We start from the raw sequence: 142219 nt of genomic DNA on the forward strand, positions 1-142219 counted from the left end.
GGCTGCTTGGGGAGCACCACATCCTGCTGCAGGTCTTCTAATGAAGATTTTTTTTCCCCCAAGAACTGGGCTAAAGTGAATGTGCTGCGTTTGCTCCCCAGCCTGGTAGTGTTGCCATCATGGAGGTCTCACCCTCCAGTGCTTCAGCTCATTTGATCCTGGCGGGATGTGTCCTGGAGCTGTGTCACCAGTTTATTCAGCACGGTCCATTTAGGCAGATATCTTCAGCCCTGTTATACTGATCCCATTTTCAGGCTGTCATCTTGCAAGAAAAAGAAGTTTGCAGGAGAACTAAGTTAGTTAGACTTCATAAAGTCTTCCGATTTCATGTGAAAAACTGTGTAGGTGTTTAGAACAGTGGGAAACCCTCAAGGATGAGGAGATGCGTGGGAGTGGAGCACTGCTCCATCACATCCATGCCTTCTGAGGAGGTATGTGGGTGCTACAAAATTTGTATGTGAATCTAGTTGTAATAATGCTTGAATAATAAAACCAAAGGCATCTGAGACTAGTAACATGCAGGGGAGTATGTCCTAGGAAGGGGCACGTGCCAGTGGCCAGACCAGAGAGCAGGGAGTGTCACCCCCAGGACCACCTGGCCAGGGACACTGTCCTCCTGCGCAAGGAGGAAGACCAAGGCAGAGACAGAATCACAGAATCACAGAATCACAGAATGGTCGGGGTTGGAAGGGACCTCTGTGGGTCATCTAGTCCAAACCCCCTGCCGAAGCAGGGTCACCTACAGCAGGCTGCACAGGACCTTGTCCAGGCGGGTCTTGAATATCTCCAGAGAAGGAGACTCCACAACCTCCCTGGGCAGCCTGTTCCAGGGCTCCGTCACCCTCAGAGGGAAGAAGTTCTTCCTCATGTTCAGATGGAACTTCCTGTGCCTCAGCTTGTGCCCATTGCCCCTTGTCCTGTCACTGGGCACTACTGAAAAGAGCTTGGCCCCATCCTCCTGACACCCACCCTTCAGATATTTATAAGCATTTATTAGGTCCCCTCTCAGCCTTCTCTTCTTCAGGCTGAACAAGCCCAGCTGCCTCAGCCTCTCCTCGTAGGGGAGATGTTCCAGTCCCCTCACCATCCTTGTAGCCCTCCGCTGGACTCTCTCCAGTAGCTCCTCATCTTTGTTGAAGTGGAGAGCCCAGAACTGGACAGAGTACTCCAGATGAGGCCTCACCAGGGCAGTGTAAAGGGGAAGGAGAACCTCCCTCGTCCTGCTGGCCACACTCTTCTTGATGCACCCCAGGATCCCATTGGCTTTCTTGGCAGCCAGGGCACACTGCTGGCTCATGGTTAACCTGTCGTCCACCAGGACACCCAGGTCCCTCTCCGCAGAGCTGCTCTCCAGCAGGTCCACCCCAAGCCTGTACTGATGCATGGGGTTGTTCCTCCCCAGGTGCAGGACCCTGCATTTGGCCTTGTTGCACCTCATCAGGTTCCTCTCTGCCCAACTTTCCAGCCTATCCAGGTCACGCTGAATGGCAACACAGCCTTCTGGTGTGTCTACCACACCTCCCAGTTTGGTGTCATCAGCAAACTTGCTGAGGGTACATTCTAACTCTTCATCCAGGTCATTGATGAATAAGTTAAACAAGGCTGGGCCCAGTACTGACCCCTGACGGACACCACTAGTTACCAGCCTCCAACTAGACTCAGCGCCGCTGATGACAACCCTCTGAGTTCTGCCATTCAGCCAGTTCTCAATCCACCAAGCTCTTCCTCTGCAGACTGGACACAGGAAATATTCTAACCTTTTCTTCGCGTAGGTCCCAGAGGCGTGGTGATCTGCCAAGTGATGTAGGACATTTTAGCAGGTAGATTTGGCCCTGTCGCAGTACCATAACCAGTGAGAGGTGTCTGTCCCCTGAGTCACCACGTGTCCTGCCAGCGCTTTGGCACTGCAGAGCGTGAAGCCAGAAGGGGCTGCAAGTGGAGTGTTTCTCCGGAGTCACATGAAGTAGCTGACATGAGTGAATATTATAAAACTAATTAGCTTTTTCCGCTCACCTATAGATCAGAAATTAATTCTACCTCCTTTTCTAATTGGTCATTTGAGGGTGGATTAGCCATACATTAAAGTGTTTCTTGATCTTCACAAATAAGCAAATGCTTAGTTAGACAATTATTTAGAAAATATTGTATATTTTATCAGTGTAACACAAAAAGTTTGCCACTGTTATTGACACATCAACAGTAAATCTGACTTTCTTTACTGTTTTTCTCCCCTCTTTGTTACTAAAAATGGTTTATCAGCACTGGAAAAGTTCAAACACCATTATAATTGGGTCACACCATTTGATTTGAAGTGACCCATCACTCTGAGGCTTCGTTATTGAAATCTGTCCATTTATTTTGACTTCTGTGCACGGTGGCGTCAGGGGCCCAGTCCAGTACGGGCCAGATTCCCACCTCGGTTATAGCCATCAAGCCAATTACTTTCTTCAGACCCTCTAACAGCACACAGGGATCGTGCAAGGTGCAGGAAGTGGCATCAGGCATCATAAAAATCACAATGTACAAAATGTAATAATGCATTAGCAGCTCATCAAAACCAGTTTGTCACTAAATCACTCCAGATTTAAATACTTTATTTCACAGTTCACATCACTCCTCGTGACTGAAGTCAGTAAAGACCTGGCTGAGGCAGAAGGCTGGGTAATGGGGTTGGTGGCCCACCCTAATTCCAGCATCATGAGGTAAGGCTTTTCTAACACAGTTGCTATTGTCGCTGTGTCTGCCTTTCTTATTAGGGCAGTCTGAGGTTTAATTTCTACTTGGACCGCCTCAGACAAATCAAATCATCACTGAACTGGAAGGCTACAAAATCCTTACTAGTAACACTCGCAGCTGACCCAAACTTCAGGGCATGGGTAAAAGAGGAGGAAGGACAGCCTGTGGATGCCAAGCGGCCCCAATTACCTCTGGCCATGGCCAAATTGCTGCTGATGAGCAGGAGGCAGTGACTCATCTGGTGAGCCTGGTTAGACAGCATGGGGCTTTGCTCCTGCCTGGAAGAGTGTGTGGCCTTGGAAGGACCCGTGGGCAGTTCCGGTGCCTATGGGGAGGGCACGGAGGAGCCGGAGCCGGGCTCTGCACGTTGGTGCTGGGCAGCAGGACAACAGGCAACAGGCACAAACCTCGACAGGAGAGGTTTAGAGAGGAGACGACTTTCCCCAATGAGAATACCCGTGCCAGCTGCCCAGAGAGGCTGTGAAGCCTCCATCCTTGGAGGCTTGCAAGACCTAACGGAGGGAAGCTCTGAGCAGCTGGGGCTGATCTTGGAGCCGACCTCCTGAAGTCTCCTGCAGCTTGAATCTCATACGATGGAAAAGACTAATGCTATCAGGGGAAATGCAGGCAGGCAGGAAAATATGAAGTAGGAGTAGATGAGTTGTTGTACCTCGTCATTTGGCAGTGTTGTGATAATTCTTGAGCTGCGGTGGTTTCGGTAATCATTTAACGCTGGGACTGTTCAGAGGTGAGTCACAGATTTAATGAAGTATTGGGAGAAGTGCCTTTGTGGTGACACTCTTAACGAGCTCATCTACTTAGCTTAACGAAGTGAAGTTTGAGAGTCAGCTTTGATCCCTGTAGCTGTTTATTTTAGGAACAAATTTGATTATGGCCTTTCCAGTGTATCAGATAAAGTCACAGCAAAACCCAGTGGCTGAAGTCAAAGCTAGATAGATTCAGAAGAGAGTTCATTAATAAATCATTTTAAGAAGATATTTGATTTTTGGAAAAAAATTGCTGTGGGTCATGATCAGTCCTCCTCTATGAACGATCTTTAAATCAAACATTTATGTGACAGACATGATCTGCCTTAAAGGAGAACGTGTTCAGGTGAGTCCCTTGCCCGACATGATGCAGCTGAGGTGGTCGAATGGGTGAACCGGAGCAGCACTGCTGGCCTTGTCCCCCGGGGCGGTGCGACCCAGGGAAGGCACAGAAACCTGCGCTCAGGGGCCTGGCACAAAACCGCAGCTTTGCCTCCGATGCGCTATTTAGTCACTTGGCAGAGGAACAGCAAAATACTTGGTCTTGCTGTAAGAGTGTAAATACCTCCATCATCAAAAATGAGCTTAAATTACACTTAGTTCCCATGACCTGGTCGCATGGATGGTTTAACTTTCCGTGCTTCACTTTCTATGACTGTCAGATACAGGTAATGACTCACAAAATGCAGCATTTCATTATTTATCTCTGTAATTTACAGAATGTGAAGCACTTCTGATGAAAGCCACATATAAGCATTACTGTGTTGCAACTAATTGACAGTCACGGGCTCAACCTGTATTTCAAACAATGCAAACTTAAAGTGAGCTCGCAGTAGAAAACAGTAGAAGGTACACGCTTTGTTCTCTGCGTATTTAACCAGCACTCACGGTGTACTCCACTTTACGGAGCCGTTTTCATCATGAGGTTTAAATACATTTAAATATTATCTAATGGACTGCCCAGCCTTTTTATGAGAAGGATGAGCAATAGTAAGGTAATGGCTTGATTTATAAGAATATGTGCTGAGGACCAGCAGTGCACTGAGCATTCCTGGTGCTAACACTGGTCTTTGCAGCCCTGGCCCCTATCATTTCAAGGAACTTTTTATTTAGAAAAGTGTATTTAAATTTTAATTAACCTAACATTGGCTATTGTCACAATAATTGTCAGCTAACAGTAGTCAGGAGGCTGGCAGCTGAGGTGTGAATGGTTATTGAGATGCACAGATGGATAAGTGGAGTCATGAGAAATGACTCATCTGGAAGTGTGGGAGCCAGGAATAGAGCCCTACCCGGGAACCAGACCTCCAGGCCACCCGCTCTGTATGTTACTTATCGCCGCCTTCCACGCTGAGGAGGTTCAGCACTTACCTGTTCTGGGAAGGTTTTTTCCCCCCAGTAAATATACAAATACAAAAACTTTAAAGTTTTAATGTTTCTGATTTCTACAAGGAAATTGGATGTAGAGAGACACTGCCTAGTTTTATATCAGTGGATCATAGAATCACAGGCTGGAAAAGACCTGTCAGATCATCAAGTCCAACCATCCACCCAACACCACCATGCCTGCTAAACCATATCCTGAAGTGCCACATCTACACATTTTTTGAAAACCTCCAGGGATGGGGACTCCACCACTTCCCTGGGCAGCCTGTTTCAATGCCTGACCACTCTTTAGTAAAGAATTTTTTCTTAATATCTAATTTAAACCTCCCCTGATGCAACTTGAGGCCATTGCCTCTCGTCCTATCGCTAGTTACCTGGGAGAAGAGACCAACACCTGCCTCACTGCAACCTCCTTTTAGGTAGATGTCTTTCTCCTCCCAAGTCCAACAAATTGCTTAGATGCAGAGGCTGCATTTGCAGTCCAGGGTCATGGTGTCACACGTCGAGTGCCTCTGTCTCTGCTGTTAGTGCCACATTCACCTCCCCATCTCCTGGCACATGGCTCAGATACCTACATGAGATGTGTGGTTGCTGTAGGCTCCACCGTTAGACAGTGAAGAAGACCATGCAGCTCCATCAAGGTAACCAGGTCTCAAAAGGACTGAGCCCGTCTTCAGTGACGCTCAGCTCATGCAGTGGCTGTGTAGGGATCCTAGGGCAGGACAGGATCCTAGGACTTGGCTGCATCAAGTACATCCTTAGGTGAGGTAATTCTGAGCTTAAATTCACTTATATTTGGGAAATAGAATATGTGTAAGTACCCGGATATGTGCGCTTTCATCTTTTCCATTGTTTCAAGACCCAAAGTGTCACAGCTGTGGTCTGGGAGAAATGCATCCCTTGGTTCCTTGCATCCACCCTGAACGGCAAGGAGAGACTTACATCACGCTGGGCAAATGTTGGGCATCTGCGTACAGCACAGTGAAGAGAGCCACGCTAAGAGGGAGTAACGTTCAGAGGGTATCTGCCATCACTTTGTGTTATGAGAAAATGTTCAGTTCAAAAACAGGTACATAGCTGGACCAAATGCAGAAGTGTATGACTGTTTTTAGCGTTTCTTCATCTAATAAAACTTCCTTGCCTTCACTGTTTTACAGAAATTCTCATGTTTTTAAAATTACAGCTGTATATTAAAATTCCAATATGGAACTTGCTGATAGAGTCACTAGTGACATTGCAAAGGGTGCATTGCAATCCATTTTAAAATTTTAATTGCTTTAGGGTGATTACAGTTCATTAAATATAGAAGACATTGCATATAGACCAATTTCACCAGTGTACTCTTAGATCTTCAAGGTAATTCCTAATACACGTCCCTCCTGGAAGAGAAATACAGCTGTAGCATTTCTTTTACAGTAATTCACATAAATCTGATTCCCCAGTTTCTTACGGCAGTTCTGTGTTGTTGCCAGCACAATTTTAGAGTGAAGTGTAGTAATAACCTTAATGGCCAAGAAACGATATTAAACAGGTACTGTATTCTGAAATCATACACATAAGAAGTCTGCATTAGGATATTTCTTAACATTCGAAATGGGACTTGAAGGCGTCTTGGACAAGAATGGCTTTCCTAGGATATAAACAAGAGGCTTTAAAGCTCAGGTGTGTGAAATGCTGTTCCACCTCCTGGCACGTGGGTCCAGCAGGCACAAGCACTGCCGCCTTCACAGGAGCTCCTTTCTGATGCCCAAGGGTCTGGGGGAGCCTTGGAGGGGCTGAGCAAGATGCAACATTCTACATGTGGTTCCTGGTGAATAGCAGGGTACGTCTGGCATGTGAGATGGGAGGCTCTGCCTGGGCTGGTGTTGGGCACAGGGAAGCCTTTCCCTGGCCAGAACTGCCTGGAGGTCCTCAGGGGCATGGGGGGCATTGCCAGGCACTGCAAAGTCTTCCCAGGAAGATTGCGGCTGCTGAAAAACTGCTAAATGTGCTTGTGATCTGAGCTTAGTGTGCCCATATCACGGCTTCTGCCTTGTGAAGAGCATCTCTGGCAGTCTCAGGACTCAGGGGGGCTAAGAGTTAATGTCTGCCCTTTCTGTGCTAGCATTCAGGGAAGACTGAAAGTCTCGGTGAGGACTGGCTGGAAGCGTGGCGTTGAATCCTGGGCTGTCTGGAACCATTCCTGCTGGAACACGACAGAGTCTGTAAAAACAATTATTTATATACATTTGCGTATCTGTGCTGAGCACACACAAACACGCACTATGGTAAAAGTAAAAATGTGACAGAGATTTAAACTCTTGGTCTCATTCGTCTTGGAAGATGACTAAGTGGAGAAGGCGTCACAGCAGACACCCCACCAGGTTTCACCCCAGTAGGTAGCACATCAGGCGTCACCGCAAGCATCCTATGAGTGCATCTCAGCAGGCACGAGAGCAGGTGTCTCACCAGACATCGCTCCCCATCATCTCACCAGGCCATCACAGCAGGGTCCCCAGGAGAGCGGCACTTTGCTGCCAGCCCTGCTTTTGAGCCTGGCGGGGGCAGAGGGATGAGGAAGGCAGGGCCGTGGTGTGGGCAGAAGCAGGCAGAGCAGATGAGTGGTTATCAGGTGACCCACTGGGGTAGCCTGAGTGGGACGAGGAAGGGCTTAGGGAGGGAGAAGCAGCAGCCTCCAAGAGCATTTAATTGTTGTGTTGGTGGAAAGAAGAGTCCTAAAGGTGTCATGCCTGCTCTTCACCTGAATTTTAAGGAGCTTTAGACAAGTTAAGTCCAAAAATGGTAAAAAATTACTTTCCTTCCACCAACTATATATATCATGTCCCCAAAAATACAGTTCTCATAGTGAAATCGAGCCTCTGGCTGAACATGCAGAACATGACTTTAGGCAGCCTGTGCCCACCAGCAATGGGGGGGGGCAATCCTGCGACAGCACTGTGTACAGGAATGTTATTTCCCTGGGGCTTGTCTCTCACAGAAAAAAGAAAAAAAAGGAAGCAGTGGTGCAGATAAGAAATGATCATTTACTTTTCCCAAATGCTTCCTTCACAAGGTCTGGTTGGCTCGTGAGCCCTCCATCCCCAAGAACGGATGGAGCAGCCATGGGGAGCCAAGCCTGGAGCTGCCCGACCCGCTTCTCTGTCTAGCGAAGGGAATAACCTCGTACCATAAAAATGATTTTCAGAAATCTTGCTGGAATCTCAAGGCTGCCAATACAGTCCTCCTCCAACTCTCTTTTGCATTAGAGAGGGGAAAATATTTGAGTTTATATTTAAAATGAGGAATAATCTGTTCTCGGAATTAGGAGATCTGAGGACTTTGTGTGTCCAGTGTAGTACAGCATCAGGAATCACGATATTTAAATTCACATTCTGGTGTCCAGGGGCAAACCCGTCGCTAATGCCCTAAGATGTGGGGGACAAGTAGACAACGTCTTACTCTGCGGGCACACACATTTAACTTCTGGGTTCCTTTTCAGGGTCACTTCTCCATTTACAGAATTTTTTTGCTGTCTGTTTACAAGAGATTTCAAACGATTCTTTAAGAAATAAAGTTCCATTGCATCATAGGAGCATTTTTGATACATAATATGAATGTTGGCTTACTAAAAATGTATTACGTTGAAGCTTTTTCTGAGCTCATTCTGTTGTTAATTTTGATACCGAGGTAATTTCGGTAAGGAAACAGGCGTTGGCAGAGATGGTTTGGAAAATGAGCCCTAGTGTTGATGCAGCGCAGCGCAGGACCAGATGAAGGCATTAAAACATGCTGACACGTGGGCTGGAAATGGAGGAAGGGCTCCAGGCCTTGCTCTGGGCTCAGTCTGTACAACTCAAGAGAGTCATTATATTCTTGCTGTCTCCCCACCATGGTTACTTGAAGGAGGACTGGGCTGAGGCAGTGGCTGCAGTGAAGATTTGGCTCCCAGAAGACATTAATTTGTAATGAGGAGCTAGGACTAAAGCTTCTTTGCAGGGAGTTCATACATTTCCAGTCCAGCCTTGCTGGACACCAGTGAGTTTCTGTCCAAACTGTTTCCACACTGAAAGCACAACGTTTGGCTGTGCAAATAGATCCCTAAATAACGCTCCTACTGTGGTTTGAATGTGATGTGCTATAAGCATTGCTATTCAGGTGATGAGTCCAAGGAGCCAAAACGATCAGCTCACGCATTTCAAATGGCAGTATTTTGTGGACTTCATGTTTATATTTCAAATATTAGGAGGCTGACAAGTTGCTCATTTCATTTACAGATGGTTTGGCTGATGCTGGCATCCAGTATTTGTTCACCCCTGCGGTGTTCGCAGTAGCCATTTCCTGCATTTGACAATCTCCCTGTGTTCTATCCGCACGCTGGGCAAGCTCTTCCCCCAGCTCTCATCCGCAGCGTGGTTACAGGAGAACTGAGCCGTATGTGACTTTGAGTTTAAATACTGCTCTTAAAAATGCTCTTAAACAGTAAGAAACCTTTCAGGAAATTATTTTCAAGAAGGAGTGAAGGGAAAAGGATCACATGAGTTTATTTATTTGAGGGCAGGGAGAACCATGAAGTCCAAGGAATACCTGTCTTTATTAATATATCACTAAGAGATCTCTCAATATCCAGATTTATTTCAGTTCTTAGTATCTTGCCATAGGCAGTTGGATCAGAAGTTCTTTAAATCAACATGTGGACTTAATGCAAAGGCAATACTTGTGTGTTTTCTTTTGAAACTCTTTTCAAAAGAATTCCTTTCAAAATCAGTAAATTCATTTTCAAAATAAGAGTGAGTGGGAGTTTTAACAGGATAAAACTGGGTTTGACTCAATGTTTTCATCCCTGATAACATTGCAGCATAATAATTTGTGGATCAAGGAAAGCCATGGGGTCTTCAAGCATCAATATCCAATATTTTCATTTTTTATTGAAAGAACCTACTTTTACAGCAAACGGCTAACTCGCAGCGGTGGTGAGGACCAGGAGATGAATGTCACCTGGCAATATCTCACCTTGCATTGGATTCACGGCCTGAAGACCCGCGGGCATCTCTGAACTCTGCCCTGGCAGTCCCAGGACAAGAGCTGGGTCCAGCAGCATCTGTCTTCTGGGGACCCTCACTCCTGCCTGGACCGAGCCCTTGAGCACTTGGGCTGTTGGAGCTGCGGGCGGGCACGGGCATGGGCACGGCAGCCACTCTGCTGCCAACAGCGGGTTTCCCCATGCAGTGATTTGGTTAATAACAGTAAGATTTCAAAAGCCTTTTTCTTTTTTTTTTTTTTAACCACAAACAACAAATAAAGCAAAACAAACCTGAATGTGAGGATGGTTTTATCCAGGACAGGTTTGAAACCAGCATCTAATTTAGCCATTATACTTTGAATTATATATAGATTTAACATTTACTCTTCAGAAGCTTAAGGTTCCTCAAAAGGTCACATTTCATTTTGCATTAGAACATGCCATGTTGGCTTTCTGCTCGTGGCTTTTTTGCACGTATGAGTGCTTAAGGTAAAATGTTTTCTACTTCCAAAAGCAGCAAGTGTACAGACACTTAATAAAAAAATGTTTTCTTCATGCCTATTTCTGGTCAACAGGAATTTTTCCTCTCTCTATGGAGCAGCAGTGTAGAGGAATTCAGGCTGATTTCTTCAGGTTTCCATCTCAGATTCTCCAGAGAGCAACAAATATCGTAATAATACAAAATTATTCTTCATGTTCAGCACCTTTCCTGAACGATTTGCCTATCTCATCACGCCGATCTCAGCTGCCTGCTTCATTTTTACGAGTTCTGGGAAATCAAAGCACAAACCAATTTCACTTTAGCAATCGTAACTTCAACCAGACAAGAAACAGAGCGTGTGTGAGTCCTTCTCCCTTCCCCATCAGCTTTAGAAGATGAGTGACTGAAGTTAAGGGAGTAAAGCCTGTGTTGTATCTACCGGAGTCAGCCAGAAGAGAATGAGACCCGTGACATTTACTCTAAATTTTACAAGAGTGGTCTGGTTTTGACTCTGTTAAAACAAGTATGGACCCAGCTATGTCGTGCCAAAGGTTCAGTGCTAAACAGAAAGAAGTATCTGCTCAAATGTGCAGCATTGCACGTTGCACTGGCTTCATCAAACTGGCGCAGCCCTGCTGTGCATACCTCTGACAGGGATCGCCGTGATAATTTGATGGTCATCACCAATTTTTAGTTTATTCAGATTTAAATGGGTCGAATAGCAGAACTTCTTTGCCAATCATCTGACCTCTTTTGGTTCCAGTGGGCTGAGGGACATCTGCATGCAGGTCCCAGCTGGCAGAGTGCTCCTCAAAGCAGGGTGCTTGCCCACACGCTCTCTCTGGAGGAGGTCATCTGTTTGCAGCTGAGCTACAAAGCTTCAACTCCTACTTCTTTTAATGAGGCTCCAAAGTAAAGCGGAAAAACCGGTACAGTCCCTGCAGCCATGGAGCTTTAAAGAAAATGTCAGAGACCGTGAAGTGTCTCTGAACTGAAGCTGAAATCACGCTTCTGTGATTTACAATCGTGTAAAGTGCCATACAGTCATGCAAGGAAAAGAACCGGAGAATGGAGAAAGAGGACAGAATGCATGTGTGTGTGTGTTTGAGAGAGAGACAGAGACACAGCCACGCTACTGAAGGTGATGCTGTCTTCCACCCTATCTGTCAGCAGCAGATGACTTCAGGTTTATTAAAATAAATCGCACCTTCTGCTAATTGCAGTCCAGAGAACAGCTAGAGTCTCCTACTTGCTTCTTTAGAGGTTTGTGGATGATTTAACTGAAATGTGATATTTTGAGTTAAGGTCAGGCAACGGAAGATCATTTTTCTGTCATGCCAGGCTGTAGGGAAGCATTTCTCTCTGGAGCTGGCTGCTGCCTTGTGCAAATGCAGCATGGAGCATCCCTCTGCATGGAACATCGCTCTGCCACGCTCACTGACACATTGGTCTGCCTGAACACAGCAGCAGTAAAAACAGACTGAGGAAATACCCAAAGGATTTAAAAGATCCTGGCTTTTAAACACAAGAAATATAACCCAAAACTGCCTGTAGGTGCCCCAGCTCTGTCCCTACGGCTCCCGGAGCACAAAGGCTGCAGGGAGCAGCCTTCTTCCACCAGCTATGGCTCGTCTAAACTGGTCATCTGAGTGCTGGTGTCAGTGAAGTGAGAGAGACGCAGCTTTTGAGGGTGAATCAGCCCATCCCAAGTCAGGAATTTGGTGTGATTCATCTCATCCTGAAAGCAGGCACATCTGTTAATGTGGGATGGATTTTACAGTTTAAGTCAGGTGAAGCTAATCCCATCCATCTACCCCTTCTAGATTAGAAAACTTCAAAAACAGTCTGCAGTTGTAGATCCATTTGGGTGGGAATCACCTCCCCTTTTTAGGATGTTCAGAAATCAGATAATCCAGGTCTGAAGTAGTTGCTTCAGGCTTTCTTTGTCATCAGTGGAGAAGAATGGGCGCCTCTGGAGAGAGATTCATCTGTTTTAGGAGAGCTGGTAGGCTGGTTGGCTGAATCATCCTCTGGAAATGCTCACTGCCTTCTCTTAAGGCAGGTCACTGTTAACAAAAACTGCTTAAAGATAAGAAAAAAAGGTTTTGGGGTATACACAAAATACTCTATGAGCTAGAAACACAAGAGTTTGCTAGCAAATGGAGAACATGGGACTGATTCGGTAGTTGCAGGTGCACTGCTGAAAACGCTGGGCAGAAGTGCAGCAAAGGTTGGCCCAAAGCTGACGTACGCAGCTGGAGAAGTGAAAACTCACAAGTTCTCTGATCTGGGACAAAAAAAAGGAGTGTGATTCCCACAGTAGTCTCTGAGCATGGGACTTCAAATACTGTTCGACTGGGCTGTTCCTGTAGTGTTGGACACAGCTTCACAGGGCTGACACCCGAGTCGAGGTGCCTACCTGCGAGCTGGCTGCCTAGCCCTGCGTATGTGTGTGTATATACGTATATACAGAGACACAGAGAGAAGTCAGATGGGCTGACATGGAAGGAGCTGCTGAAGCTCACTTTGTGCTTCCCCGCTTACGGGTTAAAAGAGGAAAGCGCTCAGCACGGTTGCACAAGAGAGAGTAATTTTCTCCTCTGAGAGCACTGGGTCAGTTGATGGGAGGAGGAGCCACCACGCTGCACCACGTGTGATTAACACTGCCAGTTACTCCGGGCAGAGTCTGTGCTTTGTGCACTCAGAGTGAGGAATTTTTGTTGGTAAAAAAAGCAAAGCAGTTTTGTCTGAAATAGGTATTTCTATATCAAAAGTTTTTTGGCACGTGGCAGAACAATTTACTTTTGTGCCCAGGTACTGTGTAGGTGAAGCTGGTGGGAGGTGTTGGTTGCCCTATCACTCAAGAAATACATTTTTGTTAGCTACACGCTAACCTGTGTGCAGTTAAAAATGCTGTATGCTCTCATCTAATGGATGATGTGGCGCTAACTTGGCTGTAGTGTTCTTAGCTTTTTGTTATTAAATTGCATGGAAAATCCATATATAGCAATCAGAAATGATGAAGAGCTGCATCCCGATCAGAATCGTTCGGGTTGCATACCTGTTGCCCTCTTCTACACCTTGCTGGATGAAGGGTTTTGCTGGATGAAGGGGTTTGGTTTTCCTTTCATATTCCTCTTAACAGAAGTTTGTTGAGCCAGCACTACAGCTTTAGCTATGCTTTTAATATCTTAAACCTAAGTAATGGTGTTAATATGTCATAGAGCTCTGTAATTTCATAATAAAAGAAGACAAATTAAAGGATATTTGTTTCTATTGAGAGAAAATACATATTACAATCCTTATGAAAAGCAGCACAGACTTTTTAGACACAGACAACACATAGATACAGTTAATTACATGGCCAGTTTTCCTGCAAAGTTATGCTTTATTTATTTCTGAGTAGTTGCTTTATTTTTAACAAGTCTACAGGTTTGAATAAAAATTAGGCAGATGAATGTTTGCATGTCACAACCTTAGAGGTCCAGTATATACCAGCCAAAAGGTACACTACAGCTCAGCAATGTATATACAGGTTGTGACTGCTCTTTTAAAAATAGATTCCTGGGTTAGAAAAGCAGATAGGACTGAACTATTTAAACTAAAACAGAACACAGGAGTAAGAATAAATGGACATAAACAGCCCATGATTGTGTTTAGACTGGAAATGAGAAAAATGTCTTTAACCATTAGAAGGTGACAACGTCCTTCTGATGGGAAAAACGGATCTAGAGGATGAAACTAGCTGTGAGATGTGCCTTGGTTGGTTTAGCACAACCTCATTACATGGCTCCTTGTGGCAGACAGCAACGGAGTATGGTGACCCAGGAGCTCTATTCCAGCCATCTTCTGGTTCCAGTCTAATGAAATGAGTACTTTTTATGTAAATAACCTCCATGGTTCTTCACAATGAGTGCTTGGATCCACACTAATCACTATCGAGCTCATTATGTTCAAGCACTTCAACATGAAAGCTGTAAGGCAGAATCAGGTCCTTTTCTGCAGGGTAATTGGGCCAGTGGAAATGTCTGACAACCTTCAGTGACTGCAGCGGGAGGTGGGAAGATGAAGGTGCTTGCAACATGTCCCGGAGCGTGAGCAGCATCAAAGAGAACACATTAATCAAAGGAGGAACAAAAGAGGGCAGAAGAATGACTGATCAGAGAACAACACCACGTCTTGCTCATTAGCTGGAGAGTCAAATTGCAGCAAACATCCTCAGAAGTCACAGACTGTGAAAACCTGGGGGATGATGCACAGTGAAAGGCGGTTGTGAAATAGGTAAATTAATGTCTAGATGCACAAGTAGCAACGTTGGAAAGGAAATAAAAGTTATGGTACCTGATCCTTGAAGATGTCAGGTTCAGTGGTGCCCAGTGACAGGACAAGGGGCAATGGGCACAAGCTGAGGCACAGGAAGTTCCATCTGAACATGAGGAAGAACTTCTTTCCTCTGAGGGTGACGGAGCCCTGGAACAGGCTGCCCAGGGAGGTTGTGGAGTCTCCTTCTCTGGAGATATTCAAGACCCGCCTGGACAAGGTCCTGTGCAGCCTGCTGTAGGTGACCCTGCTTTGGCAGGGGGGTTGGACTAGATGACCCACAGAGGTCCCTTCCAACCCCTACTATTCTGTGATTCTGTGATTCTGTTTGTACCCCATGAGTGAAACACAGGCTTTTCTGTGGAAAGTATTTGAATTTTGCAATGAGAACTATTCCAGATTTTTAAGAAACACATCACCCCCCGCATGTGGTGAGCATATTATTCACCTGCGCTGTGCTGACGTGCCCATTTGAGCTTGGCTGTGTGCGGAATACCCTGGACTTGAGCCTTCTGCATCCCGTGGGCACAGAGAACCTTCACGGGTTGAAGCTATGGTGATGATTTTCCTCAAGACAGAGAAATTTGGAAATGTTGTCAGCAGCCCTTCCACATATCCAAAAAATTTGATTAAAATCTGAAAAAAAAAAAGTCATTATACTAACAATAAGCTCTACAACTTGTCGGGCACATTACATTAGTGTACTCTTAGGCATCGTTAATATTGGAAACAAGAGGCTGCACTTGGGGGCTGTCAGCCTTCTTGGCTCCACTGCTTTTGGGGTTAGCACAGGCTGAGGACAAGCACTGAGACAGCAGTTAGGGATTATCTTGTTTCTCATGGTCTGGCTTGGAATTAGCTTCTTCCCATGGCTGCCGTTTCACCGGCTGGTTGGTGGCTGCAGAGCTGTTCCTTCAGGAAGGCAAACAGATGGCTCTTTCTTTGCACCCTGAATGCTCCAGTCTCTATTACTCAGGTGCCACACGACTGCAGCGAAACAAGGCAGTTGCTCATGCAAGATGGTACGCTCAGAAACAGATTCTGCTTCTGACCATGTCGAACGTGGGTGTCCCATGATCTGCATACTGAAGGTATGTGAGAATTCAAGGGTATTGTTGCAATAGCTTCCTGGGATGTTGTGCACACAAGGAACAGATATGGCTCTGCAAGAATCAGCAAGGAATCAAGAGAAAGAAAAGAAAATGTCCACAGAAGAGACCATAAACTGTAGAAGCCATCTTCTGTAAGTACTGAGGTTGCCAAAGCCAATATGAATTGCAATTACACAGCTACAGCTTCCACCCACCTCTACAAATGGCAGACAGACTTGGGACTCAGAGACTCTTCCTGGAATTTAGAGTTTCCTCTTCATCTTTTGTGGGGAGCTGCCTCTTTTGTGACTGTTTCCCATTCCTCTCTTTGGAGGTACGCTGCTCTCCGGGCTGGGCTGGTGGGTGAGAGCTGCAGCATCCCCTGGAGAGGGGACGCGGTGGCTGCAGGAAGCTGTTCCGTGGGCTGGAAGCTGCTCGGTGTTACCTCCTCTCCCATATCCCCACCACCTCTGTCACCCCACAACCTTCCACCTGAACCAGAGGAGCAGGACCAGTGACTCCATGGGAACGTGTGATTTCGGGAGGCATCCCTACGGCCCTGCCACGGGCAAGCCCAGGGAGGCTGTCTGCTTTTGCACAGCAGCAAAGCACGGCGCGCCTTGCTGGGGGGTTATTTCTGCAGGGGTGATGTGGCTTAGCGGTGGGGCTGGTGCAGAAGCCCCTGGCTCCATCCCCTGCCTTGTGCTGGGGGTGGGAGGCGGTTGCAGGGTGCTGTCTCTCTCCTGCCAGCCTGGCAGTAGCTTTTCTAAAGACCATTTTAGGACTGTGCTAATCCCCTAAATTTAACCAGTGATGTCAAAGGCTCATGTTAGCTCCCTGCACCGAGTCCTGCGCCCACACACGCTGATGTGAGCCAGGAATAACTCCACCACCACATAGACTTGCCTCCCGTCCCAAGCAATGCCACCCGATGCCTGTTTTCGTGACACAGACCCCTGAGCCATCGCTGTGCAGGTGGAGCAGCACCAGAGCCGGGGCGGAAGGAGACGCTGGGGCTGGGCAAACGCACTGCAGGAGAGCTGGATACGGCTGACGGGGTCAGGAGAGAGCCCTCCAGGTAAGCTGGAAACGGAGCGGTGTTATTTACTGACCCGGTGGTGCCCGGAGAGCAGGCGTGGGGACGGCTGTGTTTGCTTTGGCTGCTGAACTGACAGACTGGAGGAGGAAAGAAAACCCACTCCGGTGTGGGTTTAAATATATGTTACTTTTCTTGTTGTTGTTTTTGTTATTAAAACTGCAAAGGAAAGAAAAGAAAGTTCTGTTCAAAACAAAATGTTGGAGATTGCTGTTTCCACTTTGGGTGCTAGTAAAGGAAAACAAGGGAGACAAAGGGCTCATTTCAGAAAAGTGTTGGGAGGGTGGCAGCCTCCCCAGCCAGCCTCCTGTCCACAACCCCCCCCACACTTTTCTTCCGATCCCCGAGAGACAGCAGGGCAGCACCCCACCAGTGTTTGGGACAGGGACAAGCTCCCACCTAACCTCACCCTGAGCTGCCCTGCGAGGTGGTGCCCAGAAAGGCTTTCCTAGGGAAAAGTGTCTGTTTTCAGGCAGAATTTGCCAACCACGGTGCAATGGCCTTTCTCATCCCGCTGCCTGGTGCGACCCTCTCCCTCCATTCGCCCCGCTCTTTTGGGGGAGCGCAGTGCTTGCAGTTGGGCAGATGTTTAGCAGAAGACAGGCCCCAGTGTGAAGACCTTTCTCCCATCCATTCAGCAGAAGAACTGGCGAGCAGCATGAGCTGAGAGGAATGGGAGTTTTCACATCAAGGCATTTCAGTGGGGTACAGTAATTTGTGGGGATGGACTCGTTTGTTGCTGTTGGGGGAAAACAGCCACAGCTATGCGTGGTGTTTTGCTGCCTGGGGAGGACATGGTGGGCAGATGACTTGAGCTGAGTTAGCACAGGACAACCATCACCTCCGCATTTCTGCCGCAGGCTGTTAAACACCTGCTGAAGCCTGCAGCCCTGCTCGTCTCCCAGAGCCAAGTGGCAGAGAGCAGCCGCCGTGTGGATGGTGCAATCTTGGCTCAGGGCATGCAGACACTGTGGAAAACACATGGAGAACATTCCCTGGGAGTAAAACAGCCTGAGCTAAGGCTGAGAGCTAACATTTCTGTAGCTTTATCCTTTTACCACAACTTCTCAAGACATCCAAACCTCATCTTTATATTTTTTGATTTATTGATTTTGTTGGAAAAGCAGTTAGAGCCCAAGATCGTAAGCAGCGGGTTAAGGATGTGGGAAGCTCAGGTCTGAGATCTGAATTTGAAACAGGCCATCTGAGGTCTCACCATCGCCCTGCCCTAACTGCCAGCTGCTGGCACTTCCCGATGGCTTTTCCACAAGTGGACTAAGAATTCCAGCCTGAGAAACTTTTCCTGGCAGAAGTTTTGTCAAAAGTGGTACATTCCTGAAAAGAGAGAAAAAGAAATTGATATTTTCCAAGGAAATATCAATTTCCCTGGCAATTGGGAGGCAGTGGGGTAGGCGCAGGGGTTCCAGGAACCACTGTTGAACCCCTTGTGTGCAAGCGCTGTGTGGACGAGGCTCTTCCATGGGCAGGGAGCAGCCCCGGTGCCTCCCTGCATCCTGGCCACTGCTGACACGAACGGCAGCCCTTCGGAAAACCGTGGAGGCCAGTGTGCAGGCTCAAACACCTGGGAGAAAAAACAGCAGTGGAAACCCCAACGGCACAGCCCAAGCTGCAGACAGCCAGGAATGAGCTGTTATATGGGGGAAAAGAGGCAGATTTGGTCTCCTTCAGTTCCCATCCAGGGCACATATGCAATGTTTTATCCCTCATGAAAAAGTCTTGGAGGAAAAGCCTAATTCTTGGCTTTTCAGATAACCAAAGCTGTACATCTGATGTGGTTCACTGTTCCCATAGGAGAGCAGAAGGTGGCTTTGCAGGGGACCGTGCCTGCTTGGTGGGGACAGAAGGGACTGAGACATGGAGGGAATCAAGCAGTGCCATCATTGTTTTGAGGGGAGCTTGGGCCAAGAGGTTACTGGAAGGAGGAAAAAGCTTAAGGGCAGCCTTTGTCACACAGCCTATTGGGGGAGGGCCATGGGATTGCTCTGTGCCCTGGAAGAAGGTGCCTCTCATTTTCTCAGAGCTACCAGGCATGCTTCCAGCACGTGGGTCACAGAAAGAACAGAAAAAGGCTTGAGAGCGGTTGCTTTCTTTGGAGGAGAGGGAGTCAGGCCAAAGTTAATGTGTTTAATAGAATTTAAAGGTTATTTTTCACTTATGAGTGGTAGCAAAAAACCCCTAAACAACCTTCTGAAAAGAATCCATACCTACGATATCTCTGATTATAGAATCACAGTGACCAATGTGGGTAGGGATGACTGTTATGGTGAACTGCCTGGTAAAGCCACAGAAAGGTTTCTTAGTTCACTGGCAGCACGGCGAACGTGTCAGTGTTACAGGAGGTGTCTTCCTGGCTGTTACGAAGTGTAAGTCAGTTACTGCGTATCACACAGTGAAAAGACAGAGCTGTCTCCACACACTGACTTTGTTGCGGCTGGGGAGTCTGGTGCGTCGTCTCTTGAAGTCCACAGGGAGAACATCTCTGACCTGAGGAGGTGTCTCTTTGCCCCACACCTGGAGCCATTGCCATTTGAGAATTGCTACCCACTAACGGCGGATGGCTGATGAATTTTTCAGTAATGTGCGTGTGAAAGTAATAATCGGCTGTGTATTACCTCAAGGGACGATTAAACCACCTGGTGTCTCAGTCTCCAGGATGCAGCTGGACACATCCTGTTAGACAACGCTCTTCCACAACTGACCTGAGCAGACGTTCTGTATGGTTGCTCCTCACCGATAGCTCATACTGGTTACATGTCATCACTGTGTTTGCCAGAGTCTCTCCTGAATCACCAGACCATGGGGTGGATAATTGTTACTTTGGCTCCTTGCTGAGAGTTTAAATAAAATGCACAAATCAAAAGCCCCTTATTGCTACAAAAAGCAAGTCTAAAAGGTGTTCAAGCAGTAATGTGGAAGAAGAGGAGCTGGCGTGCTTCACACTTCAGCTGGAGCAAATGCCACTGCAATGCTGACATTTTTATGGTGGAGGCAGTTTTGCTCTCTTAAGCAGCAAGCAGACCTGGCTGCAAAATGGCACTTCTCTTTTATGGTATTTAGAAGTTGCAGATTTGGGTTTATTTTGGTGTATAGCAAAGCCGTCTTCTTTACTTTTTCACAAGAAGTGGAGAGAGTGAGGCAGGGGCTTGGTGACAGGGGCTTACTCTCCACACCACATCCAAGACTGATGGCTAAACCCTTGCTCACTAAGTGTTAATTAGTGGTGGGGGCTTATAACTGTGCCACCCTCATGCCCAGTGAGCAGCCCCAGCTCCCTCTGTGCCAGTGGACAGAGGGGATGCTACGTGCAGGAGGACCTGATGGATCCCTCCTGCTATCAGAGGGACCTGCAGAGGATGTGGGGCAGGAGGTCACCACAGCATCCCGTTGCATAGTTTGCAGGGAAAGGCAGGCAGCCAGGAGAAAATTGTGAGAAAGTGGCTCACGGCTGCATTTCTTTGATCCCAGCGGCAAGACATGAGGTGTCTGTGCCACGACTGACCCTGCAGGCAGAGATCACCCCCGCATAAATCAGCACCGGACTCCTGGGGGTGAGGACGCTTATTTCTCCTGGAGATAGGAGGAGGGAGATTTGTTTCTCTTCTCCCCACCACCGCAGCAGGGCTTTCACGCTCCATTGTATGTGGTAGACATGAGCAAGCTTGAGGCTGCCTGTTATCTCGAGGTCCCGCTTGGTCTGCTTTTTAAATACCCCAGCCTACTCAAGCAATCCTGGAGTCTTCCCTCTTCCACCCATGTGAAACCACCAGTGAACATCTGCCTGTGTGTCTGTCCAACAAGTGTGCCACAAGGCCAGGTAGGTGGTCAGCTGGGAGCCGGGGACCCTGCTCCAGCACCTCCCAACCACCGGCACCTTTCAGTGACGGAGCTGGGGTGCCGGGCAGCCCCGCTGCTGCAGCCTGGGGAGAGGCACGCTGGGTGCCGGTTGAGCCGGGAGCGGGCACGGGCTTGCCCTCGGATGGCGAAATACGGGACTGGGGGAGGTCAGAGCTGTGCGTGGGTGAGCTGCAGGGCTCAGATGTGCTGGGTTAACCCTGAAATGGTGGAGGATGGATGAGGAGCCAGACCAGGTGCGGGATGCCACTTCCCCTATATGCAGCCAGATAAGGAGGGAAAGACAAGGCATCCTTTACACGAGTCACTGAGGTCTGGTTTTGCCATGTAATTCCCCCTACAGCTGCCACCACCCCCTTACCAACCCCTTTTCTGCTCTTGTCTGATGCTGGGGAAGCCATTTGGTGGGATGACCTTTGGATTCCCACTTTATTTTTCCCTGAAGAGCTCTAATTTTGTTTAGCACAGATTGACATCCCCAACAGCAGCTTCCTCTGAAGAGAGCACTGTAAATGTGTCTTACTCAGTCCTCTGAAAAATACTGTCACTTAAACAAAAAGCTAAAGTGTTTCTCATCTGCCTGAGCCTCAAGTGCATTGAATGATGTGCTTAGGTTTTTGAGCAAAGAAGCTTCATCATGTTGCTCTCGTCCTTCACCAGGGAGAAAATTATCATAGAAATCATAGAAAGTTTTGGGTTGGAAGGGACCCCTAGAGATCATCTAGTCCAACCCCCCCACAGCGAGCAGGGACACCACTAACAAGATCAGGTTGCTCAGAGCCCTGTCCAACCTGGTCTTGAATGTTTCCAGGGATGGGGCCTCCACTGCCTCTCTGGGCAACCCGTTCCAGTGTTTCACCACCCTCATTGTAAAGAATTTCTTCCTTATATCCAGCCTAAACCTACCCTGTTTTAGTTTAAAACCATTACCCCCCGTCCTGTCACTGCTGTTTCTACTAAAAAGATTGTCCCCATCTTTCCTATAGGCTCCCTTTAAGTACTGAAAGGCTGCAATCCGGTCTCCCCGCAGCCTTCTCTTCTCCAGGCTGAACAAGCCCAACTCTCTCAGCCTGTCCTCATAGGAGAGGTGCTCCAGCCCTCGGATCATTTTTGTAGCCCTCCTTTGGACCCACTCCAACACTTCCATGTCCTTCTTGTGCTGAGGGCTCCAGAGCTGAACGCAGTACTCCACGTGAGGTCTCACCAGAGCAGAGTAGAGGGGCAGAATCACCTCTCTCGACCTGCTGGCCACGCTTCTCCTGATGCAGCCCAGGACACGGTTGGCCCTCTGGGCTGCCAGCGCACATTGCCGGCTCATGTCCAGCCTTTCGTCTATCAGTACCCCCAGGTCCCTCTCAGCAGAGCTGCTCTCGATCCTTTCATCCCCCAGCCTGTATTGATACCGGGGATTACCCCGACCCAGGTGTAGGACCTTGCACTTGGCTGTGTTGAACCTCATGAGGTTCACACAGGCCCACCTCTCCAGCTTGTCCAGGTCCCTCTGGATGGCATCCCGTCCTTCTGGTGTCTCAACCGTACCACTCAGCTTGGTGTCATCTGCAAACTTGCTGAGGGTACACTTGATGTCACTGTCCATGTCATTGATAAATATATTGAACAGCACCAGTCATGATCATGGCAGTGGTGTCCGTCGGGGTCTCGGTGAGACAGAGCTCCGCTCTTACTCTCCCACCGCTGAGTAAGCCAAGAGCTGCTGCAGGTCTCTGCCTGCCCCACAAGTAACCTGAGACTCCCCACTGCCTGCTGCTGGCCTGGGACTTGCCTCCTTCCTCCCACCAGCCACCCTTCCCTCCTCTCCCTCCCTCGGCACAGGTAACCCAGCAGTGCTACTGAGTGGGAGAGCGTGAGGTGCATGGGCAGTGCCCGGGGCGTGGGGATGGGGGACAAACCAGCCCTCAGCCTCGAGGCTCCGCTGCTACTCCAGAGACAGCAGGGCAGCACCCCTTTCCTCCGTCAGTTCAAAAGAAGAACTGGCGAGCAAGATGAGCTCTGAGTTCTGACATGGGCACCCAGGTGCAAGGCTCAGGCGATGTGGCTGGAGAAGGGACAGGAGGCTGCTGACATCCAGCGCCACGCCCTGTCCCCAGGGCAGGGTGGGAAGAGACGAGAGGTACCCTCTTTGTGGGCAAACCCTCTGCAGCAGATGCAATGCTGTGTGAGAACTGCTCCTCGCCGCCTCGCCCCGTCTCACCCGGGCGCTTGGCTGGGGCTGCAACCCCCGGCTCCGTTTTCCTCCGAGGCAGCTCGGTGCCGCTGGCTGTCAGTCTGCCGGGGAGCTCCTGACTCACGCTGTGAGAGCCGTGCAGAGACGTGAATCACGCGGCACCGGCTGCTCACCTTTCTGGGGGCGGTTTTGGCTCCCCGGGATGTTTGTGCAGGAGTGAACGGGGCTGTGCCGCGGCGGAAGGACGGCAGCCTCGCACAGACACGCCGGGAGGAGGGCAAGAGCGTGCCCCATGTCAGCAGGCCAGGAAAAGCCATCAGGACTCTGCGTTGCTGTAATTACAAGCCTGCTACGAAGGACTTTTTTTTAAAAAAACAAGCTTAATCCAAAGCTTCCATTGCACATACATCCATCAGCTGACTTCTGTCCAAGCGGAGTGGTTTCTCCAAGTGTCTCCCACCACAGAGTGGGAGCTTTGGGGCATCCCCATCCTCAGGGTGATCCTGCGGCACCAGCACCCAAGGGGCTTCGTGGGAGACCTTTGACACTTCTGCTTTGCAGCTGTGGTGGACAAACCTGGATGTGAGGGTGGCCTTGGGACATTCCAGCACAGGTAGGGGTCCTCTCAGCTCCTCACCTGTGCACAGGCAGTGGCACAGCTTGAATCTTTCACCGCCTCACTCACCAGCTGCCACTGCAGTTGGATGCTTTTTCTTTTGTGGTCAAAGCTGAGACAAGTGTCTGGAGGAGGTGTAAGAAAGCAGGGTCTTTGAGGGTCTTTACTGGTCTTTGCTCCCTGGCTGATGTCTGCTGCTCCTGGACACGCTGGCTTCCTAAACGCCCAGGCAGCCTGCAACCCACCTCATGCCTGGCAGCATCCCAAACCGCCCATGCCACACGAAGGTACCAAGCCCAGCCAGATACTGTCGGAGGCATCAGGCAATGCTGGCCAAAGCCAGGATGGTGTGATAAAACTGCTCAGAGTTGGCTCAAAGGCTGCACAGCACATTTCTCTTTGCCATTCGTTGCACATAGGTGCTTGAAGCCCTCCTGGCCCTGGGAAAGGGAGATGTTTCCCTCCCAGGTATGACTATTCTGTCTAACCTGGTGGCTGGAAGTCCTTCACAGCTGAGCTCATACTTTTGAAATCGCTTCCTGGGTACCGTAAGCTGTCAAGAGAGATGATGGATGGAGCTGGTCTTTTGGGAGACGGAGCAGAAACCAAGATCCGTTCACATCTGCCTCAGGTGTGTGGACTGCCTACACTCAAGTGAGCTTGCTGCTGTCATGCACGAACTCGAGCTTCATTTCAGAGATATCCTTGTTATAAGTCATCTGGGAAAACTGGCAACTCTGACAAAACATTGCAGGGTGTGGTGAACATCTGCTGGAGCCATTTGTTCCATGGAAAGTCAGTATTCTTCCTTGAGAGACAATGGTGTAATCAAAGTCCCCTTCACTGTTTGCTCTCCATTCTCAATCTTCTCTCCTCCCTTATGCCTGGCGCAAGGGGCTTCTCTGGGAAGATTGCCTACGTGGTATCCCATTCTCTCATGGTATCTATTCCTCTTCTAAGACTGCCTGTGGTGGCATTTGATCATGGCAGAAATCCCTTTCCTGGTGTCACATTTCCCCAGGTGCTTCTGACTCAACGGAAAACCCAGGAAGACACCCACCGTCCTTATCAAGATGTAACTAGCCCAGACAGAGCCTCATCACATCATTTTTTCAGTCCGTATCACCGATGATTCAGCCTCCATTAACAGCAGTCATCAGAGACCATTTCACCCTACCTTTCCTCCTGGCCAGAGGCCACCCTGTGCAACCCACCAAGCTTCGGATCAGCTTTCCCAGTGCTGTGGCTGCTTTCGAGACTGTGCCACTCCATCTCCTCGGCACTCCCCGCACATGCTGCTGCGAACTGCTGAGGAAGGCAGGAACGAAAGCAGACAGCCCAGCACCTCCACTAGCCTCGACGTTTGGGGCACATGAATAGGCAAAGCCTCTGTTCCAGGTGACCTCCTTGAGGAGCTACTGCTGACCGTACATGTCCAGCTAGGGTTTTTTCCTCTGCTGTGCTTCCACGGGTTACTTTCCCAAAGATAATTATATGACTCAGGAAGACAAACGCATACCTCGCATACTTGCGGGAGCCGTAATGCCGATAGGTGGTGTAGAGCATTTTGAAGCTCTTTGAACACACGAGAGCAGCTGGATTCCCGTGACTTAGCTACCCAAACCAAAGCAAGTCCAGGCAATGGCTGCATAGTTTTCGTGGAGCCCTTACCCAACGGAGGACAAACGTCTCCCAGGAAAGCTTCGGTCTTGCAGCACCGAGGCACAGACGCCGTTTGTCGCCAGAGAAATCGCGAGTGTTATGTCAGGTAAGATTTACCATTTGTATTTTACTGGTTTTTGAAAGATCTTGTCCAAAATGAAGCTGGAATGGGAACATTTTCTCCTATGAATGCAAAATAAAGGCGGTCGTGTGCTCCCTGATAGGTCACGGGAACAGCACAGAGAAATTTCCCTCTCTTAAATAGAGAAGTGATTGTCATGGCTAAAATAACCTGACAGCTAATCACCTGTGAAGATAACTGGCAGAAATGGGGTGCGGTGGTGCTTGGTATTGCTAGTTTAGCACAGACAGCTCTGCAAAAGACACAAAGGGAGAACACAGGCTTCGCTTCAAGTGCTTTAGCATTGAGTTGCAATTCTATTTGCTGATTTTGGAAGAAAACCAGAGAAGAAAGAAAGAGAAATTTTATTCCACGTGGTAACTTGGAGGACTTTACAGATCTTAAAACCACCCCAAATCTAGGTCGACATGAACACTCAGCATCTCCTGTACCTTGTCATCAGAGCGGTGGTCCTGGAGCGCTGCGAGATGGCTCCTGGCGTCCTCCCATGCCTGTGGGATGGCTGGGACAGGCTTGTGAGCTTCTTCGGGACCGTTTTGGGTGGCACCCTTGCTCAAGAGTGAGAGTAAGATCTCAGCTGAAGCTGAAGGTAGTGTTTTCAAAGATTTTCAAGCTTTTGTTCTGGTTCCTGGATATCTGCGTAGATGTGTATCCCTAGCTAGGGATGAGCTATTCAAATGAAATAATGACATGTAAATAGGGATGTGTTTATTGATTTGAGTCCTACCTTTATACCCAAAGGGAAGTAGAGGATATAGAGGAACTTCTAGTGCCTGGCCCCGTCAGCGCAGCTGACCTGAAACTACCCACCTGCCAATATCTCCCCTGAGAGCAGACTGGGACAGGTCCTCCAAAAGGGCTTTGACGTACAGAGGGCTTGTCAGAAACGCCTTGGGGTCCCTGAGCAATGCTGAGTCCCTGCCCCCGAGCCCCTCCTCGCTCCGGCTGTCCTCACAGCCCTGAACCGAGGCAGGGGGATGGCGGCTGCGCTGTTGGGAAGGCTCCCTTCAGAGGAGATCGTGTGTTTCCTGGCTCCTGAATGTTTTTACTCGTCGGGGCGAGGGGAGTGGTACAACTTGCAGCTTGTCCTGACATGTGCCTGCTGTGTGTAAACCCGCAGCTTTTATAAAAAGGGCTCCTGTCCTGGGGGCTGTGGGGCCTTCAAGTGCTTCTTGGCTCTGGGCTTCTCCTTTAGCTGTCGTAAGATCAGATTAATGATGTATTAGTTTGAGATAACTGCCATTAGATCATGTAATTAGCTTGTGATCATGCTTTGTGCCAGTTGGCTGAAACTCGCTGCTTTTAAAAAAACCTCTTTCAGACCAGCTACAAATAGAGCTTTTTGAATGATGGCATTAACAAATAGCTCATTAGTCACCTTTTGGGCTAATTAAGGGAAAGCACATCCAAGGCAGTAAAGAACAGCAGTGGGTGACTCAAGGCAGCCGTCAGGCTGAACTCTGCGGTACGGGGGAAGCAGTTTATCACCTTGTGCCCTTCACTGTGGCCATCGTGCTCCCAGTTACATGGGTTTGTGGTGTCCCTCTCCAAGGCCTGACCCCGCCCCGCTCTGCTCCATAAGGCTCAGTCAGACTTTCTCCGTCCCACTCGTGTTGCCCTTGGGCAGGTGAAGAGCTGCAGAGAGGAGGGTGCAGCAAGGCGACGGCTTCAAAGGGCAGCGATACCTGCCCAAGAGCAGCTGCTTCTTGCCCAAGCGATGTGACTTCACCTGGGCACTGCTCACACGTTTGGCACACGTGGCCTTTTTGACACATAAAAGTTTTGTGCTGAGCAAAACTGAGGGTCAGGGTGATGCTTTATCTTCTCTGGACTCACTGGGAGTGGGAAGAATCTGGTTTACCTTGTAGGCACCTTAAGGTTGTATATACCATTTTGTTGAGAACCGGGCAGGAATGAGCACTGTAAGGATGTACATGCCATTTTGGTGAGAACCGGGCTGGAACGGGCACTGTAAGGTTGTATATACCATTTTGGTGAGAATTGAGATGGAATGGGCACTGTAAGGATGTATAGACCATTTTGGTGAGCACGGGGACGGAAATTTCCAGCCCATGCCTGATGAGAGTAAGGCTGTATAGGTATCCCAGTATTTTTGCAAGGCCCTGGGAAACATCCCAGGGAAAGGGATCTGTCTCATAGCATTCATGGCTGCTGCAAGACTGCTACATGAGACCTTCTCCCTCAGTCTGACAATCTCTCAACCTCTTCTCCAGCTGGACCAAGCTCCTTTCTTCAGTCCCTTCTTCTTGCTTCAGCCTCAGTCCTGCTTTGGCTGACCACCTTATCCCCTTGGCATGGCGAATGTCTGTCCCAAACCCCACAAATTGCTCGGAGGCACAGGTTAGGCTGGGTGCCCTCTCTTGCTGGAATACACACTAGCAATGGCTGGCACCCACTGTAGGGTTTGCAACATGAGCAGAAACAGAGATTTCTCTCCCCTGTCCCATACTCCCTCACCAAACTGATACCCATCCCCACCCTCCTCGGTGTTCTCCCTGTTGTCCCATGTACCAGAACTCCCATGGCTGGTGGCCACCTCGGCTGTCGTGTAGCCCTAACTCTTGCCCCAGTCCCTGCAAGAGGGATGCTCACTCCCCCTTTACACTGGGCTGCAACATGCTGGTGGTGGGTCTGCAGTCACCTGCCCTGGCCTGGTCACCAAGTCCTGTGATAGTGTAGCTTGGAGCTGCTCTGCTGCCCAGGCAGCAGCTGTATGCACCCCACACAGCCTGGCTCCCCTGGCTGGATCCTGCCCTGAAGGGTCTACACACAAGGTTTTCTTAAGTGCTACAAGGGGTTGGAAGGGTTGTTCATCTAAACAAACAAATCTTTAAGCACAAAGGGCCGCTGTGTGCTGCTCTGGGGGCTCAGACCAGCAAGGTGGTGCATGGTTACCACCAGCCTTAGGTGGTCACCAGCCCTAGCAATGGCCGGATCAGACTGGACTGAGCATCTCATGAAACTGGGTCCTCCTTCATTCCTCATGGAGGGGAGGAGAAGTAGCCGAGTCTGCATCTTCTGGATGATGCCACTGATTTTTACCCCTGGTCAAGTAGTTGGATGGGGCTAGAGCCCTGAAGCTGAACTGTATGCAAGGAGATACAATAGCTCAGAGAAACAGAAGATCCCTCATACAGCATCTGCATCTCCGCTCAGCAGCACCTGGTTTTGGTGAGTCACGTGGATGGAGCCAGTTTTGAGGGCAGCGCCTGGGCAAATGCTGGCGCCTTCTTCTTGTCCTTCAGGTCAAGCTCCTCCATGCTGGAGAGTTTAGGGTTTGATGCTTTAATCTCTTTTCTGTCTGGGTTAGTCTCAGGTCATTAACTTTTATTTTCCTGTTGTTCTGGCCGTGTGAATTCTGCATTTTATGATACTACACAAAAAATTCCCTTTGCAGCTGCTGAGTGCCCAGAGAGGCTGGGTGGCAGATTGTCTTAAACTGGAAATTCTTCAGAAGAGGAGCTTAACTGGGCTTGTCCTTCGACAACTACCTCTTACAGATTAGAGGGTTTGTAAAATATTGCTGAAATGGTCATTCCAACATTACGCTATTTGATTCTGCAGTTTGGAACAGATTTGCAGCTTGGGCCAAAAAAGCACAGTGGTTGGTGATCCGTGTGGGTGCTACTGAGGTGTGGTGAAAGCTGTGAAGTGAAAGGGGTCTTAAATCATTCAGCCTCTATTATTTTTTTATGTTGTATCAGGATATGACACGTAGTAGGAATGTGAGTCGAGTCTTTCCTTATCTTGTTTTTTCTTAGAGGACTGGTGGAACCTGTAGGTGTGTAAAATGAGCTCCTCCTGCCCTAAATAAAGAATAAACACAGGATCTGAGTGCAGGCACTTTGGAAAATCTGACATTTGATTTATCTTCTTAAAAGATGGAGATAATAGGTGTTGACTATTGACCGCAACAAGGCCGAGCACTTCAAGCAGCTGGAGCATAAATCCCAACCCTCACAAGACACCAGGCTGAGTGGCAATCGCTCCTTTGCCAGCTTTGCATTTTAGTGAGAAGTTTATTGCATGAATGTTAATGCAGCTGTCGGGTCCTGGTCCGTGTTTGTACCCATCCCTTTCCCTCCCGTCCCATCCTACTGGGTGGCTGCAATAGGGGTGGGTGCGATGGGTGCTCTGTGGTGACACAGGGTCCACAAACCCATCCCTGACCCTGTGATGCTGGCCTCGATGACCTGACACCACCAGTCTCTGCTGGCACCAAGCTCTGCTGTGAAGGGAAGGGATGGAGTCCCCAAAGCTACATCAATGGCTGAGATTTATGATCTTTTAGGTGTTTCTCATTGCCAGTATTATTGTCCCCAGTAAATTTTGGCTTTTGCTTTCTCTAATATCGGCTGGTCTTTGTGCATCGGTAAAGTAAGAAGTTTCACATTTGCAATTAATCTTCTGTGTGACAGGAGCTCAGGACTTGTGTCTATAATGATTTCATATCTATAAGATTCTGAATAGAGGGGGACAGCGGGCAAAGAGCTGTGGTCTGGAGGTTTGCTTTTTTCTTTCAGAGAAATGAGTGAATATGGAAAAGCCATTTTATCTTCTATGCTGTGTTGATGAATTGCCCTTTCGTTCTTTCTCTCTTATGCTTTTATTGAACTTGCAGACAAACCTCTCCCTTGGCAGGTGGAAAGAATAAATTGCCAGCAGTACACATTGACGAGATGCCTTTCGCACAAATAATAGGTTTTTCATTTCAGTGGCTGAACGGAAAAATTGAAAATACTTTTTGTTTTGGGTCACCCCCTAAAGGAGAATGTTTCTTTTCTTCTTTGATTTCTTTTCATAAGCATTGCACGAGACATTCTGGTTTGAGATTATTTAGCGCTTTTCATAACCTAAAAAAAAAGAAGAAAAAAGAAAAGAAAAAGCAAACTAGGTCGCTTTCAAAGTAAAAAAGTTGTTTGAAAGAACAACAAAAGAAGTTTCATTTTTAAAATGTCAAAATGGAGCCTTGCAACTTTTCTCAGAATTTTTTTTCTTCTGTTTCAGCTAAAACTCATTACATATTCAACCCGAATTCACCCAGAGTCTCAGTACCTCTTAACTGCCCATCGGGTGGATTTGCTACATCAAAAAACCCCAGTCAGGCTCCTCCTGCGCGTGGCAGTGACCGGTCCTGTTTGCTGCTCAGAAAATGCACACACACATGTACTTAATTCTACTTAATTAAGGTCTTGAGCAAGAGACTGGGTGAAATGACCTCTCGCAGGTCTGGCCAGCCAGGGAAGCACCGGCACAGCCATGATTCACCCCAGTGAGACCCAGCAGTGCTCTGGGGCAGGGGCTCGGGCTGGGAGCCACCAGGCTGATACCCTGATGTGGGGCTGCTGTTCCTTCCCGCAGCTCCCCCTGCTCCGGCGTCTCCCCCCAACAGGATGGTGACTGGGGTGTGTCAGTGCTTGGGGAATGTGATGGTGTGACTCGGCCATACTTTGCTTCCCCACGGGCACAGGGCCCATCCGTCCCTTTCCTTGCCTGGCTTCCTAAGGAAACGGTGCTGATGTGATGGTGTCCATCCATTGCTACCTGCCCGTCCCTGCTGGGAGCGCCCTGAATTCAGGGCCCTGGCAGCATGAGCATTAGTTGCATTAGGAGGAGTGTGGCCAGCAGGTAGAGGGAGGTTCTCCTTCCCCTCTACACTGCCCTGGTGAGGCCTCATCTGGAGTACGCTGTCCAGTTCTGGGCTCCCCAGTTCAAGAATGATGAAGAGCTACTGGAGAGAGTCCAGCGGAGGGCTACGAGGATGATGAGGGGACTGGAACATCTCCCCTACGAGGAGAGGCTGAGGGAGCTGGGCTTGTTCAGCCTGAAGAAGAGAAGGCTGAGAGGGGACCTAATATATACTTACAAATATCTGAAGGGTGGGTGTCAGGAGGAAGGGGCCAAACTCTTTTCAGTAGAGCCCAGCGACAGGACAAGGGGCAATGAGCACAGACTGAAGCACAGGAAGTTCCGTCTGAACACGAGGAAGAACTTCTTCCCTCTGAGGGTGACGGAGCCCTGGAACAGGCTGCCTAGGGAGGTTGTGGAGTCTCCTTCTCTGGAGATATTCAAGACCTGCCTGGATAAGGTCCTGTGCAGCCTGCTGTAGGTGACCCTGCTTCGGCAGGGGGGTTGGACTAGATGACCCACAGAGGTCCCTTCCAAACCCTACCATTCTGTGATTCTGTGATATGAGATTACAACGAATTCCTACAAATGATTATGATGATGAAAATCAGGGGCTGAGTAGAGATGCACAGCTTTCAGTATGGCAGGTCCCTGGGGACTCACCTCACCAAGAAATCAGCTCCATCGGTGCCATTTGGGGTCCAGCTTTGGCTCAGACTATGTTAGGAAAAGTCCTTGTTGTCACCTCCTCTTCAGCGTCTCCCCGCAGAGGCAATAAAGATCTGCAATAGCTTTTTGTTGCATCCTAACACTGGTGTGTGCTTCCTTGATCTATTAGAGGTTGTTGATGCTGGAAGGACTCTATTCCCTCCCAAATCCATGAAAATTTATGGATGGTTGAAATGGCCCTGTGTGCTTATCCTGCGAGGGATGCACAGGTCTAAGGGGTCAGGGAGGGAAAATGCCTCCTTGTATTCCCATGGACTCCCAACTGCAGCAAACCTGTCGGTAGCACCAAATGGCTGAGAGAGGAAAAAAATTTGGTGTCTATACCAGAAAGCAAGTTTTTGGGGTTAGGACCTCCAGTTTTAACTGCTCAATAATTTCTGTCCTCCCCGGCAGCTCACAGCCACGGCTCCAGGGCTGGGGCAGCTGCAAAAGCTGAGCAGCCGGTGGTGGCACAGCTCCCGACCTGTAACTCCTCTCCATGGAAGGACTGGGACGTGGGAGCAAGGGCCAGCAACCCTATCCACTCCCCTCACCCCCTGACCCCATAGAGGTCAGGCTGGGCATGTAGAGCTGAGACACACATGCCCTGACGGATGTCCTCGTGGGACACCACCCTGCTCAGAAATAAACCCCCACCCCTGCAATTATTGTGAGGGGTAAGGAATTTCTCAGTGTTGGTCAAACTGACAACAGAAAATGGATGAGGTAGGTTGAAGGACTGACGGCCTTTTGACACGGCAGGGAGACTTGTTGATGTGGCAAGTCAAGGCTTGGCAGAGTCAGCCACTCCTTGGTCCAATAGCACCTTGTGAGCCACATGATTTTTTTCTTTTCCTATTTTTCCTGAAATATTAACAAGACATTTTCCTCTGCTGAGGGAAGCTTCTCAGCAGCTGGCCATGGTGTGGACCATGGCAGGCACTCAGAGTATCTTCTGGTTATCCTCCAGAGAGCCCGGCAGGAGGCATTGCAAGCAGATCTTTGATGCTGCAGATCAGAGATGGACCTTGGTGAAAACTGGAAGCTGGATGAAACCAACTGGTTGTCTCATGGTGGGATCCATCCCTTTGCCAGTGTGAAAGGAGGTAGGACGTGGTTGCTGGTTTTTAAGCCACCCAGTGAATGTGCTGGGAGCCTTCCTGATGTGTTGCTGCCCTTCACTGTGCTTGCAGTGGTCCCAGGGGTTTTGCTGGGCTGTGTCCAGAGCAAGGCAGTGCTCAGTATGAAGGTGGGAAAGGTCTGATTCAAACTGTAGTGTCCTGCCAGCAGCTGGCACACTGACACAGGCACTCAATCTGTGGTTGGTCTTCCTTCTCTGGAGTGGCTTTTTGCCAAAAAAACTCCAAGACCCACCTTTTGGCAAGTTAATATGCCACTTGTGCTAGATGTGACCACCCTCATTTTCCACGGGCAGGACTTTGCAGACGACACTTATTCAGGAGGAGTGAGGAGGAGAGCTGGTAAAATATTCCCGTGACTCTTCAGTCATACCTGCATGGGACAGTTCCGGATGGCTCCAGGGAGACACGCTGTCCCAGTGGTGACAGGAGGGCTGAGGGCTGCCCGGCTGGGGCTCCCTGTGCAGGACCAGTCAAGGTTTCAGCCCACCTTAGCACGACACAAGACATCCCAGCCTAAGGCTGGGACCCATCACTCCCCATAAATCGCCAGTCTTAGGGAAGCACTCAGGGTAAAATCAGTGGGGAATAGCCAGCAGACCCATTTCCTCTATCGATTCATCTCTTACCTGATTTTCAGCCAGCTGCTGTAATCTGCTCTTTAATCCCCGTTCAAACATTTGGCAGAAACAGCCACACCTGCTCCCTGCTCAGCCCAGCTCATCTTCATCACTGGAGGTCCCCGTCCCTCCAGCCAACACAAGCTGCCCCTCCTCGGGCAAAGCTCCTTCTCTGGCTGGGATGCAGCGCGCCCCAGACTAAAACGAAAACAAGCCCACAGCCTGCCAGATGACAGCACCTTGGGAACAGAAACATTTTGCTTCGGTAAAATGCTTCTCTTATCTCCATCTGTTTCCTTCAGCTTCCTGCTGATAGCCCAGATGCCTGGGGGAGAGGAAAGGGACAGTCTGAGATGTGGCATTGCCTCCTTTTCCGTCAGAGATGAATTAGACGGGGAGGTTTATGGTTTTGAACACAGCAGCTCTGGGTTCAACCTCCCCAGCCTAGTACCACTGGGTGACATTTGCTGCTTCTGCAGGTACCCAGCCCAGGGTCGCTCCAAGGGACCAGCACAGGGATGCTCCACTCCATCCTTTTTGCCCGTTAGGACAATCTCTGCTTCTATTTTTGGGTTTTTTTTTTCCAAAATCTTCGCCATGTGCATGGTCTGTGTTACTGTCTCTAGGTTGCATTGTACTGTTGGGCTTGGGATCCCACTGTAGTTGGGTCTGTAATGCAGAGGAGGGCAGAGTCGCTTGCTGTCAGGAGTTTATAAAAATCCAAAACAGTTAGATGTAGACATACATTGGCCATTGGTTTTGTATACAGCCTCTTGCTATCCTAAACTAGTGGCTCACAGCTTTTTCTAACCGATGGGCCTAGCAGCATTTTACAGTGGGGGACAAGATCTCTCAGAAATGTCACAGGTATGGATTACTGTATGATGTCACATACCTGCCCTGCTTAAACATCCTCCTTGAACCCCCTGCGAACAGCCCACAGGTTCCAGACCAAAAGGCTTTTTAGTCTGAACCATGCATTGAGCAAATGCCATGAACCTGAAAGGAAAAAAAGCCTACAAACCAACAGGAAAGAAACCACTCCGTGCAAATTTTTTTTTTAATTGCATTGACTTTCTGCAATTTAGCAGCATTTTGACATTGAAAGACGTGTTTGGAAATAAAGAAATCCGCACCAACTCCAAGGCATAAATGGCATGTAACACTTGGCCACTATGTGGCTTCTGTGTGGCTGCAGGTCCTTCCAGCAGTGAGGGATCCCCGTGCGCTCTGGTCTGCAGCTGGGAGCAGGCGAGGATGGGTGAGCTCACAGTGGTTTAGGATCTAAAATAATCTCCCGTGAGCTATTGGTGAGAGATGCCGCCAGCTCAGGAGTTTCCAGAGCTCAAGGTCTAACCTGCCACAGGCACGGAGTTACAGCAATATTGTTATCAGATGACTCAAGGATTTGCTCAGCCTCTGAAAAATCCCAGCTGGAGCATTTTGCTGCTCACACTGGTTAAACCCACCCCAGCTGCCGTTGCTGGAGGAGACCCCAGCATGCCGGAAAGCTTTGCTGTAGGCAGGATGCTCCTGGCCGTGTCCTGAGACCTGGGTGAGCCAGGGAAAGGCAGCAGAGAGCCATGGCGCTGCCGGAAAGGGGAGCAGGGCCAGGGGATCCCAGCGTGGGCAGAGACAGGGCAGCAGAGCTCTTGCCCTTCAGTGATGCTGGAGGGGGAGAAGGGTTCATCCTACCAAGTCTCCATCTTCAGCTGACTCCAAAGTTTTTCAATAACAGCTGGATTAAAAGAAACACACACATAAAGGCTGTCAGGGGTGAACTGGAAACGAGCTGAGCAGGGGCTTATCTGCAGCGTGGTTAAAGCAGCGTTGTCACCCCAGCTCTCCACACCTCCCTCTCCAGCTGACCTTTCCAAGCATTTGTTCTTCTTCCCTCAGACAACGAGCTCTCCGAAGGTGTCCCAGCCCTCTTTGCTCTGGATCAGCTGGGTAAGTCCATGTATGATACATTTTCCTCTTCCTTTTTTCCTACGTAGAGTAATTAAGAGATGACTTAGAACACAGGGCAGCCGCTGAATGCTTTCCAGTGCACAAATCCACCACCACTGGTGCCTCCTTTCTGTGTTGCATCTGAAGGCCATCCATGAAAGGGATGGGACAGCTCAAAGCTAGATGAGTTTAGTACCTTTCTGTGTTAAATTGATGTGGATTATTTTTCCCTGTGAGAGAAGATGTCACCTTTCTGGTGCAGAGTGATCTTGGATGCTGCTACTAGGGTTTTGAGGTTTAGCCCACAGCTGGCACTGGAGCTGCTGTGACTTTCTGGTGCCTTGCAGCTCAATAAGGGGTTTTTGTTCCTCCCCAGGAGGTAGAATTAGAGGTGTCTGAAGTGAGAATGAAGAGTAAGACACCCAGGGAGGAAACAACCTCAAATGGCCACGGGAAGCTGAAGGCTTCAGAGGCTAAATCAATGGGGGACCCCTACCCGGCAGTGATCTCCCCTTAATCCCAGAGCCAAGGTCAAAAAAGATGTGTTGCTAAAGAGGAGTTACAGGTGCTCAAGGTAAGATGGGGATGAGGACCTCAGCCGCACGCTGGGAAGCTTCTGCAGGAGGTCTGATGGGCACGGAGGGGGGAAATCAAGCCCCAACTCCTCCTGAGAAATGGAGAAGGCTGGAGATGGAGGATGTGAGAAAGTGCAAATTAGATGTGTTGGGAGAGACACAGGGCTCAGGTCTGTGCACCTTGCCTTGCTCTTTGGCATCATGGTGAGACTGCCCCAGCACACTGCAATGCCGGTCACCTTACATGACGGAGCACCGTCCCTTCCTTCCAAGCAAAAGCCACCCTCCTCATCTCTTTCAGTGCAATGAATTCTTCATCCTTGGGGATAGTCAAAAGCCATCTGGATGTGGTTCTGGGTGAGCAGCTCTAGGCGGCCCTGCTTGAGCAGACAGGTTGGACCAGGAGACCTCTGGAGGTCCCTGCCAACCTCAACCAGTCTGTGACTCTGTGAGGGACTTCCCCACCATTCTGGAAACCCATCTTGTCCCCAGCAAGGATGCTCTGCATGCACACACCGGGCTGCTCACCACATGCAGCACTGGTGGAATCTTGGGGTAGGAGGGTAAAAACTGCAGGAGCCTGGAACAGTGGTTTTTATGTGTAACTCTTTCTGCTGTGAACCTCTCCTGCTAAGAGTCATGATCTTGAAAAGATTCCTGTAAATACAAAATTGCCTACAAACTGTATGATGCCTGGCTGGGGTGGCAGTTGTCCTCACTGGCAGTCTCGTACAGAATCACAGAATCACAGAATAGTAGGGGTTGGAAGGGACCTCTGTGGGTCATCTAGTCCAACCCTCCTGCCGAAGCAGGGTCACCTACAGCAAGCTGCACAGGACCTTGTCCAGGCGGGTCTTGAATATCTCCAGAGAAGGAGACTCCACAGCCTCCCTGGGCAGCCTGTTCCAGGGCTCCGTCACCCTCAGAGGGAAGAAGTTCTTCCTTATGTTCAGACGGAACTTCCTGTGCCTCGGTTTGTGCCCATTGCCCCTTGTCCTGTCACTGGGCACCACTGAAAAGAGCTTGGCCCCATCCTCCTGACACCCACCCTTCAGATATTTGTAAGCATTTACTAGGTCCCCTCGCAGCCTTCTCTTCTTCAGGCTGAACAAGCCCAGTTCCCTCAGCCTCTCCTCGTAGGGGAGATGCTCCAGTCCCCTCATCATTCTCGTAGCCCTCCGCTGGACTCTCTCCAGTAGCTCTTCATCTTTCTTGAAGTGGGGAGCCCAGAACTGGACACAGTACTCCAGATGAGGCCTCACTAGGGCAGTGTAGAGGGGAAGGAGAACCTCCCTCGTCCTGCTGACCACACTCTTCTTGATGCACCCCAGGATCCCATTGGCTTTCTTGGTAGCCAGGGCACACTGCTGGCTCATGGTTATCCTGTCGTCCACCAGGACACCCAGGTCCCTCTCCGCAGAGCTGCTCTCCAGCAGGTCCACCCCAAGCCTGTACTGGTGCATGAGGTTGTTCCTCCCCAGGTGCAGGACCCTGCATTTGCCTTTGTTGCACCTCATCAGGTTCCTCTCTGCCCAGCTTTCCAGCCTATTCAGGTCACCCTGAATGGCAGCACAGCCTTCTGGTGTATCTACCACACCTCCCAGTTTGGTGTCATCAGCAAACTTGCTGAGGGTACACCTGATTGTATTTTAAAGGAGTCCTTGTGAGCTCTGTCCACTTGGTGTCAGGATAGAGACTGCTTTGACATGTGTTCACCCAGAAGAGTGTGTGACAAGGAATGGGAATAAAGCCAAGAGTCTTCCCTTGGCTGCCTCATTCATTACCCAATTGCTGCTAAAACAAGTCAAGTAACTTTAAAACACATTTTCTGTGGCACAGCTTCCACCAGCTCCTTTTCGTCTTGATCTTTCTCAGCTTATCCCTTGACCAGTGCCTTCCCTCAGTGACACACGCCAGTTTCTCCTAACTTTGGCAAACCCTCCAGCTCTCAGCAAACTTATTCAGTGACAAAGAACAAGCTCCCTCTCCCCAATAACACAATTTGGTCAGCTTTAGCTGAGTAGCAAATAAATGCATTAGCAGATAGACAGGTGTTTTAGGTGTGCAAAACAAGGCTCGTGGTGACCCTTGGTCAAGGGCAGGACCCTGGAGGGGCAGGGATCAGGGCTGAAACACTGGACAACCATTTTCCTGGCATCGTCCTACTGTTGACAGAGCAATAATCTGTGCCATGCAGTGTGATCCATTGCCTCCTGACGTGGTGGTTGGCATCTCCCAGGGCTTCTGCACAGTCCCGCTCCCAGCTGAGGGGCAGCAGGAGCTGCTCAGACACTGCTTTTCTCTGCACAGCAGTATTAGAAATCCCTCAGTCTGGAAACAATTATTCAAACCACTGCTTGTATCATCTTACGTTTCCACTCTGCCTTCCAAACACAGCACAAGAAGTGATTGCTCCATCCAAGGTGGATGAGACAGACAAAGAGATAGCAGAACAAGTAATGAAAAACTGACCTCTCCTCTTGCCTCCCTCCCGGCTGGTGAGTTCTCAGCTGGGCCAGTCTCCAGACCTGAGTGACGTGCAGCTGCACGGTCTGCGGTGCCAGGCAAGCGAGGGGGTAAGAGCACGCGCATGTTGGATGAGGAGAGGACAAGACCTTCCCAGTGGCAGCTCAGATTTATTGTTTTTGTCAACATGTGTTGAAGTGATCATGTAACCGGGGCCTGAGAATACCAGGTCGAAAATACTCAGCCCTAGTCAAACCAGCTACCGGAATGGCAGGAGTTATTAGCAGAGGAGCAGGGAACAAAGCAGCATTATAACAACAACATCCTGAGACAAAACATCGATCTTGTAACCAAGCATCATCGCCATCACAGTCACAGAAAGCGAGGTCTGAGTGGGACTTCAGGAGGTCAGATACTTCCCCCTCCTGCCCATCATCCCGAGCGGAGGAGCAACCTGTGCTTCCCAGGCAATCCACCCCCGTGCTTCCCTGCACTGGAAGGGTTTTCTTGGTGTCTAATTACATTTCTGGAATTTAAGGCAATTACGCATTGTGCTGCTGAAGGCAGGCATAAGTAGGGAACAGGTCTTCCAAGGATCTGACTGGGAGTTTCTTGTCCTCTCGGCAGGGGCTGGAGGAGGATCCCAACGGAGGATCACTGTATCTCAGCCTTTTTTTGCTGCTCATCAAGTCTGCCTTGACCTCTAGTCCTGTGTCCAGCTTTCTGGCAGCTTGTCCCAGCCTGCTGTCAACAGAAAACCTAAAAAGCTCTGCTTGGATTTTGAGTCATTCGTGGAAAAGCTGATCAGTACCAGATTTACTAGAGGTTTTTTTGCATTTCCTCATGCCATGAGTAACTAACCTCCAAGCAGAGTTTTGACCAGTCATGCAGCCATCGATTCGAACTTTCTTCTAGCCCAAGTGTCCCTCTTTGCTTACAGTGATATCATACAACGCAGTATCACAAGCCTTACTTATATGCAAGCATATACGGCATCTGCAGCTCCGCCCCCCCCATCTACAAGGTCTTTTATCTCATTGCAGAGGATTAGAGTCTGACCAGTGCTGTTCTTGCTGAGTCTGCGCTGGCTATTACTCATATCCTCCTTTTCTACATGTTTGCAAAGCCGTTGGTCGTTCCAGTGCTTCCAGGGACGGAATTAACAATGACTGGGCAATCACTTCCTGACTCTTCTTTCTCTCCTTGTCTTAAAGGTTGGTGCTTTGCTTGCCATGCGCAGCCTTTGGAAACCTCTCTGTGGTCTGCTGTTGTGTAAGTCAGTGCATGGCTCACCCGTACCTTGAGCAGTGAGAACATTTCTGAGGTTCCCAGGAGAAGTACAAGCAAGGGAGGCAAAGGTGACTGAGGGACAGTGTAGCTTTTGTGAAAGCAGACACTGAGGAAACTGCAACTCAATGATGTGGAGAAGAGATGCTTGAAGGAGGATGTAGTAGAAATACAAGAATTATGAATGGCATAGAAGTAAATGAGTGCAAGAGAGACGTGGACATACTGGAGGCAGTCCAACGAAGGGCCACAAGGAAGAAGAATGGACTGGAGCACCTCTCCAGCAGCAAAAGGAAGGCTAGGGACAACGTGGGGCCGCTGCTGAATGAGGCGGGTGTCCTGGTGACGGAGGATGCGGAGAAGCAGACCTACTGAATGCCGCCTTTGCTTCAGTCTTCAGTGCTAAGACTGGCCCTCAGGAATCCCAGGCCCCGGAGGTAAGAGAAGAAGCCTACAAAGAGCACGACTTTCCCTTGGTCGAGGAGGACTGTGTGAGGGATCGCTTAAGCGATCTGGATGTCCACAAATCCATGGGCCCCGATGGAATGCACCCACGAGTGCTGAGGGAGCTAGCGGATGTCATTGCTGAGCCACTCTCCATCATCTTTGAGAGGTCCTGGAGGACAGGAGAGGTGCCCGAGGACTGGAGAAAGGCCAATGTCACTCCAATCTTCAAAAAGGGCAAGAAGGAGGACCCAGGGAACTACAGGCCGGTCAGCCTCACCTCCATCCCGGGTAAGGTGATGGAGCAGCTTATCCTGGAGGCCATCATCAAGCAAGTGGAAGAAAAGAAGGTTATCAGGAGTAGTCAGCATGGATTCACCAAGGGGAAATCATGCCTGACCAATCTGATAGCTTTCTACGATGACATGACTGGCTGGGTAGACGAAGGGAGAGCCGTGGATGTTGTCTACCTTGACTTCAGCAAGGCTTTCGACACAGTCTCCCATGATGTCCTCCTAGGGAAGCTGAGGAAGTGTGGGCTGGATGAGTGGTCGGTGAAGTGGATAGAGAACTGGCTGAATGGCAGAACTCAGAGGGTTGTCATCAGCGGCGCTGAGTCTAGTTGGAGGCTGGTGACACGTGGTGTCCCTCAGGGGTCAGTACTGGGCCCAGTCTTGTTTAACTTCTTCATCAATGACCTGGATGAAGAGTTAGAATGTACCCTCAGCAAGTTTGCTGATGACACCAAACTGGGAGGTGTGGTAGATACACCAGAAGGCTGTGCTGCCATTCAGCGTGACCTGGATAGGCTGGAAAGCTGGGCAGAGAGGAACCTGATGAGGTTCAACAAGGGCAAGTGCAGGGTCCTGCACCTGGGGAGGAACAACCTCATGCACCAGTACAGGCTTGGGGTGGACCTGCTGGAGAGCAGCTCTGCGGAGAGGGACCTGGGTGTCCTGGTGGACGACAGGTTAACCATGAGCCAGCAGTGTGCCCTGGCTGCCAAGAAAGCCAATGGGATCCTGGGGTGCATCAAGAAGAGTGTGGCCAGCAGGACGAGGGAGGTTCTCCTTCCCCTCTACACTGCCCTGGTGAGGCCTCATCTGGAGTACTCTGTCCAGTTCTGGGCTCCCTACTTCAAGAAAGATGAAGAGCTACTGGAGAGAGTCTAGCGGAGGGCTACGAGGATGGTGAGGGGAATGGAGCATCTCCCCTACGAGGAGAGGTTGAGGGAACTGGGCTTGTTCAGCCTGAAGAAGAGAAGGCTGCGAGGGGACCTTATAAATGCCTACAAATATCTGAAAGGTGGGTGTCAGGAGGATGGGGCCAAGCTCTTTTCAGTGGTGCCCAGTGACAGGACAAGGGGCAATGGGCACAAACCGAGGCACAGGAAGTTCCGTCTGAACATAAGGAAGAACTTCTTCCCTCTGAGGGTGACGGAGCCCTGGAACAGGCTGCCCAGGGAGGTTGTGGAGTCTCCTTCTCTGGAGATATTCAGGACCTGCCTGGACAAGATCCTGTGCAGCCTACTGTAGGTGACCCTGCTTCGGCAGGGGGGTTGGACTAGATGACCCACAGAGGTCCCTTCCAACCCCTACTATTCGGTGATTCTGTGATGCCTGCAAGAAAAGGCTGAGACAGCTTGGTCTCATCGTCCTGGAGAAGAGGAGGCTCTGGGGGATCTCGTCAATGTGTATAAATACCTGAAGGGAGGATGCAAGGAAGACAGAGCCAGGCTCTTTTCAGTGGTGCCCAGGGCCAGGACCAGAGGCAACGGGAACAAATAGAAACACGGGAGGTTCCCTCTGAGCATCAGGAAACAAGTGTTTTCCTGTGAGGGTAACGGAGCACTAGCACAGGTTGCCCAGGGAGGCTGTGGAGTCTCCATCCTTGGAGATATTCAAAAGCCATCTGGATGTGGTCCTGGGCAACCGGCTCCAGGTGGCCCTGCTTGAGCAGAGGGGTTGGACCAGATGACCTCCAGAGGTCCCTTCCAGCCTCAACCAGTCTGTAGTTCTGTGAAATGATGAAAGGCTTAAAACAACCTGAAGGAATTATGTCTTCACACAGCACACAACTATATTGTGCAACTCGCTGCCGTAGGATGTCCAGGGTACCAGAAGTGTGAATGGGCTCAACAAGTGATTAGAAAACATCGTGGAAGAAAGGTCTATGAAGGGGACTCAAACCTGACGATGCAGCTACAACCTCTGGGAAACAGGATCACGTGCTAGAGCATTTGTACTTGTGCCGTTCCTTGTATTTTCCGTGCAGTCATCTACCAGAGGCCGTGCCAGAGAGAGGACACCAGGGGCTCTGGAACTCTGGCATAATCCAGCGTGGCCCTTCTTGTCTTTCCTTAGGTCCACCATGACTAACCAGAAGAAAAAAGCAAACCAAGCCCACACCTCCTCTTCCGTTCCTTTCTTCATCAGTCTCTCCTCTCCCACAGCTTTGGCTGCTGGATTTCAGCAGATATGAATCAGACGGTGACTGTTGTGTTCCTTTTGTTCTGTAAATGACTAAACCAGAACATTTCACACTTGCTTTGTGGCCCAGCAGAGGAATGCTGCATTGTCTCCTTGGCAAGTCCTGAGGTGGAATTTCTGGCTGTGGAGAAAGTGAGGTCAGGGAGAGAGAAACTCTCTGAACCGGGAACATGTGCAGACGGCTTCGCCGTCTCTCTCCTGTGCTTGCATGTCTTCTCCCTGTCTTCCATTCCCTCGTCCCTCCCCTCTCTTTCACCTCCTTCCTCTTTCACTGCCGATTTTTCTGCTTGCTGCTTTAAGGTGATTTAGTTGCGTATCAGAAAAACAAAAGACTGATAGAAAAATGCAAGGTGAAAGCGCCCAGACCAGAAAGCCTTGGGTAGACTAATGAGAATGTGATGGAATGGAAAAACAAAGTGGGAGTGGGGGGTATGAACTCCACCCTGCCAAAATCAAGATGAAAACGCTTGTGTAGGAGATGCAATATCTCAGTGGAAACCCCTAGGACCTCACGTCTCCTGACAGCCGACCAGAGGAGGGCTTAGCTGGCTGTGCTGTTTGTACCCACACCCTGGGTATGGTCACTCTGTTGGAGGAGGCTCCCCACAATGGTGGCTTGCAGGAAACACTGCTTTTGTGATACTGCCTGCCAGGGGAATAAATACGCCCAGGAATGAAATCCCATTGGATAAATAAAAAGGGAAAGAAAGAAAAAGCCCTGGTCCCTTCCCTGCTTGTTTCCACTGCTCTGTAGCCATCCAGCTGTTTCTTTTTCTTTGTTGTCCTGACCTCATCTCGTACTGGAGCGTATCCAGAGAGCGAGTGCTCTGCTCAGCTGTCTCCTGCCAGAAACCAAACAGGTCAAGCTATTAGAGAAAAATGAACGCTCTTTGGCAGAACTGGAAAAACAGATGTGCGGAGATACTTCTGCTGCCTCCAAACACAGTGCTGGCTGTTAAGTGCGTTTCAGAAGGGACCTGATCAACATGCACAGTTGTCACTGTGGAAATCCTAACAGTGGCTATTAATTTCTCAGGGTGGGTTTCTTTGGGGCCCCCTGAGCCACCCAGCTCACTGCCTGCCTGGTAGCAAGACTGCTTAAAAACCTTCTGCAGCTGTGGTTTAGCAAGCGCTGCTCCAGCGCTGCCAGAGGATTCGCCTCTGCTCGGTAGTTAGAGATGCTTCGGGGAGGCTGAGGAGGGGTAGAGGGGTCTCTGCGGGGCAGGTGAGGCCTGTGACTACCGAGAAGAGACAGGAATATCTCCACCTGAGAGAATGGTAAGGGCATCTTTCACGCAAAGGCTTTGTGGATTTTATTTACTAAACTTACTTGGGCGAAGGTTTCCACGCGGTGAATTCTGATTTCTTGACTCTTGCCTGGTCTCAACATGGCACGGCGGTTATTCGTGCCGTCCCCAGTGGTGGTGGCCTTGGTGTCGCAGGCAGCGGCATTAATGGGGCTGTAACTCTCCAGCTGCCATCAGCTGTCATTAAAAGCAGCAGCGACAGCAAGAACCGAAACTGCGTGCAGGCGTTTGGGGTTGCCGCTGTGCAGGCAGAGCGGGACCATTCTTCGTTCGCTTGCAGCGTTAGGAATCTGCGGCATCACACGCATGAGTGGGTGCAAGTGCAACGAGCGTCCAAACCGAGGTGTGTTTGTGGGTCCGGATGGCCACATGCCTTCTGCAGGGCTTTGGGGGTCCAGCCCTGGGTCTGCTGGTAGCAACCGCTCAGAGCTCCCCAGCTGAGGGATTCGGGATGGCGCAGGGATGCGGGGCAACTCGAGGGGCTGCTGATGGCCGAGCCAGGGACGCACCTGGAAATGCTTCTCCCTTCCCACGCAGCTCGCCGAAATGCTTGGGAAATCCATGAGAGGTGTTTGTTTTCCACGGCAGGGTATAACAGACATGTGCTTCCAGCTCATGGATCCTGTGTGTCTGCTGGATCCGTAGTTACCAGGGAGAAGCTGGAGGGAGGCAGTGGAGCAAGATGGCACTGACAGCTCCGCTCCGCTGACCCGACAGCTAGAGTTGTGGTGGCACTTGGCCCCGGCAGAGCGTGTTAGGACCAAATGGGGCGGAAGGATGAACTTCCTTCCTTCTCCAAATTCAGTGGGGAATAACATAAAAATATATATATAAAAAAATAGTGGAGCTATTCCAAAATTCATTGGAGGGACAATATATTTAATAGATGTATTTTTTCACATATATATTAAAAAATATCTGTATAATTAGTGGAGCTGAAAAGTGGAGAAGCTTGGGTGGTGGTTGCCTTGCCCTCCTGGGCAGACTCAGCTCCCCAGCAGTTCTCAGGTGTGTCAAACCACAGAGGGACTAGAGAACTCCCTCTCCAATCTGCCATCCTTAGTTTATCAAATCAGATAGAGTTGAATAAGAAAAAGACATTTAAAATCGCTTGGAAACATGCACCAGAAAATGAATTATGTGGGGGAAAAGATAAATGACACTTAGGCAGAATGAAAGGCTATTTTCCCTGGAAACATAACAGCATGGTGCACAAGGTCCTTGCGATGCTGAAACACAAGACAGCAGATAATCCTTTTTCTTGATATATTTGTTCTTCTAGCACCAAAGTCATCACTGATCATCATGTAGCAGTAGGTAAAAGGGGAGCACAGACCATGGGGCCAGAATGAGAAATAAGACAAGCTCTTGGACAGGCTGGGTCTGCTTGGCTGTGGGTTGTACAGCCAGATCACACTGGAATTGCCGAGTGCCCGATGACACAGACCGTGAAGCAGAAAAACCAGAATAACAGTAATGTGTCCCATTTTACCTATCCAAGTGATAAAGTTGGAGCATGACAAAAAGTAGTGCTTGAATTGCCATTCTGAACCGGGCTCGGAGAGCAGTGCTTCCATCCACCGCTGCGAACAGGCACCTAGCAAGGCAAGCGCAAAATTTCACCTTCGTTTACAGCCGAGCAGGTTCATGGTTTGCCTGTGTCTGTAAGCAAAGCCAACATTTATCTCCAGGGGAGGTAGGAGAGAGGAGCTATGCAATCTGTAAAGCCAAAGGCCAGTTTCTCCAGGGGACCAGTGTGTCTATCTGTCGTCAAGGTTCCCTACGATTTTGCAGAGGATTTAGCACTTAAAAACCTTCATTTGGGCCTGACTTGCTCTGAGATGCTCAGGGCATCCTTAGGAGACAAGGGCGCTGAACGTCCTTCTCTTGGCGAAGTCTGGTACCCTAAGCACGAGCCTGTGGTTTTTGCCCTGAGGAGGTCAAGGATGCGACGGCTCCCTTTGCCCCTGCCCAAACAGCAGCATATTTGCAGTTCTCTGCTCTCCTGCTTGAGCGTAACCCCAGCCTGTGTTAGGTGACCTCAGGGAGACAGCTAATAGCTGCTTCAGTATGGGAGCTCCAGAGGGACAGCACCCGACGGCACCTCGCCTTGCGCGCCGACACGGAGGGAAGGGCAGCTCTGAGGCCCTCAGCTCCCACGGGAAATGTAGTTCTGGGGTCACTGCTGCTGGGGGACAGGTGTGGATGCAGGAACCGGGGAACCTGATTTCACCACCAATATTTCTTCCCCCTTTGCCCCTTTCCCATATCCTATCGTTGTCCAGTGTCTTGCGCCTAAGCCGAACCCAAATTCCAAACAAAGCTGGGTTTTGCAGTTCGAAAAGCAACGCCTCAGACTGCTGCGATTCACACGGGCTCCCGGCGCTGGAGCTGCTGGGAGTCCCCACTGCGTCCATGCAGCCCTGCGGCGATGGCACTGGGCCGGCTCCCGCCTCGCCGTGCCCCTTTACTGGGCTGCGGTGGCACGGGGAGCGCTCCTCTTCAGCCCGCCACGGCGTTTCTACCCGCTTTTATCCCTTTGGCACAGCATTCAGGAGGCAGAAGCCACCGTCAGTCCCTCTGGGGGATGAACCTCTTGTCCACGGGAGACATGAGCACAAATCTGGGATAAATGAGAACAAAAATATATAATGAGCTGGGATATATAAAAAATATAAATGAGCTGGGGGAAATGAGTACCGGCGCCACTGGGCAGCTTGCCGGAGTGAAGGAGGTTGGAGATGGGGAAACCCAAGCAGCGTGCTGGCAGCGCCGGCCAGCCGAGAAGAGATCTGCCCTGTGAAAAGGGTGCTGAACCCAGTCCGTGCCTGGGAAAAGGGTGCTGAACCCAATCCGTGTCCACACAGCCCCAAGGAGGGGGATGAAGCGTGGTACAAACACCCGAGGAGATCTCCCGTGCTGTCCCCCGTGCCAGACCCTCGGCAGCAGGGTTGGGGTGGGCTGGGGAGGCGAAGCAGGTGCTCCAACCCTAATGGCAGCACACGCCATGGAGCTGATGAGCCCCGAGCTGACAGGTGTCCTGTGCTCCTGTTACCGTAGCACTGATGTTCAGCATCGGCTGTAAATCCCTTGACATCAAGGGGTACGTTCAGCTGCTGCTCGTGTGAAAATGTGTGAGGAAATGGGTGGGCAGCCAGGGAAAGGGGCTGCGTGTAGGAGCAGGGAGCCGCACTGAGGAACAGGGGGCTGCCCCAGCTCCGCAGTGGCGAGATACAGCCCTGTCACTCCCTGCTCCTCCAGGCGCAGAGGGAGCTGCTGGACCCCTGGGAGATGGCGAGGATGCCTGCAATTGATACATAGGCTTGGGACTGGGGGCAACTCCTGTCAACTGCACACTGCCTGCGAGGCTTGGGGTGGGATCTGGGGAGCCTGGGTTGGTGTCTAGCATGGGATTTAGGTCCCAAGCATGAGGGGGGGAGGCCATGCTGCCACACAGGCTCCCACCTGGGAGCATCCAGGTGTCTTCAGTGGCTCTGTTTGGGGCTGCCAGAGATTTGGGGCTGCTGGTGGTTTCTGCTGGAGCTTCACAGCCCCAGAAAGAGCCCATGGACCAGCCTGGGGGTTTCAGGCTCCCTCTGAGTGTGCCGGCCCCATGGCCCTGGTGGGAAGCATCTGTGACCATGTCACCCTTGGGCGGGAGCCACCTGCAGCCATGTCACACCCGGGTGGGAGACACCTGTGGCCATGTCACCCCTAGGTGGGAGGCATCTCTGGCCATGTCACCCCTGCACGGGAGACACCTGCAGCCATGTCACCTCTGGGTGGGAGGCACTTGAGGCCCTGTCACCCCTGGGCAGGAGGCATCTCTGGCCATGCCAGCTCTGGGCGGGAGCCACCTGCGGCCCTGCCACCCCCGGCAGGAGTCACTTGAGGCCGCGTCACCCCCGCCGGGAGCCACCCCCGGCGATGCCGCCCCCGCGCGCGGCGCCCCGCCCGCCGCCTCTTTCGGGAGGCGCAGGGCCCGCCTGGCCCCGCCCCGCCCCTGGCCACACCCCCGCCCCGCCCCCGCCCCTGTGGCCCCGCCCCTCGCGGCGGAGCGCGCCCGGGGCGGCGGGGAGCGGCGCGGATGGCAAGGCTGCTGCCGGGGCCGGCGGGGCGCGGGGCCGGAGGTAACGGCGGGGGCCGTGTGTCCGTCTGTCCGTCTGTCTGTCCGGCGTGCGTGCGTCCGCGTGCCGGGGAGCGCCTGTGGCCACGTGTGTACCGGGGAGCGCCGTCCCCGCTGGTGCCGGGGCGGGCGGGGCGCGGGGCCGGGCAGCCCCCGGCGGGAGGGCGTGGGGGTGGCGGCGGGTCCGGTCCCGGGGGCGCGGCGAGGGGGAGCTGCCGGGCTTCGCCTGCCCCCCCCTGCGGGGAGAGCGACGGGAAGCTCCTCGGGCAGGGGAAATTAAAAAAAATGAAAGGCGCTGAAAGAGGAGGAAAACGCAAAAAAACCCCGGCGTGAATTGCAGCGGGCTCCCCCGCCAGGCTCTGTGGTGCGGGGCTTCACGTGCAGGAAGGTCGCTGCGGGGTGCTTTTTCCTCTGCCGATGGAAAGAGGGGTTTGGGGTTTGGTTTTTCTCCTCTTTCCTGGACGCGGCCCCGGAGCGGGGAGCTGGGGTTGGGTCTTTTTTTTTTATTTATTATTGTACAAAAGCGAGACGAAACCGGTGTCTGAGAGAGGGGTGGCCTGGGAGGTGAGGAGTCCCCCAAGTTTTTTCTTGTGCCTGGCTGGCTGGCAGCACCGTTCCTGCTCACAGGTGTGCGTGGAGATACATATTCATATATATATATTTGCATATATGTAGATTTCTGTATATAGATATACGTAGAGATATATTTTTATATATTTATCTATGTAGAAATATGTAAAAAATATGTATATCTATATGACTACACATATATGTCTATATATGTATATATAGATATGAATATATACTACATATATTTATATTTTTATAAGTGTGTATATATGTTGTATTTTTATATACATGTGGTCATTGCTAATGGCCAGAAAAGTTCTCAGAAGGGTCCTGTGAGCACCCCACCAAGAAATGGCCGAGTGGCCAGGGCAGGGCTTGCCGGGTGGGTGAGAGCCCGCGATGGAACCCTCTCCGGGGCTGCGGTGGGGGCACGCGCAGAGGGGCTGCATCCCCCTCCCCGAGCGGTGGGGCAGGGGGTGAAGGCGGGGGGCTGGTTTTAGGTTGTTGGGTAGGGAGGGATGTGCCTGGGCCCCCCGGTTTCCCCAGGCTGTGGGGGGCTGGTGGGAGCCTCCCCTCATCACCTGAATGTCCATCCTCCTCCTCTGTCCTGCTGTCCGTCGCTCCCCTTCGCTCTCTGACCAAGTTTGGGGGGTCGAGGCTTTGCTTTCCCTTTTCTTTTGGAGGTTGCCCGGCTGCTGGCGGGGGGCAGCTTCGACCCGAAGGAGCACGTGCGGCCCCTCCGAAGCCCCGATGCCCGCAGCACCCGTGGCCGCTCTCGCTGGCTTCTCCTTTCCGCGCACCCGCGGCGCGGCGGCCGGGCGTCGGGGCGGTGCCCGGGGTGCTGGCCCCGCACGGCGGTCTGGACCCAGTCCTGGCTGGAGGGACTGGTGCACAGGCGGGCGCTGGGAACGGCTGTGGAGGTGTTACTGCTGACCGCTGCAGCTTTCCTTCGGGGAACGAAAGCCTGATGGTCCCCAGTGCCATTTATTTTTTAACGCTGACAGGCGTATAACTCGCTTTAAAGGCCAGATCTGGTATAAATGTTACTCGGTGCCAAGGTGGGAGTACGTGCCCTGCGCAGCCTCCTGGTGCTGGAAGCCATTAGGAGGACGGCTGCGTGCTGGGGCTCTCACACAGGGGCTATCTGCGAATGTCATAGTCCCAGTGGAAACTTCAGTGCTCGGGAATATTTTGCGGATTTGGGAAAAATCCCAGGGGGATTTTTAGCTTCGTACAGCAATTGCTTTCTGGCAGCTGTGGGAGAGATGTAATCTGGTTCCCATTTGTGTCCTGAATTCTTAAATGGAGCAGCCTGCCTGCAGCTCCGGGCAGAAGGCGAAGTAGGTGGAAGTAGATAGAAAACAATAGTCGTGACAACAAGAACAACGTCACCTCTACAAAGAAGATTACTAGGGCAACTTTTCCGCTGAAGTGTTGCATTTAGGAAGTGTGTCTGTTCTTTTTTTGGTCCTTTAAGTGACTTTTTCAGTAAGTGGGATGCTGCTGCGGGTGCAAATCTGGAGTAAATCTGTAGAAGCTGGTGAAATCGCTCCGGGTTTGGACCAGCGTGGGTGAGCGCAGAGCTTTGCCCCGCGGTATGCTGTGCGGCAGCGGGTCCTGCAGCATTTGCTGGCGTGCCTGTCACTGCCCCTCGCCGGCCTCGCCGCAGCCCTGGCGTGTCCCACGCGTGCCTGTGCCGCCTGTGGAAGGTGTGGCGGGTCCGTGTTGCCCGGGGCGGGCGATGGCAGCCAGCAGGCATCGAGGCAGCGCCTGCCGGGGCGCGGGGTGATCTGCAGGGGGGTGCCACACCTCGGGAAAACGTAGCCGGGGATTGAAGAAGTGAAGAATGCATGCTTGGGATTAAATATATCGGTTAGCACAAATATATACATGTGCTTTAGCCAACAGTAACTCCAGTGATCAAGGCTCAGGCTGGGAAATAATGAAATTATTTTATTAATTTATTGAAAAATTTCATTTATTGAAATGTTATTAATGAAACAGTCTCCATCTAAGACCTAACCCAAGTGAAGTTATTAAGAGACTGTTGCTCCTTGGCTCTCCCTCCTCAGCGTCTATGTTGCGAGCAGATATTTCCCTGAAGTCCCTGCCGGGCGGGGGGACGGCATACGGGTCCCCTGAGGTGCCTGGAGGGCACCGGGGACCCCCGAGGGACCCGCTCTGGGCTCCTGCATCCCGCAGAGACTGGGAGGCCCTTCTCGGGGGGGACTCACCCCCGGGACAGCTGCCTGGCGTGGGCAGGGGGTCCCTGCCGGTGACGTGTCCCATCCCCTGGGACGTGTCCCCCGGCCTGTGGCGTGCGTCGGCTGCGGGCTGGTTTTGAGGCGATGGCTCAGCTCCACGCCATCGGCCCTCACTGTGGTTTTCCCCATTCTCAATCTGAGCTTGGCCATCTGGGAGCAGGAACTGAAGGCAATGATCTTGTTAGTGCTTCTGTGTATAATACCTTTATTAAATTTCTGCATTTTAAAAGTCGCTGAAGATAAATTACGTGTAATGATTTAATAGCATATGGCTCATAATTTTAATATGTATTCTAGTGGGGAGATGGTTTAATTTCTTTTTCCTTGAGACATGACACTTCAGAGTAATGCAAAGGCTCCGCTCACTGTGGTGTTACCACGAGCAGTTCTTCGCACGGAGCAAATGAAGCCCTGTGGATCCTCAGCCTGTGGTTTGTTGCCGGTGTTAAAAAAAAAAAAAAAGGAAAAGCTCCACAAATCTGAAGATCCATATGATAGAGTTCAATGCCTGCATTTTCGGTTAGAGAGGACTGTACAGTCTTTGTACTATTTTTGTTCTGTCCTTATCCCAGGCTCCTTTGTACGCTGCAAGTTTGTGGGAATGACTCAGGGAGAAAGCTATTTAACCTAAAGGACACCACTGGCAAAAAAAATGGATGGCTACAGAGCGATGTTAGTGACTGCGAGTGGGAACTGAGGCGCAGATTTGTGTGTATCTGAGGAAAAGGATCCTGAAACCTCCTCCAAGTGGGGCAAAACCATAAAATCCTCTTCTTCAGATGGTGTTTATTCAGTTCGAGAAGGGAGTATTACAGTATGGTTGCTCGACGTAACGGGGAACTAGACTGAATGATCCACAGTCCCGGGTCCTATTTCACTTCTGGTTAATTAATGGAAGGGCTTAAATATCCAAGTGACACGGATCATGCCGGTGCTTTTCTGTAACATGATCATTTTTAAAGGCAGCAAGTACAGCAAAGTTAATCATGGCTTAAACTCCTGCTTTGTGAGTGTCTTGTCCGTATGTGGTAGCTGGTTGATTTATGATTTTTTTTTTTTTTCCCAGTGGGGAAGAAAAAATTCCTTCCCGAAGAATTTGCGTGATGAATTTTTATCTTGGAGTTTTTTTATGGCTTGGAGATCGGAATTTATGGTGTAGTGAGAATGTCTGCAGCCTCTTTGCTGTGCTGACAAGCGGCACAGCTGTAGCAGAAGCATTGTCTGACTCGGGAGCTCCGTGTCAGCCTTTGTATTTCACTCTTCTTACAGAGAGTTTCCTCCCTTACTTTCAGCTCTGAATAACACTTACCCTTTTATCTCGGAGCAGCAATGCTGACACGAGTCATCGTTGTGCCACTGGCACTTTGATCAAAGTAGAATTCTCAATTATTTATTCAATCCTTTGAATAAATGTGGGCTGGCTGCGCATTGTAGACCCAACGTTATAGCCACAGAGGCGAATTTGTAGCTTATAATGTGTAGAGGCCTCAAAAACGCACCTATTTCTGCAAACCCTAGCGCAGCCGCCTAAGGAACGTGCGTCCCTTCCTCCGTCGGGCTGGTGCCTTGGTGGCTGCGGGGCTCCTGGAGCTGCGATGGGAGTGCTCGGCCTGCATCCCGCCTCTCCTCGGGGGGTAAGCCTGGGGAGCGGGGCGAAGGACCATTCTATAACGTTATAAAACCTGTCACTGTGCAAGACGAAAGAACAGTGCTGGGCACCGTTTGCCCCCACACGCCCGCGCACCTCAGCTCCATCGGGCAGGCACATTGGGGATTAACAGCGAAAGAGTCAAACAATCAAACCGTACAATCCTGAGTTCGCAAACTCCAACCCACTCAGTTCCATTCCCTCTTTCACCAACACTCAGTGGCACCAATGGCCACAGTGGCACCAATGGCCACAATGTCTCGTTTGGCTACCGATGCATAGATGACCCACATCGGTCAGCCCTTTTTGTCACAATCGTTTGAGGATATAGTCATTACCAAATACCACCACCCTCCAGCAGAATTTGGTTGCGCCCAACTAACCACTCGTGGGCAGAGGCTCTAGGCAACGAACACGGTCGATGCCGGGATTTTGTATCACCGTATTTAATTACTATCGATCGGTTGGTGAGGTTGTTCCATAGGGAGGAAGTAACTATAACTCCCGCTGGGGCAGAGGTCAACTTGGTTACCCAGGAGGGCATCCAGCGGGACCACGGGAGGTGTGACATCTGCGGCTCAGCCCAGCTAGTAACTATGATCCCGTCTCAAGAGAGTCGTAGTTACTGGCAGACGTGGCTCCGCGCTTTCCAGTATCCATCTGATCTCCTGCCAGGTTCGGGAGCCACTTTCAAGGCGCTTTTGCTTTGCTTCGCCGGTGGCTCGTTCGCTCATGTGCTTTGGTTTTAGCTGAGGGGAAGCATATATGAAAATAAGCGCGTGAGGCTGAAGTTTCACAGAGTGTTCATCCTTGCAGGCAGTTAAATTTGGATGTGTTAGCACAATTCCTGGGGAGAGACGGAGTTTGGCTGCCTCCGTCGCCTTTTCTCATTAGTCTTGCTAGTGCTTTCTTGGACGAGGCACTATTTGGAGAGTGAAATGACGGTACCCGAGCTGGGAGGCTCCAGGAGCTCTTCTGGAGCAAGGGAAGGAATAGCACAATGTGGATCCCGGAGGTCGTACTGGTATGAGGATTTCTTTCCCCAGAAAGAGCAGGGAGCTGCAGAGCAGGGGCTCAGTCTGGCAAGTCCTGCCAGGCGCAGGGGTGAATCACAGAATCACAGCATGGTGGGGGTTGGAAGGGACCTCTGTGGGTCATCCAGTCCAACCCCCTACCGAAGCAGGGTCACCTAGAGCAGGCTGCACAGAACCTTGTCCAGGGGAGTCTTGAATATCTCCAGAGAAGGAGAATCCACTCCTGAGGCTTCTCCTGGCTCAGATGTGGTAGATCTCCCGGCTTTCATGTGGGAAACAAGGTGCTGCTCGCTTACATCTGCTGTGCGCTGGATTTCTGTCCTGCGAGATGTTGCTCTGCTCCCATTAAAGTAATATTAGTGGTGCTTGTTCAGTCCTCGCGGGGCTCGGGAGCCCTGGCAGCGGATGTGAGGTTCCCAAACAGAATTACTGGGTGCGGGGTTGAGTCGGCCTCCCCGGAAGTGACCTAGAAACCTTGTGCACTGACCGGGGAGCTGCCGATGGGAAGCGATCACCAACGTCTGCCTGAGCCCCAGCGCTTCGTTGTAGCCAGGGCCGCAAAGGAGTGGTGGCACCGCTGGAGGAGAGCTGCTGGAGGTACCACCAGCATCCTTTGTGACACTGCTGGAAGTGGTGTCTCCACTTTTTGTACCTAAACCAAGAAGTGGGACGCGCAAGGATTTTTTTTTTTTCCTGAGCCAAAGGAAATTCAAATCTTCCTCCCAGCCTTGGGAGGGTGGCACTGTGGGGTGGCTGGGGTACGGCAGTCCCTCCTCTTGCAGCTGGGCTGATGCTCGACAGAGGAACTAAGGCTCGTGGGCGGGGGGATGCACATGGAGGGGCGTCCAGCCTCGGTGGAGGGTCCCTGCACCGCCTGGGGGGACTGACGGGTCCACCCCGGGGAATTCACGGCACAGCCTGCGGGCAGCCCCTGGGACCCTGCAGCGCTTCAACCACCCTGCCATTGTTTCCCTTAAATAATTATTTTCCTTTCTGGTTGACCTGGGATTTTTATGCAGCAACAGGGCAGGGAAAATATTTTAAATGTGGAATAAGGTATTTATACACCTTTCTGGCTTGGCTATGAGACAGAAGGACAGATGTGGGCTTGGAAACGATGTCATTTTTGTTCTGTCATTTTTGGACCTCGCTTACAAACCGCGGCAGAGTTTATAGGAAAGTGTAAAGCCGCCTTATTCGTTTTTTAATTTCAGCTGGTTGCTTTGGATGGGGTTTGAAACGCCTTGGTCTCTTTCGAACCGCTCGGTCAGTAGGGTACAAACTGGGAGAGGATTTTTTGGAGGACAGCTCTGTGTTTTTGTCTGGCGGGGTGGCTTTTGGGTGGAAGAGGAGGAGCTGTGCGTGCCGGCAGCGCGGTACCCGGGCGGGCAGCGGGGTGCGATGCAGGAGCTCATCACCCAGGCGTTGCCTCCAGGTGTTGGCTCTGAAGAGCAGCCAACTGCCTTTGCGTAACGGGCGCTTTTTGGTGTTTTACTGAAGGCGAGAGTAGTAATATGGTTTGGCTGTAAGAAAACCACCTTCTCCAAGTACATTTTTTAGGAGGAAATCTGCTTCTTGGGGGTGCGGTTACTGCTCTGAAGCCGTGGCTTTCCTGTAATGTCGCAGCAGTGAGCTTCCTATGAGGTTTTGCCTTAGATCCTTTTCAAAACCAGACTGAAACCACATTAAAAGCAGGAAATATTTAAGCGTTGCTTCTCTGTCTCTGGGTCCTTGCTGGCTGTCTGGTGTTAATCTTAGCAAATGATTCGTTGAAATAATTCTGAATCTTCAGATGAATCGCACTGCTGTGTAGTAACCCTCCAGGATAATACATCTGCTTCTGGACAGCGTGATGCCTGTTTATCTTAAAAAATAATAAAAAAAGGAAAACCAATGGATTGGTGGCAGGCCATCACTTAGATGCGGGTGAGTCAGTAGAGATGCAGAAACGAAGGCCTGGAGCAGCCACCCGATTCAGCAAGGACTGAACCCCGCCAGAAATGTGTATATAAGGCTGTGAGAGACACCAGGCATGTGGCAGTCGAAGAGGTGATGTCTATGGACCGGGCTGTGTCCTGGCACGCTGGGGCCAGGGGCTCTGGCTCTGGGAGCCGGAGAGGAGGGCCCACAGCACAGCCGGCAGCTGCCCGCAGGCACCTGTGGAGGTGGTGGGGTTGGCTCTTCTTGGCAGCAGCGGCAACAAAACATGGAGCAGCAGCCATGGTTTCTGGCTTGGGACGTTTGGGCTGGATGCGGGTAGAAAGCCCTTCCCTGAGGACATGTCCTTGGAGGGATGATGGTCTCCATCCTAGGTTGTCCTCAGCTGGCTGTTTACCTGTGGCCTTTGGGCATTGCTGCTCTGACGCCAAGATTCAGTTTTAGGGATGGAAATTGCATTTTTCGTGAGCATCACAGAAGAGTGGGGAGGTCTGGGGAAGGAGCAGGTGCCTTGCACCCCTGCAGAGCTGGGTGTAGAAAATCCTTCCCCTCTGGAGAGGGCAGCTGGGGTTTGGGAGACTCCAGTGACAGCAAGGGGCAAGGAAAAAAGGTTTGTGCCTTGCTCCGGATGGCTCATGAGGCTTCGCTAAGCTTTCAAGTGTTGTGTTATTGCCCTTCATCTGGAATGCAGCCAAGCACAGATCTGTAGTCAACTGTTACCTGTTTTACACACAAACTGGCTTTCTGTGCCCGTTACAGCTGACTTTTTATTAAAACGTACTATGAATGAACATAAAACTTCATTGTATTATTTTTAACATCATAAAACTTCATTGCATCATTTTATGATGATAAAACATCAGCACACATACAGCAAAGGGCAATCATTTCTGTCTGGGTCAGAGCTGCTTGGTTTGGACTCCAATGTAGCAGAAGTCGGAAGCTGAGCAGTTTGGCAGATCCCAGCACTTACCAGTCCTGATTTTGGTACAACGTTGCTTTGCCACAGCCACGGCCCCCAAAGACAAGTGGTTAGGTGAGATTTTCTGCTCTTATTACAGTAAAAACAAGTCTTTAGTCTCCGTTTTGCATCTTGGAAAGTTTGAACCCATGACCCAAGGGTGTCTACAGACTCAGAACGCAGACGGCGAGTGAGCAGTTTGAGTAAAACCGTTTATTTCTTGTAAATTCTGTCTGGGGAGTGGTGAGGCCGAGCTGGTAGCTGCTGACTGTTCATGTTGTCTGTAATGCTTGAAACTGTCTTGCTTGAGTGTGCGGATTTTTGTTGTTTCACCCCAATCCACTTTTTATTCATAAAACAAGCCTGGGCCCCAGACTCCCCTCTTGCGTACAGGATTCCCGATGCCAAGGCAGGACTCTGTGGAGGAGCAGGGAAGGGTGTCTTTAGTGCTGTTCCGTACCAGAATAGGGTTATAATGTTGGACGTTAGCGTTCTTGAGAAACTTCTTGGGTCTTTATCAGCATCAGCACAAATTCCAGACCAGTCTACCATGCTCATTTTCACAGACATACTCAGGTCTACTCAAGTGAGCAGTCTTTCTCTCTTGCTCTCTAAATATAGATAACTGCCATACACATTCATGCATAATATGAATGGTAAAGTGATGAATTCATTAACATTTTGCAGAAAAGCCTATTTCCTCTCCTCTGGGCATGGAAGAAAATAGTATCTGTATCTTCATGCCTGTAGAGAGGATGGGCTGGATCCTGCCCCCCGCTACCCCCCTGCTACCCTGCTCCGTGCAGGGACGTGGGGTTACTGATGACCGGTCCATAAGGAGAGCAAAGCAGCCTCTCCGCGTGACGTATGCCAGTGAGCATGCAGTTAGCGGAGTGCAAACCGAGCAGTCCGAATTAGTAAGTCCAGGTCGTCCATGGCTGGTAGTTTTTTCTGCAGAGCGGGGTGCTGCGGGTCCCTGTGCTTATGGGGCTTCTGGCCCCACCGGGATGGACGGATGCCCTGCTGGGACGGATGGACGCCCAGCTGGTGTCACTGCAAGCCGTCCACCTTCTGGTGAAGCAAGTCCCTCAGCAGTGGCCAGTGCTGGAGCTCGATGGCCATTCCCTTACACTAAAACCTATGGCAGCCAATGGTGCAAGTGGAGGGCGAGTCTGCTGTGTTCCTGCTGCACCGGAGTACTTGGGGCCAGGAGATGCTCACCTCCAAGGTTTGGACCTCAAAGAGCCTTCTCTTTACAAAAATCAGGTAGTGCTTAGAAAAATAAGTAGGAAATGGAAAATCATAGAATCATAGAAACATCTCAGGTTGGAGGCAACCTCAAAAGATCATCTGGTCCAACCTTTTGTGGGAAGAGGAGCCTAGATGAGGTTGTCTAGCACCTTGTCTGAGCGCATCTGGAAAACCTCCTGTGATGGGGAGTCTATCATGTCACTGAGGAGGTTGTTCCAGTGAGTGGTTGTTCTCACTGTAAAAAATTTATTGCTTACGTCAAGATAAAACCTCCCTTAGTGCAACTTCTACCAGTTGCTCCTTGTCTTCCCCATGTAGCTTCTTGTGAGGAGGGAGCCTCCGTCCTCTGTCGTAGAATCACAGGTTGGAAAAGGCCTCTAAGATCATTAAGTCCAACTGTCAACCCAACACCACCATGCCTACTAAACCATGTCGTGAAGTGCCATATCTACACGTCTTTTGAACACCTCCGGGGATGGTGACTCCACCACTTCCCTGAGCAGCCTGTTCCAATGCCTGACCACACTTTCAGTAAAGAAATTTTTCCTAATATCCAATCTAAACCTCCCCTGACACAACTTGAGGCCATTTCCTCTCGTCCTATTGCTAGTTACCTGGGAGAAGAGACCAACAGTAGCTGCCCTTTAAGTACTGGAAAACTGTGATGAGGTCCCCCCCGAGACTTCTGCAGGGAGAAAAGACCTAACTCCTTCAGCCTTTCTTCATAGGGCAGATTCTACAGCCCTTTGACCATCTTCATGGCCCTTGTTTGGACTTTCTCCAGTCTATCTGTGTCTTTCTTGAATTGTGGGGTCATGCCAATGCCATTCCTGTCTTGAATTGTGGGGTCAAGCCAATGTCATTCCTGTCTTAACACTGCTGTGACGCATTTTGTATGAGCTTGTTAAAACAAGTACTGCCGGGGAAGGCCACCCCTAAGAGCAGATTTGGGATGAGCCTTGTTGCTTGCCGGGAGGGCTTGTTCCTGCTCATCGATTGTGAAGGGGGCTGGGGGACTAGTCCAGCCGCCAGTGTCTGTGGGATGCCGGAGTTCGGGCATGCGGCTCCTATGCACTCGGTCTGCCGGACACATTCCCACGGCTCTCCAGCTACATCCTCTCCTTACTGTGTTAAGAACATCTGGACAAAGTGATTTATAAACTCTCTCCCTTGATAGCGTTGGCTGTATTTTATGTCTTGGCATTTTCCTGTATTGCTGAATAATTATTCACAAGAGGATTTTGTGGCAAAGCCTTTCCCAGACTTTAGCCCTATTGAATGTGTGGCTGGGTCCTCACCTGTGCTTCTTTCCTTCTTTTTACCTACTCCCTCTTTCAGTTTCACTCTGGCTCCATTGGCTTCGTGTCCCAGGGCTGTGCCTTGATTTGTGTACTTGTCACTGTCAGCTCTTGTAAGCCGAGCAGTGACAGCCTTACTTTGTATGGGGACAGGGGCCCTTGAAGGCCGGGCTGGGTCGGTGCGTGGAACATGACTTGGTGGCTGCCTCTTGTTCCTCAGTCCTAATGTGTTATTTGGGTGGGGAGGACAGAAGAGGCGATATACTCAGTGGCCTTAGCAGGGCTACTCGGGCACCTAACCATGCTCAAGAAAAATATTTTTTTAATTCTGTCAGAAGTTATGGCTTTATATTTTTGTAATTCAAGTGTTTTATTTACTGACATCCCATTTTTCTTTCTTGCAGGCTCCACATCTGTTTGTTACAAGCCTACCAGCCCAGTTCAGGTACTAGAAGACGCTGGCTTTCTTTACCAGGATCACCAGTTGTTTGCTGGCAGGCATGAAGTTCCTCCACTAACAGCTGAAGCAATCAGTGCCAAAGAAAAGGCTGGTAAGTGGGTGACCACTGTCCCGTATGAACCCACCGCATTTACTTCCAGGTTATTTCCGAAGCATAAATTGAGCAGTTTAGACCATTTACAAACAATATTTACAGAGATGGAGGCCAACTCCTCATGCTTTGTAGAGTCAGAGGGGAGTTGTCTTTGACTTGAGTGTTATGACCCACCATCATTTGTCACCTGTGCTTGTGGAGGACGCAGCTTTTCTGCTTGTCCTTCAGGCCATGGTTGCTCTTCACTGCATAGCTGGTCCGAGCTCCATAGCTTTTTACCGGTGGAGCAGGACCACAGATGCTCTGTGGAAGGTGCACTGTGGTCAGTCCTTTTGAACCTCAAAAACAGGCAACTAAAGTACATCTCCCAAACAGCAGGATGGCAACAGATGACTAGCACAGGGGTGAAAATCCTTCTGGTGTATGATGAAGAGCTGTCTTGACCATGTGGAGTTGGCTTTTTCCCCTTTCCTTGGGCTTATCTCAGGCATAGTCTAACAGACTAGACCATGAGCTTTCTGGTACGTTAGGGTGTGCTTTCTGGTACATTAGGGAGATTTTTATTTCACATCTGCAAAAACACTGCAATAACATGAATAAAGCAGTAAGAGCTGCAGGGGCGTATAAAGCAGAAGGATACTTGGCTGTTGTGCAGACAGGTAGATGGAGGTGTGTGTGTCTGGGCGTCTTGTTGGCTTAAACGCCAGCCCAGGGACCTGGCAGAGCCGCTGAAGGCCGGTGGCCAGGCTGCAACCCCAGCGAGTCAGGCTGGCGGGCAGGTAACATTGTCTCAGGGAAAGCAGGAGAGGTGTAGCTCATAGGAGTGAAACAGCCTGGGGATCTTCTTGCACCCTCGAGCCCCGCAATTGTCTTTAAGCCTTTGCCACAGAAATGTTAGTGGAAATGACCTGTTCTCGTAGCTAAGAGTCGAAGGCTGTTCTTCCCCTCTGGCATCTGGGTTGTATGTAAGTTGTCCCACAGTATGTGCAGTAGCTGATGAAACCTCAGGGAAATAGCAGACCTCAAGAGAAAGTTTGCTCTTTAACTACTTTCAAATGCCAAAAAAACAAACATAAGTACTGCTGATGATCTCCTTTGAGAATGGGAAACAGCAGGAGAGAGAGAGAGAAAGTTGCCAAGAATGACCTCAAACAGTGAACTCAGAAAGCACCGCCTTCTTCCCTAGGGACATGGGAGGACTCTGTCCATCCAGAGCTGCGGGCTTATTCTCGCTTTTGTCTGCACTGGGGTCTTTCAGGAGCACCCTTCTGGGCTCAGACAGCATTCAGACAGATGCCTTACACCACTTCTGGAATGGGTGCAGGAGGGCTCCAGGAGGGAGGGATCCCAGCCGCCCAGCTGTGGTTATATGCCATTAGAAGCTTAGCTCCAGGCAAGCTCCACTGTGTAGCTGGTGCAAAAATGGTACCATGACCTCCGAACAACTTCAGTAGCCTGTGTTAGGGTTGTGTAGGTAATCTGTCTGTGCTCTTTTTAGAATCTCTGACCGTAATGCCTTCCTTGTACTCACCCAGCAAAACTACAACAGTTAGTATCGACTCCCTTAGAAATAGTGTTCTTGGCCAGAAGGGAAATTGCAGTTTCAGGAGAAGATACCTGAACACAGATTCCTCTTTAATTACGCTTTTAGAACCCTTTTATTTTCAGTGTCATTTCAGAGTTTTTCTGTGACACAGTTTGCGTTCTGTTTTATCGTGGCAGGCAGCACACATAGGAGGGGATTTGGTTCATCGAACTTTGGCTGTCAAAAATGCAGCATCTCGCTTAGTATTGCCATGCAGGCTGCGCCTCTGTGAGCCGTGCAAGGCATCTCCAGGTGGGGAGGTCAGACCCTGGAACAGGCTTGCTGGAGAGGCGGTCGATGCCCCAGGCCTGTCAGTGTTTAGGAGGCATTTGGACAATGCCCTTACAACGTGCTTTAACTCGGTCAGCCCTGAAGTGGTCAGGCAGTTGGACTAGATGATCGTTGTAGGTCCCTTCCAACTGAAAGAATCCAGTCTATTGTATTTAGAAAAGATGAAATTTCCCTGAGAGGTTGCCTGTCGCTCTGTTGATTCGGGAGGGGCTTCAGAGCTGAGGGTATGGGATGCACGGAGTATTATGGAGGGAAGGGCCAGGAAGGGGATGGAGGTATGTTTTTAGGGGTCATTACAGACAGAATTGGGGGTGAGCTGGGATGGGGGGGGGGTGATGCTCCGGGGATGCATCCTGGGCATGGCCGTGGGGTGTAGGAGGGGAAAAAAGTGTTGGGGATCGGGCCTCCCGGGCAGCAGAGCTAACGGCCGTCTCTCTCCCCCTGCCCAGCCGAGGAGCCCCTCTGCACCCTGCGCCCGCCCAGCTTCCGCCGGGTCCCCGAGGCGGAGATGCGAGGGGCGGAGGAGGTGGCAGCCGGCACCGTCCTGCAGCGCCTGATCCAGGAGCGGCTGAGGTATGGCAGCCCCGGCGAGAGCATGAACCTGCTGGCCATACAGCACCAGGCGACGGGCAGCGCCGGCCCCTCCAACAGCACTGCCAGCACTCTCTCCTCCGCGGAGAACCTCGCGCCCGAGGAGCCGCCGATGCTCCAGCCGTCGGGGCGGCAGGAACCCCAGGGGCAGGAGCACCAGGGGGACGGCGCTGCCATGGAGAAGCCGCCCCGGGCCCCGCAGCCCGCGCACGGCGCCGAGGAGCTCCCCACCTACGAGGAGGCCAAGGCCCAGTCTCAGTTCTTCCGAGGCCAGGTGCCGGCCACCGCCGCCGCGCCGGGTTTCTATGGCGCGTCCGGCCAGAAGTGCAGGACGGAGGGGAGGCCGACGGTGAGCCGGGCCAACAGCGGGCAGGCGCACAAGGACGAGGCGCTGAAGGAGCTGAAGCAGGGCCACGTCCGCTCCCTGAGCGAGAGGATCATGCAGCTCTCGCTGGAGAGGAACGGGGCCAAGCAGCACCCGCCGGCCCCGCCGGGCACGAAGGGGGTCAAGGCGGCCGCGCCGCCCGGCAAGGCCGCGGACCCGCGGGGCCCGCCGCCCGAGTACCCCTACAAAGGCAAGGCGGCGGCCGCCGGCGGCAAGGCGCAGGAGCATGGGCTCTTCTACGGCGAGCAGCCGGCGCAGGACGTCCTCAAGGCCTCCTACGCCGCACCCCAGGCCGCCCGGGCCGAGGTGGCCCTCGCCCGCTACCAGCCGCCCCCCGAGTACGGGCTCAGCAGGTAATGGCCGTCGCGGGGTGGGTCTGACAGAGGGCCCCGGTCCTGCCCGCGATGAAGGAGCCGGCTCCTGCAGGGCTCGGGCCGTGGGTAGACATGGCGCCTGTGAGCCTCGCCTCGGGGATGCGGTGGGGATGTCACAGCCCCGCGGCCGGGCCCGCACGGGACGGCTGGCAGGGGCACCCGCGTTCCTTGGAGGGCTGTAGAAAGGATATACGCTGCGTACACCCCGCTTCAGTCTTCCCAGCAGAGCTCGTGTGGGGCTTTCGTGGTGCCGGGCCTCCCCGGAAGCACGGGTTTATTCCAAGCACATTAAAAATAATCCGGAGCGTTTTCTCGCGGCGAGCGGCGCGGGTCCGGGCAGGATTGCTGCCTTGAGAGGTGAGCCTGTGTGTTGAGGGCTCCCTTCTCCTCGCTGTGCCTAAATGCAAGTGTTTCTCTGTCTCATCCCTGTCTCTTTGATCTCCTGGACAGTATTTTGCTGGATTTGGAAGGCTGAGGTTGTCTGGTGTGAGTGGGAATGGTTTTCGTGTTTCAGGGTGCCTCATGAGGTCTTTACTGACCCCAAAATCCACAAAGGTTTTGTCAGCATCAACTTAAGCTGCGTGCGTTTATTTTGCCACAGCGCAGGCGTGGAGATAAGGTGACGCAGCTGACCCGGCTCTTCCTGTCTGAAGTTCGTAAGGTGTGAGATGAGCGAGCAACTGCTCTGCCTCTCCGTGCTTGCAGCAGTGCCAGCTTTTGTGTCGAGACAGGGAGGAACTTGGAGCATGGCTTTGGTGGATGTTGCAAGGCGGTTGTGACAAGCAGAGGGCCCGCGCTGAGCACCGCTGGCCTTGCTCTAGCTACACGTGTGTTTTGATTGCCAGCCTACCACTGTGCGGTGTTTGTGCAATTTTTTCCGAGCAAGATGATATTTTTAAGATCTCAGCAAAAGTTTCTATTTATGCTGAGAAACAGCTATACGAACTCGAGGGCAACGGGGTCGAGCTGGGGCCGTGCTCTGCCGCAGCCATTCACGGTGCTGACAAGTGTCTCTGGCACTGAACAGATTCATCCCCACAGAAAATGAGCTGGTTTGGATTTTTTTATTACTGTTGGAAAATGCTGATTCAATACCCACAGAGTCTGTTCTGCTGAGTCTGTGTAAGTGAGCAGACCTGGGTGATGCGTGCTCCACTAACCGGGATCGGCAGTGTTGTCGAGTGGGAAACCCTTTGGGGCCAGTTCCAAAACCTTTCCCAGGTGCCTGGATCAGCAAGGTTAGTGCTGAGAAACCCGTTGATGTCAATGCAGCTTTCCACACCGGCAGCACGGGCCAGCGCCCAGCCTGATCCCAAGGTGCCGCTGGATCACCCTGGCAGCTATGGGGAGAAACGGCACGGCTCGTGATGGTGGTTACTGCTCATTCCCAGTAAGGCCGCACAGTTTAACCCCTAGATCATGCTGCAGAGGGGATGCCCCCTACCCCTGCATGCTGTTTTCTTTGCATGACGGTGGGAAAATGTCCCTCCTGGTAGGGGCCTGAGCGGATGCAGTGTGCGGCAGCAGACTGGCAGCCTGGCAGAGCAGAGCTGTTGTGGTTTGCAGACTTAGTAAAAAATCTTGGATGGTGTCTTTCTTGCAGCTCAGCAAGGGCCTGAATAGCTCTCGGTCTGCATATATTTCTGCTGGCTACTCCAGCATGCGTTTCCAGGGGTGGGTTAGGAGGTTGGCATGGCTGGGGGGTGTTTCACCAAAGCTAGGTTTGATCTAAGGCGTGTGGTCTCTCTTGTGCTTTCTCTAAGGCAGCTCTGGGTCCTGGTGCACAGACGGGGCGTTTCAGGTCCCTCTTGGCTCGTTTCACACGGTGCCTGGATTTTGGGGGATGTTTCCTGCTGATGTGTTCCTGCTGGCTACGTGTGAGAGGGTGATGAGCACCAGCAGGACAGTTTTTCGCTTACAGACCGTGTCGCTTGCACAGTGCCAGCGGCTGGGGCATGTCTGGCTGTACAGGAGATGTCAGTGAGCCTCGAGGTCTCGGTAAAGCGGTGGTCTTCATCCTCATCTTGGACTTCTTTCTGTGGTGTTTTTTGATACAGGGATACTTTCCTTGGGCACACTGAAATATTCACCACTGGCATTACCTGGACTTGTTCTTAATTGTTATGAACTGATTCAGTTTCTTCTCCTGTGCCACATCGCAGCTTATAACTGGCCCTACGGGCTGCAGGATCCCCTTATGGTCCTGCTACCTGGGAAGGTTTGGGTGGCAAAAGCTTTTAGGAAGTGGCTGTAATCCCTGTGTGCTCTTGGCTTGCGATTTCTCCATCTGTGTAAGTTCAGCAGCAGCCACGCTCCAGTGCATCCCTGGGTGCATCTCAGACTGCGTCACGGGACAGGCTTGCCCAGGTCTGCAATGTGTGTGGTTAAATGTGATTTCACAAAATTGCCTCTGCCCCAAATATTATTCTCTGTGGAGAGGGTAAAGGCAGGTTACCTGTCCGGGGACATCAGCCTCATCTCTGCTCGAGGACTTGTGTGGGTGGCAGCCTCTGATCATGGATGGAGGAGGGTTACACTGCTGGGCTGCTCCCATGCACAAACCCTGCTGTGCCTCTGCTCTTGCTCTCTGCTTCCCCTCTTACCTGGCCTCTGGGAATGCTCACAGCCAGCTGTCTGCATAGGATGGAGGGCCTTGATAAGAGAGGTCGAGGTAGGGGACTACCCAGTTTCATAAGGTTAACGGAAGTGTAGGGTTTGGAGAGGCTCTTTTTTCTGTTAGAGGAGCAAGCGAGGTGAGAGATTCCAGCTTTCATCTTGTCCCGAGGGCCTGGGAAGGAAGGTAATGGAAACAGAGCTTTGGCATGGTCAGATGAGAATCTCGTATATCCGTCCCAACATCCCCTTCCCTCTGTCCTGGCCATATCTGTTCTCCAGCCCATCCGTCCTGGCATCTCTGGACAGGGACTGTGCAAAAGGCTTCTGCCTTCCAGAAAAGAGACGAGAGCAGCACAGAGCTGTGCTGGTCCAGAGGAAGCACCCACAGATACCAGGGATGGAAAAGACCTGTAGGACCACCAGTCCCCGGCTCCCCCCCAGTCCTTCTGTGGGGAGGGGAATGTGGCTGGAAACCCACAAATGCTGGCAGGGAGCTGTTGAAGGAAATGGGGTAACTGCAGCTGCTGATTAACTTACGTTTTTGGTTTGGCTTTTTTCTTTGCACATGGTTGGTTTTAAAGGGAACATTACTTTCCTAATCACTGTGGTTGAAATCTCACAACTTTACTGTCAATCTCAGGGTATTTGGTATTGTCCTGAAGACCTCCTAGAGTCATATTTGTTCCTGTTTTAAAATATAAGTATTTTTCAGCCAGTTGCATGATGCCTGGGGCCTTGACTCACAACTTCTGAATGCTTTAAGTTGGCCAAGTGTAATAATCTTTAGAAAACCTTTCCTTTCCTAGATGTGCAACCATTCCTGAATGGTGTCTTTGCTAACTTTCCTTAGGTGCCTGTTCAGAGAGTCGCCGCCTGTCAGGTAAAAGGGCTTGGGATTAGTCTTATTTAGTCTTTTTCACAACACTGTGAATTAATTCCAGTTTGTGAAACATTCAGTCCTGGTGATTTTAACACTCTCCATCTGGAGAATCCATCACAGCCTTTACAGACTTCTTCCACTAGCTAATTGCCATCTCTGGCACAGATCTGCATCTTGGTTTTAGCCTGTATTTTCTAGTTACTGGCTGGGATTTTGCAATCTTTGTCAGATACAGTGAGGAGCCCTGTGCTGTTGGTCCTTTAGTGCATTGAACAGATGGAGCCTAGAGCCCCATAATTATTTCACTGTTGTCAAAACCCCCTTTTTTGCTGTGGAAAGCCAACCACTGCCGCACTACCAGCTGAACCAGAGGCTAATCAGACATAATATCACCTCTGCAATGCAACTCAGTTTTCGTCGTTTATGTAGCTTATTAACACTTGCCTTTTCAGATGTTGGCACCTGGGAGCTCCCCATCCAGCTTGTTATCTGATCAGGCGTGTGAGGGTAGTCACAGCCCAGGATGGGATTTCCCACCCTTTTCCTGTAGCTTGCTGTGTTTATTCCTGGGAGGATGAACTTGGACCTGCTCAAGTCCATATTTTTTCTCCGTGCCTTGCTTAGGCAGTGATCCTGGTCACTCAATGCGATGAATCCTCTTCATGGCTCCCAGTGGCCCTTGTCAGATCCTGGTGTCTTTTATCCAGAATGATTTCTTTCTCTGCACCGTTAATAGAAAGCGTGTGTAGAGCAAATGAAGCCTTGAACTGGAAACACCACTGCTTGGTGAGGGGACTTCATTCGTGACCACATGCAGCAGTCAGTCATGCAGGCACCTTTTAATTCTGATTTAATCCATGGATTTTAAAAGGCAACGTGCAGCTGAAGAATAAATCTGTGCTGTTTTTAAAGATATCCCAGTTTTTTACGTGCCTTGTAAAATTCCACCCTGCCTGGATGTAGAAGCCTATATTTAACTGCCAGAATAGTCTGTGGCTTCTCTGTTTTTTTGTGTATTAACCCCCCACACACACATTACCACCGTTTTCAGACAACCTGTTGATATTTATTCATCAATCACATGTCTGTGGCTGCTGAGGGGACAACAAGGAGCTCCTTTTCCTCCCTGCGACACCCCAGGAAGGCAGGCGTGCTGGAAGCGTGGCCAAGCCGAGGGTTGTCACACCCAAGCTGGCTTGTGCTGGTGCTTCTCTGTGAGGGTAGCCCAAGAGTGAGCATGGGTCGGAGGCTGCATTTCCAGCTGACGTGGATGCTGGCAGCCTTGCAGAAGAACATTGTATCCTCTCCTGGTCTAATCTGCCTTTCATTAAGATAAATAAAAGAGAAATTAATCCATTCCCACAGTTTTGGTGATATCCATGTCATTTGTGCTTACCCTTCTGTGTTGTTATCCCAGTTGGTTAATAGAATCACAGAATAGTTTGGGTTGGAAGGGACCTTTAGAGGCCATCTAGCCCACCCCCCCTGCAGTGAGCAATGTGTCCGAGGACTGGAGAAAGGCCAATGTCACTCCAATCTTCAAAAAGGGCAAGAAGGAGGACCCAGGGAACTACAGGCCGGTCAGCCTCACCTCCATCCCGGGAAAGGTGATGGAGCAGCTTATCCTGGAGGCCATCATCAAGCAAGTGGAAGAAAAGAAGGTTATCAGGAGTAGTCAGCATGGATTCACCAAGGGGAAATCATGCCTGACCAATCTGATAGCTTTCTACGATGACACGACTGGCTGGGTAGACGAAGGGAGAGCCGTGGATGTTGTCTACCTTGACTTCAGCAAGGCTTTCGACACAGTCTCCCATGATGTCCTCCTAGGGAAGCTGAGGAAGTGTGGGCTGGATGAGTGGTCGGTGAAGTGGATAGAGAACTGGCTGAATGGCAGAACTCAGAGGGTTGTCATCAGCGGCGCTGAGTCTAGTTGGAGGCTGGTGACAAGTGGTGTCCCTCAGGGGTCAGTACTGGGCCCAGTCTTGTTTAACTTCTTCATCAACGACCTGGATGAAGAGTTAGAATGTACCCTCAGCAAGTTTGCTGACGACACCAAACTGGGAGGTGTGGTAGATACACCAGAAGGCTGTGCTGCCATTCAGCGTGACCTGGATAGGCTGGAAAGCTGGGCAGAGAGGAACCTGATGAGGTTCAACAAAGGCAAGTGCAGGGTCCTGCACCTGGGGAGGAACAACCTCATGCACCAGTACAGGCTTGGGGTGGACCTGCTGGAGAGCAGCTCTGCGGAGAGGGACCTGGGTGTCCTGGTGGACGACAGGTTAACCATGAGCCAGCAGTGTGCCCTGGCTGCCAAGAAAGCCAATGGGATCCTGGGGTGCATCAAGAAGAGTGTGGTCAGCAGGACGAGGGAGGTTCTCCTTCCCCTCTACACTGCCCTGGTGAGGCCTCATCTGGAGTACTGTGTCCAGTTCTGGGCTCCCCAGTTCAAGAAAGATGAAGAGCTACTGGAGAGAGTCCAGCGGAGGGCTACAAGGATGGTGAGGGGACTGGAGCATCTCCACTATGAGGAGAGGCTGAGGGAGCTGGGCTTGTTCAGCCTGAAGAAGAGAAGGCTGCGAGGGGACCTTATAAATGCCTACAAATATCTGAAGGGTGGGTGTCAGGAGGATGGGGCCAAGTTCTTTTCAATGGTGCCCAGTGACAGGACAAGGGGCAATGGGCACAAACTGAGGCACAGGAAGTTCCGTCTGAACATGAGGAAGAACTTCTTCCCTCTGAGGGTGACGGAGCACTGCCCAGGGAGGTTGTGGAGTCTCCTTCTCTGGAGATATTCAAGACCTGCCTGGACAAGGTCCTGTGCAGCCTGCTGTAGGTGACCCTGCTTCGGCAGGAGGGTTGGACTAGATGACCCACAGAGGTCCCCTCCAACCCCTACTATTCTGTGATTCTGTGATTCTGTGATTCAACCAGACCAGGTTGCTCAGAGCCCCGTCCAACCTGGCCTTGAGTGTTTCCAGGGGTGGGGCATTGACCACCTCTCTGGGCAACCTGTGCCAGGGTTTCACCACCCTCACTGCAAGACATTTATTCCTTATTTCCAGTCTAAATCTACTCTCTTTCCATTTAAAATGATTACCCCTTGTCCTGTCGCAACAGGCCCTGCTAAAAATCCTGTCCCCATCTTTCCTATAGGCCCCCTTTAAGTACTGGAAGGCTGCTATAAGGTCTCCCCACAGCCTTCTCTTCTCCAGGCTGGACAGCCCCAACTCTCTCAGCCTGTCCTCATAGCAGAGGTGCTCCAGCCCTCGGATCATTTTTGTGGCCTCCTCTAGACCTACTCCAACAGGTCCATGTCTGTCCTGTGCTGAGGCCTCCAGAGCTGGATGGAGGACTCCATTTGGGATCTCACCAGAGTGGAGCAGAGGGGCAGAATCCCCTCCCTTGACCTGCTTGCCACCCTGCTGTGGATGCAGCCCAGGATATGGTTGGCCTTCTGGGCTGCGAGTGCACATTGGTGGCTTGTGTCCATCTTTTCATCCACCTCTACCGCCAAGTCCTTCTCCTCAGGGCTGCTCTCAATCCCCTCATCCCCCAGCCTGTATTGATAACAGGGGTTGCCCCAACCCAGGTGCAGGACTTGTCATTGTTGAACCTCATGAGGTTCCCACTGGCCTATTTCTCAAGCTTGTCCAGGTCCCTCTGGATGGCATCCTGTCCATCAGCTGTGTTGACTGCACCACTCAGCTTGGTGAAGCCATGCTGGTTGTCTCGAATCACCTCCCTGTCCTCCATGTGCCTTAGCAGAGCTAGGAGGATCTGCTCCATGATCTTCTCAGGCACATAGGTGAGGCTGACAGGTTGGTAGTTCCTGGGGTGCTGCTTTCTACCCTTTTTGAAAGTGGGTGTGATGTTTCCCTTTTTCCAGTCACCAGGGACTTCACCCGACTGCTGTGACTTTCCCAATATCATGAAGAGTGGCTAGTTCCTCCAGGAGCACGGAGCTTGAGGAAGGCACCTTTTTGCCTGCTGAAAACCAGCTGGGCTTTAGAAAAAGTATGTATTCCGAGTGTGGATCCCTGTGAAGAAATACAATACCCCGTCTACAGAGGATATGTTTAATACGACGTGTCTTTTCAGATGATAATTTTGCCCTGCAGATCTTAATGTGATCATCTCCCGAAGAAGCCGGGCCAAGTCTTCCCAGCACTAACAAACATCACTAAAAAAATAGTGAACTCTGGAGATGTGAGTCCAAGTCTGCAGAATGGTTTTGAAATAAACCTTTGTGTTTACAAGGTGCTGCAACTGTTGCTGATTCTGTTAGCCAGGGGGCACCATGAGGGATACGTCTTGGCTGTTGAAAATCTTCCATTTCTGTCTCTATCAGCGTTTAATAATGGGTATATAACTGTGTTTCTTTGCACCATGACCATCAGACTGGACTTACTGACTTCTCCAAGATCCTGCTTTTTTTCCCATACAGTGGCAACACTGATTCCTTGATGTTATCCACAGCTAGAAAGAACAGCATTTGATGTCTGCTTGATGACTGCAGAAATCATAGCTGAAGTCAGGTAGACAGCTGGGTCTGCAGTTAGTATCCAGACTCAGGGCTCCCAGTCGATGGGCAGAAGTAAGCACATTATGTGCACTTTTTGCTCTTATGGTAAGGCAAAAAGCCTAAGGCAGCCTCAAAGATCTGCACCCCAGAAACACCTCTTCCTGCTGGAGCATCCACAGTAGGTGTGTGAAGTTGTGAGATGAAGTCCCTTGGGAGAGTCTTTGAGAGATGAGGCAGGCCAGCCTGCCCCAGAGGCAAAGGAAGACAGAGTGTTCAGAGAAAGATAAGCTAAATGGGTTAGAGGAGGGCATTTTAATTATCAATGTGAATTCCATGGTATGTTGGAAACAAAGTCCGTCATCCACTGGCCAGTCTTCATCCCTACATGCAGGAGAGCTGCATTGTACTTGTAGCAGGGCAGAGACGGACTTTCCAGATCATTTACGGGCATTTTCATTTTATTACTCTCTAATGCTGCCCTGCTTTATTGAGCAATAGCTCTGCTGTACTTAGGACTTCCTGGTGGTCAACAGCAAGTGGGCTTTATCACTAACTGCCCTTTCAGGGTTTCTTATTCCTACACACAGCTGCAGATTCCCCCCAGAATTCCTCTGTGCTGGTCATTCTTGCTCCTAAGCATTCTGGTGTAAGATGTGTATTAGGGCCATGCCTAAATCTGGGGGTTTGGGTGGCCTGGCTGAATTCCGAGGGATTTCTCTTGGAAGTGAAGTCTGTGGTGAAGCATTTTGCTGACAACACTGTATTGCAAGCGATACATAGCAAGCATTACATGTATCGCAAGCTATACATCACTTAAAAGAGAGAGTGCAGTCTGGTGCCCCTTGGAAGGGCTCACTGCCTGCCAGGTGTTCCCTACTCTAAAAGCTGGATTCCTTAGGTTTTTTTCTTTTTTTCTTTTTTACATTGCATTACAGAAGTGTATAGAAACCCTATCTTTACAATAATGTTAACAAAAAAGTATGTTGTCAATAGAAATAATATGTTTTCAATAGAAATGTAGCTGAAGTGTTGCAGAGATATGCAAAACTCATGTTCCACAGTTTCATGCTTTTAAGAAGGACCATTTTTGATGAAAACATGTTTGGCTGGAAGATTTTAACCTGCTCTAATGCAGAGTAAGATCAACATTTAAAATGAAGTAGAAGCATTTTGAGAATGTCATTCTTTACTAAGCCTGAAGGAGCTCAGCATAATCCTGATTGCTTCATTTCTTTGGAGCTTTATGTGAGAGGTTGGATGTGAGCTAAGCTGATGTTCTAACTCTCCTATTTCTACAAATGTTGATTTGTTAATGTGAATTGCCGTGTTGATTTTACTGCATATACACTCAGAGATTTTGCAGATGGCTAAATCAGAATTAAATTGGGACAGATTAAATAAGTAAAAGGGAAGTCAGAAACATGTTCATTATGTTGAACAGAGGCGCTTCAGGAGATGTAATGTTTATTGTGCCCGTTCAGCTTCCAAGCTGGAAGACACTTTGGAGGATCTCTTCTGTGGCCCTGACTATCGAGACTCTGGTGCCTGGCTGCTGCTACAGGGTGTAAATCTTCAGTAGCTCAATGAGTGGTTTGCAGTTCAAGAAAATGGAGATCCCAGGGGGTCTCTCCTCACCCTGTTGCATAGATTTAGACAGACTTATGTCCATGTGAAGAGGTTAAATTGGTGGAAGGTTGAGATTCCCTGAAAGTACAGCATCAAGAGTTCCTACAGGCATTCAAAGGAATCGTGTAACTACGACCACAGGTTGTACTACTTCATTATGAAAAAGAAAAACTGCTATATCTCCACTGGTTTAGATTCAGAGATCAATTAATTATATTGCTGTAAGCTATTTCCATGAAGGAGTGCAAAAATCTGCACCTGTAGCAAATCTTTGTCTTTGTAGTGGTAAAACTGTATCCAGACAGCTGGGCTTTTACTTGCATAAAATCAGCTGTGGCCTTTCTTTTGGTAACGAAGAACCAACTGATACTGAATTGACTTAATTGTCGTGGTAAAGCATGCAAGTACAGGCTGGCTGTCGGCAGCGCTGGGGAGGTGCCGTGTGCTTGGCTGCATTCTCACGCACTTGTGGAGCACCTTTTGCATGGCGAGTGACATCCCTTGCTCCACTGCTCATGATGCCCTTTATTGTTCCGATTTTCAAGTGAAGAAACATGCCGGTCCTGCGATGGGCATGGGGATTTACATGTTGGGGCACTGTGGGATGGGCTGTCCTGGCAATCTGCGGGGCAGCTTGGTACAGGGTTTGCTAGGCTCCCTGGCTGGTGTGGCCTCAGATTGCCAGGCGCTGCTAGTAGCTGTGGTTTTGGTCTCAGGAAGGTAAAACGAGCTCCCCAGGTCAGTGTGACCCCCCAGGGTATCCTGCTGCAAAGTCCCAGAAGCAGGCAGAAGACTGGAGAGGCAATAAACTCCAAAGGCAGGTGAGCAGGGAGCAGCAACTTAACCCAGTGCCAGCGTCCGGGAGCTCTGGGACTACCGTGGGCCCACCACTTTGAGGGGGTTCAGGGGAAGTTGTGTCGTGCTTTGTTTTGCAGCCCCAGGCCTTGCTGAGCACCATCTAAAGGCCACAGTGCAGATACACCAGCCAGAAAGTCATCTTGGGAGCAGGCATGCATGCTGCTTTCCTTTCTGATGACAAATGCAGGAGAGCAAGGCAGCCTCACATCCTGAAATTAAGACGACGCACTCCGTATTGGAATGCCCCCCTGTCCTGCTAAGGCAATGTTGACCACTGGAACAGGCTGCCCAGGGAGGTTGTGGATTCTCCTTCTCTGGAGATAGTCAAGACCCACCTGGACAAGATCCTGTGCAGCCTGCTGTAGGTGACCCTGCTTCGGCAGGGGGGTTGGACTAGATGATCCCCAGAGGTCCCTTCCAACCCTGAACATTCTGTGATTCTGTGATTCTGTCACCACCACAGCAAATCACTGCAGTCAAGATGGTTTTTGGCTCCAGCTAGCACGGCGTTCGGTGAGGGGTGTTTTTGCATAGCTGCTGTAATTCCTTTTCCCTTGCTTCTCTGTGTTGTGTTGCTGCTGTCATGCACACTGCAGCATGGTGTGGGTGAGCGGGGCCAGTGCAGGCAAAGCTTTCATCAGCAACAAAAGATAAAACTTTGCAATGTTTCTTAAGAAACGGTAAGATCATGGAACAGATCCTCCTAGAAGTTATGTTGAATCGTATGGACTACAGGGAGGTGATTAGAGACAATCAACTTGGCTTCATGAAGGGCAAATCAAGCCTTATCTAGTGGCCTTCTGCGATGGAGTGACTGCATCAGTGGATAAGGAGAGAGCTACAGATGTCATCTACCCAGACTTCTGTGATGCCTTTGATATGGTCCCCCACAACATCCTACCTCTAAATTGGAAAAACGTGGGTTTGATGGATGCACTGTTAGATGGGTAACAAATTGTCTGGATGGCCGCGTCCAGAGTTACAGTCAATGGCTTGGATGTCCCTGTGGAAGCTAGTGGTGAGTGGTGTCCCTCAAGGGCCTGCACTAGAACCAGTACTATTTTGTATGTTCATCAGTGGCATAGGTAGCAGGATCGAGTGCACCCTCAGCAAGTTTGCAGATGACACCAAGCTGCATGGTGCAGTCAACATGCCTGAGGGACAGGATGCCATCTAGAGGGACCTGGACAAGTTTGATAAATAGGCCAGTGGGAACCTCATGAGGTTCAACAAGGCCAAGTGCAAGGTTCTGCATGTGGGTTGGGGCAACCCCTGCTATCACAATACAGACTGGGGGTTGAAGGGATTGAGAACAGCCCTGAGGAGAAGGACTTGGGGGTGCTGGTGGATGAAAAGCTGGGCATGAGCCACCAATGTGCACTCGTAGCCCCGAAGGCCAGCCATATCCTGGGCTGCATCAAGAGAAGCGTGGCCTGCAGGTCGAGGGAGGGGATTCTGCCCTTCTGCTCCACTCTGGTGAGACCCCACCGGGAGTCCTGCGTCCAGCTCTGGAGCCCCAGCACAGGACAGACATGGAGCTGTTGGAGCGGGTCCAGAGGAGAGCAAAAAAATGATCCGAGGGCTGGAGCACCTCTGCTATGAGGAAAGGCTGAGAGAGTTGGGGCTGTCCAGCCTGGAGAACAGAAGGCTGCAGGGAGATGTTATGGCAGCCTTTTAGTGCCTGAGGGGGGCTTATGAGAAAGAGAGAGAGGCTTTTTAGCAGCGTCTGTGGTGACAGGACAAGGGGAAAAGTGTTTAAATGGAAAGAGAGTAGACTTAGACTGGATATAAAGAAGAAATTTTTTGCAGTCAGCATGTTGAGACACTGGCACAGGTTGCCTAGAGAAGCTGTGGCTGCCCCCTCCCTGGAAATGCTCAAGGCTAGGCTGGACGGGGCTTTGAGCAACCTGGTCTGGTGGAAGGTGTCCCTGCCCATGGCAGGGGGATTGGAACTAGACTTTTAAAGGTCCTTTCCAGTGCAAACCATTCCATGACTTTATGGATTGCTGTATGTTTTTTTAGTCATATGTAAAGTGTTGTACAACACCTCCCTGCCTTCCTGTCCTTTGGAAAGTTGTATCCATTTTCTGTAGATCATAGAATCATAGAATCATTGAGGTTGGAAAAGACCTCTCAGATCATGAAGTCCAACTGTCAACTCAACACCACCAAGCCTACTAAACCATGTTGTGAAGGTGTTCAGCTCTGAAGTCCTTAGGCTGCACCCCTGCCAGAGCAGTAACATGCCTGGGGCTGAGAACAAACCCTCCTGGCCCTGGGAGCTGCCTGCGGGCAGTGGCCCCCTCCTGAGCTCCTGAGCTGCCTCCATGGATGGTTAACTTACATGGGGAGACATGGCCTTAGGGCATGTCTGTGCTGTGCAGGTAGAAGCCATCCTGAGGCCAGGGTGAGCTCAGCACAGGTTTTCCCAATACCGGCTGCACAAAGCCCGGCTGGGATCTCCCTCCTGAGGATGCCAAGTCTGGACCAGGGTCTGTGCTGCCGGGCAGGTTCGCAGCGTGCTTGCGCTGGGGAATGGGCTCATCGCTGGTCTTCGCTCCGTCTCAGTACCTTCCTGTGCCACGGTGGATGCTCTGGGCAAAGCACAAGAGCTGCGATGGGAGCATGGGGCCGTGCGTGCGCCGCGCCGGTGGGATCCAGGGCCGTGTTTGCTGTCCCTCTGGTTTGGACAGAAGATACAGCTGGATTGGTGGCTTTCCTCACCATTGTGTGGCTTGGTGGGGAGAAGCTTGTTAGAGCAGCGCTGGCTGCTTTTAGGGCCGGGCTTTAGAATTACCTTTGCTTTTCATCTTGTTCTGCTGCAGTTGAAGGCAGTGATGGGTTGTTACCGGTAGGATGAGGCCAACGCTGAGAGCTTTTGAAAACCATGCTCTGAGAAGCCATTTAGGTGCTGGAGACAACAGTAATCATATTTATTATTTATTTATATAGCAGAAAATCATCTGTGTAAAAAATTGCATTCATGGATCTCTGAGGCCAAATGGGGTAGATTCATCTGTGCGTTAGGTCTCTTGCCTCGTGTAGGGTACGGAAATAAAGGCAACGATAGCTACGGCAAGCCTAATAGCTTGTGCTTGGGCTAAAATACAGCTTTCAGAAGGTGCTCGATTGCAGACTTCAGGTGGGGTCCAGCAGCCAGCTTATTTTCCAGCCAAACGGCTCTGGCACAGATGTCCCGTGGGGTCTGGGCTGAGTGTCTCAGGCAAGCACGGTGCAGAAATTTCACAGCTTTGGCATCTGGGCCGAGGGGTGGCTCAGCCTGTGCGCAGCGAGGGTCTGCGTGGGGCCGCTCACCCTGGCCGAGGCTCCAGGGCTGCCTGGGCAGTGGGTGGAGGGATGGAGATGGGTCTGGGGCAGGCAAGCTTTGAGCTGCTCCCTGCCTGAATTTCCCCCTTTTGAAACAGGGGCAGCCTTCCTTCTCGGGCTTGCAGGGCTGAAATGCAGGACAGAAATGAGGGGCTCCAGTCCTGCCTGGCCACCAGCCACAGAGTTGCCCTCACTGCTAAGACATCCTCCTGGGTTATCCTCCAGCCATTGCAAGTTGTGACTCGGGTGGGTTAAAGGGCTGCCCGCCGCCAGAAACCCTAGCCCACAAGCGGGTCCACCGCCAGCTCGCTGCTTGTCCTTCCCCAAAGCCAGCCTGGTGGGTGATGGATGCCGTTAGTCAGGGACTGACACAATGAGGTCTCGCTGGAAGATGGCTTTCGTGGCTCGCCATGACTGACCGGGGCTGTGCCGCCAGCAGCTCCGCAGCAGCCCTTCCTTCCCTTTGCCGCTCGCTGAAGCTGCTCGGGGACGCTGCTTCGCTCGTGTCGCTGCCTTTCGCCTCCCCCTTCGGCTGATCGGCCGGTCTCGCTCCAGGCAGGCAGCGGTGTTTGAAGGGTGAGTAATGCATCCCTTGTGTTTCCCTCGGGCCCGCCGGCTTGCGCTCCTCAGCGGTGGGGTTTGTGGCAAGGGGGGGCAGGGAGAGGCTGGCTGGCTGCGAAAATATTAGCTGTGCACCTTTTCGAGTCAGTGCTTCCTTTATCCGTCCGTGCCAGATGTATACATCACCGTCAAGAGCAGGCGAGGAGACAATTTACCCGGTCCCTGCTGCGATTGTTGGTGTTTAGGAGCAACTAAGGACTGGAATCACGACCGTGCGGTTATAACCCTGTTAATTAACTGTGCGGTCATTAGGCGAGAGCTCCTGCGCGCGTTTCAAGGGCGCGCGGCTCTAACGCCTCCCCCCGTGCGCTTCCCTTCCCCGCAGCCGACAATGCCAGCCGCCCTTCCCACCGCCGCCAGCCCAGCAGCACAGCCCCATGTCCTCGCAGGCCACCGCCGTCCCTCTGCTCCCGGGCGCCTTGCCCCCGCCGCCGGCCCCTGCCACGGCCCAGCCACCGACGCCAACACCGCCGGGCCAGCAGCTGACGCCCGACGCCTTCGCCATCGTGGAGCGGGCGCAGCAGATGGTGGAGATGCTCTCTGAGGAGAACCACGTGCTGCGGCAGGAGCTGGAGGGGTACTACGAGAAGGCGGACAAGCTGCAGAAGGTACGTGGAGAGGTGGGGAGGAGACCTGCGCAGGGCAACTGTCTTCATGCTCCTGCCTTTGGGTCCCCCGAGCTCTGCTTCATAGTGATGCCACTGCAGTGGGGACACACCAGTGGCCATCTCCATGGTGGTCTCCCAGAAGTGTAGTCCTGTGCTCCATGGCCTGTGTGCTCCCCTGCCTTTAGGGTGGAATGGGGCAGCCCATCACATGTCTCTCAGTTGGAGACTTTCCCCTTTCCATCCTTCCATGCTGGTCTCACTGGAGCTTTGCCTGGAAGTCTCCCATGGGCAGAGTCTGCTCCTGGTGCAGCTGGGTCCTGCACCAGCTGCACAGGTGATAGAGCTGCAGGTGAGAATCATGTGAAGAGCACGGCCACATCTGTCCTGAGCAGTCTTACCCACCGCAATATGCTCGCATGGTGCTCCATGCTCTTTGGAAGTGTAACAGCCGGCGGTGGGGTTGTCCGTTATTTGGAGATGCATTAACTTGGTTGTCCCAGAGGCTTTCAGTGACTGCTCGATGGATTTCTAAGAGCTGGTGGTAGACACCCACCTTTGAACACGTTGGTTCAAAAAGCACTGCCCCCTTATCTGAAAGAACCATTTGGTAAAGGTTTTGCTCAAAAATCCTTTTGGAGAGCGATCCTGCACCCTCTTTTCAGTATGCAAGCTGGCATTTTCAGTGGAGAAGGGCAATGTCTTGTGCACTGCCTGGGGTGACAAGATCAAAAGTCAAATCAAACAAAGTAGAAGTTGCCTAGAAATGAGAGCTCGCTGAAGGCAGTGCAGAGGTGCTCCCCAGATCTGCTGGCTTTGGGTCCCAAGGGCCCAGGTATTTAGGATTCTACACTGCTGTTTCATTTATGTCTTCCCACTGCTTATGCACAAATGGGCCTAGGCTGCCGGTCTTTTCTCTCTGAATTTAGGAGTCTAAATAGGAGCTCTTTTTTTTCTGTGCTGTGTGGGATCAGGGTGTTCGTGGAGACACCCTTCACAGGAGGAGAGGCAGCTCTGAGAGACCGTGTCCCAGCCTCACCTTTGGGAAAAATCTGTGACAATCTGCTCAAACAGGATAGAAAAAAGACCTGTTGTTTTGTAGCTGCTGTCATCTTTGCAGCCTCCTCCTCTGCAACCAGATGAGTTGAGTTTGTTCACAGAATTTCCTAAACTTAGCTGAGAAATTTTTGCAGCAATGTGCACTATTGGTGAAGACGTCTGCAAAGATTTTGACGCTGACTTCCCTGTGGCCTTCATGGGCGAAAAGAAATATTCCAGCTATTAATTTTACAAAAGCTGCGTTGTTCAGTAAAAGGTATTTGAGTGTGATGCCCTAAAAATATTCCAATTTCCTTTTACACTCTTGGAAACGGCTCTTTCTTTATCTTGGATGCCCCACAAGTCGATTGCATCAGTCACCAACAGAGAAGTATTCAAGCACGGGCTGAAGTCTCACTTCAGTCAACAGAGCATGCACTCGAGTCCCATTGACTCTGAGGGAATGTGAGCGGAGTATTAAAGCAAAACACATGCTCAAGTGCATTCTTTTTTCAGGAAAAGATCCTGAACCAAAGCCTTAACACACAGTATCCCTGCCACGCTTTTTTTTTTCTGCGTTAGAACACAAGGACAGGGCAGGTCCTCCTGTATTCCCACACTTTCAGCTGAACATCACCTCTGAAAACGTGACAGTGAGTTAAATTACATACTTTGGGTATGAGAACTCTTCCCTCTTGTTGGAAGTGTCACGAGGAGTACTTCTTGTTTGTCTGTGCGTAACAAGTTTATTCTAGGTAGGACCACCCTCCCATCACGTTTTTTCATTCCAGAATAGAAGAAGAAATTAGAGAAAATCAGCTTGACATAGAGGGCTCCCTGAGCTTTCGTATGAACAGATCTGCCTCGAGGCTTGTCAAATTCTCAGTCGTGTCTGAACGTACTTTTTGCAGAGAGGTACATGGTGGTGATTAATCCCTGTGCTATTTTGATGAGCTGTCTGGTTTTCTTACCTAAAAAAAGATTGGGGGGAAGAGGGGTTGTGCACATTTTATTCTGAGCTTGTTTTGCAATTGCAAAGCACTATTTTCTCTCTTTTTTTGCTGCTGTTTTTTCTTGGGTGGTGTTACCTTGCTAAAGCCTAATTGCCAGTCTGGGCTGGCTCTTGCCCATGCCGTGTGTGTGGGCTGTTGGAGTGGGTCGGCTCTAGGAGCTAGCAGGCAGAGAGGCTGAACTGTTTTTTCCCCTGCATAGAAGAAGGGGAAGGAAATCCCAGAACTGCTGAGAAACACCGACACAATTTATGACTGTTCTTCTGCTCTCCTTTAATTTTATTCAGTGCTGATGGAGGTTCTTTCTTTTCCTGCAGCAAGTCCTTGCCTCCAGGGCTGGGGAAGACCTGCGTAGTGGTGTGTTTTGGGAAATAACGGCAGATAATGGGCAGAGCAGAGCTCTTGTGGTAACCAGCAGCGTTGCACAGGACTGTCAGGCTATGGAAACCCCCTGCTGTGCTGGCAAATCTGCTTTGCTGTGGTGGGGGCTCTCTGGAGCAGGCATCTTCTCCTGCAGATAGTGGCTCACCCGGGAGGGGGGAGGCATGGGCACCAGCAGTTGTCAGGGCACCCAGCTGAGCACAGTGTCTGGTTGGGATCATGTAGTTAAGGATGCAGGAAAGTACTTAAAAAATTATTTTTGCTGAGCCAAACCTTTCTTTCAAGCAGAGAGAGGCTAAATCTGCTTAAATGGCCAAGGAGAGCAATGCGAGGTTGCTTGAATATAGCCTCTAACTACTTATAGGAAGAGAAAATTTCTGCTAGCAGAGGTCATGCTGATCGAAAGAAAAACCTGTAAGAGAATCAAGTACCTGAAACTATGCTGTTATTTGAGTAACTAATTGACATGTCATTTTGATTCTGGAAAATTCACATGAAACAGAGTTTTGATTGTGGATCATAGTTGGAATAGAATAGACTGTTTCAGTTGGAAGGGACCTACAACGATCATCTAGTCCAACTGCCTGAGCACTTCAGGGCTGACCAAGTTAAAGCACGTTGTTAAGGGCATTGTCCAAATGCCCTCTAAACACTGACAGGCCTGGGGCATTGACCACTTCTCTGGGAAGCCTCTGCCAGGGTTTGACCATCCTCTCGGTAAAGAACTGATTCCTAATGTCCGGCCTAAACCTCCCCTGACACAGCTTTGAACCATTCCCACATGTCCTATCACTGGATCTTAGGGAGAAGAGCTCAGCACCTCCCTCTCCACCTCCCCTCCTCAGGGAGCTGTAGAGAGCCATGAGGTTGCCCCTCAGCCTCCTCCAAAGTAGACAAGCCCAGAGTCCTCAGCCACTCCTCACAGGACATGCCTTCCAGCCCTGTCACCAGCTTTATTGCCCTCCTCTGGATGCATTCCAGGACCTTCACATCCTCCTCAAATTGTGGGGCCCAGAACCACACATGGTAGGTCGAGGTCATATTCTCAAAGAAGTTCAGACTTTTTGATGAGGCTTTGTACAAACTTGCGTTGCCATGTGCATAAGAAAAATAAAACTCATTGACTTTTTTTGAACCACAGTAAGGTTCAGTGTGAATTTCAAACAGGTTTGGATTTATGCAGCGTTCCTCCGAGCGTGCTGTCCTTGTGGGAACACGCTTGGTGTCTGGCTGTGCATCAGCAGGGTGGGGAAGAAGGACCTGGTTTTCTAGACATGGTTAGGGAAAATGTAACAGGGCTTCCTGAAGCTCCTGCTTCAAAAAAATAAAATGGAGAATCAGAATAATCTGACTAAGTGTGTAGTTCACCCAAGACTGAGTGTCATAGCGTGAGATACAGCCAGTTCAACAGATCATCCTCTGCTTGGAGCTGTGGAGAATTGTCAGCTGAGAACTAATCTACATATGGTACCTTATAATGTCATGCATGTAGGGGAGGGGCTTGTATGTGTGTGAAATCTCTGCGAGCTGTTAAAACCCCACCAGTATGAGAAAAGTGATGTGATACCCGGCAAGATACTAGTTCAAAGGTGCTGGTCTCATGGGGGCCACACCATGGGCTTTGCACATCACCAGTTGTTTCAGTTTTGTGCCTGAGCCAGCTGACAGCAGAAATCGGGGAAGGTAACCAGGTTTCCCATCACGGCTCTGCTGGGCTTTCCTCCGTCCGTGGTCCGGAGGTGCTGCGTGCCTGTGGGCTGTATCCAGACAGAGTGACCCTGGAGTTGTGGGAAGCACAGGGCCAGGCTTCTGGAGCATGGCTGCAGGTTCCTATGCAGGCAGCGGGCTGACAGCTCCAGCATCTCTGGAGCTTTTATTCTGCAAGTGCTGGAGCTGGCAAATTACACCTAAAGCTTAATGAGCCCTGGAGAGGGACCTGCTTCCACAGCAAGCAGAGGTGGGCTCGCACCCTGGCTTCACAAATCACGAATCCGTCCCACCCACAATTCAAGAGGCTAAAAAAGCACCAGATTTTGAAAGCTATGTGGGAGGCTATATATATATCTCTTGGTTTTCCAGCCTGTGCACATTATCAAGCGTTTCTTCACAAACACAAGGGCCAGGCACGCAAGTTCACTGCTAAGGGCTTCCTCTGCACACCTTGCCTGCAGTTTGCCAGATTTCAAGGAGGTGAAGTTAAGAAGACTGAAAACCCAAACCAGTTGGTTTGGTCTGTTGTAATTTCTTTTTGTAGTCTTTGGTCAGGGATGGAAAGGAGTGGACCACAATGGTTTAAGACTGATGTGAGGTCAGAGCAGAGCCTAAAGCATTTTTGATGGTGCACAGAGCTTAAAGCCAAGTTTTGGATCAAGGATCTCTCAGAAGAATAAATCTTGCCTCCTAAAGCCCTTTATAGGAAAGAATACAGTCCACACATGCGCCGTTTCCTTCGCTTCTCCTCTTGGGTGGTGTTAAAGCAGGCACCTTGGTTGTAGAGTGAAGGCAACCAAGCCGATACGTCAAGCGCAGCCCATTCCAACCTCATTTGAGGGCTGCCGGCAGGGTGTTGCGGGGTGTTGTGGCATGGCGAGGTGCCCCTTGGGGCATTTGCAGGGGTCCAGCAATCGCTCCCCGCTGCAGGAGCCTCCAGCACCACCGGGGCTTTGCACCATCCTCCACTGGGGTGACTGGTCATTGTAGAGCTGGTGGCTGGTGTGGCCCTCGGCACGGGCATTGCCCTGGCCCCTGCACCCCATCAAAACGTGCTGGGCAAATGCTGGGAAGGGAGGCGTTCCTGCCGGTCTTTCATGGGAGCTCTCTCTCCTTTCAGTTTGAAATAGAGATTCAGAGGATTTCAGAAGCGTATGAGGGCCTGGTCAAGACCACTACTAAGAGGGAGTCTCTGGACAAAGCGATGAGAAACAAACTCGAAGGAGAAATTAGGAGACTTCATGACTTCAACAGGGATCTCCGTGGTATGTTGTGCTTGCTTCTGTGGGGTTTTTTTTTCCCCTCGCTCAACGTGATGTTCCACTTGTCGCAAGCCCCAGAGTGGCAGGCTTTAAAGGAGTGGGTTCACGCATGTTTAAGATAAACTTCTTCAGAAATCAGACCCTGCTCACTGGCATAAGATAAAACTGCTGTCACCCCCCCAGTGGCAAAGAAATCCTGTGGCAAAATATGAGAGTCAGCTTCAGACGGTGCCTTTGACTATGACCTGTTACCTGTCCAGGTGCCTGGTGGGAGTACTTTGATATGTCTTTGGGCAGTGAGATGCCTGCTGCAAGCTGGGTGATGCATTTTGCAACAGTGCGAGGGGGTTTTTGGAGGAGGGGGGCACCTGAAAGCAGGCCCTTCCCGGGGAAATCTGTCCCCTGCTGCAGAAAACTGCTCCTTTACCGGATCCCCAAGGATCAGAGTCACCAGGCTGCGAGTGCCTTCCCCCAGGGCATCTGGCTGCCCCAGGGGCTGCACTCCACCGCGGGAAGGCACCCATCCCCTTGCAAAGCTGGGTAATTCAGATTGCACATGCCTTGTGCATTTCGGGCAGCGTGAGAGATGAACTTCTCAGACACGTCAGCTGCAGATGGCAGAAGCTTTCCCACCAGTTTCTGTAAATCTGAACAACACAGCTTCATGGAAGAGGTCAAAGGCCTCATCTTTGATGTACGTGTCAGCCTCCATTTTAATGTCCTCCTTCAGAGAGTCTATTTATACTGCTCTGCTGGCATGCATCTTATTTTCTTGGTTGGCCTACAATTTTATATACATGTATTTATACTTCAAGTATTTCCTGTTTTTTGCAGAACGACTGGAGACGGCCAATAGGCAGCTAGCCAGCAGAGACTTCGACGGGCATGAGGATAAGGCAACAGAAGGCCTTTATGTCACTCAGAGTGAGTACTGTGCTGATCTGTTTCGAAGGTGCATATATATATATATATATATATATATGTATACGAACACATATATACATGCTGGAGGGGAGGTGAATACTTTACTATTAATTGTTATTGTCCTTATGGCTTGATTTTACTCAGCTAATTCATCACATACTCTTATTTAAGCTGTAGACTGGATTTTTCAGGCTGTTTTTTTTCCTCTTTGAGCACCAGAACCAGGCAGTGGGAGTTAATGGTAACACAACTTAGCTTATTTTTTATAAACATTTATCTGAAATTGTGAAGCGCTGTTTGCAGGGCTCGTCTCTGGAGATGCATGGTTTTAGAGAAGCCAGATTCTTCTCTTGGCTGGGATAAGCCCAGAACAACCTCTGCTGACTTGTCAGTGGCAGGAGTTGACTAACAGAAGGCAGAGCAGAGCTGGACCCTGCTTTTCAGAAAGGGTGGAAGAGACAGAGATTTTACAACTTCCACTGCTGTGAAAAGCATCCATTCCTGTCAAGTAAAGGCTCCCATAATGACTGAGCCCAGTGCCACAGCATTTCCCTGCCACGTGCTACGGCTCCGTGTGACCGCCCAAACCCAGACCCGAGCAGCTGGGTGCTGTGTGACAGCGCGTGGCTTCTCGTGTATCCTGAGCATCTTCAGCACGCTTCCCGAAGGGCTTGACCGCCTGGGAGCTGTGCGGGACCCTGCAGGCTTCAATCCCATTGGAGCTAAATGCAGTGTACAACTGATCCTTCTGTTTTATTTATCGCACGAAGAGCTTCCTTGGAAGATGAACTGCAAATCCTTAAGTGGAGAACTGACCACCTCCATTAGCAGTGCAGTGTTTGATACCACTCAGCGTGCCTCACCGCCAGCCCTGCAATATCCAGCGGCTGCTCCAAATGCAGGAGAGCCTTCTCCTAGCTCCCACCAGCAGCGACGATGCCAGCGTGGCAGCTTTGCTGATAACCTGGTGCATGTGTACACAAACCAGAAGAGAATCTAATGATCTCTGCCATGACTGCGTTAGCTTTTGCATATTAGCAGATGCCTTAAGGCCGTGTAGATACTGCTGCGAATCCAAGGGGATGATCTGTTAAAGAAAATAGCATTGCTATGTAAGTCTTGTCATCCCTGGGAAGAGTTCAAACAGGGTGAGTTGCACAGTGCAAATTGCAGACTGGGGTCTGCTGTCTTCATATAGAGACAGCCTGGCAGTGTTCCTATATACTGGTAGCTACCAGGGGGTGTTAAATCACCAGGATGGACTCAATTTGAGTCATTTTCCAGCACATAAACATGCTCTGTGCTTCTACTGATAAATATCTAGCAGTAAAGCTTTGCGCTGTGTGCTCAGCATATTGCTGCTATCAATTCACAGCTTCTGAACAAATATAGCTTTTTGGATCCTATCACGTAAGATGGGCTGGATGCTTGGAGTGTCTCCTGGCTAGGCCAGAGAGCTGAATGTTACTAATGCAGTGCAGAGTGCTTCCAAGAATAGAAAAATGGGCACATGTAAAGCAGGTCCTCTTCAGTTATGTTCTTTGGGCTGCTGGAGCACACACAGTAATGACCTCGATGTCAGGGTATCAGCCTAAAACACCCCTCGGAGAGCCCATAAAAGGTTTTGCTTGGAAATTCTCTATTGCTGACTGCATTTATACACTGATGTTTATGAGTCCAGGGGCAGACCATGACCGGGGTTGCACCCCACTGCCAACCTGGGGGTTTTGCAAGCATGGTCTGTACCCTCCTCTCATCTTTTGATGGGATGCTCGGGCAGAAAACTGAGAGGAGAAAGGGTGCAGCCTGTTCTAGCTGCGGTGTGTACAGTGTCTGCTGAGACTGAAACAGTCGTTTCTAGGAGAAGAGAAAAAGTGGTGCCTACATGCGCTCCCATCAGCTGTTGCAGTTTTGTTGTGAAACTGGTGTTTGTTGTTTTTCCTAAGGGTAGTAGCTTATTAAGTCAGATTAGTAAATGCAAATCTGTTTTTATTAGGAAAGCACAAGCACATTTCTAGTCCTTACATTTATGGAAAACAGCATGAAAACATGACCCTTAACATGCGCAACCAAGTTATATACAAAGACTCCAACATCAGCAGGTCCTTAAAAGTTACCATTTTTAAGCCAGTCTCATGGTGAAATGAAGAAGGAAAGATAAAACTCTGGAGGTTTTTTTAATGCTCGTTCTTGGTAATACTGCAAATGCAGAATTAATAATTAATAATAAAACTCCAGTAATAGGAAAAACTCCCTGAAAAAAAAGTCTGGCAAGGCAGGACGTGCAGGGATCATTTGTCAGTTCCTCGCAGAACTCTCCATTAGCAGCGCAACAGTGCAGAGCGGTCGTGCGCTCTGAGGTGGAGACCGGAGGTGACAAAAACTCTTATTCTTTGTAATAAGAGCAGCCAAAGCCAGGCTGCGTGCCTCAAAGTATTAAGTGCTAGGCATTTGTGCGAGAGAAGAGCCAGGCAGGAGGAGGCTGAGAGATGCTGTGGGAAGGGAGGGGCAAGAAGACTGAGGATGGTTTCAAGGGCACAGAGCAGAGTGAAAGCTTAAGATACAGCATACCACAGGAAAGATTTGTTTTGGTGGAGTCTGAGAATTTTGTGTGTTTTTCTGGGATTTCTGGACTTAGAGACACTCTGTCAGAGCAGGATTTCCTCCAAGGGGCTGTTTTCTCAGGTGTCTGAGGCAGATTGGGGCCTGTGCCCATCCACGTGGCTCTGTACCCATTGGTGGGGATGTGTAGACAGTTTTGGCAGGGTGTTGGTAGAGCCTTACACTTTGTGGGAGCATGCAGTGGATGTGCCACATACTTGTGTATGTATCGCTGTCCCAAATATCCCAGGCAAAGAAATATTCCCATCGAATGAATCCAGCCAAAGAAAATGCTCACAACAGATGTTTTTGAGAGTGGGGTTTCGGGCAGTGTGAGAGACATTCGCTATTAAGGCAGGAAGTAATCAGGGCAGAGGCAGAAGTTTCAGGGGTGAGTGAGAGGGAGGTTTCACAGCCATGAGCTGCATGTGGGGAGGGCAGGAAGCCACTGCCCCCATGTACAGAATCACAGAATGGTAGGGGTTGGAAGGGACCTCTGTGGGTCATCTAGTCCAACCCCCCTGCCGTAGCAGGGTCACCTACAGCAGGCTGTAGAGGACCTTGTCCAGGCGGGTCTTGAATATCTCCAGAGAAGGAGACTCCACAACCTCCCTGGGCAGCCTGTTCCAGTGCCAGAGCCAAGGGCACCTACTGAGGTGAGCAGCGTCCTAAAGAAACGGTGTTGTATAGAAAAATGGGTCTGTTTTGCTTGACTTCCTCCTGCCCTCTGAAGGGAAGGGGTGTGGGAAATCTGATTGAAGTTTTCAACACATGAAGGTCAAATTCTCCCCTGACTTGTATTTCATGACATGCAAATGGAAATGCCTAGGATGTAAATGAGACCAAGTTTAAGCTGCCCATGATACTTCGTAGGCTGGGGAAAGCCATCAAGAGTTTCAATGGAGATTTGGTGACTTCCTCTGACAACGGAGCACCAAACCTTTCTGCATCCCTGCTTAGCTTGCTGACCATGGGCAACCCTGTACCCCGAACCATCTGTTAAATACATTACAATTGATCATAATTACTAATGCCAGTGCAGAATCCCTGTTAATCACCACATGAGAAAATGGACTCTGGGACTCAAGCGCAATCTCCTGCAGCTTCTCAGCCTTTTCTTGGTGCTGGTGTGGCCCAAACACTGGAGAACTGTCAGGATTGTGCTGTTTGTGAGCAAAACTGCAGGAGGAGAAGATTGCAATGAGCTTTCTTGGCATTTGTATCTTCTTTCTTTTTTTTCCTCACGGAGACCTGCCAGTGGGGATGGAAAGAAGTGCTTCATTTCCCAGTTCTGCGTTGCTGCTCCCAGCCTGCCTTGGGCCACCCTAGTCAGCATCAAACCACAGCTGCAGGGAGCTGCAGCGAGGCTTGGGCAGAGCGACTGATGGACGGACAGTGGCTCTGCTGCTCCTCTGGAGGAAAACTTCAGTGTCTGGACCTGGCAACCTGGCCCTGTTTAATGTGCAAAGAATTTAGTAAAGCTGTGGAAAACGTCCTCCTGGTTGGCTGCATGGAGTGAATGGACTTTATTTATTCATTTTTTCTGCTTATTCTTATGGGGTGGGAACCAGCTGCAGAAAGGTCTTTGGAGCAGGCAACAAGGTCCTGTCCTCACTTCAGATTCCTTCTGCCCATTGCTCTGGGCAGAGTGGCAGGGCACGAGGGGCCCGTCCCACTGTTCAGCCCCCTCCGTCACCACCCTGGCACCCTTTGGGAAGGTCAGGCCGCTGGAGTTGGCCAAGTCCCAGCTTGAGCTGGATGAGCAGAAGAGTGCCCCATCCTGGTGAATCAGCTGGTCCGAGGGTGACCAGCAGCAGCTGCCGCGGCGTACACCCGTGGATGGTGGACGGCAGAGCTCCTCCACACGCTTGCCATGTCAGGAGTCACAAGACTGACGAGAGGCTAAAGAAGCCCTGCAGGTTTCACTCAAGAAAGGCCCAGTCACCGCCGAGTGTCTGAAATTAGCAGCTGTGAACAACGAGCCACCATCGGGAAAGGCAAACCTGCGTAAGAGAAATTGTTGGAAACACCACAAGGGACGTGGTAATGGGAGCCATTCTTGTTTTCAGCAAATCTCCTGCAGCCAAATTGGGCTCTCACTTCCATCATGTAATTTCTTTACTTCTGCCAGTAGTGGTCATTCTGTAGGAACAAGGAGTGTCTTTAAAGTATGTCCGTCTTACCACTCTGCAATATTGCAGCAAGGAGAAAAGCAGTTGGGGATGTATTGAGGTGGTCATTAAACTGGTCAAATAAGTTGAAGCTTAGATAAAATGTAGTGTTTAGTTATGGATGGCTTTGAGGGCACACGTTCAACGGATATAGGTAAATGGTATGTTAGAAACATGTTCCTTGTTTTTCTTTCAAGACTGATCAGATCAAAACCTTCTGTTGTGTGAGGTCTGTGTGAAAAGCTGGGGGATGCATGCAACTGTAGGGAATGAGTGGCAAAGACGGGGTGTGTCTTTCTGTCTAATGTTTCTACTTCAAAGCAGGGTCAAGAATGATCTTTTGGTGGACCTACCAAACTTGACAACTCAAAAAGCCTGTTTGCAAAGCACCATAGCAGGGTCTTTGCTTTATCTCTTCTTTCTTCTACCCTGCCAGAGTATAGGTGTAATGTCCTCAGTGTGTTGAGGAACAACAGTCAGAGGCAATGGGTGGAAAGCTGTGGGATTACAACAGTAAACTACAGCAGAGAAGCATTTTGGGGACTGTTCAGTGACGAGATGTTGCAGTGAGCCACCAGAAAATAAAAATAGTTATTAGCTGGAACCTGTTAGGTGAAAAGTGCATGCCTGGGCAGAAGGTATACGCAAGTGTAGCACAGTAAAACAGTATTTTTAGATTTTAAGGATACCTGTATGTACTTGAAGAGAATTTAAGGTATGTTCAGCAAAGTTCTTCTTTACTAGAAATTAATGCAATATGGGAAAGTACTTATAAAATGTGCCTTCATCATTTTGCAAGGAGAAGCTGATGCGGAGAAGAGTTGAGAGCTGTTGAGTGTATTTTTTTGCCAGCTTTCTAGTGGGTTCAGTGGTCATTTTGTGTACAGCGTAATCTTGTGCTCCTTATGGGAGGGGGGTTAAAAAATGTGATGCAGCAGGGCAAGCTGAGTGCTTCGAGTTCCCCAGACGAAAGCTGAAAGTGAAGGTCACAAGTCCCATTTTTCTGCACACTGTCCTCATGTGTAACATGAAACATGGGTTTCAAATCCAACTTTTGTGCTATAGGTATTAATGTTCCTTGTGGTCAATCTCACTGAAATAAATGTCTTTGCATTGAAGGAAGAGACCTGCATGTCCACTATAAAATCCCTTGCCAACGTGCGAAGATTAAGGCCATGTCACACTGAGATGGCTCATGGTGGCAGTCGGTGGGGGTGGTGTGCGCAGCACTTGCTGGACCTTGCTCATGGGCCTTGCTGAGGCCAATGTGCCGATGTTGCTGCCAGGGTTCATTTTGGTGAGGTGCTGAATTCCTCCTTTTAGGATGGACGGGAAGACAGCTGGGTGGGTTTGGGCTCACCTCGGCCACTGGTTCTACACCTTGTTTCACATGGCTCAGCTCATATGTGTCTCACCTCACTGTAGGTACCTACTTGTAGTGTGTCAATTAATGCTGTTCTCATCCCACCTGTAATTAAGGACAAATAAGGCTGTTTTGGGGACACTTGAGGTCTGAAATGGGCTGGCTTCGGCCACGTGAAATTTCCTGACCCTCAGAGGCAGGTGGGTGGCTGGGCTTCCAGCTGGAGCGGTCATGCTCAGGTGGGACAGGCTGGATGTTAGGGGCAGATTTTCCACATTTCAATGTTTTTGGAGCAACTTCTCACTTCATTTAAAAAATAATGAATTCTACAATGCTGTGTTTAAAAATTCAAAAATCAATCCAACATTTAATTGATGCCAAATTAATTTTTGGAATAAATTTTCCTTCTTGGAATCTTTGCAAGTGCTCTATTTTTGTTGTCATTCATAATGAAGGCCAGATTTTGAAATCCCAGATTTCACTGAATGAAACCTCCATCCCTGCTCCCTCCAGTCGTTAACTGTCTGTGGTCCCACATCGGGGATCTGGCGATCGGCCTGCGACGGTCATGTTCCCTGAAATGGCTTCTCGGCACTTTCAGGGCAGAGGTGGATGGAGCTGAGCCTTTCCCCAGGCAGCTTGCCAGCAAAGTCAATGATGGCCTGCAAATTATTGCCAAAGAAAAAGATGTGAGCAAAGCTGACTGACTTTTTTTTTTTCTTAACGTCATTTTAAAACTTCTCCAAAAAAGGGGTGATTTTTTGACGCAGAGGCTATCTATGTGTTTTAGTCTCGTTCCTGATGCGTTAAGACGCTTAACAGGAGGGGAGCACTGGTTGCTGGTCCCTTGGATCATGCAGGACTAGAAAGTGACCCAGGGCCACCACAGGGTTGAAGTGCCTCCCATGGCCCCCTTTGCTCTGCATGGCCAGAGAAAGCCCGTTCAGATGCCTCCTATCTTATTCTTTCTTATTGCTTTCCCCTCTTCCCATTTTCAGGCTGTCCAGAAGAGATCTGTGTTTATTATTTGGTTTCTTCACATGTTCTGTATCTCATGATCTCCATCCTTGTAAATAAAATGAACCGGGCACAGCACAGCCCACATCTGTGGGGCTAAGGTTCCTTGCCCCTCAGAGAAGGGCAGCAGCATCCAAGCTGGCAGCTATAACCAGTCCTTGATGTAGGCTGTCCCCAGGCAGGGCCTGGGTGCGGTGTGGGAAAGGAGCAGCCGGTGCAAGCCAAAATCTTGCTGGGGAATGTGCTGGCAGTTCAGCAGAGTGGACAATTACGAGGCAGTGCTCAGGTCCACAAGCTCTGCTAGTGCAGATGCAGCCCAGGCTGCCTCTTGTCTCTGCCCCTGGTGCTTGTGTAAGGCTGGGCACCGAGAGGCTGATCCTTGGCAGCAGAAAATCCTTGCCTGCTGTGTCACAGCACCATGTTGTAACGGCCCCGCTCGCTGCTGCTTCGCATAGCTTTTGCTTTTCTAGGGAGGTGGCAGCTTACCTCTGGCGCATGGGCCAGGGCCTGCGCGCTGACCTCCTGAAGTGACTGTTATTCTTGTCTTTCTTCCAGACAAAGAGCACTTGAAGGAGAAGGAGAAGTTGGAGATGGAGCTGGCAGCCATGCGCTCTGCCAACGAGGACCAGCGGAGGCACATCGAAATCCTCGACCAGGCCCTAAACAACGCTCAAGCCAAGGTCATCAAACTGGAAGAGGAGGTGAGGCATGGGCATCACTTCTCTGTTCTGAGGCTAGTGCTGGCTCATGGGTAGGGCTTTATCCATCCAGGCCCTGAACCTCTTCTAGCCACAGCATGGCAGGTCTTCCTGCTCCCCTTGCAGTGGCCCTGCCATAGAGAAAAGGTGTAGTTATACAGTGCTGAGCCAAGCAAGCAAGCACAGGAGACCACAACCATAAATACTTTAGAGCAGAGCCTTCAACATGTAACCAGGAGCATCGCCAAACTCGACTAGCTGATGGCTGGGGTAATGGTAGGACCAAGTAAAAAGCTACCTTCCCACTGACTTGGGACTGCGATACAAACATGTGATGCTGGTGTGTCCCACTTCTGCCCAAAGAATGCCAGGAGGTTTTTGGGATGTGCGCAGCAGTGCAGGACTCAGTAACTTCGCATCTAAACAGTGGTCTTAAAACAACTGGCTGATCAGGCTGGAGGCAGGCCTTCCAGCATTTAGAGCTATAAAGAGCTACAGGTTTTGTTTGAGAGCTGAAAAAACCCCATCGTACCATGAAACCCAAGAAGTGTCATCTGTGCAGAATCCCCAGGAGGTCTTTAAGCAATGCTCCTGTAAGCCTGATAGTGAGAATAGGTATTCAGATGGGACGAGAAATCCCAGTAAGAGAGGGCTCTTCAGACTGGCAGGCAAGTACGGAACATCTAGTAGCTGGAAGCTTGAGTTACACAAATCCAAAGTGGAAATAACGGTCAATTTTAACTATAACTAAGAGTGATGTCAGTTCTCCATTATTAGAGGTCTCTGAATCTCAATTTATTTTGTTCCTTAAGACCTTCAACCAAAACGCGTGGATTTAATAACTCACTGGCAGATCAGGCAAGGCTGTCAAAACCAGCCTTTTTGGCTCTAAAATCTCTAGCCCTATGACCAGCAAAGAGGGAGAAGGTTTTGTGGGGAATAAAATAAACATAATCCTTACCATCTGAGTGCGCAGGCCATTGCGGAGGGGGAGGATGCGCACCTAGCAGGCTTGGGTAGAGGTTCCTGCTCTGGCACAGGCTGCTGGCCTGGGTTTGGGCAGGTCTTTTCCCCTTCAGTGCTGCATTTCCCACCAGCACCCTGCCTGCAGGGCTGGGCTGGGGGTGAATCCTTAGGAGTCTGCCGAGTGCAGGGATGCACGGGGTCTTGTGAGGAGCAGGCAAGGTCTTTTCTCAGATACCTGCAAGTGACTTAAGTGCAATTCATTGTCTTAGAAAGATGAAGAGTGAATTGATCTCAGTGATACTTGCATGTTTTTTGTCAGGGTATCCAGCGTTGCAGAACCCTGTTAGGCTACCTAACGGTTCCTTAGAGTCAGGAAGATTTAGGGTACTATATGTAAGTGCTGAAGGCATTGCTGTTTTGTTCCTGACCATTAGACCATCTTGACTTCCTCTTTAGAAACATTTTTATAACTCTACTGCCTACGGGGGATACACTTAGCAGCAAGAAGAAGATCACATTAAGTTTAACTGCTCCTTTGTCAGTTAGACTAAAGCCTGCTCACCATCCCAGAGCATTTGGGGGAGTCCCTCTGGGACAGCTGTAGGAGCCAGTGTACCTTTAATCTGTACAGAATTCCCTTGACACTGTTTGCCTTGAAGACAGCCAGAGGTTTTTTATTTGCATTTCATTACGAAGTAGCTGAATAAAGGAATGTTTTATGTGGCAACACGTGCTCCTGCAGTTGAGGCATCACTCAAGGGGTGGGAAGAAAGACGTTTAGCTCCTGGCTGCTCTACAGACTGTCAGCGAGGTGTTGGCAGGTGACGCTGACTTGCTGAATACACACTGGAGAAGGCAGCAGAAGCACAAATGCAGATTTCCAGGCATGGTGTAGGAAGCTACCCTGTGCCTGCTGGGTTGTAGTAGATACATTTGCAGCTCTAGGGCTCTGTCTCCAAGAGCTTTGCAGTTGCCAGTTGCTAGTCCAGTCACAAAACAGACATGTGCCTCTGTTGGGGATCGGAGCTAGGATCCTGGATTGTGGACTGGTGGAGCTGAGGAGAGGGCAAATATTCCCCTCTAGAGAGCTGCTAACCTCCTGCCCAGGGCATGGCAAGTGTTATAGAGTGGTAACCTCCTGCCCGGGGCATGGTAGATGTTGTGGAGGTGGTAACCTCTTGCCTAGGGCATGGTAGATCTCAGAAGTGACAACATGCGAAGGTGATGCAATGGTGTTTGTCAGAGCCCTCAGCCTGAGCACACCCATGTTGACCTGGTAGGGTTAACTGCTTTATTCATTCTAGTGGGAGTTCGAATGAATTTTATCCCAGCTGCCCTGTTTTAGTTGTTCAAGGCAGTGTCATGGAACTCGGGTGAAGTGCAGTTAATCTGTGGCTGCTGGCGTGTGCCTAAGCTCCTGTGCTCCTTTCCCTTGCTGTTGGCTTGTTTCAACATAAATCAGAGCACCTTTTCAACAGTGTCTGGTGTTTCTGGAGCTCGGTTCAACACATACACAGCAGATATTGTTAAAGTCTTGAACCTTCATCTTAAACCAGGGATTTTTACCATAATTTGGAATATATTGAAGGAAACACAGGATCACTCAAATAAAAATTGCTATTATTATTAACAGAGCTCTACCTCATGCCCTGTTTTGTAAATCCACCCAGATTTCTTCTACCAGCAGATTTTAATTAAGTTTAAAAGCTAATTAAATCAAGGCTTGAGAAATAAGCAGTATTTTCTAAGTTGAATTAACATAAGATAGTGTACTATGTAAATCTGTGTTATCCTGAGTGCCTGCTAGTAGAAGGATTTAATTCAAAAATATGTAGGTGGTATTACCACCGCATGTCATTTAGGAGACTGCTGCTGGAATCGTGTGTCTGGTCTGCGCTTTGGATGGAACACTGAATAATTGGAGAAGGTTCAGAAAACAGCTGTAGAAGTTATTTGGGGCCAGAAGCTGTTCTTTGCTGTGAACAATTAAAGTGAAGAGGTGGCTGAGCTCCAGTCCGTGCACATGAACATGAAGAAGGGATTGCTGTCAGCCAGATTAAATGTTGCTTTTTAACATAAGGAGAAATAATGAGATGCAGTGTTTGGGGGCTGCAGCTGAGAAAATCAGGCTGGAAATAAATAGTTAGAGTAATTAACACTGAAACAACCTGCTTAGGGTGACAGTAGATTCCCCATCTCTTACAGTCTTTAACTAAAATCTCATATCTATAGAATAGATACTCTGTAGCTCAAACTGGAGTTACATTCCTAGTGCAGATATTTTTCCAAGACCCTCTCATCTTTACTCAAATTTATTTGCTTGGATCATCCCCTTTTAGCCTCAGCTCATCTTCATCTTTATCTTCCTAATCCCTGGGACAAGGGCAGTGTTCAGGCAAGTTTGCTGATCTTGTGAATATGTGAGTTGTTTCATTAAATGCTTCTTGCACTTGCAGATCACAATTTGGAAACAGAACAAGAAGTAATTTGCTTAAATTGCCTAAGAGAAAGCCAGATCAGGCATTGGGGTAAAAGTTTTCTGGCAGTAAAGAAAAACAAGCCGTGAATTAGTTTGCTGGGGGAGGTTGTGGAGTCCCTGCCCCTGGAGGGTTTGTAAACAGATTGTACAGACATGTGCCAGGTTTTAGGGAGAGTTGATCCTGTCTCGCAGCGGGAGGATGGACTGGTACATCTCCAGGTGCCATCCAGCTGTTTTTTTATTTGAGTCTGCGTGTCTGTGAGGTAGTGGAGCTTAGTATCATGTATTTCTGATCGCAGTCCCCCTCCCTTATGGATGCATACTGCACTGACAAGACCATTAATTTAAATGACCACATTTTGTACTTCGTTTTTTAAATGTGTGGGTGAATTTTGTGCTTCTGAATCTATAGGCAGGATAGAAAAATCAGAATTGGCTCAAGAACCTCCCTGTAAACTTCTGAGTGTGGGAACTGTCTTGTTGCATGTCTCCAACAAAACTGTTTTCAGAGGCGGTGGACCTGTGTGCATCGCCTCACCCACACGGGCAGAGGTGCACTCGTGGGCGAGCGCGTGAACTCTGGGGCTTAGAGGGCTGCCGCAAAGCCAAATCCTGCCTGCTGTGGAACAGATGGACCCTCCAGCATCCAGCAGGACATGAGGGAGCTGACAAGGTCTGCTGCTGCGGAGGGACCCTGGGGCAGCGCCCTTCCCCTCTCTGATCCACGCTGGTGCAGCTGGGAGGTGGCACAGGCACCTTCCTACTGCCAAAATAGCACATTCAGCAAGAAGCTATGTCTGTCTTGCCAAGTTGTGAGCTCCCAAGGAATGCAATCTTCGTGCTGCTGCCAGAGACTAGTGGGGATTATAATCTCATTAATTTTCTTGGAAAGCCGCGGGAGCTGTAAGCGTTAGCCTGGATTACAGCAGGACTAGGGAGGTCATGCTGCCAATTGTCAGCTCTGGCTGGGGAGGTTTGTTTAGGCCAAGCTTTGCTTTTGCTGTGAATAAGACCATATTTCACTTCACCTCTGACATGAATGGATTTAGGGTGGCAGAAGAGGAATTTCAAGAAAAAGAGATTTTTATTATCATTGTGATCAGTGGGAGAGGACTTGGGTGAATCCAGCATCACACAAGTAAAAAGAAACACCGTCATTGCAGCAGGGGAGTCCTGGGCTAAGCAGAGGACTCTGGGTGAAGGGGAGCCCCACAGAGCCGGGGAGACCCAGCGCTGGTGCTTATTTGCTCCACATGCCCAGGAACAAGGCAGCAAACTTCTGACTACATCCCCTAGATATTTAGACACAGATATTTTGTGGCTATACCTCCTATATCATAACCCAGATTGCAGTTAAGTTCCATAGGGAATTAAGTACTTAAAAAAGAGGTAGGCACTAGGATATCGTTTTGGCGCTGGCCTTGCCATCTCACAGTGCCTCTCCAGACTCCCTTATTTATCTAGTTCCCCAGTGTCAGCTGCCTCCTGTTTTCCTTCTGAAAAACTTCAGGTCTCGATCAAGTGTACAAATAAATGAGGGAGACTGGAAGTCCTAAAGAGGATCTTAGTGATCATGGCAATGACCTCGAGTATCTCCCATTAACCCCCAGGCTGCAGGTGGGGTCCGACTGAGGCTTGGCAAAGTCTGCGTGACCCAGCATTCAGACTGATTCACCCTCCCTTTCCGAGTCAGGGGGCGAAGTCGAGAGTGTTTTGGGGTCTTTTGGGGTTTGCAGCTTCAGTTTATGTGCACTTTTGCTTTCTCTACTGCAAGGCAGATATCTTTAGAAAGGTGAATTTATTCATGTTTGTGAAGAGAAAATTCGTGGCAAAAGGTTGGGGGAGAAGAGGGGAACTGGGTTTCCCGAGGTTGGGACTGCAGCCCATGGGGTGAGCAGGCAGCCCCCGCTGCCACAGCCCTGTGGGCGAGTTTTCGGGTCAGCGTCCGAGCTCCCCAGGGACAGGGACTGCTCGCAGACACCCAGCTGTGCCTGCCCCTGTGAGCTCATCCGTTTCAGTGCCAGGTTTTGGCTGGGGAGCAGGTTTCAGCACAGGCTTTGATGCCCATCCCACTGCCTGGTGCAGCTGATGCCCAGCGTGTCCCGTGTCTGCAGCCTCCTCTCCCCGAGGGCTCTCGAGTGTGCCAGCTCCTGCCATGAGCCCCGATCGCGATACCCTGTGGTGTCACTGGGTGCCCTGGGAGGCCAGGAGAAGGCGGGTTAGCCGCTAAGCACCCTGAACATGTGCAGTCCACTTGCAAATTCCTTTTGGGGTATGGTGCTTGAGCAATTTCTGGCTATAAAACTCTCTATTACAAAATCCTTGTGCCATGTTTAGCCCTTCAGTAATTGCATTATATACGTAAGGAGGGCTCAGCTTTAGCTGCCAGCACATATGTACATTGTCATGGCCAAGACCATGAGCAGGATGGAGCAGGTGGAGCGCTTCTGGCTGCTGGCACTCAGCTTGTTCCACCTGCCCTGGGCAGATAGGCAGGGTTGGAAAGAAGAGACTCTGTTTGGGTGCAGTCAGTGTGCCCAGTGTCACCAGTCGATAAAACCCACCAGGATTCCTCTTAGCTGACGCCAGCCTGTGTGCTTGCCCAGAGAGTATCCACCAGCATGATGGCTCTTGCTCAGAAACGGCCGGGGGGTTTCACGGGCACCAGATCCCCAACGGGTGGAAGAGCTGGGCAACGTTCCCTCTGACCCAGGAGATGTAGAGCTGCCCCAGCGATGCCGGCTGTGCTCTTTCCCTGCCCATCAGAGGGGCACCATCCTTCCCCTGGAGAAGCTCCGTGAAGCAAGTGGCCAGAGCCATGCTTGACCCCAACGCGTGCCTACAAGCGGGGGTCCCGGCAGTGCAGGGTGGGTGTGCGGTGCCCCCGTCGCTGCTGACCCCCCGGCATGGCTGACCCCCCGTCCCCCCACAGCTGCGCAGGAAGCAGGCCTACGTGGAGAAGGTGGAGAAGCTGCAGCAGGCGCTGACGCAGCTGCAGGCGGCCTGCGAGAAGAGGGAGCAGATGGAGCGGCGGCTGCGCACGCGCCTGGAGCGGGAGCTGGACTCACTGCGGATGCAGCAGGTGAGGACGGGGCGGTCTGTGTGGGACCCCAGCACGGGGCCTTCGGTGTTGCCTTTGAAGAGGGCGGTCGCTTGCAGCCCTGCCAGGCACCACCCTGCTGTTGGGTTCAGGTCGTTGGGCTTTCCACCTAAGCCTTTCCTTTGGGTGGGATTGTGCATGCCCCAGCAGTGGAAGTGTTCGAGGTGAGGTTGGATGGGGCTTTGAGCCACCTCATCTAGTGGAAGATGTTCCTGCCCATGACAGAGGGGGTTGGAACTAGATGATCTTTGAAGGTCCCTTCCAACCCGAACTGATCTGTGATTCTAACTCCTGATTTTCAGCGGAGGATGGGGGAGCTCTGCAGTGGGGCTGCTGGACACAGCCGAGCCCTGCCTGCTGTGGGGCTGGGAGGTCCTGGCTCAGCCCCTGCCTGTGCCCCCATGCCTGCCAGGGGAGAATGTCCTTCCAGGTTTCTCTCCAGCAATCACAGACTGTGCAAGATCAGCTCCACACTGAAGGAGGAGAGGAAAGGTGCAGTACACGTGGGCATGAAATTTAGCCCGTGGATTCTGGCCGATCTTTTACTAAAAAAGCAAGGTGGGATGATGTGGGGTTAGGTGGGAGCAACGGCTCGGTCAGTATTCATTCTGGACAAAGCTGATGTACTTGGTTCACAGAAACCTCTGTCCATAACAGATCTGGAGACAAATTATAGAATCATTGGATATCTTGAGTTGGAAGGGACCTGTAAGGATCAGGTTCAGTAGTGTCATCATCTTCGGGCAATAAATTATTTAAAATCGGTCCAGTCCAGACTGGCTAGAAGTGTAGTTTTGCATTTCTGTCCCCTTGTTTTTTTGGCAGCCTTGTGTCCTCAGAGGGATAGTGTTACGCTTGTATTTTATGCACACTGATTCCTCTGGATAGGTAACCCAGTCTCTCACATTCTCCTGCATCCTCAAGTCCCAAAGTCCAGTCATCTGTGAAAAGGCGGGCAAGAAGCATGGGGAGGTTGCAGGGAGGATTTCCAGGTTACAGCCAGCACCGAGTGACAAATGCATGGGCACTGCTAAGCAGATATACGAAGCCATATAAGCAAAACATGATGCTCTTGTAACTCTTCAAGGGCTCACTAACAGCTCTGTCGAGAAATGCATCTGCTACAATAACCCTTCCTTGTTTATGAGCCGTTAGTGGAGACCAAAGCAGCTGTCACACGGAGCTTGTGCTGCCGGAAAGCAGAGGGGCTGATCCTGCCGGTGCGATGCGGCTGGGAAACATCAGCGGTTTGCAGGGTCACGAGGTGGCCGGGCCTGAGAGCATCTCCTTCTCACTGGCAGCCCCAGGGCAGGGCAGGTCCCCCAGCACCCCTCCAACACCATCACTGTCGCTGCTGCTCCCTGGAGACCCTTCCCATCCATCTTGGCTCTTCCTTGCTGCTCTACAAGTATGTGTAGTCTTTCTTGCCCTGTCCACCATGGGCTTGTTGTTCTTGTCTTCTTCCAGTAGCTCTTCTCAAATGCCCCTTAGCCTGCTCTCCTCCAGTTTAAAAAAGAAATTGCGTGGGATATGACATGCTAAAGCTGGTGTAAATGAAATAACATTTGAGAAAATTCAATTAAAATTCAAGGGAAGGTAAAACTAGAACTATAAAAAGGTTTGTTCTCTGGGCTGGAATATAGAGACGAATCGATATATTAAGTAACTGGGATGGACTGTCAGCAAAGTTCTCGGGAGTTCAGGCTACGTCTGCTCATTTTGGCAGAAAATTCCTCTGTAACTTACAGATTGCTTCGTTTTATTTTTTTTTTCCCACACTGTGATCAGCAGCTGCATTTTGGCTTGCCACAGTTCTCAAATGCCTACATCAGTTCCTTCTAACAAGTTGTAAGAAGAAAGATGCTCTGACTTCATGTGTCTATGTAGCTTTTAGAGGATACTGGGGTATTTTTTACTATTTATACTTTTTGTTTTATGAGCCACAACCCTGCAATGAATTGTGTTGCTTCAAAATGTGCTGTCTTCTCTGAGTTATCAAAGTTATGTCTACTGAAATATTTTCTCATCGCAGAGGAAAAAAAAGAGCTTGTTTCTCCTTTTTACTGGAGTCAGCAGAAGGAGATGGCAAGCCAGAGTCCCTTCTGTTCCTGGCTTGTTGGTAACCAACTCCAAACGGCAAATCTTCATTATTGGTGATGCATGAGCTAGGACAAAAAAAAATCTTAGCGCTGCCGTCGGAGTGTGCAGGGCTGGCAGAAGTTTGGACTGAGAACAAAGATGAAAGGCGCCCACCACGTCCCAAGATGCCATTTACAGGCCAGGACCGTGCTTCCAAAATACTACCTTCCTGCCAGGGATCTGAGGATATTCGAAGTGTAAGTGCTGGTTTTTACAGGAGCAGAGTCGCAGCTGTTGCTTCTAAGGGCGACTCTGTATCGCACTTCCAGAAAGCAGCTTCCAAACATGTTGCTACCACAGCACAGGCAAAGGCTGCAGCCCTCCCTTGGTGTCTCTAGCTCCCTGTAAGCAGGAGAGAAGTGTCTAGAAGGAGGAAAAGTGGTCTGGAAGACGGAAACGGCAGCTGCAGCCCTCGCTCTGGTGTGCTGGTACTGTGCCAGGGAGCCGCTTTGCTGGTGGAAGTTGTGGTGTAGCATGGGTGAGAAGCCAAGACATGGTTTCCCCTTTAACACAATACTGCGCACTGCAAAGTGTAACAAATCTCTTGCATTTTTTATTGAAAAAAAGATTTAATTCTACTGACTTCTCCCAGAACTTCGTGCCTCTCCCTGCGGTGTGGGCTCATCCCACCCAATCTCTGCTGAGCTGAGGGCTGGATCCCAGCAACAGGGCAAGGGGCAACGGGCACAAACTGAAGCATAGGAAGTTCCAGCTGAACATGAGGAAGAACTTCTTCCCTCTGAGGGTGACGGAGCACTGGAACAGGCTGCCCAGGGAGGTTGTGGAGTCTCCTTCTCTGGAGATATTGAAAACCCGCCTGGACAAGTTCCTCTGCAGCCTGCTGTAGGTGACCCTGCTTCGGCAGGGGGTTGGACTAGATGATGCCCAGAGGTCCCTTCCTACCCCTACCATTCTGTGATCTCCATCCTCCGCTCTTCACTGGCTCTGAAATGAGCTCGGGGCAGCTACCTGTGCCACTTAGGTGCTTTAATTAAGTTCCCGTAACTGGGTGGGACAAATCCTGCCTGGGTGACTGCTTCCTCACAGCGTAGATGCGAAGGGTTATGCACCCATTGCTGCTGGTCAGTATCCCATGGGAGTCACCCTGCAGCACCTGGCGATCTTCTGCCCCTCTGTTTGGGAAGGTACCTGCTGCACCACAGAATGCATCTCCTGAGGGCACATGACAACTAATGTGCCAAGAGACACAGGCATAAATCCATGTCCGGGGTGTGTTCCCAGCTGCTGTTTTAAATAGGTTACATGTGGCTAGGTTACATGTCGCTTTTTTCCCCTGCATTTATGTATAAACCCTCTGGTAATAACTGCCTGCCCATACTGAGCACTGCCCAGCTGTGGGGTGAAGTCCCAGTAAGAATATTTTTTAAAGCTTCATTGCTTCTTTTTCCTACCAGCTTTATTTCCTACCTTTTGCCTTGGCTTGGCGTATCCCATGAAATCCCTGCACATCCAGGGAGCAGCCGGACCCCTGCTTCTGTCAGCATGATCCGGAGAAGCGTGTGCTGGGGTTGCACACATGGCCAACCTGCCTGTCCTCCTGCAACCTGAGGGGTTTAGCCTGGGGTTTCCACCTGCCCTGGGGATGTCAAAAGACGTGGGGATGACTTTGTGTGCTATGGAGAAGGTGTGGGGAAAAAATGGCCAGCAGCTCCTGTACTTGTGGTGAATATCTCTTGCTGTTCCCATCGGCAGAGGCAGGGCAGCTACCAGACGAGCAGCCTCCCGGAGCACAACGCCCCGGCCCTGATGGAGCTGGTGCGGGAGAAGGAGGAGAGGATCCTGGCCCTGGAAGCTGACATGACCAAGTGGGAGCAGAAGTACCTGGAGGAGAGTACGATCAGGCACTTTGCCATGAATGCCGTGGCCACAGCTGCAACGGAGAGGTAAGATGGCCTTGCTGCATGCGGGCAGCTCTCTTCACCGCAGAAAGCATGGAGGAATAATAAAGAATGGATGTTTTCTCGAGGCTGGATTTTGCTTGCCTTCCCCTGCTGAGTCGCGCCGCCAGGGTTAATGCACCTCTCCGTGGTGTCATGCCAGTGAGATACATTAGTCGGTTAAGAGAGGATTTACCCTTCTGACCAGGTCCAAAAGTTTATCAAATCCAGGCACCAGGCTCAAGCAGTTGCCTCAAGGGCAAAGTCTCGGGCCGCCAGATTACACAGCGCAGGTAAGGCAGCTCCTCCCCAGCGCACCGATGGAGCGAGCGGGGGCTGTTGGTATGTGGCTGCATCCATCCCATGGTCTGCAGCGTGGTTGTTTAACCTAGCTTTCAAAACCTGTAACGAGGGAAATTTTGTGGCTTATAAGTCCCCTGTTTCACTGCTTCATTAAGCTTCAAATTAAAAAAGTTCTCCTGATAGCTAAACTAAACCTCTTCTGAGGCGAACTACCTCTATTGATTCTTGTCCTTCCCAGATGTACATGATGAGCAACAGATGACAGTCAACACTGTAGCAGCCTTGGAGGACAGATATCCCCTGTTGTATCTTCCCTGGCCTGAACCAACTTCATTCCTTCAGCCATTCCTCACATGTCCTAGTGTAGACCCCTTCCCATTCCTGTTGCGTTTGTCTGGACTGTCTCCAGTTTGTGTGTGTCAAAGCATGGTGCCCGAAGGCACACAAGCACTGCAGTGAGGCTTTCCAGCGATGAGGAGGATGGGACAGATAACTTCTCGCCCCAGTTTCTTAGAAGCCAAATGCCTTGAAAACATCCTAAAATGAGATTTCCCTTTGAAATGCGGTTAAGTGCGTGACTCAGGGTGATCCTTTTCTTTTGCACTCCAGTCTAGGCAGCAATTCCTGTGCCATTTTTCACTTTCGAAAGCGTACAATTTTATTTCTTGTTTGTGATGTAGTCTTGTTGACTTGGGACCATTTTCCTGGTGAGTGAGTCCCTCTGACAGCTGACTCTGTCCTTCAGGATGGTTGTTAACCCCGTGGTGGTTGCCCATGATTTCAGCATGCTCACTGTTCCATCAGCCCAGTTAATTAATGGTGTTAATGACAAAACCCAAGCTAAGAGTAGAATCATAGAATCATAGAATGCTTTGGGTTGGAGGGGACCTTTAGAGGTCATCTAGCCCAACCCCTCCTGCAGTGGGGGGATCTTTAGCTAGATCAGGTTGCTCAGAGCCCCATCCAACTTGACCTTGAAGAGTAGCCCACAGCAATATGACCCAATGCCAGACAGCCATCCAGTTGACAGGCAACCATCGCTAGCTTGCTTTTCAGATGTAGGTTTGGGACGTTCTTTGCAAGCGCCAGTCTCGCTTGCAAAAGCCACCCTCGCGGTCTCAGGAGCCCAGCTCACCGTGTTGAACCGCTTTGCCAGGGACGCCTCGGCCCCGAGCCACTCACGCAACGGCAGCTACGGCGAGAGCACACTGGAGATGCGGGGCTGGCAGGAGGAGGAGGAGATCATGCAAGCCAACCGGCGCTGCCAGGACATGGAGTACACGTAAGGGGCCATCACACCATACCTGCTTGTCGGGGGGTTTGGGGTTGGGAGCAGATAAACCCAGGATGCCCTTCTACTCCTGCATGCGTGCCTGGAAAGGAGGGACTTAGCTTCACTTTGACTTAGTTTTGCTCTTCAGCATTAAAACAGGGATTAAAGAGTTGCTGTGGTTAGATAATTTGCTCCCTACCTTCCCGTTAAACCTTCTTTGTGCCAAGATTACCTTCTTACAAAACAGAGGCTGTTCCAATATTGAAAATAGGTTAGCATGCAAGGAAGCCAAATGCTTGTTTAATCTCAGTGAAAATCCCCTTCTGGAAACAAGAGCGTCTGGCCGTAAAAGCTGAAGTTGTAATCCCACTCCTACACAATGAGCAACGCGAGGGCTTGCCTTTGCCTCGCTCTTCGCTCCTTGCCTGCTTATTGCTCTTTCTACATACACAGAGTTTCCCACATCCAAGCTGTGTGACGGTCACGCTGGCGATTAGGAACAAACCTGCAAAATTTAGCACCATAAGCACCACTAAAAAAGATGTGTTTGCAAGTAGTAGAAGATATAAAATAAACTTATTTGGGCACAGGTAGTCAGCAAGACTAACGTTCATTGGTGCAGATACTTCTCCATTTTCAGCACCCAAGTGGACATGTGGCCTTGTAGTTCAGTAAGTGTTAGACCTGGGCAGTGTTTTTAATCCAGACTTCTCTCCTGGTGAAAAGTGGCCTTTAATGAGTAAAAATCCCTGGAGGAAGTTTATGTATTCCTCTATTTTTTTTCTGAAAAACTGTTTAAAATCTGTTCTTCAGTGTTGGCTTCCCCACAAAATCACCAGTCTGCAGGCACTTTTATAAACAGGTGTATTTGTTGCTGTTTGTGGAAATAATTGGTGATTGTTTTTACTGGGTTTGTTTTTTGTTTTCCACTCAGATGTGAGCTAATCCTGCTTCCAGTGAAATAATGGAGTTTTGCCATTGGCTTCATTAAAGATAGATTAGGATCTTGTGTTTTCATTGCAAATTAGACATCTGATTATGAAAACTAATGCCAACATGAAGTTACTAGCTATCTCCTTTGTACGTGAAGGTTTTCCAGATGTGGCAGTTTAGCTTTCCCTGCTTCACAAGATGCAGCTGCATTGGACTATATGTTGTACATCACAGTCAAGATATAGTCATCTGGCTGTCGTATTGTATATGTATAATTATTTTTTTTTAAATGTGGTTTTGTACTCTTTCGATATGATTTGGTGTTAATCATTCCTGGAGAAAAGTCTCAGATAATCCTGGTTTTTGTGATCTGAGAGTCTTCGGGGTCTGTAGGAGAGAAGTAGCGAGTCTTGCTCGGCTCTGCACACCACGTGCTGATCGTTTCTGCAGTGGTGAGGGAGAAGCAAGAACCCAGCCCAGCTGTTAGAAAAACCAAAGGGAACCTTTCCGCTCGCTTCAGCGGGTCTTTGCTCCAGCTGATGACAGACTTGAATCGTGGGGTTAACTCAGTCTGCCAAAGGAGCGTTTCCAGATTTGGCCCCAATTTGTTATAGGGGTGGACATTGCCCATGTGTTTGTATTCTGGTGAAGGCAGCAATCCACAGCTCGGTCAGGATACTGCCCTCATTGCTCCTGCTGGGTTGGTAAAGCTACAGCAATAAATAGATAAGTTCAGTTAACCTTGCAGAAAAGAGTTCCCAGTTTTGGCGTAAGAGCCGGAAACACTTCCAGGTTCAAGGTGCGTGGTTATCCTCAGAGGAACTGGTGGGAGCTGCCTTGTCTGAGTCACTCAAAACTGGAGGGGACAGAAGATCAGGGCACGTACCCAGGACCCGTCCTGCTGCCCCAGGGTGGGGAGAGCTGCCTGTATAAATGCTTCTTCCATTCCAGTAAGCAGAGCGTTCATATTTTGGCAGAATAAAGAATCTCCATGCAAAAATAATTGAGAAGGATGCCATGATCAAGGTCCTTCAGCAACGGTCACGGAAGGACCTTGGGAAAGCCGACAGCAGCAGCCTGCGACCGGCTCGGTCCGTCCCCTCCATCGCCGCTGCAACAGGCACGCATTCGCGCCAGACCTCGCTCACCAGCAACCAGATAGCTGAGGAGAAGAAGGAAGAGAAGATCTGGAAGGGAAGCATAGGTGAGCTCAGTTTCTGGTGAAGTTTTGGCTCATCCATTGCTTTGTCCTAAACCTCCTGCTTGAGCTTAGCACGTGTCCCAGCCACAGCCACATTTCCAGAGGACTTCCCATGGGAAGAACATTTGTTCTTGTACTGAAGTAAAAAATCAGTCATTTTTTAACCTTGCGTTATATCTTGATTACATTTTTAATCCTCTTCATTGTTCTGTACTGATTATAGCAAGCCATAGTTGGGGGAAATCTTCCCAGACACATGCAGATGATATTTGTAATTTCGTGGGACTAAATCATAGAATCATTAAGGTTGGAAAAGACCTCTAAGATCATGAAGACCAACCGCCAACCCATCAGTCACCACCGAATAATGATTACGGGCTAGAAAGAAATCCTGGTTAAACAAGAGGGTGAGCGTCCCTTTGGATAGGAGTGCGTGATGTGATGCGGCAGCTAAATGGGAAAATGGCTGCAGGACTGTGGCATGGGGCCGCACGGGATGAGCACTGGGAAGGCGTGCAAGGCTGTGCCAGGGGTAGGTACCACTGGGATGGGGGTGCAGAAGGGGATGGAGGAAAATGCAGCTGCTCTCAAAAGGCTGTTTCTGTAGAAGGCCACGCGGATGTCAGGAGAAGAGCAACAGGAGGTGTCAAGGGGAAAAGCTAAGCCGAGCTGAGGGCTGGTGACATATTCAGATCAAAGCCTTGTAGCTCTTGAGTGGGACAGGGGAACAGCACTTACGTTCAAGCCAAGATGTGACTGACTTCCATGTGTTTTCAGGGCTACTTTTGGGGAAGGAGCACCACGACCACCCATCGAGCTCCTCGCTGCCTCCTCCACTGCCCTCCTTGTCGTGCATGCCCGTCCCGGTGCCGGCGGCCTCCCACGCGAAAACGGGCAGCAAAGACAGCAGCACCCAGACAGACAAAAGCGCCGAGCTCTTCTGGCCCGCAGCCGCCTCCTTCCCCGGCCGCGGACGCCTGGGTACCACCCCGTCGCACAGCCCGGCCCCGCGGCCCCCGGGGACACGAGTGACCGGCGAGAAACTGGGTGAGCTCTGCCAGATCCCCGCGTTGGTGTGAAACGCCAGGGCTGTCAGCGGATCCCCGGAGACACGCCGGTGTTGACGGAGGGGTGATGCCTTCACAGATCGTAAGGTTTCTTCAGGGGAACTAAAATCGTAGGGAGAGAACTTTCCAGGGTTGCCCGGTCTGGCTTTGCAGAGGTTCCTGCTCGGCAGCTTCTGTAAAGCTCCTCCCTTGCCTGTGGCAGGCAGAGTTTCCAACAAATGCAATTACTCATGCTGCCAAAGATAGAATTACAGAGTTTCACACCTTGAAAACACTGCACACCTGCTCACGTACTCAGACCCTTCTCTTGTTTTCAACTTAAACCATGGTTAGTGAGGCACCATTTTCTCCCTAATTTTTAAAGGAAACCTGGGGAGAAATGGTAAGGAGAAAGTGGAGATTTGGGGCAGGGGCATAAACAAATAGGATTTTAATTAGTTTTGAAAGGTGGAAACTGCTGGTTTGCAGTCCTAGCAAGGGACACGTTTGTTTTACTCACGTTATTTTGAAAAAGCCAGTTTCCTATGTGTTCATCTTGCCTCAGAAGCAAGCCTTCCCTCTAAAAACATGCCAGGTATCACGAATAGGGCAGAGTATCACTGATTCCTTGAAACTCTGGATTACTGTGTTTTAGGCAATCCAGATTAGAATTTGTTGCCAGGTACTCTTAGAATAACCTTTCAAGCTGTTCCTGCTTGTAAGAAATTAGAGTACTCCTCCTCCCTGAATTTGACGTTCGAGAACTGTGATGATGAAGATAAACACCTAACAACATCTGTCATACATTGTGATAATTGGCCATATGCATTCTCTTAGCCCATCCCACTGGCAAAGTAATGCATTTCAGATTAAACCACCTACCAGATCATTTGTGTACTGCCTTCATGGTGTTTTAAACTCCTAAATTCTGTACCTGATGCGGAATAGGAGCATACGTGCGGAGAGCTGCCATGGATCAGATGACAAGTAGGAGCTTGGAGAAGTGATGTAGACCTTTCACAAATGCCTGTTTCTCTCTAGGGCCACAGCTAAAGAAGTGCTTTGGTCTGTATCTCTTAAACACCATCTTTATGCCTGCCCTTGGGGTCTGTGCGCACCAACGCACCTCCTGGCATTGTGCCGGGAATTCGCCATGACGTGTTCTCGGCTTCCTGAGCAAATGTGGCTTTCAGCGTGCAGGACATACAGTTAAGATGTGCTCCACCACCACGCCCAAAAAAATGGTTTTATATTTGCATGGAACAATTTGCTGATGAATTTGAGCTGAAGACCAACTGTCCCTTCTTCTCATTGCAGAGAACTCAAGCCACGGGAAGCTGCCTGAAAGCAAAGGCAGAGTGAGCAGCTTGCTCCACAAGCCGGAGTTTCCAGATACGGACATGATGGAAGTCCTCATCTGAGCAGAGGACGGCATCTCTGGGGTTTCATGTGCATACAGCTGTGTCCAAGGTGGTCCTCGCTCTGCTAACCTTAAAAACTAACCCTGAGAGTTTGAAGAAAGAGCAAGTTTGTGCCCGAAACGAAGCCTGAGTCTGGTATGTTGAGACTTTGGACCAGGCGAGAAGTGAAGAGCGCTGAACAGGAGCGATGAAATGAACGTCTGGGATTTTCTGAGCAGAAAGGGGTGTTGAAAATGGAATGTGGCGTGAGAAGGGGATCGTTGAGGGAGAAGGAAACTGCATTTTCTGGTGTAAAGAGAAGGTAGCAAAGTTACAGACTGGGTGCGAACTGCCGCTCTGTTATCCTGCCTCTCCGCAGCTGGGACAGCGAGTGAAATCCCGGCTCTTCTGAGGCCAGGGCGAGTCTGGATAACCCAAGAGAAACTTGCATCTTCCTCAGTATCAATTCATTTCTCAGAAGTATTCACTGTGTAATTTCGGTGAATAATTGGTCGGTAGATGTGCCCGGCCGGTTCTTGTAAGTATTTGTCCGAAGCGGTGTGGTTTTCCTGGGCAGGTCAGGTGCCTCTCTCCTGGCTGGACCAGTGTAGCTCTTGGATCTGGATTTACAGTGCAAATATTCGTGTCTTGCAACCTCCGAGCTTGCCAAGACTTCTTTTTTTGGTCGGAGCAGTTGTTGGCTGGAATTCCCATGGAGGATGAGAATAGAGGGGGGAGGAGGACCCTGCTGAAGCAGTCCCTTTTGTAAGGGTGGGGAGGTGTCAGGAGGGGAAGTTGGGGGGGGATCCCGGCAGCTCCCGGCAGGGCTCTGCGGTGCAGAAGCTCGTTCAGAGGGGGTTGCGTGGGTGCGTTTCCAGTGGGGTTAAGCTGAGCTTGCGTGTGAGATCAGAAGATGCCTCTAACTGTGCCCTGGTTCATAGCAGCAGAAGAATCAGTGTTTTTGTGGTAAGAACAGGATTTTTGCTTCTTTTCAGTGCCTACACCCAAATCCTTGCTTGTATGCTTCCTTGAGCATACAAACCTGCCGTTGAAGCTGATGTGGGACTGGGCATCAAGGGGTGTAGGATCAGGCCAGGAAGACTTTAACTGCAAAGCAGAGCATGGGCATCGTCTGTTCTCTGTGCTGAGCTGCGGTTTCTTTTCACCTTGTTTTACCCTGGACAGAACGTTTCTCATTTTCGGTGCAGTCCCCGATTTCGGTAAGAGGCGGCGGCTGTCTGTAAGAAGGCCAACTCACCAGCTGTGTGAAGCACGGCGTACGATTTCCTTCACGCATTGCACATGCTGATGGGGAAATCTTCCTCTCTGAGGTATTTTTGTATTGGCTTTGCGGTTCCTGAACCTTGTGGTGCACAGTAACGGCATTGGGAAGAACCTGGCTTTCGGAAAAAGGGCGATGGGCTTTGATGTGAAGCTGCCTAGAGCGGAAGAATGATGGGTGCTGGAAGTAATCATGTGCGTAGAGCTGGCTCAGGGTCACCCCTTCCGGCAGGTACCCAGTTGGAGTCCTTGATTGTGAGGACACCAGGCACTTGAAACACTGCTTTCACTGAAAACTGAAGTCCTTGCAACCTCAGCGCCCGCAGGGGCCAGAGCCCTGCACTCAGTACTGCCTGGCTGATACCTTCTTTTTAAAAACAAAAATGCGATGTTAAATCTATGCACTTGTTTTTGTGTGTACGTAGAATGAGACGTGTGTCGGTGTCTCCCTCTTTGTGGTTTTTGCACTTGTTAAACGAAGTAGTGGCGGGCAGGTTGTGCGGGCAGGCGACCTGTGTGTTCTGAGTATTAGCAGCTTTGCATTGTGCAACCAAATGTGTAAAACCCTTGGAAGATGTTACGCAGCTTAATATATGCCTTGTAAAATATTTTTTTTTCTCTAAAGTTAATTTAAAGGTTGTAAGTGTTTGCATAAAAGCCGGGCCCGTGCGTGGCAGCAGCGCTGACCCACCTCTGTTCCTCTTCCTCGAGTGTCTGTGGTGGGAGCGGGGCAGGAGGAAGACGAGGCAAGGGAATACAAGTAAAATGATGGTGAAATATTTCATTTCATCATTTTCCTCCAAGAAATAAGTACACCCAGGTGCTTGGAAGCCCCCAAGCATTTTATTACTGGCTGTGTTATTTCTTTTGATGAAACTATTTAATAATTTGTGTACAGGCAGACAGCTAGGCATCCAGCAGAAGCAGTGTTGGATCAGCGTGCGTGATGGGGCTTTCAGTTGTGTTTGGTAGTGGTGCAGCTCAGCTTCTCCAGGTCAGCTGGAGTACAGCGCTCCTCCTCCTCCTCCTGCTGCTTGTGGAGACCACAGTCCCTCCAGGTTCTGTGTCCCAAGGTGTGTTTACAACCGGTGCTCCCCAGATTCATGGTCACATAACAGAAAACTGTTCCTTAGACACTACGGCGTAGGCAACTCTTGGTGTAGGCAACAACAGCTCAAATAAACCCAAAGGTTTGCTCTCCTCAATTACGCTGAACTCAGGAGATGTTAGTTTTTCTGGAGGGAAGTTCGGGAGGACCAGCAGGTCTCCCCCCAGCCCGAGCACTAGCAGGACTTGCGTGGAGCACTGCCGCCGTAAATCAGCCCCTCTCAGCAGAGCAGCGCAGCTCCATTTGTGCTGGCTTTCCCAGCTCTTTGAACTGTTTTGTGTTTTGGGAAACTGTGCTGTAGCCATTCCAGGTGACGTTGGTAACTAGTTGTAAAATACTGTCATTTTTTATTGTCGTTGCTTGTATAGAGGAGCTGGTGTACAGTGTTGTACAGCTGGAGGGTTATTTGTACATAGGGGGGAAGATGAAGAACGTTGTGTGTCACCCACAGCAAATATTGATGTTGTTGGTCAGCCAAAGATTCTTTGCTGTTTAAACTTGTGCCTTAATATTGTATATAATAAATGTGTAAACATGTCTCTTTTCTCACTTTTCCAGTGTGGCTATATTCAGTCCCCAAGAAGAAAGGACTTTTTAAACAATCCTCTAAGTTTTGCACACAACGTGGTAAGACTAAGAAGGGAAGCCTCGGGGGCTTTAAGGTTGCGTCCCCTCTGTTTTTCATCGCAGTTGATGGAAGGCCCCACAGCAGGTGCCATCGGTATGAGTATCTGGGCAAGAAACCAGCGTGTCTGCAGAGCAGAGGGTCACACTGGGGGCTGTGCCAGGCAAGAAGAGCAGGATTTTAGCGAGATCATCTTCACCTGAAGGAAATGAGGGTGGAAAGGTAGCGAGACACTCTGGCAAAGATCTGAAGATCCTTCAGCCCTGCATTCCCGCGAAGCGTAGCACTCCCGTTGGTACTTTGGTTATTTTTTCTTGAGGGTCTGGGGCTGCTTTGTTTGACAGGTGTTGGATCAGCGTGAAGGAGATGCCTCAGTAGGTTGTAGATCTGGAGATCTTGAATTACTGTAACGTCCTCAGTAAGGAATACAGATCAGATCCCATTTCAAGCTGCTCTGCGGGCAGAGGGAGTGCTCCGGCCCGGTGGAAATGCTGCCCGTATGTTTGCTTATGCAACTGAAATAAACTGGGGGAGGGGAGCAGAAGTTCCCCAAGTGTCTGGCTTTGAGTAAGGGAGGTTTGCTCAGCAGGCTCTCACATGCTCTTGGAAGTGCCTGTTAGAAGATTCCTGAATCGGGTCCCGGGGAGCTGCAGGCACGCAAGGCGTGGAAGCCACTGAGGGCATCTCTCCCCTGTGGCCTCTCCTCTGCCTGCCCCAACCTCCTCTCCCCAAACCCTCACAGGCAGTAAAAACCCAACTTGCCCTGGGCAGGAGTGTGTCAGCAAGGACCCAGGGCTTTCGCAGAAACTCAGGCAGCGGTTTGCTTCACCCACATCCCAGCACCTCGTGTTCCTCGTGCAGGCGCAGGTCAGCCTGCTCCATCTGATCACTCCGTCTTCAAGACGTGGCAGCTGGAAGTATTTCTAGTGCCCTGTCACTTTGCCACCAAGAACAAAGATTTGGTTATTGCTGAGATTGTGGCTTTTCAGCTTTCTTCAAGTCGAGATTTGACAGTAAGATTTGGGGCTTAGCTTGGTTTTTCAAGGCCATGAGAGGAAAGAAATCAAGAAATGCAAAACCAGTATTAGGGTGGGGAAACCCTCATGGCTGGCTGTGCTCAGGTATGGCAAGAAGGGGGTTTATCCCATTTCTGGGTCGTGTCTTCAGCACCGATGCTCCAGCCAAAAACCAGGAACATGACTGCAAGGCCGTCTCCAATTTAGGTACATTTTGCATGTTTAACTTCAGGGGGAAAAAACCAGCACAAAGAAGCAAACTTCAGCGTCAGTTTGTTTCAACACGAAATCTCTGATGACCGCGTGTTCCCAGAAGTGAGTGCTGGGCAGTGGGCTCCTTGCTTACCACGTACAGGGGGAGAGCTCAGGAAAGCTAAAAATATTCACAAAATTGCCATTTACAGGCATTCAGAAATCACGAGTCAAGTCTCAAAACAAAGAGACGTTTTTAGGATTTGCTTGGCTTCTGTACAGCAGCGACAGCTCTTCTGCTCCGGTTTGTTACCGTATTGGGGGCTTTCTCTTCCCTGTGCGTGGGAACAAATGTGCAGACAGCGGTGAGGCGCGTTCTTGGGGAAAACCTGTGACTTCTCACATTGTTTAACACCTCTCAGAGCTGGACTTACGGCACGCTGCGGTGAAACGCACGCAAAGCGCAGGCATCCCTCACCGGAGGGAAGGATGCTGCCGGGTGCCCGCTCGCCGCTGGGATCCCCAGTCTGGGCTCTGGATGCAGCCCGACAAAACAGGCTGGGTATGAGCATCACTCTGGGTTCCTGGGCCACCCTTAGCGGGGTTTGAGCACCCCAGTGGGTTTCTGGGCCACCCTTAGCTGGGTTTCAGCATCCTGATGGGTTCCTGGGCCACCCTTATCCAGGTCTGAGCATCCCACTGGGTTCCTGGGTCACCCTTAGCGGGGTCTGAGCACCCCACTGGGTTCCTGGGCCACCCTTAGCTGGGTTTGAGCACCCCGCTGGGTTCCTGGGCCACCCTTAGCCAGATTTCAGCATCCTGCTGGGTTCCTGGGCCACCCTTAGCGGGGTTTTTGGGTCCCCTGTGGCGGATAAGGTGCTCGCCCAGAAAGTGGACAGTGTGGGGGTGGGGGAGCCCCATCGGGTCAGTGGTACCTGCTGGGGTCTGTGCCAGGCTGCCCTTCCCGGCCGGCAGCCAGCAGCGACGGGGGCTTGAAAGACCAACTGCGTGTGGACCCCAAGACCCATCTGCTTGCAGATCTCCAGCTCTTGTTAGGGAGATCATGGAAATTTGGGAAACACTCCTCCTCGCCCCCACGGCGCAAGAGTGCTGTTCAGGCAGCAGCCTGGGGGGAAAGCAAAGCGCAGGGATGTGCCTGAGGCCAGTGCTGAGCTGTGCCCTGTGCTGGCACTGCACCAGCGTGCTGGGCATGGACCCGCTCCTTGAATCCCAGTACTAAAACTGGTGGACCCAGTGGTCCCACAAGCCTGAAGGTAACAACCCCCCCTCTCTGCAGACCAAAGCAAATGGGGGAAACAGGGTGCAGTATGCAGAAGTGCGATACCCTCCTGCAAGCCGGATAAAACACGAGCAGCTGTCATCGTCCCTGCTGGGACTGATGTTCACCCAGACCTTAAGCTGTGGCTTCACAGCCTTGTACAACCAACCGAGAGCGGCCGGCATTCCTGAGCTATAAAAGGCCCAGGAATTCATTGACTCGAGTTGTGAAAGACCACAAGCTATTTTCCTTCATACCGACCACTTCAGCTTTAGATGAATAAAATATCAGGGTGCATATTTTCCGGTGCAACCCTGCGTGGCCCTGCTGCAGCCCAGACCTTGGTCCTTCGCCAGCACCCTCTACTTTGACGCAAAGCAGGGCAGTGATGAAAGGTGAGACCCAGGTCTGCATCGTCCCCCCCCCCAACCTTGCAAGGGGCTGAGGACCCACGGCAAAGCTCAGTGCTGCACAGGAGCTCGTGTTTTCCCGGGTGCTGCTGGGCGAGAAAGCGACGGAGCCAACAGCAAGGTAAAAGCTGGGGGCTGGCAGTGCCACCACCTCTCCTAGGAGGTCATGCCCACACCTGGCGGCTTCCTGGGCTGCTCGGTGGCCTCTGACTCCCTGTTCACAGCCCGTCCAGTGCCCATGTGCCTTGGGAGCACCCTCAGGCCCCTGCAGAAGCGGGGTGGGCAGCCGGTGGCCCTCCAGGCATGCGAAGATTCCTACAGGACAGCTGGGCTTGGGGCGAGGACAGGGGACTGTGGCAGCAGCCGACATCCCCCGGCAGTTCCCGGCTTGGGGCTTCATCAACCCAGGCAGGAGAAATCCCTCTGGGAAGAAGCGCTGGGAGGGGGAAGGGTGTCACAGGGCGTGAGGAGATGGAGGTCCCCTCCCTCAGCCCGGTTATTCAGTGTTTTTAAGAAGACCCTTTCTGCTAGGCTCATTCTTACAGTCGCATTGTGATTTGGTGTGCAAACAAAATTGCTGCTCAGGGAATGAATTCCACCTGAATTTATAGCACATCCAGAAACGAGCAGGCCCAGCACCAAATCCGGTGGTTTTCTGCTCTTGGAGGACCGGTGACCACCATCTCTTTGCTCTGCTGCTGTCTACGCCCCAAGCCCATCAAAGCAGCAGTGGGACCTGATGACCCCTTGGGAACATGGTGCACCCAAACCAGCCATCCCGGGACTGCCTAAGGAGCAGGATCAGCCCGTCACCCAGGCACAGACCCCGGCTGCGGGAAGCCTCTCCCCTCTTTGCTGCTGGCCAAAGCAGGATGCAGGGATGGGGAACCCCAGGGGGCTGCGGTGGGCTGTCCCCATCCATGCCCTGCTCCTCCACAGGGACACCTCTCCATCCACCATGACCTGCTCCTCCACAGGACACCTCTCCATCCACCACGCCCTGCTCCTCCACAGGACACCTCTCCATCCATGCTCTTCTCCTCTGTGGAGACACCTCTCCATCCATGCGTGGCTCCTCTACCAGGAACCATCCCCACCCATGCCCTGTTTCCCTGCAGGGACACGTTCCAGCTCCATGCCCTGTTCCTCTGCAGGACATGTCCTTGTTCCCTACCCCACCTGTGCTACTGCTGCGGGCTGGCAGGCTCATCCCACCCTGCCTCTCTGCTCTGTCCCTCTCACCCTGCTGCCTCCCACGTCCTTTTCTGACCCAGCCCTGCCAGAAACAGGCAGGGAAAGCCCAAGCATTCAGGTCCTCCTGTGCCACCATTTCCCCACCTTTCCCTGTTTACTTTTAAGATGGAACAGCTGGGAGGAACGAGCTGGTGTTCGTACAGCGCCTTGCACAGTGGGGAGTCTGTGGTGGGCCAAAAGCACCGTCTCAATCTGTAAACGTTTTAATATCGCTGTTTATCTGGGCACCAGCTCGATGCGCCTCTGCTTTTAAAATGAAATCGTTGTACGAGTTCCCCGAGCCCGAATCTGGCGCAGAAGCAGAGCCCTTTCGCTGAGGTGTTCAATAATGCCTCTCCCCCACCGCAGGGCTGTTTTTGGGTGGGTGAGCCTTTATTTGCAGACACCGTGAGCTCCTTATCATGTTACCCCGATGGCTCCGTGCGCGCTGGCTCTTCTCCCGCCCTCGGGGCCCCGCGGCCTCACCCGACCCCGCTGGGGCTGCACCACCAACCTCCCTCGTGCCCGTCCCCATCGGGCACCCGCCGGTGCCTGGTGCCAGTCTCCAGCTGTGCCAACCGCTGGGCAAAGCCAGCTGTGTGCCAGAGCAGCAGGGAGCCGCTCGCCCCTGTGCCCCGTCCTGCGGCTCTTCCCCGGCACCGGCCCCAGGAAGGCTCCAGGACGGGGGTCACCAGCATCTGGTGTCTGTGCAGCACAGCGCGGTCGGAGTTGGGTGCGAAAGGTGGCTCCCGCCTGTAATGGTGGGGATGAGGTAATAGTAATAATAATATGGTAATAAGAATGGTAATAGTAGTAATAGCAATAGTAGAGGAAGAGATAGAGGAAGAGGAATAAGAATAAGAAAGAATAATAAGAACAAGAAAATAAGACAAACACTAAGAATAGGAATAGGAACAGGAATAGGAATAAGAATAAAAGAATAAGAAAAAGTACAAGAAATTCAATTCATCACAGGGAAAAAGAAAATGAAGAAGACTAAGACTAAGGCTAAGGCTAAGAACAAGAATAAGAACAACAAATTTGTTCACCACAGGTGGCAAAAGGAGGGTTTGAAGGCAAAGAATTTCATTCCACAGTGTGCTGCATGTCGACGCGAGGAGAGAATCGTCTGCTATCCCCCTGCGACCACTGGCTGTGGCCAGGCCAGCTCAAGCTTTGGTATTTTCAGGTAAAAGTTTTGGCCTGAGCAGAAGGTTTGAGTCTGCATGGAGGAAACAGGGTGATGCTCTCACAAGAACTGGGCTGCGTTTGAAAACTTCAGATTTTGTTACATAGCCTCTGGGTGTGTAAGTCCTCCCTGCCTCATCACCCAGTCGACCTGTTCAGACCCAAAACAGCTCCTGCAGACTGGGCTCATTTCGGTTTCAGAGAGGAATTTCGTACACCTCTTCAGAGCAAACACTTCCCAGCACTTGGCAGCCTTCATCTGACGCACGTCGGCTTTCTTCTTGGATCCTTCATCAGCAACGAGATTTTTCCCATGTGAAAAATGCACTTGAAGTCCTAGGTAGAAGAGGTGGTTTTGGACGCACAGCCTCACCCCCAGCTCGCTGGGGAGGGCAATGCCATTTCAGGGCCTGCCCCTGGAGCAGCTCCAGCACTGCCCTGCACCGGGCAACCATTGGTGGGACCCCCTGTGTGGTCCCAGAGCCCCTTGGCAGTGCTGTGTTGCCATCACGACCCATGGCTGGTCCCCCCTCATCCCGGCAGAGGCGGCGTGGAAGGGCGCAGGAGCCCTGGGGTTGCTCGGGCACTGACCAGCAGCCAGGAATCCCCTTGGCAATCTCACCCCACCAGCTCCGTGTGTCCCCTGTGGCAGCCCATGGGACCATCAGGGAAGCACCATGGAGTCTCCACCCATCACCACATGCTGTATGCATCCAAGGTTTCCCTCAGCAGACCGTCACAGAAAGAGGGAGATTTGGAAGACACACATATGACCGTGCACCGTTTGCTGGGCAGCGTGGGGCATTGCTGGGGTGAGCATTGAGGCCATTCCCTCTTCTGCTGGTGAAACATTTTTGTTGGACCCCTCCAGTCTTTTCTAAACTTTTCCTTCCAGATCGATGAACCAGATTGTTCTTGGGCATACCAGTCTTTGCTTGGGCCCCAAGTTGGCGCTGTGCCATGTAGCTGTAAAGAGAACCATGTCTTTGGGAAAAAGGCCAGAGGACAAGCCACAGTGGAGGCAATGTGAGTTCCTGTAGGTTGCAAGCCAGGAGATAAAGATGGTCCAAGGACCTGATCTTATCTCCAGAAAGCCAGCAGAAGAGAGTGAGCAGAAGGTTCTTGGATGGTACTACAGCAACATATGGAAAGGATGATGACATGGTTCAGGATACTTCTGTTATTTATCAAGCTTTGCAATCATGGTGCTGAGAAACACTGGAGGGAGGTTGATAGCATGTAGAGTTCCTTCTAAATCACCAGCAGATACTAACTTTTGAAGCAGTGGAGTAGCTATTTGACATCTGATTTGTACCCAGGTCGCAAAGAATTCAGCCTTCCATGACCCGTAAGCCTCAAAGCTCCTAAAACATGCCTGTTCCATCGGACTGGGAGGATTACAAAGCTGCACAAGATGAGAGCAATGGAGAAGGAAAGGAGGAGGCCAGAAGACAACTGGAGAGAGAGAAAATAGATTGGACTCATCCTTGGCCTGGAGATTGAGGATGAGGCCCGTGTTCCAACCAAGAACCTCCAGGCACTTCCAAGTGACATCTTTATCAAGGGTCTGAGGTAAAGCAGGGTCTAATGAGCTGAGATTTGACTGGGACTCCTGGTGAAGGAAGTGGAAAGTCAACAGAACAATTTTCAAAAAGGGTTTGATTTTATATCAGGCAAACCTCTCAGGGGAAAGGCCAAAGCCTTGACTGGATGAAGAATTACCACAAAAATTACCACAAAAAGAATATTAGGAATAACCACAAGCCTGCAATGGATAGAAAAAGGGATTAACCAACAAAGAGAGGTTTATGTTAAAGATCAGGCAGTGCAGGGGTAACGTGAGAATTGCCAAAGCCAAGCTGTGTTAGATCTTGCAAAGGAAATTAAAACAACTAGCAAAAAGTTCGTCAGTCATAAATGAGAAAAGAAGAAAGGAATGTGGCTTCTGCGTGCCCAGGGTATGGCAGAGTAAAGATACTAAAACTGTGTCCCTCAGACGGGGCGGCTGTTCAGCGTCAGGCTTCGGGAAGAACGAGGATGCTGAATCTCAGTCCAAACTGAAGATGGATGAGGGACATCAGGATATGGAAATGACCACATCTAAAGGGGAAGGAAATCTCAGAGAGCTCAGGGTGTGCCAGTTGGAGGAACTGGACCAGCTCCATCCCAGAGTCAGGGAAGAAATGGCCATGAAATTGCAAGTTCAGCAGCAAGTATTTGAAATTAATCCATGGCGGTTTAGAAGGCGGTGCTGGAAAATACAGTAATTTAAGAAAGGCAAGAAAGATGCCCTGGGCAACTACAGTTCCATTTGTCTGCAGTAGGTTTGCCAAACGAAATTCTTGGCAGAGAATTCTGCACGCTTTCCTGAATAACTGATTTTCTAGGCAAAGGAGAGGCATTCAGTCATATTCTGCTGGACTTTAGCACTTTTTTTCTATAGTGTCTCAAGTCAAATTGATAGTTAAAATGGAGAAGGGAATACCTGGTATGAGGAAACTGTGAGTTGGGTAGCAAATGGACTCAGGGAGATCCCAGTGCTCTGTCTCAGTAACAATTTTCTCAGGCTGCAGGGCGATAACTCCTGGAGAACCTCAAAGATCAGTCTTGGGGATCATTTAGTATTTCTGGCAATGCCAGAGGCACAAGACATAATATGCTAATAAATCTGTGGTAACATAGACATGTAATAGTTTTCACGTAAAAAAAAAAGGATTTGTACATCATTTTGGAGGAACTGAACAACCCTGTGGAGTGGAATAGTGGAAATGGGATGAAATTTAATAGGACAAAAAGCCTGAATTCATGGACAGTGGCAGTGTCCTCTAGCAGACAGGCATATACATATATAGATATATATATATATCTATATATATATATCTATCTCAGTTTCAAATGCTGAAGAGAGATGATGATGCTGAGCCATTGGCAGGATGGTGTGCTGGAAAACGCAAGTACCCTCACAGGAGTATCGAGCACTTCACAGCAGCCTCCTGCTTTCGGAGGAGACAGCCATGAAAGGGGGAAACACGGCACATCCACGTCTGAGGGAAAAGGAGTCTAAACCGGGACAGGTCCCAGGCCAAGTGAAGCAACGCAAAGCACGCCAAAAAAGAGGAGAAAGCAGCGGATTGGTGTTTCCAGCTTGCATGACAGGAGCTGGATGGATGCTCTCGCCTCCGTCTGAGTGGGGAAGGTTGGAGAGATGCTGAGCCACCCCACAGCTGTGGTGTCATTTCCTTCGCCATCTCATTTCCCACCCCAGCCTGCTCCAGGAGGGCTGGAAGTAATCTCCTTCAGGGATGGAGCTGTCCCCATCAGCAGAGCATCCGTGTGTGCCCAGAGATGCTGAACCAAGTTGTACGTGAAATGTGAGATCGCAAGGGCTTGAAGCATGCCCCCAGCTACCACCTTGCACCGTACCAGAGCCTGAGGTTTCTGCTGTGCTTCTCGCATCGCCGAGCTGCCCGAGCTGTCGCAGTGATGCTGGGGATGCACCATACTTGGACCGTGCAGTGCTCGGCTCAGCCTCGGGAAGTCCTGGTAGCAGGAGCTGCCTCCTTGCCACCACTCCCCAGTGGAGAAGCTGTCAGGAGCATCCCCTGCCACAGCAACCGCGATTTCATCTGAGTGCCTCTTTTCACCTTGTTTGTAGTAGGAAAGGTCAGGAGGAACCTCTGGGATTTCCTGCTCTTAGGGAAAACACCACGGGAGCACATTTTCTCCCAGTGTTTCCAGCTGTAACTACCCTGGGTCCCTCCTGGGACCATCCTGGCCAGGACATCCCCAAGCTCAGGAGGGGACCTGGCAGTGAATAGCTGAGCATGGATCTGCAGTGGGGAACCAGTGTGATGGAAACCAGCCTCAACTGGATGCTAACCAAAAGGCTGTTCAAATGGAATTGTTTTTTTTCTCCCTACCTTCAAGGGAGAATGTGTGGAACAACAACAACAACTCAGCGACCAGGGTGCCAGTGTCTGTCGTCCCTGGGTGGACACCACCACAGTAGTTGGTGGGTCCTGGGGCAGTGGAGCAGTTGACGGTGCCCTGAAGATTTGGGTGCTTTTCCAGACTCCTTCCAGAAGGCTCTAAGGGGATTGAATTGGGGAAAATGTGCTGAAAACCAGAAATCCCAGGAAAGCTGTGGATTAGTGCAATGACTTCTGACCCTACCTGGGAAGCCTGAGCCTGCCAAGCGTTCCAGGGGGGAGAGGGAGAGCCACGTGTGAGCCACATCCTTCCTTTGACGATGAGTAACCTCAGCCTCAGAGAGCAACATAAATTGCTTAAAGGTCAACAGGAAAATGATCAAAAATGAAAGTTTATGAGGCCAAAGTCCACCCCCACCCCCCCATCACTGGGCACTCTTTCTCAAAAACAACTTCTGAAACAAATTATTAATTTTTAATTATTATTTGCCAACTCACTGGGGCCTGGATGCAGAGCCCACAAGAAGGCACCTCACACACCTGGAACACTGAGCCACGGGCTTTGACAAGCTCCCTGAAACACAAAATAGCAATGAAAACCAAGAGTACAGTGAAATAACTCAAACGGGGTCACCCAGAAACCAAGGCATCCAAAGCCAGGAGTCACTTCTGCACAGCTCAGCCCATCTGAAGACACTTTCTGCCAAAAACCCCTGCTTGGCAACTGCACAGCAATGGTCGTGAGCTGCTGAGCAGGAACCTCGCAGGGCAGCACCATCCCAGCGATAGGACAAGGGGCAATGGGCAGAAACTGAAGCATGGGAAGTTCCGTCTGAACATGAGGAAGAACTTCTTCCCTCTGAGGGTGATGGAGCACTGGAAAAGGCTGCCCAGGGAGGCTGTGGAGTCTCCTTCTCTGGAGATACTCAAGACCCGCCTGGACAAGGTCCTGTGCAGCCTGCTGTAGGTGACCCTGCTTCGGCAGGAGGGTTGGACTAGATGACCCACAGAGGTCCTTTCCAACCCCTACCATTCTGTGATTCTGTGATTCTGTGATCCCCGGAGACCGGCAGCATGTCACACAGCCTGAGCATCAGTGACACGATGCACTGGCCAACGGCCCCGGACACGCTGACACACAGATATTTTTCCCAGGAAAAAGAATTCCCTGCTGATGCTGCAGGCCTCTTCCCACCAGACCCCTGCCAAGAAAAGCAGTTGTCTAAGCAAGAGGAGAGCATCAGATCTGCTGCGACCTCAGTCCCTTTGCCCCAGGCTGCTGCGCCCTGAGGCTTGTGGAGGTCCCGTCTGGGTGACGCTGCTTTGAATTGCACACCATCGCATCCCGCACCAGAAATGGTTGTTGCAAGGTCCCCAGAGCTATAAATAATAATAGTAGTAATAATAACAATGGCAATAGTATCAATCATTCTTAGACATCCACCAGCAAATCCATCCATTTGTCCCAGCTCACTTATTTTCACCCAGGAGATGTTGCTATAGGCAACGTGGCAATGCAATCTGCCGTCTGGCAGAGCAGAATTGAAAAGGGAGTTGCGAATGCGTCCTGGTATGTAACATTTCCACAGCAAAAGTCCACCCACGGATCACTGAGGACTTCCCCACGGCAAAGGGACCAACCTCTGCAGCGCCCGAAGAGGCAGCTGCCTGCCATCCCCAGGGAGGGAGGTGCTCACAGCAAATCCCTGCTGTCCCCGGGAAGGTGCAAAATTATTCCTGGCTCCTGTCAGCACATCTCCACGCCTCGGGGCAGCCAGCGAGGCTGGAAGCAAGCCTGCTGCTTGACTGGATTTACTTGCTGTCCTTGAGATGGGCCCAGAGCACCTCCCCGGCTCACCAGGGAGCTGGAGTGGGGATCAGCCCTCCAGCTTGTCTCCGGCTGTGGATGAAACACAACCCTTTTAGTTTTCATCCACAGAGCCACAAAAATAACCCTTGAAGAGGAGCCGGAGGACTCTGGAGGGGTTCCAGGCTTGGGACTCTCCTTTTCACTCTCAGCAACGTCACCCCTTGGTGTCCCCTCACCACCGCATGTCAGGCACAGCCTGGGGGACCTCGTCCCACCGAGACCTCCACGCCAGAGGCAGGAGGTACCTCTGCACAGAAGGAGCAGGCTGGCAGCCGCCAGCGAGGTGCAAACGCTACAAAACAGCCCCATCTGGGATGTTACACCCACAGAAAAAAGTGGGCGAGGGGGTAAGCTCAGACGCTGGACCCCCAGTCGCCCACAGCACAAAATTGTTTGCCCCTTGGCCCTCTGCGGTGCGACGAGCTCTGGCCAGCTCTGCCCGGGGTGAAGCTCCGGTTTAACTGGCCCAGGGCAGGATGCTCGGCTCCAGATCATGATCAAAGGGAAGTGGAGAGAGGAAATGAGTTGGGAAAAGAGCATTTCCTTGGCACAAGGAGGTAACGGGAAGGGTTTGCTCTGGGCCAGGGGGGCGGGGGGGTGCAATGGGGCAATGGTTGCCCTGCTCGCTGCCCCCCTGACCCTCAGCCATCCCAGGGCTGAGAAGAATACTAGAACTGGTCAGTCTTAGAAAAACAACAGCTTTTGCACTTTTCTTCTGGTTTTCCAGAGAAAGATAGTTTTATTCCTGGAAAAGACACTGAGTTAATAGAAATGACCTTCATGTAAAACACAGCTTCTGTGTAAACAGAGATATTCTAAATATTATTAAAATACTACTCTGTGTTATCATGACCCAACGTTTTTCATCAATGCCAGCCAGCAGTTTCGATAGCAGCTGAAAGCTCGCTTCTTTTTTGTCACCTGGAGATGGGTTTTCTTTGACCCTTCTGAATCAGAGAGTGGAAATGTTTTACTTGATGTTTTATTTTCCCTCAAACTTTTACAATTGTTGGACGCACGTGGAAAGGGGCCAGGGTGCTGTAGCCTTGCCTCAGTCACTTTTGAGCCATTCGCTCAACCGCTTTGAAAGGAAAACACAACTGAAAGATTCTGTTTAAACAAAGCACAGAAAAATCTGATGCTGCCCTTCGTCGCTAATGAGAGTTGTCCCCTGCCAGATAAACACTGCTCGTCAGAGAGAAGTCAAAAATGCAGCATGTAAATTGAGCGGGGACAAGAAAACATATAGTTTATATTAAAGGAGCTTGTTTTCATTTCTGTCTCTCGGGATCTCTGGCCTTGCCTTGACCCGTCGCGCTGTGTCTGACAGCCTGGAACATGGAAGAGCCCCCTGGGCTGCAGCAACAAAGCGGCCGTTGCAAGAGATATCCCTGATGGGCAGGCGAGGGTATTTTGTCTTCGCAGTCACCTCCGCATCGTAGCAGGGCAGCGTAAAACGACTGCGAAGACGCAGCTCAGCGAGGCTTGGCTTCGGTTGCTGAATGCTTCAAAGCGGGGAAAAAAATCTGGGGGTGTTTTCATGAGTGCTGGGCTCTGTCCGCCTGCCTGGCACCGAGGAGAAGGGGCAACCTTGGGATTTTGCCCTCCCGGAGTCCCGCTCATGGCGGGAGCCTTGTGAGAACCAGCTTTTGGCTGGTGGAAACCCAGCGGGCAGCCCGGGGAGAAAATGCTTTGAGAAGAAACAAGGTATTGGTATAATGACAAACACATGGACCTGGGCGAGTTCGGACACTGAAACTTGTTAAGGTGTCATAAACACGTGGCCAGGAGAAAATAAATGAGAAGGCAATTTGCTGGAAATGAGTTTTGCCGATGGGTGGGGGAGCCAGGGTCTGCAGAGCTGGCTGCGGCGTGCTGGGTTTCCCCGCCACCACTGTACCCACGCTGGAGGGCTTCGGCACCCGTGGCCCCAGGAACGGCGTTGTCCCCTGTGCTACAGGGTGCCCTGGAAAGAGGCTTGGTCAGGCTCTCCTCTCAACGCCGAAGTGATGACTCTAAGGTTTCAGGGGAGAGTAGCACAGCTGCACTTTCTCTTCTCCTTCCATGTCCCACTTTTTGGGCGTTGTCTTCAGCTCTCCAGCCCTGCGAGAGCTGCTTAGCTCCCCTAAAAGCTCAGCGAAGCAGGGGAGAGCATAGGTGACCTGTTTGAGGGGGGATCTCCTCCTTCCCCAGAGGTGAAGTATTTGAAACTCTCATCCTGCACCCAGATCACAACTGCTGCCCCTTCTGTTGCCTCCAAGAACAACTGCAAAGAGGTTTGTCAGAGCTGCGAGTGCCTTCCATCACTCCCCAGTACCACACAGACCTGCAGAGCCACCCCAGCCCACGGTGACTCCCCGTCCATCAGTTATCATGAGGTCTGAATGCTTGGCCTGACTCAGTCAACACCCCTGCAACCAAACCATCCCTGTTTCGCAGGCTTACTGGTGTGGAGAGGCACCCTCTCTTGCTCCTCAGGCACGGCACACCACCAGCGAGACTCCCAAGCTCCCCTTTCTGCTCTACCAGACAAAGCCACCACAGTTCCTTCACACCACAGCCATCACACAGTCCTTGCATTTGAGGGCAATCAAGAAGTTTTATAATTAGCCTCAACCCTTTTGCAGAGCCAGGAGGAGCTGATTTCAGCTTCTCTGGCTGTTTACCCTTTGGGAAGAGCTAGCTCTTCGGACTGGATTCGAGTCTTGCATTAACATAAACCTCCAAGGAGGTGTGAAGCCCACGGTGCTGCCCTACCAAAGCCAACGAGCGTCTCAGTGGTTCCCAGAGACTCTGCTAAGTCCAGGCCCACACTGTGTAGATATTCCTCCCTCTGAGGCTTCAGCTCGTATGATAAAGCAGCTACCTTGTCCTGCTGATGATCACTCGTGCACACCAGTGATGCACTCATGCTCCCGGGGAGCTACAGAGGTCCTGGGACATATTCTGAGTCCTGTTTGCGAGCTTCCTCACGATGGAAGGAGAGCACACTTGTAAAATTCCACATCACGTTCACCAGGATGAGTCAGGGGGTGCTTACAAGTGTTTTAGAGGACCGAATTTCAGCATAGTCCTGGTAAATGGGGAAGTCTTCTCCATGCCAGTCAACCTGAAGACAGCTTTAAAAGACAACTACAATGTTGGAGAGGCCCATCCAAAGGCAGAAACTCCATCAAGGAACGAGCAGTCTATGATGGGGTTACCTGGCAACACAGAGTAGCAGCAACCCAATTGCAATGCAAAAAGGCAAACATTGCTCGAAGTCACATCTGAGACACACTGCTCCACCGCTTGGCAGAGGCTCCATGGACAAGTTCAGGACCTCAAATGGTGAGAGTTTCACATTTCCTCCTCATTCCCCCTCTCCAACTCTGCCTATGATAATACCAGCATGGAGGCACCAGAGGCCGAGGACACATCTGCTATGGGAGATGACAGGTATGAGCTGGAGCCACCACTCCTGCTGCATCCGTTGTGTTCGGTTCACGGGCATTCACTGTTACGGTGAAGCTCTCTCTAGCCTTGGTGTCCAATGCCAGCTCATATCATCTTGCACAAAGCAGGACCTGCAGATACCAAGCCTTTCCCGATTCTTAGCTCACAATAAAAAGGAAGAGAAAGCTTGGGAGTATCTTTGTACTTTCTGAGCATCCTGGATATTGCTTTAAAATTATCAGCTATGTTCTGTCCTACTGAATGATAGAGCAAAAAAACATCTCCACTGCTTTGCCTTTCTTTAAAATTTGGGTATTACAGGGGAAAGAAGAGAATTAAAAGCAAGGAGTAGAAAACAAGCCCTGGACTTGTTCCTCTCCTGGCAGCAATTGGCTTGGCTGAAGACCCAGAGCTGGACCCACCGCGTCCTTCATGCCCCCACCCTGCTCTCTCCTCATCTCCTCTGTTTCTGCTGCATTGGCAAAGAAAATCTGCAGGGAGTTTTCAACTTGCTGACAAATCTCTTTCCTTAGGCAGAGCAGCTGCTGGGTTAGCCCTGTAATGACGCCATTGGGCATCAACCCATCCCTCTAGAGCCCAGCTGCCACCTCTGATTTGCAGTGGTGCTCTCAGACACTCAGTTACTCCCCGTCGCTGCGGCTGGCGGGGGTGGCTCACCCCACCAGCCTCCCTGCACTTGGCAGGAAAAGATGTGGCTGACTCTCAGGATGTTCAGGATATTCCAAAAAAGTCTTCGGTTTATTGTTGTTTCCACTTAGAAAACACGTTTTGCTAAAAAAAAGAATTCCAAGTATTTGGTCTTGCTCTCCCATTTGCAGCAGCGAGGACCAAGAATAACTCCACCACAGCCAGCGATGTAACACTGGGATAAAACCAGAGCCATGCCAATTGCAGGATTAATGTCTCAAAGCACTGATTTTCAAGCACCCCAGGACAGAAATTAGATCTCCAAAAGCTCTCAGCTCCCTTTCAGATGCTCCTTTACTGACCGCAATTTCAGACGTTGCTCAGCGTTTTCCTGCAGACTTCAAGTGCTTTGGAAAACTCGTTGACAGGCCCCTGAACCGGTTGTCAAAAGACCAACAATCTGTGCTTAGAGTCAGAAACTCATCCTTTGTGGCAGCTGAAACAAGTTCTGCTGAGCTGTGGAGAGCAAACAGACGAGTCCATCTGGTCCCAGTCAGTGAGTTATCACCACTTCAGCTGAGGCACATTACAGGAGTAGGAAGATGTTCTCCCTGTCTGTGTTTCCATGCTCATCTTTCCTGCTCATCTGTCACACTCCTTCTGATGTCCTGACTTCTTCCCTTCACTTCTTTTCACAATTTTATTAAACTTTTTTCTTTCGCTTTCTGCATCTGTCAGTTCTGCACTGTGTCCATCTCCAGCTGAGTGTGGTCCAAACGCGCTCCAGGTCTTCCACCAAGTCCCTCCTCGCATTCCCTTGTACCAGGGTGCCTCGTGGCATCTCTCTGTTTTCTTGCAACACACTTGCTCCAGTTCTCAAATTTGATATTCTTGGCAAGGAGTAACTATCGGGGAAAAAGTGGACAAAAGAGAATAACAAACCCACTCCAAACCACCAAACGCCACAGAGGAGCCAGGCAGCCAGGCTGCAGCAGCATGACAAGGAAAGGCTTTACCCATAAACGCTCCCGCCTGCCATCAGCAGTTGCTCGTAGCGTTCTATTAAAAAGAAGAGTAAAATTAAAAATATATTTCTGAGACAGATCACTGCTAATTGACAAAAAATGTTGCCTTTGACAATGTGTAATTTTAATAAAATCTCAATGCCAAAGGCCCTAACTCCCCATTCTCAGGCTAGATCCAACCACGCTCTCCTGCTCTGCAGCTCAGCAGATGAATGCATGTCCCAAGCTCTGTCCCCCTGCAGGAGTCTGACCTGGAAAACAGATGTCCAGGCAGGCTAGTGCCACCCCACGCATGTCCCCGGGAGCGGCTGCATCCCCCTACTGCGACCACTGCTCGCACACCTTTCTGCACCAGGGACTGCATTTGTTTCATCTCACTTCAGTGCTCCACCCAGACCCACAGAAGACATCGCTGCCCAGGTCCTGCCGTGGGACCATGGGTGGCCCATAGCCTCCAGACTGAGGGACCCAGGGGTGCATAAGCCATGAACTTACCCAAGGGAGCAACACTGAGCGTTTCTGCCTCGAGCCATATTAATTCAGACCTCCTGCATCTCTGTTGTGACCCCCGAGGCTATCACCGGATGCTCTAAGGTGGGTCCCTGCCTTGTTCCGCGCGGTTCAGCGCTGCAGGGGTAAGGGTGCACTCCCTTCGGCAGGAACCGAGCCGGGCAGCACCCTGCTCTCCGCTCGGATCCGCGGTTCGGACTGGAAGGGTTTACATGCCTGAGCTGCTCCTGCAAATTCACACAAACTGCAGCAGAGCCAAATAAAAAAAAGCCCTGCTTTGCTCTCATCTCAGAGTAGGGCTGAAATCACCGCTTCACCCCTTTGCTTCATGCCTGACCCCAGAAATGTAACAAGTTCTGCAGCATAAGTCCATCAAGGGGAGTGAAAACCAGGCCACCATCCTGGGTTAGTGGCTGCAAGCAGACTCCAGAGTCCTGATTACCATCCCCTGCTCTAACGCCTACATAACACCATCTTGCTTTTATTCTTTATTGGAACAAATGGCAGAAAGGGATATTATGTAAAGAAGGGCTTTAATTGGCTTTAATTCTTTGGCTCTGGAATTTTCTAAAATTATTCGTTCTCTCACTGTCTGCATTGAAAGAGAGAATATACATTTTTAAAAAGCACGCATGAATTAAAAGAGGAGGTGGGGATAAAACAGCTATGGATTTCAACATCTATGAATAATTCCTAAAGCTCTCAGAAAACATGATTCATTGCTGTTACCATCAAGTTACCTGTGCCTCCAACTGAAATGAATTCAGCCCTGAAAGTTTTAAACCAGAAAGGTGTTCCAGTGAAGTATCATCTTCTAAAATAAATCACAACATTCACCATCTTTGCTGTGCTGCCCAAAACAAGTCTTGCAGCCAGAAATGGGATGAATCCATACCTTGCTAGCGGGATTAGGTTCTCCTGCAGAAAGTTAGTTTAACAGAGTCCTCTAAGAGATGCAAGTGACAGTTCAGTTTGGAACAAAGAAGGAAACCCAACAGGAACCCAGCTTCTTCCTCTCTTCCATCTGGTGCTGACAGCCTCCATCACTGCCTGGCTGCAGAGCAGCCTCCAGCTGCGGGACCTCTCCAGAGCAAGCGAGGAGACCAAGACTAGCACACACTAAGCTGGTAAACAGCACCCAGGAGTATCAGCTTTTGCAAACAAGGTCATGAATTAGGCTACACGAGGGGTTTTGTTCGAGCCCGTTGTCATCCTGTCCTCAAAGGGCCTGTGACATTTTTGTGATGTTGGTCTGCACCAGAAGGACAAATTCAGCATGAACACTCACAGAGCTCTGAATCGTGCTGGTCTCACCATGTGGCACATCTGGGGCTCCTACCTGGGGCACACGAGCACAGGACACCTAGGGCACGTGCACACCAGTGGAAGGATTCGTGGGGATTTCAGTCAGAACAGACCTCCTTTCAGAGCGTTAATTTATCCTGCAACGAGAACATCCAGCTGTTGAGTGCCAGGATTCAATCATCCACCCAAGCACAGTTCAGGAACCGATGCTTCAGCAGAGCGTACCATCCACGCACCCCACCAATCCCAACAACTCGTGTGCCACCAAGCCCAACCGGGCCACCTCAAAGGACAGAGATCAGCCACAGGGGACCCCATCTGCAAGCAAGCAGACCAACCGGCAGATCCATCCTCTACCCTCATCCAGCTCGAACTTACGACTTGTGCAGTAAAAATAACCCTTTTCCCCTGGAGGAGGGCCAGCTGCCTGAAACCCTGTCTGCTGGAAATAACTCGGTTCAGAAACAGAGAAGGGGGAGATCAGGAGGTCAGGCAGCGGGCAGGTACTGAGGGGGGAGGGGCTCACCCCTCAGCTCCCAGATACAATTTGTTGTGGGACCGAACAGCCTGTCTCCATCCCGCCCTTCACCCCAACTTCTGAGCATTTAGGCTCTTCAGAACACAGCCTGCTGTACAGCCAGGTTTCCAGAAAACCTATCATAACAGATCTCCGCTGTCAGCTATAAAATTATATTATAGTGCAATTCAGAAATAATCTTCTGTTCCTATCCAGATGCTACTGATTTCAACAGAGAGCAATCAGACTTACCCATTTTCTCAGTTTCCTTTTTCCACCCCCTGTACAGTGCCGCTTCCCTCCACTTCAGAAGGTATTTCTTCGGCTTGGTGGCAAACTGGGATTTAGATTAGGAGATATTATTTGTTTAGATCTAGATGGCTCTTCCATCTGGTTAGATCTGCACTAGGAACATTAGAATTCCCAGCAGTTTTGTATGTTTGTGGGTTTTTTTTTAAATCGCAAAGCCACAGTTCCCACTTGAAAGATCAAATTTTTATAAGATCTATGACGTTAGTCTTCTGCTTCTGAACTGCTGGTCAGAGGCCACAAAGGGGAAAAACCCCACACTGCACATACACACTTTATCACCTCCTTTAGGTATATTCCAAGTCTTTGAACTGAAGCAATTCAAAAACTAGACATAGTCACTGTTTAATTTTCCATCTTATTTGCCTGCCAGTCACAGTACCACAGTCATTCTTCTTCAGTTACATCCCATGATACGTCCCCTTTGGAAAAGAAAATAAAGTCAAGTCTGAAATTCATAAAAGGCAACCTGTATGATCTCAGCCAAAGGAGGAGAGCAGCACAACAGTAAAATGTATCTGCAATTGAACAACAGAAGAATTCAGCTATTTGGGTTTTTTAAATTTATTTAAAAGGAGTGGCTTGGACACCTATGGAAACATCATTCTTCTTTCTGCTTATCCCCAGTTCAAAAGAGCTCAGAGGAGCCTTTCTTAGGAAAGATGGCTTTTGCAAAGACGCCTGTGTATGCTCTGCTTGGACCGTGCCTTGGGGGACATACGGTAAGGAGGCTGTACTTGCTTTTACGGCTAAATATGACAATATGTCAGTCTGCCTAGGGGGAATCTAACTGAACTTACAACAAAACATAGACTTTATTCCTTTGGAAAAAGCATCCCAAAATTTTTCTTGGCAAGACAAAATTTGGCAGGAAGTTTTACTCTTGACTAACAACTAACTAAATTTTGTTCTAAAGTCGACAGGAGACTGAAGGAGGACTTCCACAGATGGAAACCTTTCTGTGGGTATTTTCTTCCCTCCCCCTGAATCTGCACTGGAAAGCACTAGGCACTGAGAAAAAAATACAATCAGAGAAGCCCCCACATGTGATTCTGGCTCTCCTTCGAAGGGAATTAAGGCTTCAGGCTCCAAGTAGCCATGACTGCAGATAGGAATGAACACTCGAGCCTGAAGCGCTAAGCATCAGCACATCCCTCCAAGGCTTGAATCCTACAGATCTTCTTTGAAGTGAAGCCTTGCAGGCAACATCCCCCATCCACTGGATGGTGTGACCCTGCGCTCAGATTGCGCCTTTAGCATAAAAGACTTTAAGGTATTTGTAGTTGGAGGAAAAAGCAGAGAGAAATTTCAGCAGCTGGATGGGAACCAGTATGTGCACGGCTGAAAGGAGACACCAGGCCATTACCACACCAGGCACCAGCTGGGCTGCCCATGAGGCACTCGGAGGCAAACCGAGCACGTACCAGGTCACCTCTGCCCCAGGATTTCATTTCAAACAAAATCCAAGCTCACAGAGGAACTGGAGCTCACCAAAAAGGCTTCTTTAATAAACAAACAAATAAATAAATCAATCTCCTTCCCGGCACTCATAGGATGCCTACGTGGTGCCTATGACTAGGTGAAATCCTGAAACATGCAGATAACAACCTTGCTGGTTGCGATATGAAGCCTTTAACATTCATCCATCTACTTGAGGAAGACAAATAGATGCTAAACATTTTAGAACCTTGCATACACACAGCACAATTATTTCCAGCTGCAGGATTATCATTAAGCTTTATTCCTCATACCATTAATCCTTTTAGAATTACAAAAAGTATTCCAACACAAATTGTGAAAGACAAGGCTTTTTAAGGAAAAAAAAACAAACCCTAAGACATTTAACTGTTGGTCCCTGTGGAAAACAGATCCTGCTTTTCAGTTCTACTGCTACACCAAAGATAACCATAAACAAGGGGGAAAGTGTTTACAAAGCAAGTGACTTTGTTTCAAGCTGCCAGTTACAGTGAGTTCAGATGCTGCTTGTAAAAACACAGGATTAAACAACGCCCGATTGCTAGGATCTGTAAGATACCACGTTCCTTGAAGTACTGAATGTTAACTTTCTCCCACTTCACCTCCTGGAACAGCTGCCTTGCCAGCTCCGCTGCCTTTGTTCAAAGTTGTTTGTCATACTGAACAGAGGTTCTCGGAAAAAATTATGCTGGGAGCAGAGGTGTAGAACATCACAGTCTGATTTTTTTTTTTTTTTTAAGAACTCACAGTCAAACTGCAGTTTCACAGAAACAAATGATCCGCTTGTCTTCTCCTAGGTGGGTACAAGAAGCACAGTAGAAAATTAAACATCAATACAGCATTAATACCGAAAGCACAGGGCTGTTCTCCGACAAAAAGCACAGAGCGCTTTACAGTGTCCCAGTACTGGTGAAGACAATTCAGTAGCTAATGATGCAAAACCCACCAAGAGATAAGGCTTGAGACTCCTTCATTATCAAACTGTGCTTGTGTATTGCTGAGTCCTCAGATTGTGGGTCAGCTTACACTGCAGGAGACTAAAACACAAAGCTTTGAAGGGGGAGGTTAGAGATAGGATCTACAATTTCTGTGGTTGAGCTGAACAATGCCAACAAAAAAAAAAACCCTCAAATAACGCTGCAGCCTGGAGCTATACAGTCCCTATGGCTCTTTCTGCAGAACCAGGGAGGGAGCGAGCTACTGGAAAAAATGACTGACTGCATTTCTGCATTATGCAAAAATGTAAGAAAGGGATGTTCCTTCAGGTGTGGAGAACAACTCCCTGCATAGCTGAAGCAGAGCTCACCCAGCCCCGGCCATCTGACTTCTTGTAAGTACTATTTTCTCTGTGAAGAGAGTTACGTTACTTCAAGGACACAAACGATGGCATTATGTGCTTACGATTTCCATGAAGTCACGGAACTGGCTTTTCAGCTGTGTCTCCCCCTCTCCAGCAAAACTGTGGATTCTGTGATTCTATGTACGCTCACTTGCTCACTTCGGCGCAGTGATTTTTATCTCGTAGTACTGCAACATCAATGTATTTTTGTTGTTGCCATGACAACCGTGCTGTTAGATCAGACCTAACGCAGCAGCTGGCTCCTCCACTGCCAGAATCTGATAAGTACCACTCTTAACTTTTTTCCTTTCTAAATATGGTGCCTATATACCAATATTGTAGTAGCTTTGATTTAAGGAGAGAGAATTACAAACTACACACCTTCTACTTCCCAAAAATCATTACTACGATGAGTAGTGCAGGTAGCATGAGGAACACAAACACATATTCCTCCAGGAGCTGCAGGAGCTCACGTGACCTTAAGCACGCTGAAAATCTCGCTTCCAAGTAAATATGGGTATTAGCTGCTGGCATGAGGACATTATGCATAGCTTAATGAAAGGGTGGAAAATACAGCTAAAGCTAATGAAAGCTGTTACAAGACACCAGAGTGATACCCAGCAAAAATCTAAAGCACTGTGCTCTATATTTACTGTCCTAAAAAGAAACTCAGATCTATTTTTAAATTAAGAGCTTGAAAACACTATTACTAGAAAACAATGCCTGTAAGAACGAACTAGACTGAGCACAATTCTAGGCAAGGAAAAGGGCAAGAATTTTACATAAACGCATCCGAGTTGTGCCACCGCAGCCTTCCAGGTAGAGAGGTAACTACTACATTTTCCCAATGTTAGGTTCACAGCCAGTGCATCACTTTGCCCAGATTTCAAATGCAACTGAGATGACAGAAAAAGGGGGCAGGGGAATCCCTTCATAACTGAAGATTTTTTTTCAGACAGACATTCATATTTTATACTGTCCTATTAGAGTGTTAAAATGGACATTTAAGAAGTAAACAAAGTGTACTATGGTATCTCAAGGAGATAATTCCTGTAATAAGAAGACTCACTTGCAGCTTCTGACAACACTGTTACTGCTGAACCACACACCGACAGACTGAGCCTTGCGGCACCGCGGTTGTGGCTGAGGGACCGAGCACTGCAATGGTTTTTTAAAGAGGAAAAACCCCACAGTTCCACAGAGGTTTTCCCTCTCAGTGTTCCCCCAAGGATTACATGGTATCACCCCAGAAGTGCTGAGCCAAGAAAAACCAGAAACCAGGGCTGCTGAGAACTTGGAGCTAGGCCACCAAATTGTAACTTGGTTGACAATAAGGAGAAACTAAAAAGGAAGATCATGAACAAAGTTTCTAACTAGCTATTAAGAGGAAGTAAGCCCAGTCTGCTACAGAAAATACAGCTCTCTTCAGTTCACACTGCTCATCATACTCCGCTATTCCCCATCTTTGATAGTACTGACATTCACACAAGTGTAAATTACAAACCACTGTCACCACAGATACAGGTTGTTCTGGAAAGCAATTTAAACAATTAGAAGTATTTATTGCAAACCAGCTTCTCTCTTCTACCATTTACAAGGCAGCCAGTAAAAGTAAATGCACGTGAGCAGAAAAACATTCATGAAACACAAACTGATTTAATTAAAACGGAAAACACACTGCAGAATAAAAACTCCAGATACATAGCAACTACCAATTACAAAGCTGTTGATGATCTCAGAAAAGCGTTTGGGAGTTCACAACCGAGTATTCAGCCTTGAATTCTGAGGGAGAGGGAGGGAACAACCATGACCTGCCAAGTCCTTCAGTGCCACCGCACATAAAACTGTACTACTTGATATATTTTTCCATAAACTTCTTGTGAAATTCTGATCGCAGAGTATCATTCACGAATCTTTTGTCCTTTTTTGTTTCGTCTATCCCCTTGGCACAATTCTTGAAGACAACATCATCATCCCATCTGAAAACAAAAATGTTTAACTTCAGTAAGCTTGTATGAAAATCAGCTGCAATTTACAGAAATATATAAATGAAGTTTGGCCCTCCTATTTAAATGTACTAAGAACAACTAGTCATTACGATTAGATTTTAATCTTTAAGAAAAAAATGTTCTATTTTTTTAATCTAAGCCGTCTCCTACATGCTCCTGAGTTTGAAGAAAGATGAGTATCACTAGATTAAAGGTTATTTTATCTTTACAGAAAATAATGACCATTTTAAGAGAGCAGAAAAAAACTTGAATCTAATGACCCTAATTTTGATAAACACAACAGTAAGTGGAATATCTGCAAACGGGAATTGTATTCAGAAAAAGGCTGTTATTTACTAATTTTAGTTACACTAAAAAAATTAAATAATCAAAAACTTCAAACCAGCTAGAATTTAAAGACGTCCCTAACACCAAACTTCTTGAGGAACTTTGGTCCTGTTACTTTTTCTACCATTATGAACAATGTCAGACAAACACAGATCTCAGGCTCTCTTTCTCTCTTTTTTTAAACACAAAGCAGCAGGACCATTTGGTCAGAGAAATGCACGAGACAATCACTACACGCAGCAGCATCCCAATTCTGCATTACACTGCTTGTGACAAGGTCAGAGGAAGGAAATAAAAACCAACGGCAGTGATGACATTTCCAGACTTTGAGTTACAAGGGGGAGCAAGGGGGTGGATATCACAGTGCAGACTGCACAGTACCTCCTCTTCACTTTGAAGTTTGCTTGAGGCTGTGCTGGGCCAGTAAGGTTCAGCAGTGGGTTACCGCTCAGAATGTTCTCCATCCGAATTCTTTCTTCTTCAGCCTTTTGCTCTTGTTCCTGAGAACCAGAAATGGATACGTTATTTTTCTGGGCATTTTTTCTCATCTAGTTGGTAGAGATAAACATTACTTAGCTGCAAACACTCACACAGATAAAGCTTTAATTCCTAGCTCAGACTTTTCAGGGTGTTTGACACTTGCATGAAAGTAGAATAAGGGCAGAAGCAGAGATATTCTAAAGAGCTTAACATTACTGATAAACTGTCAATCTAGCAATGCTCATATCTGCTCTACTTACCTCTGACGTTCCATCAAATATTCAGTTAAATTCTAGCTTTACCATTTACTTATTTATTATATTAAAAATTGTACACAGATTGAAAGATTTTCTTCATCCTCATGAGAAAAGAGAGCACATTATACAATATTCATTAGGTGGAAAAAACCTTGCAGCGTGTTGAAACTTCTGTATCTTCAACAATCTGCTTGGGTTTTACAACTACAACTTCCCTAGGGACCAATTAAAAAGAATATTGAGAAATTTAAGGTGAAACTGAGCAATGGATGTCATAAGACTTTTAAAGAATTCCGGTATTAAGGAAGAGAAAAAAATTTCTTCTCCTTGTACTGTCAAAAGCATGTAACTCAAGCCTAAGTGAAGCACTGCACTACAGGCACCACAAAAGCAGATTTTACAGCCCACATTTCCAAGCTGTATTAATACATTCAGTGACTTAAATGTTCACAGACTTCAAAACGAATGTGTAATATTCATTTTACATCAATATATTTTTTCCACAACCTTTCAAATGTATTACAAGGATTGGTCTTTCATGAAAGTACCAGAAGGAAAAAAAAATAATAATTCTTCAATTTGGATGACTAACTAGGTCTCCTGCTCCCTGTATGCTGAAGTATGGTCTGAGGACATTCTATTTAAAATATGCACTGAAGTCTCCTTACCACTGCAGGAGACTCAAACCACGGCTTTTAAAAATGATATAAACTAAAGACAAAGAGACCACAAGGTGTTGGGTTTTTTTTCCCAAACTGCAGAAAATTCATGGCTGAGGGCTGCTATGGCATCCCAAAAGAGGAAATGTTTTTCTTGGTGATAGCATTTACAAGGTTTAAGTGCTAAACTTGAACACTGATGCTAGCCAGAGCTCCCTAGCTTCAAACATTTAAACTATGGATAAAATAAAACATCAATGCTAAGTGATATATTACTGAAACTATCTACAATTTACAATGTTTTTTAATTGGACTGATCAGGTATATGAAAAATTCCTATAACACTCCCAACCCTCTTAAGACCAATACCTACTTAACATACATACTAATACCAGATGACACAGGATCACTGCTAAAGACTTCACCTTTCAAAATCTACTCAAGTTTTAGTTATGAAAAAACACCTACCACTACACTGCTTCTCACAAGTAAAATTTAGAACCAGCTGCAATTAATTGTCAGTGGGATGGGAAAAGCTCCCCAAAAGTGCATATTGCTTAAAAGCATGGCACAGCTTCAGGACAAGCCCTGTAACGCCCTTGTTAAAACATGTGCATAGCCAAAACTTGCCCTTGCTGCTGTATCCATGGAGCTTTAACACAAACTGCAGCAGTTAGAAGTTACTAACACAAATAAACTCAAGTTTTGCATTTTCAAACACAGCTCTAAATCCAACATTTGCATTCCAACTTCAGTTGTTATTACCACCCCTGTAAATAAGGAAACAAAGAGAGCAAAAGTATTTGACACGGAACAGCAACTTCCCCCATATTAGAAATACAAATTCAAATTATACATTTCTTTCCTCTGTGGATTACAGACAAAAAATGTACGCAGCTTCTTCTGCACAGTATGCCAACCTTTGCTTTACCATCTTCTTTCCCCATGACATGGAGGAGCCAACAGCAGTGAAATTTGGTTTGCTGCAGCCTGCGTCATGCGTTCCCCCCAGAAGTCAAGCAGCCCTCAGACTACCACACAGCACAGGCATGCAAAGCATTAGTTTGAAGCCAAGCGTGGTACAAGAAAAAACAAAACAAACAAAAAAACCCGCCAAAACCAGTACTGATTATCAGGTACCTCCCAAGAGGTGATCAGACTCTGCTTAAGCCCATTAGGCAAATTATTAAATGAAAAAATTTTGAGGAAAAAAGAAATTGTTAAAATATTGCACAGGATGCAAGCATGTGAAGTGTTTTCTGTGTTGTCCAAAATGAGGTGGGCTTTGCATCATTAAATTTAATCTTTGACGTTTCATTAAGAGTGAGACTTTGGAAAAACAAGAGGTCTGTTATGGGACAAATCTGAAAAGCAAGTACAAATGCTACAAGCAAAAAACCATACTGGACTGTACTCCAGAGAAGCTAGTAAGAGCTTTCTAAGAAATTAATACTCCTCTGTTGACAAATGCTCCTGTAACAAACTTCTGCCAAGTCCTCCATACGCAAACAGACACAGCAGTTTTCCATTTCAGAGCTGAACTCCAGGGGAACTTGTCTCAAGGTGGCATGCAGAGCACGGCACAGTCTCGCCCTCAGATTTCTAAGGTGTTAACCTCGGCCACGACCCAGAGTTACTGCATCTGTGCCTCGTGCACCGCTTTACCCGGGGCACGCATAACTATCTTCTGCTGTTTTCTTACGATGCGTGAAAATGCATGCACACACCACCGACAAACACCGAACTACAAGGCACTCCACACAGTGTTTCTTCCATGGTCAGAAGTCCACTGGAGTCGGTGAGCATCTTTTGCGGGCATTACAGTTCTTCCTCCCTCCCTTCCCCCACTTCAGATTTAATCTCAACAGTTCCCACAAAGCTGATGCTTCCAGCATTCTCCACCATGCATGCAGAGAAGTGAAAAGCACTCAGTCATGTGAATTGTAAACATTCAGAATCACTAGAGGAAGATAAAGCCAATACTAAGAATCATTAAAAAATATGCATATGGTAGTAACTATTCCATTTTTCTTATTTCATACAGATGCACAGTTAACTTTTCTATAAGATGATTTTAAAAAGGCATGTTAGGCATCATCCTAACTTTTATCTGCTCTACATAACCCATGTAATATCCTTCAGCCTCCATCAGCCTGACATAGTTTGCTTTCTGATAATGAAAAACGCAGTATTAGACTGAAGTGTTAAAATGTGGCGACAGAAAAAAAAAAAAAAAAGAAAATAAAAACTTACATAGAACTTCTAAGAAGCGTTACACTACAAGCAGCAGCATAAGACTAAGAGCTGGATTTAGCTCCAGATTAAGACAACTACACCTAGATACCAGCTTGTAGGCATCTGAGCTCACATCTCGGCAGAGGTCTAGAGAACACAACGAGGAGTCAAGGTGGCTCTTTGCCCACAAAACATCACAACCACAGGAGACCCACCACACCCCAGACTCTGCGGTCTGCATCTCCACTGCACCACCATGGAAGCTGGGATACATGGCTCATACATTGACCCCAAAAACTTGGCATTACAAGCTCAGCTGAATTCTCTCTGAAACTGCTAATTACTAGCAAAAAACTACATTGACTCAAGTCAACTACAATTCCAAAGGACTGAAGGGTGGCAAAAATCACATGACAATTAAAAGAAATGGTAAGGGCAATTTCATTTTACTTTTGCACCTATTAAATTATTAAAAACAATTACAAACACAACCCTAACAGAAGCTCTCAAACATTCTTTTCTAGTGACAACAGTCACAGAAAACATTCGTGAATCTTATTTCATAAGGCTGATTTTCCCTATCGCCTGTCAGAGACGCTGCGGAGCCCCACGGCACTCGCGCGGCCATTCGCTGCTCCTCGGCTCTGTTCGCAGCCAGAACTCTGCTGTGTCTCAGACCTGCAGAGGCAGCACAACTAGAAGTAGTAACACACTGCGTAAGTTTATCTTTGTCATGAAAGATTAGAGTCTGAAAGCAAACAGGGGGCCAATCTGTCGAGTGAGACACCGCCAGTTTTAGTCACTTTACAAAGAAGACCCGGTGTGCGTGGTAATTTATTTATGGAATTCAGTTGTTCAAAGCTGTTCTAGCTTGGGTGACATTTCGCTACAAGTTTCAGGAAGCAGGCTAATTCTGAAGATTAGTCTTGAAGTTTTTTTTGTGCTATTTAGTTTCACTAAAACTTCCCAAAGAACCTATTCAAGATTAAAACCAAGATACTTTACCAAGTTTTGTGTTTTAGAGACATGACACAGAGGAAATACTAGGTGTAACTCACAGTGGTGTAAAGTTGACATTTACACTTAAGCTAACTTACAGATTTTGGCCAGAGCTGCAGAATCCCTCATCTCCAGCCAAAAGAGGTTTTCATTATGTTTCAGAATTTTCCACATAAATCTTCCACTGCCCACTCTTCCACTGAAAGCCGGAACGCTCCAGGCACAGAACACAGAGCATGGGTTGTATCAAATCAAACAGACCAGACATAACCTTCATAGCTGTCGGAGCTTCACACCTCTGAGGCACGATCAAGCACAGCTGTTCATAAAATAAGCAGCTCCGGTTGCTCTAAAGCCTACATTGTTCTTTTGTACGGCGGAACAAAGGCTTAATAAGCTCAAACACTACGGATACAACAAACCTACAGCAGAAGAAAAGCCTAAGGGGGAAAAAGAATACATCTGTACTCACTCTCCCTTTCTAAAATAATGCCTCTTTGCCTGTCTTTCCTTTCAGCAAGACGAGGTATACAACTCTTTTCCTAAGCCACTGCAGCAAAAAACCACGCTGCAGATTATTCCATCACTACAGACAGCAGCGTTGTGCTTCTCAGTGGCAGCCCGTTGCACCAGCTATCTGCAGAGGTGAATCAGAAGTCAACCATCTTGCCACCACCGCCTTAGAGGCAGAGGCACCAGAACAGGGATATTAAGGGGTGGGGACTACGAGTGGACTGGCAGAGGTATCCCACCCCCCGAGGAGGCAGATGGAGACGCTGCTACCTGAATGGGATCTCAAAGCAAGCCTCCAGCTGCACAACTGAACTCCCCATGTGGCACCACAGTTGGGGAAAAAAAAGTGGACAAAATTCTATTAACATTAACTAAACAATTATTACTTATCTTGCTGTAAGAATAACAGTCCCTTGGCATATTTGTTTCTGACCGCAAAGGAAAGAAAAACATTATTGTTACCATGGTTATATATTTTTTTAGTATAGTTTCTACCCTTAGCACAGAGCAAGATTACTTTTACAGAAAGTGCTGAAATTCCTGAAATGACTCCATTGTATTGGAGCAAGTTATCCTGTTTGGTTTTTATAGATGTTGAGTAGCTGAAATAAAACCTGAAATACCCACATCTCATCGAAGGCTGGGACAAAAACAAAAAAACAAACCAACAAACAAAAAAATCACATAACTTTATTTAAATGCTAATTTTTGAATGACAGCACTGCCTTTAGCAGCAGGGAACAACACTTTATAATGCAGAGATCCACCCCAGTTACTTGATCGTAAGCAAATTTCTAACTCTATGCAATACAGTGATTCAAATAACTGACTGAAACTTCAAAAAGTAAGAGGACAGAGTAATCACAACTGCAGTGTCTGTATACAGATTTGTTGTCATTTTGCCCAAAAGGGAGAGGACGTTATCGTTAGTTCTTGGCAAGGGTAAGTGCTGCTAGCATGTCTCAAACATTTAATGAAGACACATACTCTGCCACCTGCTTTGCCTCTTTATTGAAATTCTTTCTTAATCACCAATTTGATATTCCAGTTTTAGTTAGACCCTTAAAATTCAAGTGTAATGGTTAATATATCTCAAGATGCATTTCCTAATGTTTCATCTGAAACTCTCTGACACGGCTAAAACACAGGACAGCACTAAGATCTATTTTGACCATTGGTAAAGTAATATATTCAGTTATAGAGAAACACTTGGTGA

At 49.7% G+C, this 142219-nt stretch overlaps 2 protein-coding genes across 9 annotated transcripts in view; one reads left to right on the top strand and one right to left on the bottom strand.

Moving 5' to 3' along the window:
* The first annotated feature begins 16654 nt into the window (after positions 1-16654).
* On the top strand, positions 16655-109585 carry AMOTL1 (angiomotin like 1). Of its 7 annotated transcripts, none has more exons than XM_075417529.1 (15): positions 16655-16858; positions 32682-32817; positions 35370-35420; positions 59483-59629; positions 61958-62837; positions 77637-77919; positions 83176-83320; positions 84152-84241; positions 91949-92094; positions 98469-98618; positions 102489-102679; positions 104133-104258; positions 106160-106386; positions 107161-107430; positions 108747-109585. In XM_075417529.1, the coding sequence occupies exons 2-15, from the start codon at positions 32733-32735 to the stop codon at positions 108848-108850; spliced, it is 2895 nt and encodes a 964-aa protein (XP_075273644.1). In that variant the 5' UTR covers positions 16655-16858; positions 32682-32732; the 3' UTR covers positions 108851-109585. The 7 variants fall into 7 exon arrangements, with proteins under 7 accessions (XP_075273644.1, XP_075273664.1, XP_075273690.1 ...); XM_075417539.1 differs by lacking the exon at positions 16655-16858 and adding an exon at positions 25261-25318; XM_075417549.1 differs by lacking the exon at positions 35370-35420.
* Positions 109586-135065: 25480 nt separating this feature from the next.
* The window catches only part of CWC15 (CWC15 spliceosome associated protein), a 16258-nt gene continuing 9104 nt past the window's right edge, over positions 135066-142219 (bottom strand). For both annotated transcript variants that reach the window (XM_075417600.1, XM_075417590.1), the window contains exons 6-7: positions 136242-136360; positions 135066-135503 (exon numbers count right to left, since the gene is read on the bottom strand). In XM_075417600.1, coding sequence (XP_075273715.1) covers positions 135374-135503; positions 136242-136360 — 249 coding nt within the window. In that variant the 3' untranslated portion in view covers positions 135066-135373. The remainder of the gene's footprint in view (positions 135504-136241; positions 136361-142219) is intronic.

Source organism: Opisthocomus hoazin, chromosome 1 (assembly GCF_030867145.1).
Source record: "Opisthocomus hoazin isolate bOpiHoa1 chromosome 1, bOpiHoa1.hap1, whole genome shotgun sequence".
Lineage (NCBI taxonomy): Eukaryota > Metazoa > Chordata > Aves > Opisthocomiformes > Opisthocomidae > Opisthocomus > Opisthocomus hoazin.

What these genes read in the sequence shown, in the direction of transcription:
- AMOTL1 (XM_075417529.1), top strand. Translation starts at nt 32,733, where the DNA reads ATGGACCTTGGTGAAAACTGGAAGCTGGATGAAACCAACTGGTTGTCT. An exon ending in CCCGAGTACGGGCTCAGCAG is followed by an intron (nt 62,838 to 77,636) that starts GTAATGGCCGTC and finishes CCTTCCCCGCAG; the next exon opens with CCGACAATGCCAGCCGCCCT. An exon ending in CTTCAACAGGGATCTCCGTG is followed by an intron (nt 83,321 to 84,151) that starts GTATGTTGTGCT and finishes TGTTTTTTGCAG; the next exon opens with AACGACTGGAGACGGCCAAT.